The sequence below is a fragment of the Barbatula barbatula genome (genome assembly GCF_947034865.1).
Source record: "Barbatula barbatula genome assembly, chromosome: 10".
NCBI lineage: Eukaryota > Metazoa > Chordata > Actinopteri > Cypriniformes > Nemacheilidae > Barbatula > Barbatula barbatula.
Genome location: NC_136773.1, coordinates 1,739,594 through 1,883,772, shown reverse-complemented (window position 1 = coordinate 1,883,772; position 144,179 = coordinate 1,739,594). Strand labels below are relative to the sequence as shown.

At 43.0% G+C, this 144,179-nt stretch overlaps 6 protein-coding genes across 9 annotated transcripts; 5 read left to right on the top strand and 1 right to left on the bottom strand.

The window, feature by feature from the left end:
* Positions 1-65,394: 65,394 nt before the first annotated feature.
* Positions 65,395-81,285, bottom strand: drc4 (dynein regulatory complex subunit 4). 3 transcript variants are annotated; one of them, XR_013787171.1, is made up of 12 exons: positions 81,120-81,285; positions 80,719-80,811; positions 78,483-78,680; positions 78,173-78,379; positions 77,202-77,256; positions 75,701-75,906; positions 69,148-69,315; positions 68,908-68,994; positions 68,366-68,575; positions 68,201-68,266; positions 67,282-67,356; positions 65,418-65,634 (listed from the first exon to the last, which is right to left on the bottom strand). XR_013787171.1 is itself a non-coding variant. In XM_079465294.1 (11 exons), the coding sequence occupies exons 1-11, from the start codon at positions 81,120-81,122 to the stop codon at positions 65,482-65,484; spliced, it is 1,446 nt and encodes a 481-aa protein (XP_079321420.1). In that variant the 5' UTR covers positions 81,123-81,285; the 3' UTR covers positions 65,395-65,481. The 3 variants fall into 3 exon arrangements, 1 of the variants encoding a protein (XP_079321420.1); XR_013787172.1 differs by having other exon boundaries at positions 67,282-67,353; XM_079465294.1 differs by lacking the exon at positions 67,282-67,356 and having other exon boundaries at positions 65,395-65,634.
* Positions 81,286-81,292: 7 nt separating this feature from the next.
* Positions 81,293-85,251, top strand: pdcd5 (programmed cell death 5). Its single transcript, XM_079465293.1, has 6 exons — positions 81,293-81,848; positions 82,300-82,343; positions 82,433-82,494; positions 84,031-84,122; positions 84,194-84,265; positions 84,383-85,251. Exons 1-6 carry the CDS (start codon positions 81,783-81,785, stop codon positions 84,428-84,430), a joined length of 384 nt encoding a protein of 127 aa, XP_079321419.1. The 5' UTR covers positions 81,293-81,782; the 3' UTR covers positions 84,431-85,251.
* A 751-nt stretch (positions 85,252-86,002) lies between these two features.
* On the top strand, positions 86,003-90,659 carry mvda (mevalonate (diphospho) decarboxylase a). The gene is made up of 10 exons (XM_079466607.1): positions 86,003-86,213; positions 86,424-86,494; positions 86,594-86,708; positions 86,795-86,941; positions 88,124-88,323; positions 88,583-88,657; positions 88,805-89,023; positions 89,615-89,730; positions 89,813-89,921; positions 90,446-90,659. The coding sequence occupies exons 1-10, from the start codon at positions 86,147-86,149 to the stop codon at positions 90,524-90,526; spliced, it is 1,200 nt and encodes a 399-aa protein (XP_079322733.1). The 5' UTR covers positions 86,003-86,146; the 3' UTR covers positions 90,527-90,659.
* Positions 90,660-90,922: 263 nt separating this feature from the next.
* cyba (cytochrome b-245, alpha polypeptide) lies at positions 90,923-93,748 on the top strand. The gene is made up of 6 exons (XM_079465517.1): positions 90,923-91,063; positions 91,564-91,633; positions 91,797-91,871; positions 92,027-92,110; positions 92,211-92,292; positions 93,253-93,748. Exons 1-6 carry the CDS (start codon positions 91,006-91,008, stop codon positions 93,442-93,444), a joined length of 561 nt encoding a protein of 186 aa, XP_079321643.1. The 5' UTR covers positions 90,923-91,005; the 3' UTR covers positions 93,445-93,748.
* An 8,180-nt stretch (positions 93,749-101,928) lies between these two features.
* tcf25 (TCF25 ribosome quality control complex subunit) lies at positions 101,929-121,746 on the top strand. Of its 2 annotated transcripts, XM_079465920.1 has the most exons (19): positions 101,929-102,190; positions 102,441-102,771; positions 103,064-103,150; positions 103,232-103,291; positions 104,538-104,665; positions 104,759-104,824; positions 105,199-105,281; positions 107,567-107,697; positions 107,799-107,898; positions 108,213-108,306; positions 111,553-111,645; positions 111,870-111,975; positions 114,060-114,219; positions 115,302-115,389; positions 115,505-115,663; positions 117,348-117,438; positions 117,990-118,069; positions 119,719-119,794; positions 121,128-121,746. In XM_079465920.1, the coding sequence occupies exons 2-19, from the start codon at positions 102,631-102,633 to the stop codon at positions 121,284-121,286; spliced, it is 1,902 nt and encodes a 633-aa protein (XP_079322046.1). In that variant the 5' UTR covers positions 101,929-102,190; positions 102,441-102,630; the 3' UTR covers positions 121,287-121,746. The 2 variants fall into 2 exon arrangements, with proteins under 2 accessions (XP_079322046.1, XP_079322047.1); XM_079465921.1 differs by lacking the exon at positions 101,929-102,190 and having other exon boundaries at positions 102,539-102,919.
* An 8,116-nt stretch (positions 121,747-129,862) lies between these two features.
* On the top strand, positions 129,863-131,910 carry mc1r (melanocortin 1 receptor). The gene has a single exon (XM_079465379.1). It carries the CDS (start codon positions 129,885-129,887, stop codon positions 130,872-130,874), a length of 990 nt encoding a protein of 329 aa, XP_079321505.1. The 5' UTR covers positions 129,863-129,884; the 3' UTR covers positions 130,875-131,910.
* Positions 131,911-144,179: the final 12,269 nt, after the last annotated feature.

Here is a 144,179-nt window from a genome sequence, read left to right as displayed (position 1 = left end):
AAAAGAAATGCATGGCTTGTATACGGGTCTGAGACGTCTTTTCTGTTGCGGCCTGGCCATAGACAGAATTGGGGTTTGACAACTCTGCGAGGAACTCCGTTGAAAGCCAAGCACTAGAACAAAGCTGTGTCAGAAGTGGGATTCGAACCCACGCCTCCAGAGGAGACTGCGACCTGAACGCAGCGCCTTAGACCGCTCGGCCATCCTGACTGTCAGACTGCTTTGACACAACCTGACGAAGTAAGTGCTGCCTGACGGTCTCCAGGGGTAAAAACGACGCTTCCTTCGAGCCGGATTCGAACCAGCGACCTAAGGATGACCTGTTAGACGCCTACAGTCCTCCGCTCTACCAACTGAGCTATCGAAGGTGTCGCATCCACCCGCAGACGGGGCTAAATTTTGCCGAGGTCAACGGACACCCCATGGCACGAAAGGGGAGCACAACGAACGAGCCAGCCAGGAGTCGAACCTGGAATCTTCTGATTCGTAGTCAGACGCGTTATCCATTGCGCCACTGGCCCTCTGCGAGGTCCTGGACAAAATGATGGAACCCAAGTGATGCAGTCCTTTACAGGATTACCAACAACTTCAAGGCACTGGAGCAACGCAGAGTGTCTCTGCAACTGCATTCCTACGAAAGCACGGAGGATCACCAGTGACTCGAGCCACCCGTCCCACAGACCGCTCTGACTGAAGACGTTTCCCATTTTGCTGTGGCAAGCCTCGTTGGCGCAGTTAGGCAGCGCGTCAGTCTCATAATCTGAAGGTCGTGAGTTCGAGCCTCACACGGGGCAGTGTGGATGGAAACTTTAGAACTGTTTTCAGATTCCGCCGTGTCCCATTAATATGCGGCCCAGGTGCTTTAGTGGCAAGGATTCGGCGCTCATCGTGCCAGGCACCAACGCATGCTCTCCCTGGTGGTCTAGTGGCTAGGATTCGGCGCTCTCACCGCCGCGGCCCGGGTTCGATTCCCGGTCAGGGAATGTGGTTTTGGACGCCCTATGGGGCATTTCACGAGTGCTTGCAATCACTGCTCTTTGACGGCACGCACGGTCTCCACGGGAAAAAACAAAGCTTCCTTAGAACCGGATTCGAACAAGTGACCTAAGGATGACCCGTGAGACGCCAACAGTCCGAGAATAGAAGACTCTGTGGATAGTGTACGACATGCCGAGTTTGTGACCGAGTTAGACTTACTTAAGGGTTATTGGCAGGTTCCCCTAACGGAACGTGTCTCAGAGATCTCTGCTAGCTTATGCCACTCCAGGTTGATTTTTTTTACAATATATGGTTATGGTTTTTGGTTTAAAACATGCTCGTGCAATATTTCAAAGTGTGGTGTCTTATGTACTTTGTGATGTACCTTGTTGTGAAGCATAACTTGATGATGTAGTGTGTTACTCTGAAACTTGGAAGAAACACCTGAACACTGTGTTTGGGAGTCTTCAATCAGCAAACCTCACACTTAATCTTGCTAAATGTGAATTCGATTGTGCTACAGTCACTTATTTGGGTAAACATGTGGGTCAGGGGACCGTTCGCCGTCCTTTTGACGCTAAAGTAAAAGCCATCGATGCTTTCCCAGTTCCTGTAACAAAATGAGAACTTAGGCGATTTCTTGGGATGGCTGGATATTATAGAAGTTTTCGCAAGGACTTTTCAGATGTTGCAAAACCCCTAACAGATCTTCTGCGTGGCCCAGTGTCTTTTGAATGGAATTCGAGGTGTCGGTATGCCTTTGATGGCCTCAAGACGTAGTTGTATTGTTCTCCTGTGTTAGCAGCCCCGGACTTCTCAAAACCATTTAAGCGGGAGGTGGATGCGAGTGGGACCGTTGCTGTCTTATTGCAGGAAGATGATCATGCAATCATCCGCCCTGTCTGTTTCTATTCAAAAACGTTCAATCGTCACCAGGTTAACATTATCACCATGGACAAAGAGGCCCTGAGCCATTTGCTAGGCTTACAGCACTGTGAGGTTTATCTTGGTTCTAGTTTATTACCCATTGTTGTTTATAATGACCATAACCCAGATTTTACACAACAAGCCTGTTGAAAATGTGATTGCGGACACTTTGCCTAGATATCGTATTTAAAACTATTTGGAAATCTGAGATTTTATGGGTGGAGGTGTTACAACCCGGAATGAGTGTTTGTTTTCTTGTGCTTGAGTCTGTGTTGCAGGAATGGAGGCTGTTTATTGGTTCGTGGATAACTTCTGCTGATTGGCACGACTGTTTTGGGGGGGATAAAAACCTGTCCTCTCTAGTCATTTTTAGCTTGCTAGCCTAACAGGCAGCTTGCTCATGTTTAGTCTTAGGCCTGTTTTTGTCATGTTTTGGGGACAGTGAGTTTAATTGTCTTGATTCTTTAGGGGACATTTTTTTCCTTTATCGTTTCTTGGTTTTTATTAACTAAGGAGTAAGGTAAGTGTTGTGTGAAATTCATCATACTTTTTCTTTTCTCTTTTGTTACAGGTTATGTAGAAAGGTTGTGAGTGGAGTTTCAGTTATGGGTTTTGTTTGTTGTTTTGGCGTTTTCTGAGTCTGAAAGAGTGTCTCTTCTTTTTGTTTTCAAAAAGAAATGCATGGCTTGTATACGGGTCTGAGACGTCTTTTCTGTTGCGGCCTGGCCATAGACAGAATTGGGGTTTGACAACTCTGCGAGGAACTCCGTTGAAAGCCAAGCACTAGAACAAAGCTGTGTCAGAAGTGGGATTCGAACCCACGCCTCCAGAGGAGACTGCGACCTGAACGCAGCGCCTTAGACCGCTCGGCCATCCTGACTGTCAGACTGCTTTGACACAACCTGACGAAGTAAGTGCTGCCTGACGGTCTCCAGGGGTAAAAACGACGCTTCCTTCGAGCAGGATTCGAACCAGCGACCTAAGGATGACCTGTTAGACGCCTACAGTCCTCCGCTCTACCAACTGAGCTATCGAAGGTGTCGCATCCACCCGCAGACGGGGCTAAATTTTGCCGAGGTCAACGGACACCCCATGGCACGAAAGGGGAGCACAACGAACGAGCCAGCCAGGAGTCGAACCTGGAATCTTCTGATTCGTAGTCAGACGCGTTATCCATTGCGCCACTGGCCCTCTGCGAGGTCCTGGACAAAATGATGGAACCCAAGTGATGCAGTCCTTTACAGGATTACCAACAACTTCAAGGCACTGGAGCAACGCAGAGTGTCTCTGCAACTGCATTCCTACGAAAGCACGGAGGATCACCAGTGACTCCAGCCACCCGTCCCACAGACCGCTCTGACTGAAGACGTTTCCCATTTTGCTGTGGCAAGCCTCGTTGGCGCAGTTAGGCAGCGCGTCAGTCTCATAATCTGAAGGTCGTGAGTTCGAGCCTCACACGGGGCAGTGTGGATGGAAACTTTAGAACTGTTTTCAGATTCCGCCGTGTCCCATTAATATGCGGCCCAGGTGCTTTAGTGGCAAGGATTCGGCGCTCATCGTGCCAGGCACCAACGCATGCTCTCCCTGGTGGTCTAGTGGCTAGGATTCGGCGCTCTCACCGCCGCGGCCCGGGTTCGATTCCCGGTCAGGGAATGTGGTTTTGGACGCCCTATGGGGCATTTCACGAGTGCTTGCAATCACTGCTCTTTGACGGCACGCACGGTCTCCACGGGAAAAAACAAAGCTTCCTTAGAACCGGATTCGAACAAGTGACCTAAGGATGACCCGTGAGACGCCAACAGTCCGAGAATAGAAGACTCTGTGGATAGTGTACGACATGCCGAGTTTGTGACCGAGTTAGACTTACTTAAGGGTTATTGGCAGGTTCCCCTAACGGAACGTGTCTCAGAGATCTCTGCTAGCTTATGCCACTCCAGGTTGATTTTTTTTACAATATATGGTTATGGTTTTTGGTTTAAAACATGCTCGTGCAATATTTCAAAGTGTGGTGTCTTATGTACTTTGTGATGTACCTTGTTGTGAAGCATAACTTGATGATGTAGTGTGTTACTCTGAAACTTGGAAGAAACACCTGAACACTGTGTTTGGGAGTCTTCAATCAGCAAACCTCACACTTAATCTTGCTAAATGTGAATTCGATTGTGCTACAGTCACTTATTTGGGTAAACATGTGGGTCAGGGGACCGTTCGCCGTCCTTTTGACGCTAAAGTAAAAGCCATCGATGCTTTCCCAGTTCCTGTAACAAAATGAGAACTTAGGCGATTTCTTGGGATGGCTGGATATTATAGAAGTTTTCGCAAGGACTTTTCAGATGTTGCAAAACCCCTAACAGATCTTCTGCGTGGCCCAGTGTCTTTTGAATGGAATTCGAGGTGTCGGTATGCCTTTGATGGCCTCAAGACGTAGTTGTATTGTTCTCCTGTGTTAGCAGCCCCGGACTTCTCAAAACCATTTAAGCGGGAGGTGGATGCGAGTGGGACCGTTGCTGTCTTATTGCAGGAAGATGATCATGCAATCATCCGCCCTGTCTGTTTCTATTCAAAAACGTTCAATCGTCACCAGGTTAACATTATCACCATGGACAAAGAGGCCCTGAGCCATTTGCTAGGCTTACAGCACTGTGAGGTTTATCTTGGTTCTAGTTTATTACCCATTGTTGTTTATAATGACCATAACCCAGATTTTACACAACAAGCCTGTTGAAAATGTGATTGCGGACACTTTGCCTAGATATCGTATTTAAAACTATTTGGAAATCTGAGATTTTATGGGTGGAGGTGTTACAACCCGGAATGAGTGTTTGTTTTCTTGTGCTTGAGTCTGTGTTGCAGGAATGGAGGCTGTTTATTGGTTCGTGGATAACTTCTGCTGATTGGCACGACTGTTTTGGGGGGGATAAAAACCTGTCCTCTCTAGTCATTTTTAGCTTGCTAGCCTAACAGGCAGCTTGCTCATGTTTAGTCTTAGGCCTGTTTTTGTCATGTTTTGGGGACAGTGAGTTTAATTGTCTTGATTCTTTAGGGGACATTTTTTTCCTTTATCGTTTCTTGGTTTTTATTAACTAAGGAGTAAGGTAAGTGTTGTGTGAAATTCATCATACTTTTTCTTTTCTCTTTTGTTACAGGTTATGTAGAAAGGTTGTGAGTGGAGTTTCAGTTATGGGTTTTGTTTGTTGTTTTGGCGTTTTCTGAGTCTGAAAGAGTGTCTCTTCTTTTTGTTTTCAAAAAGAAATGCATGGCTTGTATACGGGTCTGAGACGTCTTTTCTGTTGCGGCCTGGCCATAGACAGAATTGGGGTTTGACAACTCTGCGAGGAACTCCGTTGAAAGCCAAGCACTAGAACAAAGCTGTGTCAGAAGTGGGATTCGAACCCACGCCTCCAGAGGAGACTGCGACCTGAACGCAGCGCCTTAGACCGCTCGGCCATCCTGACTGTCAGACTGCTTTGACACAACCTGACGAAGTAAGTGCTGCCTGACGGTCTCCAGGGGTAAAAACGACGCTTCCTTCGAGCCGGATTCGAACCAGCGACCTAAGGATGACCTGTTAGACGCCTACAGTCCTCCGCTCTACCAACTGAGCTATCGAAGGTGTCGCATCCACCCGCAGACGGGGCTAAATTTTGCCGAGGTCAACGGACACCCCATGGCACGAAAGGGGAGCACAACGAACGAGCCAGCCAGGAGTCGAACCTGGAATCTTCTGATTCGTAGTCAGACGCGTTATCCATTGCGCCACTGGCCCTCTGCGAGGTCCTGGACAAAATGATGGAACCCAAGTGATGCAGTCCTTTACAGGATTACCAACAACTTCAAGGCACTGGAGCAACGCAGAGTGTCTCTGCAACTGCATTCCTACGAAAGCACGGAGGATCACCAGTGACTCCAGCCACCCGTCCCACAGACCGCTCTGACTGAAGACGTTTCCCATTTTGCTGTGGCAAGCCTCGTTGGCGCAGTTAGGCAGCGCGTCAGTCTCATAATCTGAAGGTCGTGAGTTCGAGCCTCACACGGGGCAGTGTGGATGGAAACTTTAGAACTGTTTTCAGATTCCGCCGTGTCCCATTAATATGCGGCCCAGGTGCTTTAGTGGCAAGGATTCGGCGCTCATCGTGCCAGGCACCAACGCATGCTCTCCCTGGTGGTCTAGTGGCTAGGATTCGGTGCTCTCACCGCCGCGGCCCGGGTTCGATTCCCGGTCAGGGAATGTGGTTTTGGACGCCCTATGGGGCATTTCACGAGTGCTTGCAATCACGAGTGTTAGCAGCCCCGGACTTCTCAAAACCATTTAAGCGGGAGGTGGATGCGAGTGGGACCGGTGCTGTCTTATTGCAGGAAGATGATCATGCAATCATCCGCCCTGTCTGTTTCTATTCAAAAACGTTCAATCGTCACCAGGTTAACATTATCACCATGGACAAAGAGGCCCTGAGCCATTTGCTAGGCTTACAGCACTGTGAGGTTTATCTTGGTTCTAGTTTATTACCCATTGTTGTTTATAATGACCATAACCCAGATTTTACACAACAAGCCTGTTGAAAATGTGATTGCGGACACTTTGCCTAGATATCGTATTTAAAACTATTTGGAAATCTGAGATTTTATGGGTGGAGGTGTTACAACCCGGAATGAGTGTTTGTTTTCTTGTGCTTGAGTCTGTGTTGCAGGAATGGAGGCTGTTTATTGGTTCGTGGATAACTTCTGCTGATTGGCACGATTGTTTTGGGGGGGATAAAAACCTGTCCTCTCTAGTCATTTTTAGCTTGCTAGCCTAACAGGCAGCTTGCTCATGTTTAGTCTTAGGCCTGTTTTTGTCATGTTTTGGGGACAGTGAGTTTAATTGTCTTGATTCTTTAGGGGACATTTTTTTCCTTTATCGTTTCTTGGTTTTTATTAACTAAGGAGTAAGGTAAGTCTGAAAGAGTGTCTCTTCTTTTTGTTTTCAAAAAGAAATGCATGGCTTGTATACGGGTCTGAGACGTCTTTTCTGTTGCGGCCTGGCCATAGACAGAATTGGGGTTTGACAACTCTGCGAGGAACTCCGTTGAAAGCCAAGCACTAGAACAAAGCTGTGTCAGAAGTGGGATTCGAACCCACGCCTCCAGAGGAGACTGCGACCTGAACGCAGCGCCTTAGACCGCTCGGCCATCCTGACTGTCAGACTGCTTTGACACAACCTGACGAAGTAAGTGCTGCCTGACGGTCTCCAGGGGTAAAAACGACGCTTCCTTCGAGCCGGATTCGAACCAGCGACCTAAGGATGACCTGTTAGACGCCTACAGTCCTCCGCTCTACCAACTGAGCTATCGAAGGTGTCGCATCCACCCGCAGACGGGGCTAAATTTTGCCGAGGTCAACGGACACCCCATGGCACGAAAGGGGAGCACAACGAACGAGCCAGCCAGGAGTCGAACCTGGAATCTTCTGATTCGTAGTCAGACGCGTTATCCATTGCGCCACTGGCCCTCTGCGAGGTCCTGGACAAAATGATGGAACCCAAGTGATGCAGTCCTTTACAGGATTACCAACAACTTCAAGGCACTGGAGCAACGCAGAGTGTCTCTGCAACTGCATTCCTACGAAAGCACGGAGGATCACCAGTGACTCGAGCCACCCGTCCCACAGACCGCTCTGACTGAAGACGTTTCCCATTTTGCTGTGGCAAGCCTCGTTGGCGCAGTTAGGCAGCGCGTCAGTCTCATAATCTGAAGGTCGTGAGTTCGAGCCTCACACGGGGCAGTGTGGATGGAAACTTTAGAACTGTTTTCAGATTCCGCCGTGTCCCATTAATATGCGGCCCAGGTGCTTTAGTGGCAAGGATTCGGCGCTCATCGTGCCAGGCACCAACGCATGCTCTCCCTGGTGGTCTAGTGGCTAGGATTCGGCGCTCTCACCGCCGCGGCCCGGGTTCGATTCCCGGTCAGGGAATGTGGTTTTGGACGCCCTATGGGGCATTTCACGAGTGCTTGCAATCACTGCTCTTTGACGGCACGCACGGTCTCCACGGGAAAAAACAAAGCTTCCTTAGAACCGGATTCGAACAAGTGACCTAAGGATGACCCGTGAGACGCCAACAGTCCGAGAATAGAAGACTCTGTGGATAGTGTACGACATGCCGAGTTTGTGACCGAGTTAGACTTACTTAAGGGTTATTGGCAGGTTCCCCTAACGGAACGTGTCTCAGAGATCTCTGCTAGCTTATGCCACTCCAGGTTGATTTTTTTACAATATATGGTTATGGTTTTTGGTTTAAAACATGCTCGTGCAATATTTCAAAGTGTGGTGTCTTATGTACTTTGTGATGTACCTTGTTGTGAAGCATAACTTGATGATGTAGTGTGTTACTCTGAAACTTGGAAGAAACACCTGAACACTGTGTTTGGGAGTCTTCAATCAGCAAACCTCACACTTAATCTTGCTAAATGTGAATTCGATTGTGCTACAGTCACTTATTTGGGTAAACATGTGGGTCAGGGGACCGTTCGCCGTCCTTTTGACGCTAAAGTAAAAGCCATCGATGCTTTCCCAGTTCCTGTAACAAAATGAGAACTTAGGCGATTTCTTGGGATGGCTGGATATTATAGAAGTTTTCGCAAGGACTTTTCAGATGTTGCAAAACCCCTAACAGATCTTCTGCGTGGCCCAGTGTCTTTTGAATGGAATTCGAGGTGTCGGTATGCCTTTGATGGCCTCAAGACGTAGTTGTATTGTTCTCCTGTGTTAGCAGCCCCGGACTTCTCAAAACCATTTAAGCGGGAGGTGGATGCGAGTGGGACCGGTGCTGTCTTATTGCAGGAAGATGATCATGCAATCATCCGCCCTGTCTGTTTCTATTCAAAAACGTTCAATCGTCACCAGGTTAACATTATCACCATGGACAAAGAGGCCCTGAGCCATTTGCTAGGCTTACAGCACTGTGAGGTTTATCTTGGTTCTAGTTTATTACCCATTGTTGTTTATAATGACCATAACCCAGATTTTACACAACAAGCCTGTTGAAAATGTGATTGCGGACACTTTGCCTAGATATCGTATTTAAAACTATTTGGAAATCTGAGATTTTATGGGTGGAGGTGTTACAACCCGGAATGAGTGTTTGTTTTCTTGTGCTTGAGTCTGTGTTGCAGGAATGGAGGCTGTTTATTGGTTCGTGGATAACTTCTGCTGATTGGCACGACTGTTTTGGGGGGGATAAAAACCTGTCCTCTCTAGTCATTTTTAGCTTGCTAGCCTAACAGGCAGCTTGCTCATGTTTAGTCTTAGGCCTGTTTTTGTCATGTTTTGGGGACAGTGAGTTTAATTGTCTTGATTCTTTAGGGGACATTTTTTTCCTTTATCGTTTCTTGGTTTTTATTAACTAAGGAGTAAGGTAAGTCTGAAAGAGTGTCTCTTCTTTTTGTTTTCAAAAAGAAATGCATGGCTTGTATACGGGTCTGAGACGTCTTTTCTGTTGCGGCCTGGCCATAGACAGAATTGGGGTTTGACAACTCTGCGAGGAACTCCGTTGAAAGCCAAGCACTAGAACAAAGCTGTGTCAGAAGTGGGATTCGAACCCACGCCTCCAGAGGAGACTGCGACCTGAACGCAGCGCCTTAGACCGCTCGGCCATCCTGACTGTCGGACTGCTTTGACACAACCTGACGAAGTAAGTGCTGCCTGACGGTCTCCAGGGGTAAAAACGACGCTTCCTTCGAGCCGGATTCGAACCAGCGACCTAAGGATGACCTGTTAGACGCCTACAGTCCTCCGCTCTACCAACTGAGCTATCGAAGGTGTCGCATCCACCCGCAGACGGGGCTAAATTTTGCCGAGGTCAACGGACACCCCATGGCACGAAAGGGGAGCACAACGAACGAGCCAGCCAGGAGTCGAACCTGGAATCTTCTGATTCGTAGTCAGACGCGTTATCCATTGCGCCACTGGCCCTCTGCGAGGTCCTGGACAAAATGATGGAACCCAAGTGATGCAGTCCTTTACAGGATTACCAACAACTTCAAGGCACTGGAGCAACGCAGAGTGTCTCTGCAACTGCATTCCTACGAAAGCACGGAGGATCACCAGTGACTCGAGCCACCCGTCCCACAGACCGCTCTGACTGAAGACGTTTCCCATTTTGCTGTGGCAAGCCTCGTTGGCGCAGTTAGGCAGCGCGTCAGTCTCATAATCTGAAGGTCGTGAGTTCGAGCCTCACACGGGGCAGTGTGGATGGAAACTTTAGAACTGTTTTCAGATTCCGCCGTGTCCCATTAATATGCGGCCCAGGTGCTTTAGTGGCAAGGATTCGGCGCTCATCGTGCCAGGCACCAACGCATGCTCTCCCTGGTGGTCTAGTGGCTAGGATTCGGCGCTCTCACCGCCGCGGCCCGGGTTCGATTCCCGGTCAGGGAATGTGGTTTTGGACGCCCTATGGGGCATTTCACGAGTGCTTGCAATCACTGCTCTTTGACGGCACGCACGGTCTCCACGGGAAAAAACAAAGCTTCCTTAGAACCGGATTCGAACAAGTGACCTAAGGATGACCCGTGAGACGCCAACAGTCCGAGAATAGAAGACTCTGTGGATAGTGTACGACATGCCAAGTTTGTGACCGAGTTAGACTTACTTAAGGGTTATTGGCAGGTTCCCCTAACGGAACGTGTCTCAGAGATCTCTGCTAGCTTATGCCACTCCAGGTTGATTTTTTTACAATATATGGTTATGGTTTTTGGTTTAAAACATGCTCGTGCAATATTTCAAAGTGTGGTGTCTTATGTACTTTGTGATGTACCTTGTTGTGAAGCATAACTTGATGATGTAGTGTGTTACTCTGAAACTTGGAAGAAACACCTGAACACTGTGTTTGGGAGTCTTCAATCAGCAAACCTCACACTTAATCTTGCTAAATGTGAATTCGATTGTGCTACAGTCACTTATTTGGGTAAACATGTGGGTCAGGGGACCGTTCGCCGTCCTTTTGACGCTAAAGTAAAAGCCATCGATGCTTTCCCAGTTCCTGTAACAAAATGAGAACTTAGGCGATTTCTTGGGATGGCTGGATATTATAGAAGTTTTCGCAAGGACTTTTCAGATGTTGCAAAACCCCTAACAGATCTTCTGCGTGGCCCAGTGTCTTTTGAATGGAATTCGAGGTGTCGGTATGCCTTTGATGGCCTCAAGACGTAGTTGTATTGTTCTCCTGTGTTAGCAGCCCCGGACTTCTCAAAACCATTTAAGCGGGAGGTGGATGCGAGTGGGACCGGTGCTGTCTTATTGCAGGAAGATGATCATGCAATCATCCGCCCTGTCTGTTTCTATTCAAAAACGTTCAATCGTCACCAGGTTAACATTATCACCATGGACAAAGAGGCCCTGAGCCATTTGCTAGGCTTACAGCACTGTGAGGTTTATCTTGGTTCTAGTTTATTACCCATTGTTGTTTATAATGACCATAACCCAGATTTTACACAACAAGCCTGTTGAAAATGTGATTGCGGACACTTTGCCTAGATATCGTATTTAAAACTATTTGGAAATCTGAGATTTTATGGGTGGAGGTGTTACAACCCGGAATGAGTGTTTGTTTTCTTGTGCTTGAGTCTGTGTTGCAGGAATGGAGGCTGTTTATTGGTTCGTGGATAACTTCTGCTGATTGGCACGACTGTTTTGGGGGGGATAAAAACCTGTCCTCTCTAGTCATTTTTAGCTTGCTAGCCTAACAGGCAGCTTGCTCATGTTTAGTCTTAGGCCTGTTTTTGTCATGTTTTGGGGACAGTGAGTTTAATTGTCTTGATTCTTTAGGGGACATTTTTTTCCTTTATCGTTTCTTGGTTTTTATTAACTAAGGAGTAAGGTAAGTCTGAAAGAGTGTCTCTTCTTTTTGTTTTCAAAAAGAAATGCATGGCTTGTATACGGGTCTGAGACGTCTTTTCTGTTGCGGCCTGGCCATAGACAGAATTGGGGTTTGACAACTCTGCGAGGAACTCCGTTGAAAGCCAAGCACTAGAACAAAGCTGTGTCAGAAGTGGGATTCGAACCAACGCCTCCAGAGGAGACTGCGACCTGAACGCAGCGCCTTAGACCGCTCGGCCATCCTGACTGTCAGATTGCTTTGACACAACCTGACGAAGTAAGTGCTGCCTGACGGTCTCCAGGGGTAAAAACGACGCTTCCTTCGAGCCGGATTCGAACCAGCGACCTAAGGATGACCTGTTAGACGCCTACAGTCCTCCGCTCTACCAACTGAGCTATCGAAGGTGTCGCATCCACCCGCAGACGGGGCTAAATTTTGCCGAGGTCAACGGACACCCCATGGCACGAAAGGGGAGCACAACGAACGAGCCAGCCAGGAGTCGAACCTGGAATCTTCTGATTCGTAGTCAGACGCGTTATCCATTGCGCCACTGGCCCTCTGCGAGGTCCTGGACAAAATGATGGAACCCAAGTGATGCAGTCCTTTACAGGATTACCAACAACTTCAAGGCACTGGAGCAACGCAGAGTGTCTCTGCAACTGCATTCCTACGAAAGCACGGAGGATCACCAGTGACTCGAGCCACCCGTCCCACAGACCGCTCTGACTGAAGACGTTTCCCATTTTGCTGTGGCAAGCCTCGTTGGCGCAGTTAGGCAGCGCGTCAGTCTCATAATCTGAAGGTCGTGAGTTCGAGCCTCATACGGGGCAGTGTGGATGGAAACTTTAGAACTGTTTTCAGATTCCGCCGTGTCCCATTAATATGCGGCCCAGGTGCTTTAGTGGCAAGGATTCGGCGCTCATCGTGCCAGGCACCAACGCATGCTCTCCCTGGTGGTCTAGTGGCTAGGATTCGGCGCTCTCACCGCCGCGGCCCGGGTTCGATTCCCGGTCAGGGAATGTGGTTTTGGACGCCCTATGGGGCATTTCACGAGTGCTTGCAATCACTGCTCTTTGACGGCACGCACGGTCTCCACGGGAAAAAACAAAGCTTCCTTAGAACCGGATTCGAACAAGTGACCTAAGGATGACCCGTGAGACGCCAACAGTCCGAGAATAGAAGACTCTGTGGATAGTGTACGACATGCCGAGTTTGTGACCGAGTTAGACTTACTTAAGGGTTATTGGCAGGTTCCCCTAACGGAACGTGTCTCAGAGATCTCTGCTAGCTTATGCCACTCCAGGTTGATTTTTTTACAATATATGGTTATGGTTTTTGGTTTAAAACATGCTCGTGCAATATTTCAAAGTGTGGTGTCTTATGTACTTTGTGATGTACCTTGTTGTGAAGCATAACTTGATGATGTAGTGTGTTACTCTGAAACTTGGAAGAAACACCTGAACACTGTGTTTGGGAGTCTTCAATCAGCAAACCTCACACTTAATCTTGCTAAATGTGAATTCGATTGTGCTACAGTCACTTATTTGGGTAAACATGTGGGTCAGGGGACCGTTCGCCGTCCTTTTGACGCTAAAGTAAAAGCCATCGATGCTTTCCCAGTTCCTGTAACAAAATGAGAACTTAGGCGATTTCTTGGGATGGCTGGATATTATAGAAGTTTTCGCAAGGACTTTTCAGATGTTGCAAAACCCCTAACAGATCTTCTGCGTGGCCCAGTGTCTTTTGAATGGAATTCGAGGTGTCGGTATGCCTTTGATGGCCTCAAGACGTAGTTGTATTGTTCTCCTGTGTTAGCAGCCCCGGACTTCTCAAAACCATTTAAGCGGGAGGTGGATGCGAGTGGGACCGGTGCTGTCTTATTGCAGGAAGATGATCATGCAATCATCCGCCCTGTCTGTTTCTATTCAAAAACGTTCAATCGTCACCAGGTTAACATTATCACCATGGACAAAGAGGCCCTGAGCCATTTGCTAGGCTTACAGCACTGTGAGGTTTATCTTGGTTCTAGTTTATTACCCATTGTTGTTTATAATGACCATAACCCAGATTTTACACAACAAGCCTGTTGAAAATGTGATTGCGGACACGGCAAGGATTCGGCGCTCATCGTGCCAGGCACCAACGCATGCTCTCCCTGGTGGTCTAGTGGCTAGGATTCGGCGCTCTCACCGCCGCGGCCCGGGTTCGATTCCCGGTCAGGGAATGTGGTTTTGGACGCCCTATGGGGCATTTCACGAGTGCTTGCAATCACTGCTCTTTGACGGCACGCACGGTCTCCACGGGAAAAAACAAAGCTTCCTTAGAACCGGATTCGAACAAGTGACCTAAGGATGACCCGTGAGACGCCAACAGTCCGAGAATAGAAGACTCTGTGGATAGTGTACGACATGCCAAGTTTGTGACCGAGTTAGACTTACTTAAGGGTTATTGGCAGGTTCCCCTAACGGAACGTGTCTCAGAGATCTCTGCTAGCTTATGCCACTCCAGGTTGATTTTTTTACAATATATGGTTATGGTTTTTGGTTTAAAACATGCTCGTGCAATATTTCAAAGTGTGGTGTCTTATGTACTTTGTGATGTACCTTGTTGTGAAGCATAACTTGATGATGTAGTGTGTTACTCTGAAACTTGGAAGAAACACCTGAACACTGTGTTTGGGAGTCTTCAATCAGCAAACCTCACACTTAATCTTGCTAAATGTGAATTCGATTGTGCTACAGTCACTTATTTGGGTAAACATGTGGGTCAGGGGACCGTTCGCCGTCCTTTTGACGCTAAAGTAAAAGCCATCGATGCTTTCCCAGTTCCTGTAACAAAATGAGAACTTAGGCGATTTCTTGGGATGGCTGGATATTATAGAAGTTTTCGCAAGGACTTTTCAGATGTTGCAAAACCCCTAACAGATCTTCTGCGTGGCCCAGTGTCTTTTGAATGGAATTCGAGGTGTCGGTATGCCTTTGATGGCCTCAAGACGTAGTTGTATTGTTCTCCTGTGTTAGCAGCCCCGGACTTCTCAAAACCATTTAAGCGGGAGGTGGATGCGAGTGGGACCGGTGCTGTCTTATTGCAGGAAGATGATCATGCAATCATCCGCCCTGTCTGTTTCTATTCAAAAACGTTCAATCGTCACCAGGTTAACATTATCACCATGGACAAAGAGGCCCTGAGCCATTTGCTAGGCTTACAGCACTGTGAGGTTTATCTTGGTTCTAGTTTATTACCCATTGTTGTTTATAATGACCATAACCCAGATTTTACACAACAAGCCTGTTGAAAATGTGATTGCGGACACTTTGCCTAGATATCGTATTTAAAACTATTTGGAAATCTGAGATTTTATGGGTGGAGGTGTTACAACCCGGAATGAGTGTTTGTTTTCTTGTGCTTGAGTCTGTGTTGCAGGAATGGAGGCTGTTTATTGGTTCGTGGATAACTTCTGCTGATTGGCACGACTGTTTTGGGGGGGATAAAAACCTGTCCTCTCTAGTCATTTTTAGCTTGCTAGCCTAACAGGCAGCTTGCTCATGTTTAGTCTTAGGCCTGTTTTTGTCATGTTTTGGGGACAGTGAGTTTAATTGTCTTGATTCTTTAGGGGACATTTTTTTCCTTTATCGTTTCTTGGTTTTTATTAACTAAGGAGTAAGGTAAGTGTTGTGTGAAATTCATCATACTTTTTCTTTTCTCTTTTGTTACAGGTTATGTAGAAAGGTTGTGAGTGGAGTTTCAGTTATGGGTTTTGTTTGTTGTTTTGGCGTTTTCTGAGTCTGAAAGAGTGTCTCTTCTTTTTGTTTTCAAAAAGAAATGCATGGCTTGTATACGGGTCTGAGACGTCTTTTCTGTTGCGGCCTGGCCATAGACAGAATTGGGGTTTGACAACTCTGCGAGGAACTCCGTTGAAAGCCAAGCACTAGAACAAAGCTGTGTCAGAAGTGGGATTCGAACCCACGCCTCCAGAGGAGACTGCGACCTGAACGCAGCGCCTTAGACCGCTCGGCCATCCTGACTGTCAGACTGCTTTGACACAACCTGACGAAGTAAGTGCTGCCTGACGGTCTCCAGGGGTAAAAACGACGCTTCCTTCGAGCCGGATTCGAACCAGCGACCTAAGGATGACCTGTTAGACGCCTACAGTCCTCCGCTCTACCAACTGAGCTATCGAAGGTGTCGCATCCACCCGCAGACGGGGCTAAATTTTGCCGAGGTCAACGGACACCCCATGGCACGAAAGGGGAGCACAACGAACGAGCCAGCCAGGAGTCGAACCTGGAATCTTCTGATTCGTAGTCAGACGCGTTATCCATTGCGCCACTGGCCCTCTGCGAGGTCCTGGACAAAATGATGGAACCCAAGTGATGCAGTCCTTTACAGGATTACCAACAACTTCAAGGCACTGGAGCAACGCAGAGTGTCTCTGCAACTGCATTCCTACGAAAGCACGGAGGATCACCAGTGACTCGAGCCACCCGTCCCACAGACCGCTCTGACTGAAGACGTTTCCCATTTTGCTGTGGCAAGCCTCGTTGGCGCAGTTAGGCAGCGCGTCAGTCTCATAATCTGAAGGTCGTGAGTTCGAGCCTCACACGGGGCAGTGTGGATGGAAACTTTAGAACTGTTTTCAGATTCCGCCGTGTCCCATTAATATGCGGCCCAGGTGCTTTAGTGGCAAGGATTCGGCGCTCATCGTGCCAGGCACCAACGCATGCTCTCCCTGGTGGTCTAGTGGCTAGGATTCGGCGCTCTCACCGCCGCGGCCCGGGTTCGATTCCCGGTCAGGGAATGTGGTTTTGGACGCCCTATGGGGCATTTCACGAGTGCTTGCAATCACTGCTCTTTGACGGCACGCACGGTCTCCACGGGAAAAAACAAAGCTTCCTTAGAACCGGATTCGAACAAGTGACCTAAGGATGACCCGTGAGACGCCAACAGTCCGAGAATAGAAGACTCTGTGGATAGTGTACGACATGCCGAGTTTGTGACCGAGTTAGACTTACTTAAGGGTTATTGGCAGGTTCCCCTAACGGAACGTGTCTCAGAGATCTCTGCTAGCTTATGCCACTCCAGGTTGATTTTTTTACAATATATGGTTATGGTTTTTGGTTTAAAACATGCTCGTGCAATATTTCAAAGTGTGGTGTCTTATGTACTTTGTGATGTACCTTGTTGTGAAGCATAACTTGATGATGTAGTGTGTTACTCTGAAACTTGGAAGAAACACCTGAACACTGTGTTTGGGAGTCTTCAATCAGCAAACCTCACACTTAATCTTGCTAAATGTGAATTCGATTGTGCTACAGTCACTTATTTGGGTAAACATGTGGGTCAGGGGACCGTTCGCCGTCCTTTTGACGCTAAAGTAAAAGCCATCGATGCTTTCCCAGTTCCTGTAACAAAATGAGAACTTAGGCGATTTCTTGGGATGGCTGGATATTATAGAAGTTTTCGCAAGGACTTTTCAGATGTTGCAAAACCCCTAACAGATCTTCTGCGTGGCCCAGTGTCTTTTGAATGGAATTCGAGGTGTCGGTATGCCTTTGATGGCCTCAAGACGTAGTTGTATTGTTCTCCTGTGTTAGCAGCCCCGGACTTCTCAAAACCATTTAAGCGGGAGGTGGATGCGAGTGGGACCGGTGCTGTCTTATTGCAGGAAGATGATCATGCAATCATCCGCCCTGTCTGTTTCTATTCAAAAACGTTCAATCGTCACCAGGTTAACATTATCACCATGGACAAAGAGGCCCTGAGCCATTTGCTAGGCTTACAGCACTGTGAGGTTTATCTTGGTTCTAGTTTATTACCCATTGTTGTTTATAATGACCATAACCCAGATTTTACACAACAAGCCTGTTGAAAATGTGATTGCGGACACTTTGCCTAGATATCGTATTTAAAACTATTTGGAAATCTGAGATTTTATGGGTGGAGGTGTTACAACCCGGAATGAGTGTTTGTTTTCTTGTGCTTGAGTCTGTGTTGCAGGAATGGAGGCTGTTTATTGGTTCGTGGATAACTTCTGCTGATTGGCACGACTGTTTTGGGGGGGATAAAAACCTGTCCTCTCTAGTCATTTTTAGCTTGCTAGCCTAACAGGCAGCTTGCTCATGTTTAGTCTTAGGCCTGTTTTTGTCATGTTTTGGGGACAGTGAGTTTAATTGTCTTGATTCTTTAGGGGACATTTTTTTCCTTTATCGTTTCTTGGTTTTTATTAACTAAGGAGTAAGGTAAGTCTGAAAGAGTGTCTCTTCTTTTTGTTTTCAAAAAGAAATGCATGGCTTGTATACGGGTCTGAGACGTCTTTTCTGTTGCGGCCTGGCCATAGACAGAATTGGGGTTTGACAACTCTGCGAGGAACTCCGTTGAAAGCCAAGCACTAGAACAAAGCTGTGTCAGAAGTGGGATTCGAACCTGAACGCAGCGCCTTAGACCGCTCGGCCATCCTGACTGTCAGATTGCTTTGACACAACCTGACGAAGTAAGTGCTGCCTGACGGTCTCCAGGGGTAAAAACGACGCTTCCTTCGAGCCGGATTCGAACCAGCGACCTAAGGATGACCTGTTAGACGCCTACAGTCCTCCGCTCTACCAACTGAGCTATCGAAGGTGTCGCATCCACCCGCAGACGGGGCTAAATTTTGCCGAGGTCAACGGACACCCCATGGCACGAAAGGGGAGCACAACGAACGAGCCAGCCAGGAGTCGAACCTGGAATCTTCTGATTCGTAGTCAGACGCGTTATCCATTGCGCCACTGGCCCTCTGCGAGGTCCTGGACAAAATGATGGAACCCAAGTGATGCAGTCCTTTACAGGATTACCAACAACTTCAAGGCACTGGAGCAACGCAGAGTGTCTCTGCAACTGCATTCCTACGAAAGCACGGAGGATCACCAGTGACTCGAGCCACCCGTCCCACAGACCGCTCTGACTGAAGACGTTTCCCATTTTGCTGTGGCAAGCCTCGTTGGCGCAGTTAGGCAGCGCGTCAGTCTCATAATCTGAAGGTCGTGAGTTCGAGCCTCACACGGGGCAGTGTGGATGGAAACTTTAGAACTGTTTTCAGATTCCGCCGTGTCCCATTAATATGCGGCCCAGGTGCTTTAGTGGCAAGGATTCGGCGCTCATCGTGCCAGGCACCAACGCATGCTCTCCCTGGTGGTCTAGTGGCTAGGATTCGGCGCTCTCACCGCCGCGGCCCGGGTTCGATTCCCGGTCAGGGAATGTGGTTTTGGACGCCCTATGGGGCATTTCACGAGTGCTTGCAATCACTGCTCTTTGACGGCACGCACGGTCTCCACGGGAAAAAACAAAGCTTCCTTAGAACCGGATTCGAACAAGTGACCTAAGGATGACCCGTGAGACGCCAACAGTCCGAGAATAGAAGACTCTGTGGATAGTGTACGACATGCCGAGTTTGTGACCGAGTTAGACTTACTTAAGGGTTATTGGCAGGTTCCCCTAACGGAACGTGTCTCAGAGATCTCTGCTAGCTTATGCCACTCCAGGTTGATTTTTTTACAATATATGGTTATGGTTTTTGGTTTAAAACATGCTCGTGCAATATTTCAAAGTGTGGTGTCTTATGTACTTTGTGATGTACCTTGTTGTGAAGCATAACTTGATGATGTAGTGTGTTACTCTGAAACTTGGAAGAAACACCTGAACACTGTGTTTGGGAGTCTTCAATCAGCAAACCTCACACTTAATCTTGCTAAATGTGAATTCGATTGTGCTACAGTCACTTATTTGGGTAAACATGTGGGTCAGGGGACCGTTCGCCGTCCTTTTGACGCTAAAGTAAAAGCCATCGATGCTTTCCCAGTTCCTGTAACAAAATGAGAACTTAGGCGATTTCTTGGGATGGCTGGATATTATAGAAGTTTTCGCAAGGACTTTTCAGATGTTGCAAAACCCCTAACAGATCTTCTGCGTGGCCCAGTGTCTTTTGAATGGAATTCGAGGTGTCGGTATGCCTTTGATGGCCTCAAGACGTAGTTGTATTGTTCTCCTGTGTTAGCAGCCCCGGACTTCTCAAAACCATTTAAGCGGGAGGTGGATGCGAGTGGGACCGGTGCTGTCTTATTGCAGGAAGATGATCATGCAATCATCCGCCCTGTCTGTTTCTATTCAAAAACGTTCAATCGTCACCAGGTTAACATTATCACCATGGACAAAGAGGCCCTGAGCCATTTGCTAGGCTTACAGCACTGTGAGGTTTATCTTGGTTCTAGTTTATTACCCATTGTTGTTTATAATGACCATAACCCAGATTTTACACAACAAGCCTGTTGAAAATGTGATTGCGGACACGGCAAGGATTCGGCGCTCATCGTGCCAGGCACCAACGCATGCTCTCCCTGGTGGTCTAGTGGCTAGGATTCGGCGCTCTCACCGCCGCGGCCCGGGTTCGATTCCCGGTCAGGGAATGTGGTTTTGGACGCCCTATGGGGCATTTCACGAGTGCTTGCAATCACTGCTCTTTGACGGCACGCACGGTCTCCACGGGAAAAAACAAAGCTTCCTTAGAACCGGATTCGAACAAGTGACCTAAGGATGACCCGTGAGACGCCAACAGTCCGAGAATAGAAGACTCTGTGGATAGTGTACGACATGCCAAGTTTGTGACCGAGTTAGACTTACTTAAGGGTTATTGGCAGGTTCCCCTAACGGAACGTGTCTCAGAGATCTCTGCTAGCTTATGCCACTCCAGGTTGATTTTTTTACAATATATGGTTATGGTTTTTGGTTTAAAACATGCTCGTGCAATATTTCAAAGTGTGGTGTCTTATGTACTTTGTGATGTACCTTGTTGTGAAGCATAACTTGATGATGTAGTGTGTTACTCTGAAACTTGGAAGAAACACCTGAACACTGTGTTTGGGAGTCTTCAATCAGCAAACCTCACACTTAATCTTGCTAAATGTGAATTCGATTGTGCTACAGTCACTTATTTGGGTAAACATGTGGGTCAGGGGACCGTTCGCCGTCCTTTTGACGCTAAAGTAAAAGCCATCGATGCTTTCCCAGTTCCTGTAACAAAATGAGAACTTAGGCGATTTCTTGGGATGGCTGGATATTATAGAAGTTTTCGCAAGGACTTTTCAGATGTTGCAAAACCCCTAACAGATCTTCTGCGTGGCCCAGTGTCTTTTGAATGGAATTCGAGGTGTCGGTATGCCTTTGATGGCCTCAAGACGTAGTTGTATTGTTCTCCTGTGTTAGCAGCCCCGGACTTCTCAAAACCATTTAAGCGGGAGGTGGATGCGAGTGGGACCGGTGCTGTCTTATTGCAGGAAGATGATCATGCAATCATCCGCCCTGTCTGTTTCTATTCAAAAACGTTCAATCGTCACCAGGTTAACATTATCACCATGGACAAAGAGGCCCTGAGCCATTTGCTAGGCTTACAGCACTGTGAGGTTTATCTTGGTTCTAGTTTATTACCCATTGTTGTTTATAATGACCATAACCCAGATTTTACACAACAAGCCTGTTGAAAATGTGATTGCGGACACTTTGCCTAGATATCGTATTTAAAACTATTTGGAAATCTGAGATTTTATGGGTGGAGGTGTTACAACCCGGAATGAGTGTTTGTTTTCTTGTGCTTGAGTCTGTGTTGCAGGAATGGAGGCTGTTTATTGGTTCGTGGATAACTTCTGCTGATTGGCACGACTGTTTTGGGGGGGATAAAAACCTGTCCTCTCTAGTCATTTTTAGCTTGCTAGCCTAACAGGCAGCTTGCTCATGTTTAGTCTTAGGCCTGTTTTTGTCATGTTTTGGGGACAGTGAGTTTAATTGTCTTGATTCTTTAGGGGACATTTTTTTCCTTTATCGTTTCTTGGTTTTTATTAACTAAGGAGTAAGGTAAGTGTTGTGTGAAATTCATCATACTTTTTCTTTTCTCTTTTGTTACAGGTTATGTAGAAAGGTTGTGAGTGGAGTTTCAGTTATGGGTTTTGTTTGTTGTTTTGGCGTTTTCTGAGTCTGAAAGAGTGTCTCTTCTTTTTGTTTTCAAAAAGAAATGCATGGCTTGTATACGGGTCTGAGACGTCTTTTCTGTTGCGGCCTGGCCATAGACAGAATTGGGGTTTGACAACTCTGCGAGGAACTCCGTTGAAAGCCAAGCACTAGAACAAAGCTGTGTCAGAAGTGGGATTCGAACCCACGCCTCCAGAGGAGACTGCGACCTGAACGCAGCGCCTTAGACCGCTCGGCCATCCTGACTGTCAGACTGCTTTGACACAACCTGACGAAGTAAGTGCTGCCTGACGGTCTCCAGGGGTAAAAACGACGCTTCCTTCGAGCCGGATTCGAACCAGCGACCTAAGGATGACCTGTTAGACGCCTACAGTCCTCCGCTCTACCAACTGAGCTATCGAAGGTGTCGCATCCACCCGCAGACGGGGCTAAATTTTGCCGAGGTCAACGGACACCCCATGGCACGAAAGGGGAGCACAACGAACGAGCCAGCCAGGAGTCGAACCTGGAATCTTCTGATTCGTAGTCAGACGCGTTATCCATTGCGCCACTGGCCCTCTGCGAGGTCCTGGACAAAATGATGGAACCCAAGTGATGCAGTCCTTTACAGGATTACCAACAACTTCAAGGCACTGGAGCAACGCAGAGTGTCTCTGCAACTGCATTCCTACGAAAGCACGGAGGATCACCAGTGACTCGAGCCACCCGTCCCACAGACCGCTCTGACTGAAGACGTTTCCCATTTTGCTGTGGCAAGCCTCGTTGGCGCAGTTAGGCAGCGCGTCAGTCTCATAATCTGAAGGTCGTGAGTTCGAGCCTCACACGGGGCAGTGTGGATGGAAACTTTAGAACTGTTTTCAGATTCCGCCGTGTCCCATTAATATGCGGCCCAGGTGCTTTAGTGGCAAGGATTCGGCGCTCATCGTGCCAGGCACCAACGCATGCTCTCCCTGGTGGTCTAGTGGCTAGGATTCGGCGCTCTCACCGCCGCGGCCCGGGTTCGATTCCCGGTCAGGGAATGTGGTTTTGGACGCCCTATGGGGCATTTCACGAGTGCTTGCAATCACTGCTCTTTGACGGCACGCACGGTCTCCACGGGAAAAAACAAAGCTTCCTTAGAACCGGATTCGAACAAGTGACCTAAGGATGACCCGTGAGACGCCAACAGTCCGAGAATAGAAGACTCTGTGGATAGTGTACGACATGCCGAGTTTGTGACCGAGTTAGACTTACTTAAGGGTTATTGGCAGGTTCCCCTAACGGAACGTGTCTCAGAGATCTCTGCTAGCTTATGCCACTCCAGGTTGATTTTTTTACAATATATGGTTATGGTTTTTGGTTTAAAACATGCTCGTGCAATATTTCAAAGTGTGGTGTCTTATGTACTTTGTGATGTACCTTGTTGTGAAGCATAACTTGATGATGTAGTGTGTTACTCTGAAACTTGGAAGAAACACCTGAACACTGTGTTTGGGAGTCTTCAATCAGCAAACCTCACACTTAATCTTGCTAAATGTGAATTCGATTGTGCTACAGTCACTTATTTGGGTAAACATGTGGGTCAGGGGACCGTTCGCCGTCCTTTTGACGCTAAAGTAAAAGCCATCGATGCTTTCCCAGTTCCTGTAACAAAATGAGAACTTAGGCGATTTCTTGGGATGGCTGGATATTATAGAAGTTTTCGCAAGGACTTTTCAGATGTTGCAAAACCCCTAACAGATCTTCTGCGTGGCCCAGTGTCTTTTGAATGGAATTCGAGGTGTCGGTATGCCTTTGATGGCCTCAAGACGTAGTTGTATTGTTCTCCTGTGTTAGCAGCCCCGGACTTCTCAAAACCATTTAAGCGGGAGGTGGATGCGAGTGGGACCGGTGCTGTCTTATTGCAGGAAGATGATCATGCAATCATCCGCCCTGTCTGTTTCTATTCAAAAACGTTCAATCGTCACCAGGTTAACATTATCACCATGGACAAAGAGGCCCTGAGCCATTTGCTAGGCTTACAGCACTGTGAGGTTTATCTTGGTTCTAGTTTATTACCCATTGTTGTTTATAATGACCATAACCCAGATTTTACACAACAAGCCTGTTGAAAATGTGATTGCGGACACTTTGCCTAGATATCGTATTTAAAACTATTTGGAAATCTGAGATTTTATGGGTGGAGGTGTTACAACCCGGAATGAGTGTTTGTTTTCTTGTGCTTGAGTCTGTGTTGCAGGAATGGAGGCTGTTTATTGGTTCGTGGATAACTTCTGCTGATTGGCACGACTGTTTTGGGGGGGATAAAAACCTGTCCTCTCTAGTCATTTTTAGCTTGCTAGCCTAACAGGCAGCTTGCTCATGTTTAGTCTTAGGCCTGTTTTTGTCATGTTTTGGGGACAGTGAGTTTAATTGTCTTGATTCTTTAGGGGACATTTTTTTCCTTTATCGTTTCTTGGTTTTTATTAACTAAGGAGTAAGGTAAGTCTGAAAGAGTGTCTCTTCTTTTTGTTTTCAAAAAGAAATGCATGGCTTGTAAACGGGTCTGAGACGTCTTTTCTGTTGCGGCCTGGCCATAGACAGAATTGGGGTTTGACAACTCTGCGAGGAACTCCGTTGAAAGCCAAGCACTAGAACAAAGCTGTGTCAGAAGTGGGATTCGAACCCACGCCTCCAGAGGAGACTGCGACCTGAACGCAGCGCCTTAGACCGCTCGGCCATCCTGACTGTCAGACTGCTTTGACACAACCTGACGAAGTAAGTGCTGCCTGACGGTCTCCAGGGGTAAAAACGACGCTTCCTTCGAGCCGGATTCGAACCAGCGACCTAAGGATGACCTGTTAGACGCCTACAGTCCTCCGCTCTACCAACTGAGCTATCGAAGGTGTCGCATCCACCCGCAGACGGGGCTAAATTTTGCCGAGGTCAACGGACACCCCATGGCACGAAAGGGGAGCACAACGAACGAGCCAGCCAGGAGTCGAACCTGGAATCTTCTGATTCGTAGTCAGACGCGTTATCCATTGCGCCACTGGCCCTCTGCGAGGTCCTGGACAAAATGATGGAACCCAAGTGATGCAGTCCTTTACAGGATTACCAACAACTTCAAGGCACTGGAGCAACGCAGAGTGTCTCTGCAACTGCATTCCTACGAAAGCACGGAGGATCACCAGTGACTCGAGCCACCCGTCCCACAGACCGCTCTGACTGAAGACGTTTCCCATTTTGCTGTGGCAAGCCTCGTTGGCGCAGTTAGGCAGCGCGTCAGTCTCATAATCTGAAGGTCGTGAGTTCGAGCCTCACACGGGGCAGTGTGGATGGAAACTTTAGAACTGTTTTCAGATTCCGCCGTGTCCCATTAATATGCGGCCCAGGTGCTTTAGTGGCAAGGATTCGGCGCTCATCGTGCCAGGCACCAACGCATGCTCTCCCTGGTGGTCTAGTGGCTAGGATTCGGCGCTCTCACCGCCGCGGCCCGGGTTCGATTCCCGGTCAGGGAATGTGGTTTTGGACGCCCTATGGGGCATTTCACGAGTGCTTGCAATCACTGCTCTTTGACGGCACGCACGGTCTCCACGGGAAAAAACAAAGCTTCCTTAGAACCGGATTCGAACAAGTGACCTAAGGATGACCCGTGAGACGCCAACAGTCCGAGAATAGAAGACTCTGTGGATAGTGTACGACATGCCGAGTTTGTGACCGAGTTAGACTTACTTAAGGGTTATTGGCAGGTTCCCCTAACGGAACGTGTCTCAGAGATCTCTGCTAGCTTATGCCACTCCAGGTTGATTTTTTTACAATATATGGTTATGGTTTTTGGTTTAAAACATGCTCGTGCAATATTTCAAAGTGTGGTGTCTTATGTACTTTGTGATGTACCTTGTTGTGAAGCATAACTTGATGATGTAGTGTGTTACTCTGAAACTTGGAAGAAACACCTGAACACTGTGTTTGGGAGTCTTCAATCAGCAAACCTCACACTTAATCTTGCTAAATGTGAATTCGATTGTGCTACAGTCACTTATTTGGGTAAACATGTGGGTCAGGGGACCGTTCGCCGTCCTTTTGACGCTAAAGTAAAAGCCATCGATGCTTTCCCAGTTCCTGTAACAAAATGAGAACTTAGGCGATTTCTTGGGACGGCTGGATATTATAGAAGTTTTCGCAAGGACTTTTCAGATGTTGCAAAACCCCTAACAGATCTTCTGCGTGGCCCAGTGTCTTTTGAATGGAATTCGAGGTGTCGGTATGCCTTTGATGGCCTCAAGACGTAGTTGTATTGTTCTCCTGTGTTAGCAGCCCCGGACTTCTCAAAACCATTTAAGCGGGAGGTGGATGCGAGTGGGACCGGTGCTGTCTTATTGCAGGAAGATGATCATGCAATCATCCGCCCTGTCTGTTTCTATTCAAAAACGTTCAATCGTCACCAGGTTAACATTATCACCATGGACAAAGAGGCCCTGAGCCATTTGCTAGGCTTACAGCACTGTGAGGTTTATCTTGGTTCTAGTTTATTACCCATTGTTGTTTATAATGACCATAACCCAGATTTTACACAACAAGCCTGTTGAAAATGTGATTGCGGACACTTTGCCTAGATATCGTATTTAAAACTATTTGGAAATCTGAGATTTTATGGGTGGAGGTGTTACAACCCGGAATGAGTGTTTGTTTTCTTGTGCTTGAGTCTGTGTTGCAGGAATGGAGGCTGTTTATTGGTTCGTGGATAACTTCTGCTGATTGGCACGACTGTTTTGGGGGGGATAAAAACCTGTCCTCTCTAGTCATTTTTAGCTTGCTAGCCTAACAGGCAGGTTGCTCATGTTTAGTCTTAGGCCTGTTTTTGTCATGTTTTGGGGACAGTGAGTTTAATTGTCTTGATTCTTTAGGGGACATTTTTTTCCTTTATCGTTTCTTGGTTTTTATTAACTAAGGAGTAAGGTAAGTCTGAAAGAGTGTCTCTTCTTTTTGTTTTCAAAAAGAAATGCATGGCTTGTATACGGGTCTGAGACGTCTTTTCTGTTGCGGCCTGGCCATAGACAGAATTGGGGTTTGACAACTCTGCGAGGAACTCCGTTGAAAGCCAAGCACTAGAACAAAGCTGTGTCAGAAGTGGGATTCGAACCCACGCCTCCAGAGGAGACTGCGACCTGAACGCAGCGCCTTAGACCGCTCGGCCATCCTGACTGTCAGACTGCTTTGACACAACCTGACGAAGTAAGTGCTGCCTGACGGTCTCCAGGGGTAAAAACGACGCTTCCTTCGAGCCGGATTCGAACCAGCGACCTAAGGATGACCTGTTAGACGCCTACAGTCCTCCGCTCTACCAACTGAGCTATCGAAGGTGTCGCATCCACCCGCAGACGGGGCTAAATTTTGCCGAGGTCAACGGACACCCCATGGCACGAAAGGGGAGCACAACGAACGAGCCAGCCAGGAGTCGAACCTGGAATCTTCTGATTCGTAGTCAGACGCGTTATCCATTGCGCCACTGGCCCTCTGCGAGGTCCTGGACAAAATGATGGAACCCAAGTGATGCAGTCCTTTACAGGATTACCAACAACTTCAAGGCACTGGAGCAACGCAGAGTGTCTCTGCAACTGCATTCCTACGAAAGCACGGAGGATCACCAGTGACTCGAGCCACCCGTCCCACAGACCGCTCTGACTGAAGACGTTTCCCATTTTGCTGTGGCAAGCCTCGTTGGCGCAGTTAGGCAGCGCGTCAGTCTCATAATCTGAAGGTCGTGAGTTCGAGCCTCACACGGGGCAGTGTGGATGGAAACTTTAGAACTGTTTTCAGATTCCGCCGTGTCCCATTAATATGCGGCCCAGGTGCTTTAGTGGCAAGGATTCGGCGCTCATCGTGCCAGGCACCAACGCATGCTCTCCCTGGTGGTCTAGTGGCTAGGATTCGGCGCTCTCACCGCCGCGGCCCGGGTTCGATTCCCGGTCAGGGAATGTGGTTTTGGACGCCCTATGGGGCATTTCACGAGTGCTTGCAATCACTGCTCTTTGACGGCACGCACGGTCTCCACGGGAAAAAACAAAGCTTCCTTAGAACCGGATTCGAACAAGTGACCTAAGGATGACCCGTGAGACGCCAACAGTCCGAGAATAGAAGACTCTGTGGATAGTGTACGACATGCCGAGTTTGTGACCGAGTTAGACTTACTTAAGGGTTATTGGCAGGTTCCCCTAACGGAACGTGTCTCAGAGATCTCTGCTAGCTTATGCCACTCCAGGTTGATTTTTTTTACAATATATGGTTATGGTTTTTGGTTTAAAACATGCTCGTGCAATATTTCAAAGTGTGGTGTCTTATGTACTTTGTGATGTACCTTGTTGTGAAGCATAACTTGATGATGTAGTGTGTTACTCTGAAACTTGGAAGAAACACCTGAACACTGTGTTTGGGAGTCTTCAATCAGCAAACCTCACACTTAATCTTGCTAAATGTGAATTCGATTGTGCTACAGTCACTTATTTGGGTAAACATGTGGGTCAGGGGACCGTTCGCCGTCCTTTTGACGCTAAAGTAAAAGCCATCGATGCTTTCCCAGTTCCTGTAACAAAATGAGAACTTAGGCGATTTCTTGGGATGGCTGGATATTATAGAAGTTTTCGCAAGGACTTTTCAGATGTTGCAAAACCCCTAACAGATCTTCTGCGTGGCCCAGTGTCTTTTGAATGGAATTCGAGGTGTCGGTATGCCTTTGATGGCCTCAAGACGTAGTTGTATTGTTCTCCTGTGTTAGCAGCCCCGGACTTCTCAAAACCATTTAAGCGGGAGGTGGATGCGAGTGGGACCGGTGCTGTCTTATTGCAGGAAGATGATCATGCAATCATCCGCCCTGTCTGTTTCTATTCAAAAACGTTCAATCGTCACCAGGTTAACATTATCACCATGGACAAAGAGGCCCTGAGCCATTTGCTAGGCTTACAGCACTGTGAGGTTTATCTTGGTTCTAGTTTATTACCCATTGTTGTTTATAATGACCATAACCCAGATTTTACACAACAAGCCGGTTGAAAATGTGATTGCGGACACTTTGCCTAGATATCGTATTTAAAACTATTTGGAAATCTGAGATTTTATGGGTGGAGGTGTTACAACCCGGAATGAGTGTTTGTTTTCTTGTGCTTGAGTCTGTGTTGCAGGAATGGAGGCTGTTTATTGGTTCGTGGATAACTTCTGCTGATTGGCACGACTGTTTTGGGGGGGATAAAAACCTGTCCTCTCTAGTCATTTTTAGCTTGCTAGCCTAACAGGCAGCTTGCTCATGTTTAGTCTTAGGCCTGTTTTTGTCATGTTTTGGGGACAGTGAGTTTAATTGTCTTGATTCTTTAGGGGACATTTTTTTCCTTTATCGTTTCTTGGTTTTTATTAACTAAGGAGTAAGGTAAGTGTTGTGTGAAATTCATCATACTTTTTCTTTTCTCTTTTGTTACAGGTTATGTAGAAAGGTTGTGAGTGGAGTTTCAGTTATGGGTTTTGTTTGTTGTTTTGGCGTTTTCTGAGTCTGAAAGAGTGTCTCTTCTTTTTGTTTTCAAAAAGAAATGCATGGCTTGTATACGGGTCTGAGACGTCTTTTCTGTTGCGGCCTGGCCATAGACAGAATTGGGGTTTGACAACTCTGCGAGGAACTCCGTTGAAAGCCAAGCACTAGAACAAAGCTGTGTCAGAAGTGGGATTCGAACCCACGCCTCCAGAGGAGACTGCGACCTGAACGCAGCGCCTTAGACCGCTCGGCCATCCTGACTGTCAGACTGCTTTGACACAACCTGACGAAGTAAGTGCTGCCTGACGGTCTCCAGGGGTAAAAACGACGCTTCCTTCGAGCCGGATTCGAACCAGCGACCTAAGGATGACCTGTTAGACGCCTACAGTCCTCCGCTCTACCAACTGAGCTATCGAAGGTGTCGCATCCACCCGCAGACGGGGCTAAATTTTGCCGAGGTCAACGGACACCCCATGGCACGAAAGGGGAGCACAACGAACGAGCCAGCCAGGAGTCGAACCTGGAATCTTCTGATTCGTAGTCAGACGCGTTATCCATTGCGCCACTGGCCCTCTGCGAGGTCCTGGACAAAATGATGGAACCCAAGTGATGCAGTCCTTTACAGGATTACCAACAACTTCAAGGCACTGGAGCAACGCAGAGTGTCTCTGCAACTGCATTCCTACGAAAGCACGGAGGATCACCAGTGACTCGAGCCACCCGTCCCACAGACCGCTCTGACTGAAGACGTTTCCCATTTTGCTGTGGCAAGCCTCGTTGGCGCAGTTAGGCAGCGCGTCAGTCTCATAATCTGAAGGTCGTGAGTTCGATCCTCACACGGGGCAGTGTGGATGGAAACTTTAGAACTGTTTTCAGATTCCGCCGTGTCCCATTAATATGCGGCCCAGGTGCTTTAGTGGCAAGGATTCGGCGCTCATCGTGCCAGGCACCAACGCATGCTCTCCCTGGTGGTCTAGTGGCTAGGATTCGGCGCTCTCACCGCCGCGGCCCGGGTTCGATTCCCGGTCAGGGAATGTGGTTTTGGACGCCCTATGGGGCATTTCACGAGTGCTTGCAATCACTGCTCTTTGACGGCACGCACGGTCTCCACGGGAAAAAACAAAGCTTCCTTAGAACCGGATTCGAACAAGTGACCTAAGGATGACCCGTGAGACGCCAACAGTCCGAGAATAGAAGACTCTGTGGATAGTGTACGACATGCCAAGTTTGTGACCGAGTTAGACTTACTTAAGGGTTATTGGCAGGTTCCCCTAACGGAACGTGTCTCAGAGATCTCTGCTAGCTTATGCCACTCCAGGTTGATTTTTTTACAATATATGGTTATGGTTTTTGGTTTAAAACATGCTCGTGCAATATTTCAAAGTGTGGTGTCTTATGTACTTTGTGATGTACCTTGTTGTGAAGCATAACTTGATGATGTAGTGTGTTACTCTGAAACTTGGAAGAAACACCTGAACACTGTGTTTGGGAGTCTTCAATCAGCAAACCTCACACTTAATCTTGCTAAATGTGAATTCGATTGTGCTACAGTCACTTATTTGGGTAAACATGTGGGTCAGGGGACCGTTCGCCGTCCTTTTGACGCTAAAGTAAAAGCCATCGATGCTTTCCCAGTTCCTGTAACAAAATGAGAACTTAGGCGATTTCTTGGGATGGCTGGATATTATAGAAGTTTTCGCAAGGACTTTTCAGATGTTGCAAAACCCCTAACAGATCTTCTGCGTGGCCCAGTGTCTTTTGAATGGAATTCGAGGTGTCGGTATGCCTTTGATGGCCTCAAGACGTAGTTGTATTGTTCTCCTGTGTTAGCAGCCCCGGACTTCTCAAAACCATTTAAGCGGGAGGTGGATGCGAGTGGGACCGGTGCTGTCTTATTGCAGGAAGATGATCATGCAATCATCCGCCCTGTCTGTTTCTATTCAAAAACGTTCAATCGTCACCAGGTTAACATTATCACCATGGACAAAGAGGCCCTGAGCCATTTGCTAGGCTTACAGCACTGTGAGGTTTATCTTGGTTCTAGTTTATTACCCATTGTTGTTTATAATGACCATAACCCAGATTTTACACAACAAGCCGGTTGAAAATGTGATTGCGGACACTTTGCCTAGATATCGTATTTAAAACTATTTGGAAATCTGAGATTTTATGGGTGGAGGTGTTACAACCCGGAATGAGTGTTTGTTTTCTTGTGCTTGAGTCTGTGTTGCAGGAATGGAGGCTGTTTATTGGTTCGTGGATAACTTCTGCTGATTGGCACGACTGTTTTGGGGGGGATAAAAACCTGTCCTCTCTAGTCATTTTTAGCTTGCTAGCCTAACAGGCAGCTTGCTCATGTTTAGTCTTAGGCCTGTTTTTGTCATGTTTTGGGGACAGTGAGTTTAATTGTCTTGATTCTTTAGGGGACATTTTTTTCCTTTATCGTTTCTTGGTTTTTATTAACTAAGGAGTAAGGTAAGTGTTGTGTGAAATTCATCATACTTTTTCTTTTCTCTTTTGTTACAGGTTATGTAGAAAGGTTGTGAGTGGAGTTTCAGTTATGGGTTTTGTTTGTTGTTTTGGCGTTTTCTGAGTCTGAAAGAGTGTCTCTTCTTTTTGTTTTCAAAAAGAAATGCATGGCTTGTATACGGGTCTGAGACGTCTTTTCTGTTGCGGCCTGGCCATAGACAGAATTGGGGTTTGACAACTCTGCGAGGAACTCCGTTGAAAGCCAAGCATTAGAACAAAGCTGTGTCAGAAGTGGGATTCGAACCCACGCCTCCAGAGGAGACTGCGACCTGAACGCAGCGCCTTAGACCGCTCGGCCATCCTGACTGTCAGACTGCTTTGACACAACCTGACGAAGTAAGTGCTTCCTGACGGTCTCCAGGGGTAAAAACGACGCTTCCTTCGAGCCGGATTCGAACCAGCGACCTAAGGATGACCTGTTAGACGCCTACAGTCCTCCGCTCTACCAACTGAGCTATCGAAGGTGTCGCATCCACCCGCAGACGGGGCTAAATTTTGCCGAGGTCAACGGACACCCCATGGCACGAAAGGGGAGCACAACGAACGAGCCAGCCAGGAGTCGAACCTGGAATCTTCTGATTCGTAGTCAGACGCGTTATCCATTGCGCCACTGGCCCTCTGCGAGGTCCTGGACAAAATGATGGAACCCAAGTGATGCAGTCCTTTACAGGATTACCAACAACTTCAAGGCACTGGAGCAACGCAGAGTGTCTCTGCAACTGCATTCCTACGAAAGCACGGAGGATCACCAGTGACTCGAGCCACCCGTCCCACAGACCGCTCTGACTGAAGACGTTTCCCATTTTGCTGTGGCAAGCCTCGTTGGCGCAGTTAGGCAGCGCGTCAGTCTCATAATCTGAAGGTCGTGAGTTCGATCCTCACACGGGGCAGTGTGGATGGAAACTTTAGAACTGTTTTCAGATTCCGCCGTGTCCCATTAATATGCGGCCCAGGTGCTTTAGTGGCAAGGATTCGGCGCTCATCGTGCCAGGCACCAACGCATGCTCTCCCTGGTGGTCTAGTGGCTAGGATTCGGCGCTCTCACCGCCGCGGCCCGGGTTCGATTCCCGGTCAGGGAATGTGGTTTTGGACGCCCTATGGGGCATTTCACGAGTGCTTGCAATCACTGCTCTTTGACGGCACGCACGGTCTCCACGGGAAAAAACAAAGCTTCCTTAGAACCGGATTCGAACAAGTGACCTAAGGATGACCCGTGAGACGCCAACAGTCCGAGAATAGAAGACTCTGTGGATAGTGTACGACATGCCAAGTTTGTGACCGAGTTAGACTTACTTAAGGGTTATTGGCAGGTTCCCCTAACGGAACGTGTCTCAGAGATCTCTGCTAGCTTATGCCACTCCAGGTTGATTTTTTTACAATATATGGTTATGGTTTTTGGTTTAAAACATGCTCGTGCAATATTTCAAAGTGTGGTGTCTTATGTACTTTGTGATGTACCTTGTTGTGAAGCATAACTTGATGATGTAGTGTGTTACTCTGAAACTTGGAAGAAACACCTGAACACTGTGTTTGGGAGTCTTCAATCAGCAAACCTCACACTTAATCTTGCTAAATGTGAATTCGATTGTGCTACAGTCACTTATTTGGGTAAACATGTGGGTCAGGGGACCGTTCGCCGTCCTTTTGACGCTAAAGTAAAAGCCATCGATGCTTTCCCAGTTCCTGTAACAAAATGAGAACTTAGGCGATTTCTTGGGATGGCTGGATATTATAGAAGTTTTCGCAAGGACTTTTCAGATGTTGCAAAACCCCTAACAGATCTTCTGCGTGGCCCAGTGTCTTTTGAATGGAATTCGAGGTGTCGGTATGCCTTTGATGGCCTCAAGACGTAGTTGTATTGTTCTCCTGTGTTAGCAGCCCCGGACTTCTCAAAACCATTTAAGCGGGAGGTGGATGCGAGTGGGACCGGTGCTGTCTTATTGCAGGAAGATGATCATGCAATCATCCGCCCTGTCTGTTTCTATTCAAAAACGTTCAATCGTCACCAGGTTAACATTATCACCATGGACAAAGAGGCCCTGAGCCATTTGCTAGGCTTACAGCACTGTGAGGTTTATCTTGGTTCTAGTTTATTACCCATTGTTGTTTATAATGACCATAACCCAGATTTTACACAACAAGCCGGTTGAAAATGTGATTGCGGACACTTTGCCTAGATATCGTATTTAAAACTATTTGGAAATCTGAGATTTTATGGGTGGAGGTGTTACAACCCGGAATGAGTGTTTGTTTTCTTGTGCTTGAGTCTGTGTTGCAGGAATGGAGGCTGTTTATTGGTTCGTGGATAACTTCTGCTGATTGGCACGACTGTTTTGGGGGGGATAAAAACCTGTCCTCTCTAGTCATTTTTAGCTTGCTAGCCTAACAGGCAGCTTGCTCATGTTTAGTCTTAGGCCTGTTTTTGTCATGTTTTGGGGACAGTGAGTTTAATTGTCTTGATTCTTTAGGGGACATTTTTTTCCTTTATCGTTTCTTGGTTTTTATTAACTAAGGAGTAAGGTAAGTGTTGTGTGAAATTCATCATACTTTTTCTTTTCTCTTTTGTTACAGGTTATGTAGAAAGGTTGTGAGTGGAGTTTCAGTTATGGGTTTTGTTTGTTGTTTTGGCGTTTTCTGAGTCTGAAAGAGTGTCTCTTCTTTTTGTTTTCAAAAAGAAATGCATGGCTTGTATACGGGTCTGAGACGTCTTTTCTGTTGCGGCCTGGCCATAGACAGAATTGGGGTTTGACAACTCTGCGAGGAACTCCGTTGAAAGCCAAGCATTAGAACAAAGCTGTGTCAGAAGTGGGATTCGAACCCACGCCTCCAGAGGAGACTGCGACCTGAACGCAGCGCCTTAGACCGCTCGGCCATCCTGACTGTCAGACTGCTTTGACACAACCTGACGAAGTAAGTGCTTCCTGACGGTCTCCAGGGGTAAAAACGACGCTTCCTTCGAGCCGGATTCGAACCAGCGACCTAAGGATGACCTGTTAGACGCCTACAGTCCTCCGCTCTACCAACTGAGCTATCGAAGGTGTCGCATCCACCCGCAGACGGGGCTAAATTTTGCCGAGGTCAACGGACACCCCATGGCACGAAAGGGGAGCACAACGAACGAGCCAGCCAGGAGTCGAACCTGGAATCTTCTGATTCGTAGTCAGACGCGTTATCCATTGCGCCACTGGCCCTCTGCGAGGTCCTGGACAAAATGATGGAACCCAAGTGATGCAGTCCTTTACAGGATTACCAACAACTTCAAGGCACTGGAGCAACGCAGAGTGTCTCTGCAACTGCATTCCTACGAAAGCACGGAGGATCACCAGTGACTCGAGCCACCCGTCCCACAGACCGCTCTGACTGAAGACGTTTCCCATTTTGCTGTGGCAAGCCTCGTTGGCGCAGTTAGGCAGCGCGTCAGTCTCATAATCTGAAGGTCGTGAGTTCGAGCCTCACACGGGGCAGTGTGGATGGAAACTTTAGAACTGTTTTCAGATTCCGCCGTGTCCCATTAATATGCGGCCCAGGTGCTTTAGTGGCAAGGATTCGGCGCTCATCGTGCCAGGCACCAACGCATGCTCTCCCTGGTGGTCTAGTGGCTAGGATTCGGCGCTCTCACCGCCGCGGCCCGGGTTCGATTCCCGGTCAGGGAATGTGGTTTTGGACGCCCTATGGGGCATTTCACGAGTGCTTGCAATCACTGCTCTTTGACGGCACGCACGGTCTCCACGGGAAAAAACAAAGCTTCCTTAGAACCGGATTCGAACAAGTGACCTAAGGATGACCCGTGAGACGCCAACAGTCCGAGAATAGAAGACTCTGTGGATAGTGTACGACATGCCAAGTTTGTGACCGAGTTAGACTTACTTAAGGGTTATTGGCAGGTTCCCCTAACGGAACGTGTCTCAGAGATCTCTGCTAGCTTATGCCACTCCAGGTTGATTTTTTTACAATATATGGTTATGGTTTTTGGTTTAAAACATGCTCGTGCAATATTTCAAAGTGTGGTGTCTTATGTACTTTGTGATGTACCTTGTTGTGAAGCATAACTTGATGATGTAGTGTGTTACTCTGAAACTTGGAAGAAACACCTGAACACTGTGTTTGGGAGTCTTCAATCAGCAAACCTCACACTTAATCTTGCTAAATGTGAATTCGATTGTGCTACAGTCACTTATTTGGGTAAACATGTGGGTCAGGGGACCGTTCGCCGTCCTTTTGACGCTAAAGTAAAAGCCATCGATGCTTTCCCAGTTCCTGTAACAAAATGAGAACTTAGGCGATTTCTTGGGATGGCTGGATATTATAGAAGTTTTCGCAAGGACTTTTCAGATGTTGCAAAACCCCTAACAGATCTTCTGCGTGGCCCAGTGTCTTTTGAATGGAATTCGAGGTGTCGGTATGCCTTTGATGGCCTCAAGACGTAGTTGTATTGTTCTCCTGTGTTAGCAGCCCCGGACTTCTCAAAACCATTTAAGCGGGAGGTGGATGCGAGTGGGACCGGTGCTGTCTTATTGCAGGAAGATGATCATGCAATCATCCGCCCTGTCTGTTTCTATTCAAAAACGTTCAATCGTCACCAGGTTAACATTATCACCATGGACAAAGAGGCCCTGAGCCATTTGCTAGGCTTACAGCACTGTGAGGTTTATCTTGGTTCTAGTTTATTACCCATTGTTGTTTATAATGACCATAACCCAGATTTTACACAACAAGCCGGTTGAAAATGTGATTGCGGACACTTTGCCTAGATATCGTATTTAAAACTATTTGGAAATCTGAGATTTTATGGGTGGAGGTGTTACAACCCGGAATGAGTGTTTGTTTTCTTGTGCTTGAGTCTGTGTTGCAGGAATGGAGGCTGTTTATTGGTTCGTGGATAACTTCTGCTGATTGGCACGACTGTTTTGGGGGGGATAAAAACCTGTCCTCTCTAGTCATTTTTAGCTTGCTAGCCTAACAGGCAGCTTGCTCATGTTTAGTCTTAGGCCTGTTTTTGTCATGTTTTGGGGACAGTGAGTTTAATTGTCTTGATTCTTTAGGGGACATTTTTTTCCTTTATCGTTTCTTGGTTTTTATTAACTAAGGAGTAAGGTAAGTGTTGTGTGAAATTCATCATACTTTTTCTTTTCTCTTTTGTTACAGGTTATGTAGAAAGGTTGTGAGTGGAGTTTCAGTTATGGGTTTTGTTTGTTGTTTTGGCGTTTTCTGAGTCTGAAAGAGTGTCTCTTCTTTTTGTTTTCAAAAAGAAATGCATGGCTTGTATACGGGTCTGAGACGTCTTTTCTGTTGCGGCCTGGCCATAGACAGAATTGGGGTTTGACAACTCTGCGAGGAACTCCGTTGAAAGCCAAGCACTAGAACAAAGCTGTGTCAGAAGTGGGATTCGAACCCACGCCTCCAGAGGAGACTGCGACCTGAACGCAGCGCCTTAGACCGCTCGGCCATCCTGACTGTCAGACTGCTTTGACACAACCTGACGAAGTAAGTGCTTCCTGACGGTCTCCAGGGGTAAAAACGACGCTTCCTTCGAGCCGGATTCGAACCAGCGACCTAAGGATGACCTGTTAGACGCCTACAGTCCTCCGCTCTACCAACTGAGCTATCGAAGGTGTCGCATCCACCCGCAGACGGGGCTAAATTTTGCCGAGGTCAACGGACACCCCATGGCACGAAAGGGGAGCACAACGAACGAGCCAGCCAGGAGTCGAACCTGGAATCTTCTGAATCGTAGTCAGACGCGTTATCCATTGCGCCACTGGCCCTCTGCGAGGTCCTGGACAAAATGATGGAACCCAAGTGATGCAGTCCTTTACAGGATTACCAACAACTTCAAGGCACTGGAGCAACGCAGAGTGTCTCTGCAACTGCATTCCTACGAAAGCACGGAGGATCACCAGTGACTCGAGCCACCCGTCCCACAGACCGCTCTGACTTAAGACGTTTCCCATTTTGCTGTGGCAAGCCTCGTTGGCGCAGTTAGGCAGCGCGTCAGTCTCATAATCTGAAGGTCGTGAGTTCGAGCCTCACACGGGGCAGTGTGGATGGAAACTTTAGAACTGTTTTCAGATTCCGCCGTGTCCCATTAATATGCGGCCCAGGTGCTTTAGTGGCAAGGATTCGGCGCTCATCGTGCCAGGCACCAACGCATGCTCTCCCTGGTGGTCTAGTGGCTAGGATTCGGCGCTCTCACCGCCGCGGCCCGGGTTCGATTCCCGGTCAGGGAATGTGGTTTTGGACGCCCTATGGGGCATTTCACGAGTGCTTGCAATCACTGCTCTTTGACGGCACGCACGGTCTCCACGGGAAAAAACAAAGCTTCCTTAGAACCGGATTCGAACAAGTGACCTAAGGATGACCCGTGAGACGCCAACAGTCCGAGAATAGAAGACTCTGTGGATAGTGTACGACATGCCAAGTTTGTGACCGAGTTAGACTTACTTAAGGGTTATTGGCAGGTTCCCCTAACGGAACGTGTCTCAGAGATCTCTGCTAGCTTATGCCACTCCAGGTTGATTTTTTTACAATATATGGTTATGGTTTTTGGTTTAAAACATGCTCGTGCAATATTTCAAAGTGTGGTGTCTTATGTACTTTGTGATGTACCTTGTTGTGAAGCATAACTTGATGATGTAGTGTGTTACTCTGAAACTTGGAAGAAACACCTGAACACTGTGTTTGGGAGTCTTCAATCAGCAAACCTCACACTTAATCTTGCTAAATGTGAATTCGATTGTGCTACAGTCACTTATTTGGGTAAACATGTGGGTCAGGGGACCGTTCGCCGTCCTTTTGACGCTAAAGTAAAAGCCATCGATGCTTTCCCAGTTCCTGTAACAAAATGAGAACTTAGGCGATTTCTTGGGATGGCTGGATATTATAGAAGTTTTCGCAAGGACTTTTCAGATGTTGCAAAACCCCTAACAGATCTTCTGCGTGGCCCAGTGTCTTTTGAATGGAATTCGAGGTGTCGGTATGCCTTTGATGGCCTCAAGACGTAGTTGTATTGTTCTCCTGTGTTAGCAGCCCCGGACTTCTCAAAACCATTTAAGCGGGAGGTGGATGCGAGTGGGACCGGTGCTGTCTTATTGCAGGAAGATGATCATGCAATCATCCGCCCTGTCTGTTTCTATTCAAAAACGTTCAATCGTCACCAGGTTAACATTATCACCATGGACAAAGAGGCCCTGAGCCATTTGCTAGGCTTACAGCACTGTGAGGTTTATCTTGGTTCTAGTTTATTACCCATTGTTGTTTATAATGACCATAACCCAGATTTTACACAACAAGCCGGTTGAAAATGTGATTGCGGACACTTTGCCTAGATATCGTATTTAAAACTATTTGGAAATCTGAGATTTTATGGGTGGAGGTGTTACAACCCGGAATGAGTGTTTGTTTTCTTGTGCTTGAGTCTGTGTTGCAGGAATGGAGGCTGTTTATTGGTTCGTGGATAACTTCTGCTGATTGGCACGACTGTTTTGGGGGGGATAAAAACCTGTCCTCTCTAGTCATTTTTAGCTTGCTAGCCTAACAGGCAGCTTGCTCATGTTTAGTCTTAGGCCTGTTTTTGTCATGTTTTGGGGACAGTGAGTTTAATTGTCTTGATTCTTTAGGGGACATTTTTTTCCTTTATCGTTTCTTGGTTTTTATTAACTAAGGAGTAAGGTAAGTGTTGTGTGAAATTCATCATACTTTTTCTTTTCTCTTTTGTTACAGGTTATGTAGAAAGGTTGTGAGTGGAGTTTCAGTTATGGGTTTTGTTTGTTGTTTTGGCGTTTTCTGAGTCTGAAAGAGTGTCTCTTCTTTTTGTTTTCAAAAAGAAATGCATGGCTTGTATACGGGTCTGAGACGTCTTTTCTGTTGCGGCCTGGCCATAGACAGAATTGGGGTTTGACAACTCTGCGAGGAACTCCGTTGAAAGCCAAGCACTAGAACAAAGCTGTGTCAGAAGTGGGATTCGAACCCACGCCTCCAGAGGAGACTGCGACCTGAACGCAGCGCCTTAGACCGCTCGGCCATCCTGACTGTCAGACTGCTTTGACACAACCTGACGAAGTAAGTGCTGCCTGACGGTCTCCAGGGGTAAAAACGACGCTTCCTTCGAGCCGGATTCGAACCAGCGACCTAAGGATGACCTGTTAGACGCCTACAGTCCTCCGCTCTACCAACTGAGCTATCGAAGGTGTCGCATCCACCCGCAGACGGGGCTAAATTTTGCCGAGGTCAACGGACACCCCATGGCACGAAAGGGGAGCACAACGAACGAGCCAGCCAGGAGTCGAACCTGGAATCTTCTGATTCGTAGTCAGACGCGTTATCCATTGCGCCACTGGCCCTCTGCGAGGTCCTGGACAAAATGATGGAACCCAAGTGATGCAGTCCTTTACAGGATTACCAACAACTTCAAGGCACTGGAGCAACGCAGAGTGTCTCTGCAACTGCATTCCTACGAAAGCACGGAGGATCACCAGTGACTCGAGCCACCCGTCCCACAGACCGCTCTGACTGAAGACGTTTCCCATTTTGCTGTGGCAAGCCTCGTTGGCGCAGTTAGGCAGCGCGTCAGTCTCATAATCTGAAGGTCGTGAGTTCGAGCCTCACACGGGGCAGTGTGGATGGAAACTTTAGAACTGTTTTCAGATTCCGCCGTGTCCCATTAATATGCGGCCCAGGTGCTTTAGTGGCAAGGATTCGGCGCTCATCGTGCCAGGCACCAACGCATGCTCTCCCTGGTGGTCTAGTGGCTAGGATTCGGCGCTCTCACCGCCGCGGCCCGGGTTCGATTCCCGGTCAGGGAATGTGCTTTTGGACGCCCTATGGGGCATTTCACGAGTGCTTGCAATCACTGCTCTTTGACGGCACGCACGGTCTCCACGGGAAAAAACAAAGCTTCCTTAGAACCGGATTCGAACAAGTGACCTAAGGATGACCCGTGAGACGCCAACAGTCCGAGAATAGAAGACTCTGTGGATAGTGTACGACATGCCAAGTTTGTGACCGAGTTAGACTTACTTAAGGGTTATTGGCAGGTTCCCCTAACGGAACGTGTCTCAGAGATCTCTGCTAGCTTATGCCACTCCAGGTTGATTTTTTTACAATATATGGTTATGGTTTTTGGTTTAAAACATGCTCGTGCAATATTTCAAAGTGTGGTGTCTTATGTACTTTGTGATGTACCTTGTTGTGAAGCATAACTTGATGATGTAGTGTGTTACTCTGAAACTTGGAAGAAACACCTGAACACTGTGTTTGGGAGTCTTCAATCAGCAAACCTCACACTTAATCTTGCTAAATGTGAATTCGATTGTGCTACAGTCACTTATTTGGGTAAACATGTGGGTCAGGGGACCGTTCGCCGTCCTTTTGACGCTAAAGTAAAAGCCATCGATGCTTTCCCAGTTCCTGTAACAAAATGAGAACTTAGGCGATTTCTTGGGATGGCTGGATATTATAGAAGTTTTCGCAAGGACTTTTCAGATGTTGCAAAACCCCTAACAGATCTTCTGCGTGGCCCAGTGTCTTTTGAATGGAATTCGAGGTGTCGGTATGCCTTTGATGGCCTCAAGACGTAGTTGTATTGTTCTCCTGTGTTAGCAGCCCCGGACTTCTCAAAACCATTTAAGCGGGAGGTGGATGCGAGTGGGACCGGTGCTGTCTTATTGCAGGAAGATGATCATGCAATCATCCGCCCTGTCTGTTTCTATTCAAAAACGTTCAATCGTCACCAGGTTAACATTATCACCATGGACAAAGAGGCCCTGAGCCATTTGCTAGGCTTACAGCACTGTGAGGTTTATCTTGGTTCTAGTTTATTACCCATTGTTGTTTATAATGACCATAACCCAGATTTTACACAACAAGCCTGTTGAAAATGTGATTGCGGACACTTTGCCTAGATATCGTATTTAAAACTATTTGGAAATCTGAGATTTTATGGGTGGAGGTGTTACAACCCGGAATGAGTGTTTGTTTTCTTGTGCTTGAGTCTGTGTTGCAGGAATGGAGGCTGTTTATTGGTTCGTGGATAACTTCTGCTGATTGGCACGACTGTTTTGGGGGGGATAAAAACCTGTCCTCTCTAGTCATTTTTAGCTTGCTAGCCTAACAGGCAGCTTGCTCATGTTTAGTCTTAGGCCTGTTTTTGTCATGTTTTGGGGACAGTGAGTTTAATTGTCTTGATTCTTTAGGGGACATTTTTTTCCTTTATCGTTTCTTGGTTTTTATTAACTAAGGAGTAAGGTAAGTGTTGTGTGAAATTCATCATACTTTTTCTTTTCTCTTTTGTTACAGGTTATGTAGAAAGGTTGTGAGTGGAGTTTCAGTTATGGGTTTTGTTTGTTGTTTTGGCGTTTTCTGAGTCTGAAAGAGTGTCTCTTCTTTTTGTTTTCAAAAAGAAATGCATGGCTTGTATACGGGTCTGAGACGTCTTTTCTGTTGCGGCCTGGCCATAGACAGAATTGGGGTTTGACAACTCTGCGAGGAACTCCGTTGAAAGCCAAGCACTAGAACAAAGCTGTGTCAGAAGTGGGATTCGAACCCACGCCTCCAGAGGAGACTGCGACCTGAACGCAGCGCCTTAGACCGCTCGGCCATCCTGACTGTCAGACTGCTTTGACACAACCTGACGAAGTAAGTGCTGCCTGACGGTCTCCAGGGGTAAAAACGACGCTTCCTTCGAGCCGGATTCGAACCAGCGACCTAAGGATGACCTGTTAGACGCCTACAGTCCTCCGCTCTACCAACTGAGCTATCGAAGGTGTCGCATCCACCCGCAGACGGGGCTAAATTTTGCCGAGGTCAACGGACACCCCATGGCACGAAAGGGGAGCACAACGAACGAGCCAGCCAGGAGTCGAACCTGGAATCTTCTGATTCGTAGTCAGACGCGTTATCCATTGCGCCACTGGCCCTCTGCGAGGTCCTGGACAAAATGATGGAACCCAAGTGATGCAGTCCTTTACAGGATTACCAACAACTTCAAGGCACTGGAGCAACGCAGAGTGTCTCTGCAACTGCATTCCTACGAAAGCACGGAGGATCACCAGTGACTCGAGCCACCCGTCCCACAGACCGCTCTGACTGAAGACGTTTCCCATTTTGCTGTGGCAAGCCTCGTTGGCGCAGTTAGGCAGCGCGTCAGTCTCATAATCTGAAGGTCGTGAGTTCGAGCCTCACACGGGGCAGTGTGGATGGAAACTTTAGAACTGTTTTCAGATTCCGCCGTGTCCCATTAATATGCGGCCCAGGTGCTTTAGTGGCAAGGATTCGGCGCTCATCGTGCCAGGCACCAACGCATGCTCTCCCTGGTGGTCTAGTGGCTAGGATTCGGCGCTCTCACCGCCGCGGCCCGGGTTCGATTCCCGGTCAGGGAATGTGGTTTTGGACGCCCTATGGGGCATTTCACGAGTGCTTGCAATCACTGCTCTTTGACGGCACGCACGGTCTCCACGGGAAAAAACAAAGCTTCCTTAGAACCGGATTCGAACAAGTGACCTAAGGATGACCCGTGAGACGCCAACAGTCCGAGAATAGAAGACTCTGTGGATAGTGTACGACATGCCGAGTTTGTGACCGAGTTAGACTTACTTAAGGGTTATTGGCAGGTTCCCCTAACGGAACGTGTCTCAGAGATCTCTGCTAGCTTATGCCACTCCAGGTTGATTTTTTTACAATATATGGTTATGGTTTTTGGTTTAAAACATGCTCGTGCAATATTTCAAAGTGTGGTGTCTTATGTACTTTGTGATGTACCTTGTTGTGAAGCATAACTTGATGATGTAGTGTGTTACTCTGAAACTTGGAAGAAACACCTGAACACTGTGTTTGGGAGTCTTCAATCAGCAAACCTCACACTTAATCTTGCTAAATGTGAATTCGATTGTGCTACAGTCACTTATTTGGGTAAACATGTGGGTCAGGGGACCGTTCGCCGTCCTTTTGACGCTAAAGTAAAAGCCATCGATGCTTTCCCAGTTCCTGTAACAAAATGAGAACTTAGGCGATTTCTTGGGATGGCTGGATATTATAGAAGTTTTCGCAAGGACTTTTCAGATGTTGCAAAACCCCTAACAGATCTTCTGCGTGGCCCAGTGTCTTTTGAATGGAATTCGAGGTGTCGGTATGCCTTTGATGGCCTCAAGACGTAGTTGTATTGTTCTCCTGTGTTAGCAGCCCCGGACTTCTCAAAACCATTTAAGCGGGAGGTGGATGCGAGTGGGACCGGTGCTGTCTTATTGCAGGAAGATGATCATGCAATCATCCGCCCTGTCTGTTTCTATTCAAAAACGTTCAATCGTCACCAGGTTAACATTATCACCATGGACAAAGAGGCCCTGAGCCATTTGCTAGGCTTACAGCACTGTGAGGTTTATCTTGGTTCTAGTTTATTACCCATTGTTGTTTATAATGACCATAACCCAGATTTTACACAACAAGCCTGTTGAAAATGTGATTGCGGACACTTTGCCTAGATATCGTATTTAAAACTATTTGGAAATCTGAGATTTTATGGGTGGAGGTGTTACAACCCGGAATGAGTGTTTGTTTTCTTGTGCTTGAGTCTGTGTTGCAGGAATGGAGGCTGTTTATTGGTTCGTGGATAACTTCTGCTGATTGGCACGACTGTTTTGGGGGGGATAAAAACCTGTCCTCTCTAGTCATTTTTAGCTTGCTAGCCTAACAGGCAGCTTGCTCATGTTTAGTCTTAGGCCTGTTTTTGTCATGTTTTGGGGACAGTGAGTTTAATTGTCTTGATTCTTTAGGGGACATTTTTTTCCTTTATCGTTTCTTGGTTTTTATTAACTAAGGAGTAAGGTAAGTGTTGTGTGAAATTCATCATACTTTTTCTTTTCTCTTTTGTTACAGGTTATGTAGAAAGGTTGTGAGTGGAGTTTCAGTTATGGGTTTTGTTTGTTGTTTTGGCGTTTTCTGAGTCTGAAAGAGTGTCTCTTCTTTTTGTTTTCAAAAAGAAATGCATGGCTTGTATACGGGTCTGAGACGTCTTTTCTGTTGCGGCCTGGCCATAGACAGAATTGGGGTTTGACAACTCTGCGAGGAACTCCGTTGAAAGCCAAGCACTAGAACAAAGCTGTGTCAGAAGTGGGATTCGAACCCACGCCTCCAGAGGAGACTGCGACCTGAACGCAGCGCCTTAGACCGCTCGGCCATCCTGACTGTCAGACTGCTTTGACACAACCTGACGAAGTAAGTGCTGCCTGACGGTCTCCAGGGGTAAAAACGACGCTTCCTTCGAGCCGGATTCGAACCAGCGACCTAAGGATGACCTGTTAGACGCCTACAGTCCTCCGCTCTACCAACTGAGCTATCGAAGGTGTCGCATCCACCCGCAGACGGGGCTAAATTTTGCCGAGGTCAACGGACACCCCATGGCACGAAAGGGGAGCACAACGAACGAGCCAGCCAGGAGTCGAACCTGGAATCTTCTGATTCGTAGTCAGACGCGTTATCCATTGCGCCACTGGCCCTCTGCGAGGTCCTGGACAAAATGATGGAACCCAAGTGATGCAGTCCTTTACAGGATTACCAACAACTTCAAGGCACTGGAGCAACGCAGAGTGTCTCTGCAACTGCATTCCTACGAAAGCACGGAGGATCACCAGTGACTCGAGCCACCCGTCCCACAGACCGCTCTGACTGAAGACGTTTCCCATTTTGCTGTGGCAAGCCTCGTTGGCGCAGTTAGGCAGCGCGTCAGTCTCATAATCTGAAGGTCGTGAGTTCGAGCCTCACACGGGGCAGTGTGGATGGAAACTTTAGAACTGTTTTCAGATTCCGCCGTGTCCCATTAATATGCGGCCCAGGTGCTTTAGTGGCAAGGATTCGGCGCTCATCGTGCCAGGTACCAACGCATGCTCTCCCTGGTGGTCTAGTGGCTAGGATTCGGCGCTCTCACCGCCACGGCCCGGGTTCGATTCCCAGTCAGGGAATGTGGTTTTGGACGCCCTATGGGGCATTTCACGAGTGCTTGCAATCACTGCTCTTTGACGGCACGCACGGTCTCCACGGGAAAAAAAAAAGCTTCCTTAGAACCGGATTCGAACAAGTGACCTAAGGATGACCCGTGAGACGCCAACAGTCCGAGAATAGAAGACTCTGTGGATAGTGTACGACATGCCAAGTTTGTGACCGAGTTAGACTTACTTAAGGGTTATTGGCAGGTTCCCCTAACGGAACGTGTCTCAGAGATCTCTGCTAGCTTATGCCACTCCAGGTTGATTTTTTACAATATATGGTTATGGTTTTTGGTTTAAAACATGCTCGTGCAATATTTCAAAGTGTGGTGTCTTATGTACTTTGTGATGTACCTTGTTGTGAAGCATAACTTGATGATGTAGTGTGTTACTCTGAAACTTGGAAGAAACACCTGAACACTGTGTTTGGGAGTCTTCAATCAGCAAACCTCACACTTAATCTTGCTAAATGTGAATTCGATTGTGCTACAGTCACTTATTTGGGTAAACATGTGGGTCAGGGGACCGTTCGCCGTCCTTTTGACGCTAAAGTAAAAGCCATCGATGCTTTCCCAGTTCCTGTAACAAAATGAGAACTTAGGCGATTTCTTGGGATGGCTGGATATTATAGAAGTTTTCGCAAGGACTTTTCAGATGTTGCAAAACCCCTAACAGATCTTCTGCGTGGCCCAGTGTCTTTTGAATGGAATTCGAGGTGTCGGTATGCCTTTGATGGCCTCAAGACGTAGTTGTATTGTTCTCCTGTGTTAGCAGCCCCGGACTTCTCAAAACCATTTAAGCGGGAGGTGGATGCGAGTGGGACCGGTGCTGTCTTATTGCAGGAAGATGATCATGCAATCATCCGCCCTGTCTGTTTCTATTCAAAAACGTTCAATCGTCACCAGGTTAACATTATCACCATGGACAAAGAGGCCCTGAGCCATTTGCTAGGCTTACAGCACTGTGAGGTTTATCTTGGTTCTAGTTTATTACCCATTGTTGTTTATAATGACCATAACCCAGATTTTACACAACAAGCCGGTTGAAAATGTGATTGCGGACACTTTGCCTAGATATCGTATTTAAAACTATTTGGAAATCTGAGATTTTATGGGTGGAGGTGTTACAACCCGGAATGAGTGTTTGTTTTCTTGTGCTTGAGTCTGTGTTGCAGGAATGGAGGCTGTTTATTGGTTCGTGGATAACTTCTGCTGATTGGCACGACTGTTTTGGGGGGGATAAAAACCTGTCCTCTCTAGTCATTTTTAGCTTGCTAGCCTAACAGGCAGCTTGCTCATGTTTAGTCTTAGGCCTGTTTTTGTCATGTTTTGGGGACAGTGAGTTTAATTGTCTTGATTCTTTAGGGGACATTTTTTTCCTTTATCGTTTCTTGGTTTTTATTAACTAAGGAGTAAGGTAAGTGTTGTGTGAAATTCATCATACTTTTTCTTTTCTCTTTTGTTACAGGTTATGTAGAAAGGTTGTGAGTGGAGTTTCAGTTATGGGTTTTGTTTGTTGTTTTGGCGTTTTCTGAGTCTGAAAGAGTGTCTCTTCTTTTTGTTTTCAAAAAGAAATGCATGGCTTGTATACGGGTCTGAGACGTCTTTTCTGTTGCGGCCTGGCCATAGACAGAATTGGGGTTTGACAACTCTGCGAGGAACTCCGTTGAAAGCCAAGCACTAGAACAAAGCTGTGTCAGAAGTGGGATTCGAACCCACGCCTCCAGAGGAGACTGCGACCTGAACGCAGCGCCTTAGACCGCTCGGCCATCCTGACTGTCAGACTGCTTTGACACAACCTGACGAAGTAAGTGCTGCCTGACGGTCTCCAGGGGTAAAAACGACGCTTCCTTCGAGCCGGATTCGAACCAGCGACCTAAGGATGACCTGTTAGACGCCTACAGTCCTCCGCTCTACCAACTGAGCTATCGAAGGTGTCGCATCCACCCGCAGACGGGGCTAAATTTTGCCGAGGTCAACGGACACCCCATGGCACGAAAGGGGAGCACAACGAACGAGCCAGCCAGGAGTCGAACCTGGAATCTTCTGATTCGTAGTCAGACGCGTTATCCATTGCGCCACTGGCCCTCTGCGAGGTCCTGGACAAAATGATGGAACCCAAGTGATGCAGTCCTTTACAGGATTACCAACAACTTCAAGGCACTGGAGCAACGCAGAGTGTCTCTGCAACTGCATTCCTACGAAAGCACGGAGGATCACCAGTGACTCGAGCCACCCGTCCCACAGACCGCTCTGACTGAAGACGTTTCCCATTTTGCTGTGGCAAGCCTCGTTGGCGCAGTTAGGCAGCGCGTCAGTCTCATAATCTGAAGGTCGTGAGTTCGAGCCTCACACGGGGCAGTGTGGATGGAAACTTTAGAACTGTTTTCAGATTCCGCCGTGTCCCATTAATATGCGGCCCAGGTGCTTTAGTGGCAAGGATTCGGCGCTCATCGTGCCAGGCACCAACGCATGCTCTCCCTGGTGGTCTAGTGGCTAGGATTCGGCGCTCTCACCGCCGCGGCCCGGGTTCGATTCCCGGTCAGGGAATGTGGTTTTGGACGCCCTATGGGGCATTTCACGAGTGCTTGCAATCACTGCTCTTTGACGGCACGCACGGTCTCCACGGGAAAAAACAAAGCTTCCTTAGAACCGGATTCGAACAAGTGACCTAAGGATGACCCGTGAGACGCCAACAGTCCGAGAATAGAAGACTCTGTGGATAGTGTACGACATGCCGAGTTTGTGACCGAGTTAGACTTACTTAAGGGTTATTGGCAGGTTCCCCTAACGGAACGTGTCTCAGAGATCTCTGCTAGCTTATGCCACTCCAGGTTGATTTTTTTTACAATATATGGTTATGGTTTTTGGTTTAAAACATGCTCGTGCAATATTTCAAAGTGTGGTGTCTTATGTACTTTGTGATGTACCTTGTTGTGAAGCATAACTTGATGATGTAGTGTGTTACTCTGAAACTTGGAAGAAACACCTGAACACTGTGTTTGGGAGTCTTCAATCAGCAAACCTCACACTTAATCTTGCTAAATGTGAATTCGATTGTGCTACAGTCACTTATTTGGGTAAACATGTGGGTCAGGGGACCGTTCGCCGTCCTTTTGACGCTAAAGTAAAAGCCATCGATGCTTTCCCAGTTCCTGTAACAAAATGAGAACTTAGGCGATTTCTTGGGATGGCTGGATATTATAGAAGTTTTCGCAAGGACTTTTCAGATGTTGCAAAACCCCTAACAGATCTTCTGCGTGGCCCAGTGTCTTTTGAATGGAATTCGAGGTGTCGGTATGCCTTTGATGGCCTCAAGACGTAGTTGTATTGTTCTCCTGTGTTAGCAGCCCCGGACTTCTCAAAACCATTTAAGCGGGAGGTGGATGCGAGTGGGACCGGTGCTGTCTTATTGCAGGAAGATGATCATGCAATCATCCGCCCTGTCTGTTTCTATTCAAAAACGTTCAATCGTCACCAGGTTAACATTATCACCATGGACAAAGAGGCCCTGAGCCATTTGCTAGGCTTACAGCACTGTGAGGTTTATCTTGGTTCTAGTTTATTACCCATTGTTGTTTATAATGACCATAACCCAGATTTTACACAACAAGCCGGTTGAAAATGTGATTGCGGACACTTTGCCTATATATCGTATTTAAAACTATTTGGAAATCTGAGATTTTATGGGTGGAGGTGTTACAACCCGGAATGAGTGTTTGTTTTCTTGTGCTTGAGTCTGTGTTGCAGGAATGGAGGCTGTTTATTGGTTCGTGGATAACTTCTGCTGATTGGCACGACTGTTTTGGGGGGGATAAAAACCTGTCCTCTCTAGTCATTTTTAGCTTGCTAGCCTAACAGGCAGCTTGCTCATGTTTAGTCTTAGGCCTGTTTTTGTCATGTTTTGGGGACAGTGAGTTTAATTGTCTTGATTCTTTAGGGGACATTTTTTTCCTTTATCGTTTCTTGGTTTTTATTAACTAAGGAGTAAGGTAAGTGTTGTGTGAAATTCATCATACTTTTTCTTTTCTCTTTTGTTACAGGTTATGTAGAAAGGTTGTGAGTGGAGTTTCAGTTATGGGTTTTGTTTGTTGTTTTGGCGTTTTCTGAGTCTGAAAGAGTGTCTCTTCTTTTTGTTTTCAAAAAGAAATGCATGGCTTGTATACGGGTCTGAGACGTCTTTTCTGTTGCGGCCTGGCCATAGACAGAATTGGGGTTTGACAACTCTGCGAGGAACTCCGTTGAAAGCCAAGCACTAGAACAAAGCTGTGTCAGAAGTGGGATTCGAACCCACGCCTCCAGAGGAGACTGCGACCTGAACGCAGCGCCTTAGACCGCTCGGCCATCCTGACTGTCAGACTGCTTTGACACAACCTGACGAAGTAAGTGCTTCCTGACGGTCTCCAGGGGTAAAAACGACGCTTCCTTCGAGCCGGATTCGAACCAGCGACCTAAGGATGACCTGTTAGACGCCTACAGTCCTCCGCTCTACCAACTGAGCTATCGAAGGTGTCGCATCCACCCGCAGACGGGGCTAAATTTTGCCGAGGTCAACGGACACCCCATGGCACGAAAGGGGAGCACAACGAACGAGCCAGCCAGGAGTCGAACCTGGAATCTTCTGATTCGTAGTCAGACGCGTTATCCATTGCGCCACTGGCCCTCTGCGAGGTCCTGGACAAAATGATGGAACCCAAGTGATGCAGTCCTTTACAGGATTACCAACAACTTCAAGGCACTGGAGCAACGCAGAGTGTCTCTGCAACTGCATTCCTACGAAAGCACGGAGGATCACCAGTGACTCGAGCCACCCGTCCCACAGACCGCTCTGACTGAAGACGTTTCCCATTTTGCTGTGGCAAGCCTCGTTGGCGCAGTTAGGCAGCGCGTCAGTCTCATAATCTGAAGGTCGTGAGTTCGAGCCTCACACGGGGCAGTGTGGATGGAAACTTTAGAACTGTTTTCAGATTCCGCCGTGTCCCATTAATATGCGGCCCAGGTGCTTTAGTGGCAAGGATTCGGCGCTCATCGTGCCAGGTACCAACGCATGCTCTCCCTGGTGGTCTAGTGGCTAGGATTCGGCGCTCTCACCGCCACGGCCCGGGTTCGATTCCCAGTCAGGGAATGTGGTTTTGGACGCCCTATGGGGCATTTCACGAGTGCTTGCAATCACTGCTCTTTGACGGCACGCACGGTCTCCACGGGAAAAAAAAAAGCTTCCTTAGAACCGGATTCGAACAAGTGACCTAAGGATGACCCGTGAGACGCCAACAGTCCGAGAATAGAAGACTCTGTGGATAGTGTACGACATGCCAAGTTTGTGACCGAGTTAGACTTACTTAAGGGTTATTGGCAGGTTCCCCTAACGGAACGTGTCTCAGAGATCTCTGCTAGCTTATGCCACTCCAGGTTGATTTTTTACAATATATGGTTATGGTTTTTGGTTTAAAACATGCTCGTGCAATATTTCAAAGTGTGGTGTCTTATGTACTTTGTGATGTACCTTGTTGTGAAGCATAACTTGATGATGTAGTGTGTTACTCTGAAACTTGGAAGAAACACCTGAACACTGTGTTTGGGAGTCTTCAATCAGCAAACCTCACACTTAATCTTGCTAAATGTGAATTCGATTGTGCTACAGTCACTTATTTGGGTAAACATGTGGGTCAGGGGACCGTTCGCCGTCCTTTTGACGCTAAAGTAAAAGCCATCGATGCTTTCCCAGTTCCTGTAACAAAATGAGAACTTAGGCGATTTCTTGGGATGGCTGGATATTATAGAAGTTTTCGCAAGGACTTTTCAGATGTTGCAAAACCCCTAACAGATCTTCTGCGTGGCCCAGTGTCTTTTGAATGGAGTTCGAGGTGTCGGTATGCCTTTGATGGCCTCAAGACGTAGTTGTATTGTTCTCCTGTGTTAGCAGCCCCGGACTTCTCAAAACCATTTAAGCGGGAGGTGGATGCGAGTGGGACCGGTGCTGTCTTATTGCAGGAAGATGATCATGCAATCATCCGCCCTGTCTGTTTCTATTCAAAAACGTTCAATCGTCACCAGGTTAACATTATCACCATGGACAAAGAGGCCCTGAGCCATTTGCTAGGCTTACAGCACTGTGAGGTTTATCTTGGTTCTAGTTTATTACCCATTGTTGTTTATAATGACCATAACCCAGATTTTACACAACAAGCCGGTTGAAAATGTGATTGCGGACACTTTGCCTAGATATCGTATTTAAAACTATTTGGAAATCTGAGATTTTATGGGTGGAGGTGTTACAACCCGGAATGAGTGTTTGTTTTCTTGTGCTTGAGTCTGTGTTGCAGGAATGGAGGCTGTTTATTGGTTCGTGGATAACTTCTGCTGATTGGCACGACTGTTTTGGGGGGGATAAAAACCTGTCCTCTCTAGTCATTTTTAGCTTGCTAGCCTAACAGGCAGCTTGCTCATGTTTAGTCTTAGGCCTGTTTTTGTCATGTTTTGGGGACAGTGAGTTTAATTGTCTTGATTCTTTAGGGGACATTTTTTTCCTTTATCGTTTCTTGGTTTTTATTAACTAAGGAGTAAGGTAAGTGTTGTGTGAAATTCATCATACTTTTTCTTTTCTCTTTTGTTACAGGTTATGTAGAAAGGTTGTGAGTGGAGTTTCAGTTATGGGTTTTGTTTGTTGTTTTGGCGTTTTCTGAGTCTGAAAGAGTGTCTCTTCTTTTTGTTTTCAAAAAGAAATGCATGGCTTGTATACGGGTCTGAGACGTCTTTTCTGTTGCGGCCTGGCCATAGACAGAATTGGGGTTTGACAACTCTGCGAGGAACTCCGTTGAAAGCCAAGCACTAGAACAAAGCTGTGTCAGAAGTGGGATTCGAACCCACGCCTCCAGAGGAGACTGCGACCTGAACGCAGCGCCTTAGACCGCTCGGCCATCCTGACTGTCAGACTGCTTTGACACAACCTGACGAAGTAAGTGCTGCCTGACGGTCTCCAGGGGTAAAAACGATGCTTCCTTCGAGCCGGATTCGAACCAGCGACCTAAGGATGACCTGTTAGACGCCTACAGTCCTCCGCTCTACCAACTGAGCTATCGAAGGTGTCGCATCCACCCGCAGACGGGGCTAAATTTTGCCGAGGTCAACGGACACCCCATGGCACGAAAGGGGAGCACAACGAACGAGCCAGCCAGGAGTCGAACCTGGAATCTTCTGATTCGTAGTCAGACGCGTTATCCATTGCGCCACTGGCCCTCTGCGAGGTCCTGGACAAAATGATGGAACCCAAGTGATGCAGTCCTTTACAGGATTACCAACAACTTCAAGGCACTGGAGCAACGCAGAGTGTCTCTGCAACTGCATTCCTACGAAAGCACGGAGGATCACCAGTGACTCGAGCCACCCGTCCCACAGACCGCTCTGACTGAAGACGTTTCCCATTTTGCTGTGGCAAGCCTCGTTGGCGCAGTTAGGCAGCGCGTCAGTCTCATAATCTGAAGGTCGTGAGTTCGAGCCTCACACGGGGCAGTGTGGATGGAAACTTTAGAACTGTTTTCAGATTCCGCCGTGTCCCATTAATATGCGGCCCAGGTGCTTTAGTGGCAAGGATTCGGCGCTCATCGTGCCAGGCACCAACGCATGCTCTCCCTGGTGGTCTAGTGGCTAGGATTCGGCGCTCTCACCGCCGCGGCCCGGGTTCGATTCCCGGTCAGGGAATGTGGTTTTGGACGCCCTATGGGGCATTTCACGAGTGCTTGCAATCACTGCTCTTTGACGGCACGCACGGTCTCCACGGGAAAAAACAAAGCTTCCTTAGAACCGGATTCGAACAAGTGACCTAAGGATGACCCGTGAGACGCCAACAGTCCGAGAATAGAAGACTCTGTGGATAGTGTACGACATGCCAAGTTTGTGACCGAGTTAGACTTACTTAAGGGTTATTGGCAGGTTCCCCTAATGGAACGTGTCTCAGAGATCTCTGCTAGCTTATGCCACTCCAGTTTGATTTTTTTTACAATATATGGTTATGGTTTTTGGTTTAAAACATGCTCGTGCAATATTTCAAAGTGTGGTGTCTTATGTACTTTGTGATGTACCTTGTTGTGAAGCATAACTTGATGATGTAGTGTGTTACTCTGAAACTTGGAAGAAACACCTGAACACTGTGTTTGGGAGTCTTCAATCAGCAAACCTCACACTTAATCTTGCTAAATGTGAATTCGATTGTGCTACAGTCACTTATTTGGGTAAACATGCGGGTCAGGGGACCGTTCGCCGTCCTTTTGACGCTAAAGTAAAAGCCATCGATGCTTTCCCAGTTCCTGTAACAAAATGAGAACTTAGGCGATTTCTTGGGATGGCTGGATATTATAGAAGTTTTCGCAAGGACTTTTCAGATGTTGCAAAACCCCTAACAGATCTTCTGCGTGGCCCAGTGTCTTTTGAATGGAATTCGAGGTGTCGGTATGCCTTTGATGGCCTCAAGACGTAGTTGTATTGTTCATCTGTGTTAGCAGCCCCGGACTTCTCAAAACCATTTAAGCGGGAGGTGGATGCGAGTGGGACCGGTGCTGTCTTATTGCAGGAAGATGATCATGCAATCATCCGCCCTGTCTGTTTCTATTCAAAAACGTTCAATCGTCACCAGGTTAACATTATCACCATGGACAAAGAGGCCCTGAGCCATTTGCTAGGCTTACAGCACTGTGAGGTTTATCTTGGTTCTAGTTTATTACCCATTGTTGTTTATAATGACCATAACCCAGATTTTACACAACAAGCCTGTTGAAAATGTGATTGCGGACACTTTGCCTAGATATCGTATTTAAAACTATTTGGAAATCTGAGATTTTATGGGTGGAGGTGTTACAACCCGGAATGAGTGTTTGTTTTCTTGTGCTTGAGTCTGTGTTGCAGGAATGGAGGCTGTTTATTGGTTCGTGGATAACTTCTGCTGATTGGCACGACTGTTTTGGGGGGGATAAAAACCTGTCCTCTCTAGTCATTTTTAGCTTGCTAGCCTAACAGGCAGCTTGCTCATGTTTAGTCTTAGGCCTGTTTTTGTCATGTTTTGGGGACAGTGAGTTTAATTGTCTTGATTCTTTAGGGGACATTTTTTTCCTTTATCGTTTCTTGGTTTTTATTAACTAAGGAGTAAGGTAAGTGTTGTGTGAAATTCATCATACTTTTTCTTTTCTCTTTTGTTACAGGTTATGTAGAAAGGTTGTGAGTGGAGTTTCAGTTATGGGTTTTGTTTGTTGTTTTGGCGTTTTCTGAGTCTGAAAGAGTGTCTCTTCTTTTTGTTTTCAAAAAGAAATGCATGGCTTGTATACGGGTCTGAGACGTCGGATTCGAACCAGCGACCTAAGGATGACCTGTTAGACGCCTACAGTCCTCCGCTCTACCAACTGAGCTATCGAAGGTGTCGCATCCACCCGCAGACGGGGCTAAATTTTGCCGAGGTCAACGGACACCCCATGGCACGAAAGGGGAGCACAACGAACGAGCCAGCCAGGAGTCGAACCTGGAATCTTCTGATTCGTAGTCAGACGCGTTATCCATTGCGCCACTGGCCCTCTGCGAGGTCCTGGACAAAATGATGGTACCCAAGTGATGCAGTCCTTTACAGGATTACCAACAACTTCTTCAAGGCACTGGCGCAACGCAGAGTGTCTCTGCAACTGCAGTCCTACGAAAGCACGGAGGATCACCAGTGACTCGAGCCACCAGTCCCACAGACCGTCTGACTGAAGACGTTTCCCATTTTGCTGTTGCACGCCTCGTTGGCGCAGTTAGGCAGCGCGTCAGTCTCATAATCTGAAGGTCGTGAGTTCGAGCCTCACACGGGGCAGCGTGGATGGAAAATTTAGAACTGTTTTCAGATCCCGCCGTGTCCCATTAATATGCCGCAAATGTTCATTTACCTGCACGGGCTGCCTTGATTAAGGCTAGTCATTGTGCCATGCACCAACGCATGCTCTCCCAGATGGTCTAGTGGCAAGGATTCGGCGCTCATCGTGCCTATCAGAAGATCCCGCCATCCACCGAACCTGGCTTTCAGCTTGGTCTCACCCACCTCAGTGCAGCACCCACAGTCTACGTACAACACGGCAGGTGGATCCACACCAGCCTGCTGGTAGCGTTTCACAAGACCGTCTACCATCTTGTCCAGTCCTGCTCCTTCCTGGGCTGTTAACACACTGATGAGCACCTGGCCAAACTCGTTGCCAACAGAGGTGAGCCACAGTCCTGTTCCTCTGGCTGTCCCTGCCAGCTTTTTGGTGATCTGCAAAAGACATAATTGAGAAAATGTCTAATGTAGTTAAGATCATACAGTGTAGAATGCTGAAAATAAAACAGCTTGCATAAATCAAAATCCACCACTGACCTTTTTAGTTGAATACATCTTTAAAACTAACAAGCTAAACATGACTAGAGAGGACAGGTTTTTAATCCCCCCAAAGGCCGTGCCAATCAGCAGAAGTTATCCACGAACCAATAATGTAAATAAATGGCTTTTACTTTAGCGTCAAAAGGACGACGAACGGTCCCCTGACCCACATGTTTACCCAAATAAGTGACTGTAGCACAATCGAATTCACATTTAGCAAGATTAAGTGTGAGGTTTGCTGATTGAAGACTCCCAAACACAGTGTTCAGGTGTTTCTTCCAAGTTTCAGAGTAACACACTACATCATCAAGGTATGCTTCACAACAAGGTACATCACAAAGTACATAGGACACCAAACTTTGAAATATTGCACGAGCATGTTTTAAATCAAAAACCATAACCATATATTGTAAAAAATCAACCTGGAGTGGCATAAGCTAGCAGAGATCTCTGAGACACGTTCCGTAAGGGGAACCTGGCAATAACCCTTAAGTAAGTCTAACTCGGTCACAAACTCGGCATGTCGTACACTATCCACAGAGTCTTCTATTCTCAGACTGTTGGCGTCTCACGGGTCATCCTTAGGTCGCTTGTTTGAATCCGGTTCTAAGGAAGCGTCGTTTTTTTCCGTGGAGACCGTGCGTGCCGTCAAAGAGCAGTGATTGCAAGCACTCGTGAAATGCCCTATAGGGCGTCCGACGTGATTTGAACACACAACCTTCTGATCTGGAGTCAGACACGCTACCATTGCCCCACAAGGCCTTTTCCAAGCAAAGGTTACCCTCATCTAGTCCTCCTTGGGATTCTCACCAGATCAACACACTTGAACCTGTGGGTTAACAGAAATTCAATAGAGTTTACCCTGTTCAGCTTCAGCTAGAGTTGTCAGCGATTGAAGATGTGTTCTTTAGTTCCTAGGCAGATCCAGATCCTAGTGGGGGCAGGCTGTTAACTAGAGAAAGTCATGGCTGGTTTGAATTTGCAGGAGGTTATAGCTTTTCTTGATGACTTAATCATTTTCTCTGACACACTTGAACAACATGAGGCTAGGCTCATGAAGGTACTCCAAAGGATCTCCGCTTTTGGGCTGAACTTAGCACCTTCCACGTGTAAATTCTTTCAAACTTCCGTCAAATATGTAGGGCATGTTATTTCCGCTCAAGGCATACACCCTGACCCAGACAAGATTTCTGCTCCAACAGAATGGCCCACCCCAAGGCTTTCAGAGATCTGAGATCACTCCTAGGCTTTGCTGGGTATTACCTGCGATTTGTTGAAAGCTACTCCTATATAGTTGAGCCTTTGAATGCGTAATTACAGAGTGAGTTTTCTACTAGAGGACGGTCTACGTCATCTTTCTGTATTAGGTGTAAAACGCAATCCCTAGCTGGGAGATGGGATGAAGAGTGTCAAGTTGTCTTTAAAAATCATTAAAAAATGTACAACTGCGCCTGTTCTAGGTTTTGTGGACCTGAAGTCACCATACATTCTACACTCTGACGCCAGCGTGACTGGCATAAACGCTGCTTTATATCAAGTTCAAAATGGAAAGACAAGAGTGATCGCCTATGCCAGCCCGGTCTTTCTAAGAGTGAGTAAAACTACCCAGGGCACAAGCTATAGTACTTGGCACTCAAATGGGCTGTGTGTGAAAAATTTCACGATTTCTCGTATGGCATGAAGTTTACCGTGTTAACAGACAACAATCCATTAGTGTATGTGCTCACCATGGCTATATAAGTTGGATGCGGCTGGTCATAGTTGGCTTGCAGCCCTGTATATGTATGATTTTGATATTAAGTACAGAGCAGGCAAAACTAATATCGGCATTGACGGGTTGTCACGTTGTCCTCAAAAAACCATTATGGATGATGAGGAGGCCATACAGATCGACGAACGAGTAGCAAACTTGATAAGCAGGGCAGAAGGGGCAGCAACTGAGTTTGAAAATATTGAGCAACAGGCAATCAAAACTGTGTGTTTGTGACATTTAGTGTATTGCGAGACACATGTTGTAAAGCCGTGTGAGGAGGGAGACCTGCTGGAAGGCAGAGTCATCCCAAATCCCGCTGTCGAGATGATTCTTTGCAATGATGATGTGGTTCCTGATGATTTGATCACTCATTTGAAAACTCATACGCATTATGTCAGCGAGTGGAAACGAAGGCTGGGTTATGCTTATCAATTGGCTGTTCAAAACGCGGAAAAGAGGCAATTGATGAATAAGGCTAGATGGGATAAGAAAGTGTCTGCTGCTACAATAGAAGTTGACGATCGTGTTCTTGTAAGAAACGTTAATATCCGGAGAAAACACAAGATTTCAGATCGTTGGGAATCCACCATCTATGTGGTAGTAAAGCAGCCTAATGCAGAGATCCTTGTTTATGTTATTCAGCCTGAGAATTGCGAAGAACTTTCAATACCTTGAACGTGTCCTGCACAGAGATCTTTTACTCCCATGTGGGTTTCTTCCAACCAGTCCTGATGAGATTGATGAGGCTCTGGCTGTTGAAGGAATAGTTACACGCAGAGGCATAAACGTGAGTTGGAACAGGACCTGGAGGCTGAATGTTGTTATAAGAATGTGAAAAGTGAAGACCCCAATGTGTATCTGAATCCTTATGCCCCAGAGTTACAGCGTTGCTAGAAGTCTCTGAACCTTTTGTGTCTCACAGTTTGTGGAATGAGCATGAAGTTGAAATGCACCAAGGTGATTGGCAAGGCACTGAATTTGTTGAGGGAAATGTGGAAGAGGGCCATGAGACTGTAATCGAACAAGATGTCTCATCCTTAGTGGATGATCTTAAAGAGACTGTAATTCAACAGGATGCCTCATACTTAGTGGATGATGTTAATGAGGAGTCAGTTCATACTGATGAGTTAAGTGCTGAAGGGAAACTTGATTCTCATGTTGAGTTAAGGAGGTCCCAAAGAGTGAAAAGACCCCCAAGCAAATTGAAAGATTTTGTTTGAAAGAACAAGGCCTATAGTACTTCCAGGGCAAATCTGAAGAGGGGCATCAAAAAGGCCAAGCACTGCTACAAGTTGAAGCTAGAGGAGCATTTTTTCCAATTCTGACCCTCAATGCATGCGGCAGGGACTACAAACCCAACCACTCCAACCCTATAGCCACTGATGCCGTCTTCCTGAACGAGCTTAATGACTTTTATGCTCCCTTTGAGAGAGACAATAAGGAAACCGCTAGCAAGCTCACACCCTCAAATGACCACCCGATCATCACACTAAATTCCACAGAGGTTTACACTGCACTAAGCCGGATCAATGCGTGCAAGGCTGCTGGCCCAGACGGAGCAGCGGAGCAGCTCGCTGGGGTCTTCACGGATATCTTCAACCTGTCCCTCGCCCAAGCAGCGGTTCCAGCATGTTTTAAATCCACCTCCATTGTGCCCGTTCCAAAACATTCCAGCCCGAAGTGCCTGAACGACTACCGCCCTGTAGCACTCACACCCATTGTCATGAAGTGCTTTGAGCGGCTGGTCCTGGCACACCTAAAGGACTCTCTACCACCCACACTGGACCCATACCAATTTGCCTATCGCAACAATAGGAGCACAGATGATGCAGTGTCCATGGCGCTGCACTCCGTGCTCACACATCTGGACAAAAAGGACACTTATGCCCGTATGCTGTTCGTAGACTTCAGTTCTGCTTTCAATACCGTCATCCCTTCCAAGCTAATCGTCAAACTTGGAAACCTAGACATCAACAACCCTACCTGTAACTGGATTATGGACTTCCTGACGAACAGGCCTCAGCTTGTTAGTTTAGGCCCCATCTGCTCCACCACCACCACCCTCAACACTGGTGTACCACAGGGCTGCGTACTGAGCCCCTTTCTCTACTCCCTTTTCACACTCAACTGCAGGCCTGTGAACGGATCTAACTCCTTCATCAAGTTTGCAGACGATACAACAGTGATTGGTCTCATCAGCAACAACGATGAGACTGCATACAGGGAGGAGGTCCGGCACCTGGCCACATGGTGCACCGACAACAACCTGCTCCTTAACACCTCCAAGACAAAGGAGATCATCGTGGACTTCAGGAAGGCGAAAGGAGGCACACACGACCCCATCCACATTAATGGGATGGCTGTTGAACGTGTTTCCAGTTTTAAGTTCTTGGGGACTCACATTTCGGAGGACCTGTCCTGGACCACCAACACATCATGCCTGGTCAAGAAGGCTCACCAGCGTCTCTTCTTTCTGAGGACACTGAAGAAGAACCAACTGTCTTCAACTATCCTGGTGAACTTCTATCGCTGCACGATAGAGAGCATCCTGACCAACTGAGTCACAGTCTGGTACGGGAACTGTTCTGTTGCTGAGCGCAAGGCACTGCAGCGGGTGGTGAAAACAGCCCAGCGCATCACAGGGACTACACTTTCTGCCATTGAGGACATCCAGAAGAAACGCTGTTTGCGTCGAGCTCGCACCATTCTCAAGGACTCCTCTCACCATGCTCATAGACTGTTTACTCTCCTGCCTTTCGGTAGGCGCTTCCGGTGCCTCCGGACAAGAACCAGCAGACTAAGAAACAGCTTTTTTCCCCGAGCTGTTTCATTATTGAACTCTGCCCCCCACTGATTCCACTACCTCTCTTACCTTTAACTCCAATGCTGCTATAACATTGTTTACATTGCACTACAGGGCTGCCATGCTTGACTGAACTGTACACACCAGTACTTCATGTATCTGCTCTACCGGACTGTTTACACACACACAGCATCATTTGCACTCTATACTGCTCACTTGCACACCAGGAATATTTAACTGAATGCTCATTTGCACTAATGGACCACTTCCATAACTGCACTAACCTATCTACTGCACTGTAATTCTATTAACTGCATCTACTCATCTATTGCACGGTAACTTCAATAACTGCATTAACTAATCTACTGCACGGTAACTATTAACTGCAGCTACTCATCTATTGCACTGTAACTTCAATAACTGCTTTAACTAATCTACTGCACGGTAACTATTAACTGCATCTACTCATCTATTGCACTGTAACTTCAATAACTGCATTAACTAATCTACTGCACGGTAACTATTAACTGCATCTACTCATCTATTGCACTGTAACTTCAATAACTGCATTAACTTATCTACTGCTCTGTAACCTATAAACTGCATTAACTCATCTTCTGGACTGCAAACTATTAACTGCATTAACTCGTATACTCCACCGTAACTTTAATAACTGCATTAACTTCAACAACTGCATTAACTCACCTATTGCACTGCAACTTTAATAGCCAATGTCAATAATTTATGCATACCTAAGTCACTTGCACTATTTTAGTCTAAATGATTATCTGTTCATAGCCACCTGTACATTGTTCATAGTATATAGCCATCTGTATATAGTGTTCATAGTATATACCTACGGTCATATTTTCATAGAACATACCTACTGCAAAATATTTTTATACTCCATGCCCACTGTATTATATTCTCTCATATTGTATTCTGTATTTATTCTAACTGTATATCCTGCACTTGCTAACTGCACTTCTGGTTAGACCTAAACTACATTTCTTTACACTGTACTTGTATATGTGTAATGACAATAAAGTTGAATCTAATCTAATTTAATCTAAATTATCCTGCTGGAAGTAGCCATCAGAGGATGGGTACATGGAGGTTATAAAGGGATGGACATGGTCAGAAACAATGCTCAGGTAGGCCGTGGCATTTAAACGATGCCCAATTGGCACTAAGGGGCCTAAAGTGTGCCAAGAAAACATCCCCCACACCAACACACCACCACCACCAGCCTGCACAGTGGTAACAAGGCATGATGGATCCATGTTCTCATTCTGTTTATGCCAAATTCTGACTCTACTATCTGAATGGTCTAGATCCGCCTACCTTTCATCACTAATAGAAGAAAACCAGCATAACCCTAGGTTTTTATTTGATACAGTGGCTAAATTAACCAAAAATATATCGTCAGCGACTTGTGATTCTGTATGCCAGCATAGCAGTGAGGAATTTATCAACTATTTCACAAAGAAAATCCAAGATATTAGAAAAAACAGGTCGTCTACTTAGCATTATTAACTTATCTCTGACACTAGGACATGTGCCTAAAGCATATAAGGTGGCTGTTATAAGGCCCCTTGTCAAAAAAAAACATCTCGACCCTGGAGAACTAGTTAACTACATACCTATTTCGAATCTACCTTTCTTATCTAAAGTTCTGGAAAAAGTAGTCTCAACTCAAATATGTTCCTCCCTACCACAGGGCTCAGTCTTAGGGCCTATGCTCTTCGCATTATACATGTTACCTCTAGGAGATATAATAAACGACACGGAGTAAGCTTTCACTGTTATGCTGATGATACGCAACTTTATATTTCCTCAAAGCCTCATGAAACAGCAATTCCATCGAATAGTGAAATGCATAGTCGATATAAAAAAGTGGATGAGTAGCAATTTTTTATTACTGAACTCGGACAAAACTGAAGTGTTACTTATCGGACCGAAAACCGCCCTACGTAACAACCAAGAATACTGCTTAACTATTGATGGATGTTCCATAAAACCCTAATTTTCAGCAAAGAATGTTGGCTTTTTATTCGATAGTACTCTGTCATTTGAGAACCAGGTCGCCAACACCTGTAAAATTGTGTTTTTCAATCTTAAAAATATATCTAAACTACGTCATATGCTGTCACCATCAGATGCAGAGAAGCTTATACATGCCTTTATGACATCAAGACTAGATTACTGTAATGCACTATTAGGTGGTTGCCCTGCAGGCCTATTACAAAAACTCCAACTGGTCCAAAATGTGTCAGCTCGAGTTCTTACACGTACAAAAAAGTATGAGCATATTAGCCCGGTTCTGTCAACCTTGCACTGGTTACCTATAAAGCATCGCATAAACTTAAAAATCTTGCTTATTGTCTATAAAGACCTGCATGGTTTAGCTCCTCACTACTTGAGTGAACTTCTCATGTATTACAGTCCATCACGTGCACTACGCTCTCAGGCGTCAGGTCAGTTGGTAATACCTAGAATTTCAAAATCAAGTGCAGGGGGCAGATCCACCATTTGTATACTGTTTTGCACTGTTGCCCTGGCCGGGGGGGCTGCTAGAATTTTATAGTCTTATTCAGGGCCGGAGTGGGACTCATTTTCAGCCCTGGAGTTTCATCCCTTAGACCGGCCCACTTTAGTTTACGACTGACTATATTAAAATAATGATAATTAAAACCTAAGTCTGCAATAGCGCACTGTTCTCTACAGCCTTGAATTCATTGTCATTCAGTGAAAATACAGTAGCCTAAGTTTTGCTTCACAGTGAAGATTTATGAGAACAGTAAATAGCCGGACAGTATCAGAATCTATTTTCTTTAAGAATTAGTGTTCATAAATATCCAAACATTGAAATAAGGAAAAAAATATAAATTACAAAAGATTAAAATAAAATGTATTGCACTGTCTAATGACACTATAATTTATTTTAATGAAACGTCTGTTTTACAACTTCAAATATTTTTTACAAATATGAGAACATTAATTAAATAATAAAACTATTTGACTGTTATCTGACTTTTTTTCACAATGATTTCTAATGATTGTTTCATCTCTTTTTCCTCTGCATAAGTGTAGCTTCAAGGAAACGTGGACAACCCTAAAACATTAATTAACGCGGGCTTCGAATCGACGTCGGTCCGAATGTGGGACGGGTGCTCTAACAATGAGCTACCTTGCAACTATTGAGACATGTGAATTGTTTGGAGACAACTTTGTTTTGCACGGCCGCTAGCATCTTGCAGTGCTCCTATTCCTAAATACCTTAACGTTAGCTTACCGGCCGTCTCGTCGTCTTCATTTGTTTTGAGAAAAAATGTGGTCTTCTTAGAACATTTGGCCGCGTCAGTTTCCAGAGCTTTCTTGCTTTTTATTCTGGCCTTTTCAGCGCCGCCTTTGCGCTTTCTGTCATCCATTTTTATTTCTGACGTTTTTTTATTTTGACCAACTTGCAGTGGCGCTGTCGGGGGCGGGGCCAGGGAGTCCTCATTAACCTGCATTAACCTGCAGGCTGCGCTCTGAGTTGGGCTGCGAATAAATATGAAATAAAAAAGAGTGGGGCTGCGATAAAATAATAAATAAAAAGATTAGGGCTGCTGTGAGTGAAGGCAGCCTAGGGAAAGCCACATTTCAACCGTGCCATGACAATACCGGCCCTCGCGGCCAAAAAAACTGACCGGCCCACCGGGAATTCTCCCGGTGCTCCCGATTAGCCAATCCGGGGCTGGTCTTATTTCATTAACACTGCATATAGGAATTTATTTTATGTCGGATATTTGACCTCTGTTTTGACTTGCATAACCTTTTATGTTTTACTTATAGTCAATGTTTTCTTCTACATCTGTACATTGCTGTAACAATAAAAATTGTAAAAAGCACTTGAATGTCTCAACAGAAATCGAGACTCATCAGACCAGGCAACATTTTTCCAGTCTTCAACTGTCCAATTTTGGTGAGCTCGTGCAAATTGTAGCCTCTTTTTTCTATTTGTAGTGGAGATGAGTGGTACCCGGTGGGGTCTTCTGCTGTTGTAGCCCATCCGCCTCAAGGTTGTGCGTGTTGATAAACACGCTTCACAAATGCTTTGCTGCATACCTCGGTTGTAACGAGTGGATATTTCTGTCAAAGTTGCTCTTCTATCAGCTTGAATCAGTCGGCCCATTCTCCTCTGACCTCTAGTATCAACAAGGCATTTTCGCCCACAGGACTGCCGCATACTGGATGTTTTTCCCTTTTCACACCATTCTTTGTAAACCCTAGAAATGGTTGAGCGTGAAAATCCCAGTAACTGAGCAGATTGTGAAATATTCAGACCGGCCCGTCTGGCACCAACAACCATGCCAACGCTCAAAATAGCTTAAATCACCTTTCTTTCTCATTCTGACATTCAGTTTGGAGTTCAGGAGATTGTCTTGACCAGGACCACACCCCTAAATGCATTGAAGCAACTGCCATGTGATTGGTTAATTAGATAATTGCATTAATGAGAAATTGAACAGGTGTTTCTAATAATACTTTAGGTGAGTGTATATGCTTAAACCCAAGCACAGCTTCCACTTAAAAGTAGGCATTTAAGGTATGGTATAACAAATGATCGGTGATGTATTTTGAGCTGAAACCAGAGGTCTTGTTAAAGAGGTTGTTTCAGGTCTCCTTTAAAGCAATCTTAAGAGCATTTCTTGATCTATATGAGAAAACTCACACAAGCACAAACAAGTAAAACATTCTGAACAATACTTCTATTTCAGTAAGTATATATTTATTTCATTTAGGCTTTACATTTCAAGTCTTAGCCTTTTTTCCCTTCTTTTAGCTAATTTGAGGCAGAAAACGGCCAGCAGGGACCTGCCCGAGAGTCCGTCCAGAAATGCTGCTTTCCAGTGGCTTAAAGCCGAGCTCTTCCACAGGGAATCCAAATGCCCGCAGCTTTGCTTGAGAAGTCCTCAGCAGGTCATTATAGGTCTGTGTAAGAAGAGGGAACAATTACGCTTTAATCAATATACTAGTATATACTGTATTGTGCATGCTTTTTGTAAACATGTATATCATCATAGGCATTGCTTGACATTTGAGCAAGGAGTGGGCGAAGTGTTCTGTCATTACGTTATGTTATGTGGCTAACTTTAATACTGATTTTATTATAATAGATTTTATTTTTAATTTGTATTTTTAACTTTATTTATAATAACTGAACTGAATATAATAACTCTCCATGCATCTATTTTGATTATAAACAATGATCAAATACTGAAGTGTCCTAAATCTTTTTGAAATATAGTTTGTCAGTGAATGTAAACAACAAAAATTTTAAAGCTAAGAGGTTCCTTGCCCGTGAGTAGACTGTAAAAAAAATCCTTAGAATCCTTCACTACAAAACACAATTAATTCATATTCAAAATACTGTTACATACTTTTAAACAAGTTAAATATCAGCTTTACGGTCATAAAGTTGATAAATGCACATATTGCATCCAGTTTTACTATTATTTACTTTAAAGGTCCGGTGTTTAGTTTTTGGAGGATCTATGAACAGAAATTCAATATAATGTACATAACTATGTGTTCAGAGGTTTATAAACCCCTTACATAATGAAGCATAATGTTTTTCTTTCCTTAGAATGAGCTGTTTCTATCTGCATATACTGGGGGTCGGCTTGCATGGAAATCACCATGTTGTTTCAACAGTAGCACTAAACGACAAACTGCTCTACAGAGCGTGTTTCCTAAATACGTTATCTCGTTCGGCAAGAAGTGAAAACATGACGACATTTTAAGTATGTGCAGCCACCATACTGCTTCGAAAGAGAGGGGTGGAGTGAGCTGTTGGTTGAATATTGCTCCTTTAACATGTTAAAATGTATAATCACGGTGTATATTTGTTTTGGAGTGTTTTTAAATTCTTAGTGACATCTTTTAGCCAATGGGGGCCCAGGCAGGGGCGCCGCCAGGAATTTTGGGCCCCATGGGCTTTTTTTTACTTAACTGCACATATATGCCAACAACATAATAAAGTTGACGTGTAAAACGGAATTTCCACATCAGGGTTATTATAGTGCTACAAAACAGATCAAGTGATCACTAAATCAATAGGTTTTTTAGGTTTGGGATATGGTCATAACAAAACTAACAGTACCAGTGACATCAAATTAAAAGGTAAGTTAACATGGTACAAATAAGAACAATGGAAATATATACCAATAAATGACACTAACATTACAGAACATTGACCCAAATGACCTATAGTTCTGTATTATCATCACTTGATTACATACATTAGATATGATAGATTTGTGTGTGTGTGTGTGCAAGCTTCTCAAATAAATTGCCCTTCATGGTGGGAATAATAAGGTCTGTATCTATAGATGTCATTTAATGGCCAAAATTCAGTCTAAATGAACACATCAAACTGGATTATTTTAATATTGTCTGTAACCTACATGCAGGTTGAGGTGAGCTACTCATTGTTTCTAAATGCATACAGACAAGAGGTTCTTTTTTATGCCATAATGGTCATTATGTGAGAAAAACAATTTTGTTTGATTTCTGTCATTAATAAATATTCCACTTTCTTTTTTGTTATGGGTAAGTCATTAACACTGTGTTGCTCACCTTCTTCACTGGGACAGGGAGGGGTGCAGTTATGGGGAGACTGGGGTGCTGCTGACTCATCTGTTGTTAAGTCTGCTAAGATGGGCATGGACAATTATTTAATATGAATATATTGCTGAACGTTTACCTGCACTGATTAAATGTTTATGAAATGTAGGCTGACACTAGCCTGCAGCTAGCTAGCTTATTTCACTATGGACAACAGGTTAATACCACTCACAGACTGAATGCTACCCACCTTTCTTGGTGAAAAACTGGGTTACAGATTGACACCCTTTCTTTTGTCTTTGCTCTCTCAATTTTGTTTCTTATCCTTTTTTGAAAACCAGATTTTTTACTACGCAACATATGCGCTCTGTTCTGACGCGTCGCGACTTTCTGCAACTAAACACCATCACTGATGATGAGTGCGGTAAAGCAGGACCGAACCATTTCATGCAGACACACTGGGTGCTCGGTCAATATGGATGTTTAACTTGGGGATATTTAACTTTTATTGCCAAAATACTTTAAATAAAAGACATCCTTCATTTTATTATTATTTTAAATATACTAAATGATTAGAATTAGTTTTTACCTATTTGTTGGGGCCCCTGTCAGTCAGTCTAACTTTTCCCCCCTATACGGCGCCCATGGGCCCAGGCAACCTGGCAAGCTACGCCAATGTAACCCATGCATTATACAATATGACAGTGGCATGCTAAATTCTTATGATGCGTTAGTGGTAATCAAACTACAGTTTTGGTTCAATGTTAAATTGACAAACACAAATGAGTTGCCCTCACTGCATTTATTTATTCAGGTTTTACCAGAATTACACTTTTACAGTGTTGTTTAGTTTTCTTTGTATAGATCTGATGATTCCCTATCATGGATGAAGATAGTATCAGATGTTTAGACAGCAGAAACAGCTTCTTACCTTGCAAACTCGTGCCACTTCATACTGCAAGTCTTTGATAGTCTGGTTCTTGGAGTCCAAAACTTCCTAAAGTAATAAAGATTTTGTTTCTGTCTCATTCTTTTATATTCATTTATAATAATAAAGATCCATACTTCATATTAAGTGCTCATATACTGTTTGTACCTCTAGCTTGCTTGTGACCACATTGAGGGCAGTTGGGTCCAGGTTGGAGGCAGCCAACACCTCGCCAAGCTGAGCTTCCTTCTTCTCTAAAGTGTCATTGAGTGCACTCAGTTTGCGCTCCAGCAGGAGGTTTTTAAAGCCAGTCTTCTGCTGAACCTCCAGAATGGCTTTAGTGAACTTCGTGTACAGCTCATCTCGCTCCAACTGAACCTACACAGACAATAAATTGACTTGAGTTCTTGTAATAGATCAGGACGTTCAAGTATTAACAGGTTCTGGTGAAATTAAATTTCCATATGTTTTACATCTCCGAGAACCCTGAGAGTAATGCATGTGTAATACACATTTTAGTACCTTTAAAGAACCCACTGTTGTATTACTTATTATTTAAGATATATTCTTGTAAACTCATCATAACCCATAACCCATGAATAACAGTAATGACTTTTTTGTAAAAATTTGTCTTGTTAGACATTATTCCAGACTTAGTATGAAAGGTCTAATGATGGTTTAGTGATGTCTAGAAGGGTTTTTCCAATTACCATGGTAAATCTCTGCTCCAACACCTCATGCTCCCAATTAAGGGCCTTCATTTCTTTGTCAGACACTTTAACAGAAGCTCTCATTCTCTGACAGCAAAACACAAAGAACAGAAAGAATTTTACATATACAGTATGAAGATAATTCATTAACATCTGTATGTTACTTTATTATTTAATATTATGCGAGGCAAATTCAATTACAAGGCACTATAATGTGAAATTGTAAAAGATGAGACATACAGACAGAGTGCTTTTGTCCCTATCATAGTTGGTGAGTTGTTTCTGGAGCCCTGTAACTTCCTCTTTCGCTCTCTCTTGAGACTCAATAAGCTCCTTATTTTGCTGAAGCACTATTGCCATCTCTTTAGTTCTCCTCTCTTCCTTCTTTTTCATCTCCTTCAAATCTTCCTGGATGCACAAGAAAGGAGAAAGGACTGGTAAATCTTTTGGTCACATAATAGCAACACCAGCATCATGGGTTCAAAATATCAAAGCATGTGCAATTGACAGCAATCCCAACCCATTATCTTGCCATTAAAAACCATGCTCTACCAGATTGGAATTGTGTATGTATAAATATAAGATAATATGCATTAATGCACAAATTTTATAGAAAGCAAATATGACAGTGTAGTAAAGTTAGTAACACTTAATGTTATAGGGAATTCATGCTTAAAGATGAGTTGTACGTGATAAATGTATTGAATGGAGTGGGACTTTAAGGTTTTCTTAAGTGAACCTTAAAGTCTCAGTGCATTGGATAATTTTACTAAAAATGCTTTTAATGTAAATACCAAAGATGATCCAAATCGATGCACATCACAGAAACAGATTGATATTTCGTTTTTATTTCACTTCTCATGGACATTTGAATATTAAAAAGCCCAAAATGCCTAAAAAAGGAAACAGCTTGCTAGGTTAGTGGATTACCTTAAAAAAAGTTAATAAACCATTTCCAACAAGCGGATGTAACGAGATCTGTTTACCAGTTTAGTCAAGTAAAAGTTACAAGCCGTTTTTTATTAACCCTGTAAGTCCCACTACATTTTATGATTTCATCCTTAAAAAGTCATATATAGGGATTAAAATAGCTAGATAGATAGTGTAAGTTTTCTATCTAAAACAAAAAAAAATTTCATTCCTTAAAATGACATGACTAACTCTCCACATTTACCTTATTTATTATGTGCGGATTCTCATTAATATTGTAATAACTCCACTCAATCGCAAATGCATATATTTTTTTGACGCTGATGTTAACGAAACATGTTTGTCAAACTTAATTCCTGGAGGTCCACAGCTCTGTAGAGTTTAGCTTTAACCATGGCTGCACCCATCATTTAGGTTGCCGAGATCCAGACTTCAGTAGGTTTTACATGGTGTGTAATAAAACTCAAGTGTTTGATTTGGGATTAAAAAAAGGCCCCCAAGTAGGCTTTTTTGTGCACATTGGCATATGCAAATTGTTACCACATTTGAAATTTCTACAATAGGAAAAACAGTATTTGGACATTGTGGTGAGCAGGGCGGGACGAGAGCTGTGCGGGAAAGGCACGAGGCCGGGCTAGTGAGTGATAACTAGCATCAGCTGTGCATGAACCGGTCTCCCATCTCTCACGGAGGAGCTTCGGGAGCCTAAAAGGACGAGCGACAGGAGTGAATGACCAGAGGCGATCAGGCCTGGACTTTGTGTTGTGTTTTGTTATGTTTGCATGGCTGGCAGTCGGGTATTAGTCGGGTATTAATTCAATAGCACAGCCCACTATTTTCATCAGTTTGCATACAGTGCTAAATGAGCTACTGAAGATGACATCACTTTAGCCATCCACTCAGCTCTGCATCACCTGGAATGTCGGCAGAGCTATGTTAGGATGCTCTTCATCGACTTTAGTTCGGCCTTTAATACTATCGTACCAGGTTTGAATGACTCCAGGTGCAACTAACATTGGTAACATTTTGCTCATTAGTTTTTACCACTCAACAGTTGAGTCAGAGTTGACCTAATGTATTACAGTTTTGGTATGCAGGCTGTTCTGCTGCTGCCAAAAAGAGCCAGCAAAAGGTGATGAGAACGGCGGAAAAAATTATCGTCTCTCAGTTGCCACCCTTGGAGGCTGTCGCCTCGGCACGCTATCTTAGCAGGGCACAAAGCATTATCAGAGACTGCTCTCACCCCGGCTATGGCATATTTGAACTGTTACCCTCTGGTAGGCGGTACAGGTCAGCAAACCATATACACATACCAGCAGAATCAGAGACAGTTTTTACCCCAGGGCCATAACCATCTTAACCAGTTATCTGCATTAAATCTGTACCAAACTAAACTAAACTAAACTAAAACACATCTATGCTCAGTTTGTACGTTTAGATTTCCTTGCACGTAAGCTCCTCCTGTTGTGTTGCGAATTTTATTAATGTTTATTGTAATTTAACATAGTTTACATAAGACGCCTCTTTAGTTTATGTGAGCACTTTACGTAAGACCCGATTCTCTGGTAAGTGAACGGAGGATCCGCTTGTCATTCACGTGCAGCAGTTCGCCAGGCAGTAAAGTGTTTGACAATGTAAGTTATATACAGTGTCTAAGACCATATAATGTTACATGTTATTTTATCAAGGTTGTTGTTCGAGTTGGTGATGTTAGACGCTACAAACTTTTATCATGTTTTATGTTCGGGTTTATAACCGCTAGCATAGTGGCTAAGCGGACAAATGTGTGCACTTTATTTGATATAGGGGCCTACTTGATATACATTTAATAACACCAGTTATGCTTGTGGCTGCTACAGGTCCATATCACGATGTGATGCCTCTGTATTATGCCACTGCATTTATTAGTTAATATGTTATATTGAGGGTGCTAGTATTGTTGAATATTGTTATTAGAAATGTACGTCTTTATTTGTAAGAGTTTACAGAAACTACCTCAATACACAACAGTGTATGTGGTCAAAACTGCCAATAAATAATAATACCCTGATGATATCTCCTTCCCTCTCTTACCGGAGTGCTGTGGTGATCAATAAAATCCAAACTAGCAATCAGTGGGGCAATCCCTAACATGTTGTCTTTATTTGTTAGTCGATTATATTAGCCAAATATGCTGCTCTGCCACTTTTTTGCACTTTATGACTGATTTTGTCTGTCTCCTTGTATAATTGGCACATATACTGTATGTTTTTGTGTTTTTCATGTTTTGCGAGAGGTGCACTAAGAATCTCATAGTTTGCTCTGACTACAATGACAATAAAAAGCTATTGTATTTTATTTCCAAAAAAGGATGGAGGATTGCACCCATGTATAAATTATCGTGGTTTTAATGAAAAAACAGTCAAGTTCAGATATCCCTTACCACAGGTACAAGCTGCTCTTGAGCAACACCGCACAGCCAAGTACTTAACTAAGCTTGATCTTCGCAGCACCTATAACATGTACATTAACATTTATGCTTTGGCAGACGCTTTTATATAAAATGACTTACATTGCAGTATACTATACATTTGTTTCGAAGTATGTGCAATCCCCTGGGAACGAACCCAACACCTTGGCATTGCTAGTGCCATGCTCTAACTACTGAGCTACTGGAAAGCTATCTCATACCTCATATGCATCAGGGAGGGGGATGAGTGGAAGACTGATTTCTCTACTACCACTGGTCATTTTAAGTACTTTTTGTTGAGCTGCTGCTTTGCAAACAGTCCATCCATTTTCCAGTCCTGCATTAATGATGTGTTTCGAGATTTGCTTCACAGCTGGGTCATTGTGTACATAGATGACATCCTTATCTATTCTGATACCTATGAGGAAGATGTATGACATGCAGAGCATTGCTGAAAAGACTAATTGACAATCATTTGTACGCTAAAGCGTTTCTTGGCTACATCATTATTCCAGAAGGGGTCGCTATGCCTGCAACTGTCAAAGAGATGCAGAGATTTCTATGATTTGACAATTTCTATCAACATTTTATCCGCAACTTCAGTACCTCTCACATCCATGGTCAAGTCGACTATCAAGCAGCTAAAATGGAATCCTCTTGTCCTCAACGCTTTTAACCACCTAAAGACAAGGTTAACCACAGCTATCAGTTATCTCAACACCAAGGCTCTCCGACAAAACTATACCGTGTGCATACTTCTCTCGCAAAATCAACACTGCTGAACACAACGATGACGTGGGCAGTCGTGAGCTCCTAGCTATGAAGGCAGTTGGTTGGAGGGGACTAAACACCAGTTTACTATTCTTAAAGACCACAAGAAAACCTACAGTCAGCGAAACGGCTTAATCCACAGCTGGCAAGGAGGGCCTTATTCTTCACCCGCTTTAACTTCAAAGTCACTTATTGACCAGGATCACAAAATACCAAGGGCGATGCCCTGACCAGTTTGAACCCTGTCTCTCACATCATCCCCCTTACCCGATAGTCACTCCTGTCCAGTGGGACATCATCACTGTGATCACCCAATGCAGTTCCTGGCTTGCTTTCTGTTTACACTGTGGAATATCATCTTGGCCTCTAGTTGTCTTGTGTGCAACAAATGTGGAACAGATCCAGAGAACGTACGTGAGAGTGATTTTTTGGGATGGCACTACAAGACGTCATTTATTTGCAGAGCATAGGGATCTGGCGGTACACAAGTCTGTATTAGCGAGTGAATATATGTCGATCCTGTGGTAGTTCTCTAGGCCAAGAGCAGAGCTTTGAATTTGATGCGAGGAGTGAGCTCTCTTTGGTTCATTAAAGTACACTCTTGCCACTGCATTTTGGATCATCTGTAGAGGTTTGGTTGTGCAAGCTGGAAGTCCAGCCAGTAGCGCATTGAAAAAGTCCAGTCTGGACAGAATAAGAGCCTGGACTAAGACTTGCGTAGCATGCTCGGACAGGAAAGGTCTAATTCTCTTAATTAAATTAAATTTTATTTATATAGCGTATTTCACACTGTGCATTGTTCCAAAGCAGCTTTACGGGGGAAATAAGAAAAACTGAAAAACACAATTTAACACAGTACATGTTAAATATAATTAAATGATTCTAGTAAATAATATCTAATGTCAGCAGTCTCCCGGTGGTTTGTTTAGCATATTTTACATTAAGTGAATGCTTGACTGAAAAGATGTGTCTTTAATTAGATTTAAATTGGGAGAGTGTGTCTGATCCTAGAATAGCGTCGGGAAGGCTGTTCAAGAGTTTAGGTGCCACTTATGAGAAAGCTCGACCCCCTTTGGTGGATTTAGTTTTGAGATCTTAGAGAGCGTAGTAGTGTGATAGAGGCTCTGTTAGTTCTATGTGGCATTGATTCAACAAGGTGCTGAAAGCATTCTTTAGAAATGTTGGCCCATATTGATAGAATAGCATCTTGAAGTTGATGGAGATTTGTGGGATGCATATCCAGGGCACGAAGCTCCCGTTCCACCACATCCCAAAGATGCTCTATTGGGTTGAGATCTGGTGACTGTGGGGGCCATTTTAGTACAGTGAACTCATTGTCATGTTCAAGAAACCAATTTGAAATGATTCGAGCTTTGTGACATGGTGCATTATCTTGCTGGAAGTAGCCATCAGAGGATGGGTACATGGTGGTCATAAAGGGATGGACATGGTCAGAAACAGTGCTTAGGTAGCCTGTGGCATTTAAACGATGCCCAATTGGCACTAAGGGGCCTAAAGTGTGCCAAGAAAACATCGCCCACACCATTACACCACCACCACCTGCACATTGGTAACGAGGCATGATGGATCCATGTTCTCATTCTGTTTACGCCAAATTCTGACTCTACCATCTGAATGTCTCAACAGAAATCGAGACTCATCAGACCAGGCAACATTTTTCCAGTCTTCAACTGTCCAATTTTGGTGAGCTCGTGCAAATTGTAGCCTCTTTTTCTATTTGTAGTGGAGATGAGTGGTACCCGGTGGGGTCTTCTGCTGTTGTAGCCCATCCGCTTCAAGGTTGTGCGTGTTGATAAACACGCTTCACAAATGCTTTGCTGCATACCTCGGTTGTAACGAGTGGATATTTCAGTCAAAGTTGCTCTACTATCAACTTGAATCAGTCAGCCCATTCTCCTCTGACCTCTAGCATCAACAAGGCATTTTCGCCCACAGGACTGCCGCATACTGGATGTTTTTCCCTTTTCACACCAATCTTTGTAAACCCTAGAAATGGTTGTGCGTGAAAATCCCAGTAACTGAGCAGATTGTGAAATATTCAGACCGGCCCGTCTGGCACCAACAACCATGCCACGCTCAAAATAGCTTAAATCACCTTTCTTTCTCATTCTGACATTCAGTTTGGAGTTCAGGAGATTGTCTTGACCAGGACCACACCCCTAAATGAATTGAAGCAACTGCCATGTGATTGGTTGATTAGATAATTGCAATAATGAGAAATTGAACAGGTGTTCCTAATAATCTTTTAGGTGAGCGTATACTATATATTAAGATGTAAAAAATCTATCTACCTGTTCTAGTGACATTTCTGGGACACCACTGACTACCATAGTAGAAAAATATTGTATCTTTTTATTGTACTGTTGAACACAAAATTTTATATTTTGATGAATATAGGAAAGCAAACCGTTCTCGTTGTTTAGGTGTGTAAAATCGTTTTAGAGATTAAACTGGAAATTGATATCCCGACATTTGACGACATTGGAAGTTCATCACTATGCCTGTGCACAGAGCCCATTCTTGAAAGAATGTTTGAGTGGAGTATCCCTTTAAGGGTTTTCATGCAACCGTGAAACTAATTTGTTTAAGTGTCCAGTAGTGTGAAATGTGTTTTGATCACACCTTGAGTGAAGTGATGAGGTTCAGATTCTTGCGGATGTTATCACTGAAGTAGTTTCTCATGTCTCTGAAAGCTTTCTCGTGGTTCTCCATCATTGTGTTAATGTGGCTGTTCTTTCGCTCCTCAATCTCATGAACCTCAGTCTTGCGTTTCTGTTCTTCCTCCTGACGCAGCATCTGCATCTTTTTCTCATATTTACATCCAATTTCTGTGATAACAATTTTAATGAATTTTAAATTTTATCATCACTTATTAAATTTAACATGAAGTCAGATTTCCAAGAACTACAACAAAAAACCTAGATTGCAGCCAAATCTGTATTGTTTGTTGCAGTGGCTGATGACTGTCCAAGGAACTGTTCACTGGTAAATGATAATCGACTACTGAAGAAAGGAGGTCATACACACCAAGAATGGCATAAGAGTGAGTAAGTTATAAGGTAACAACTACTTAAAGTAATTAAGATAGTAATCCTCATGTCGTTCAAAACCTGTATATGGGTAGTTGACAAATAAACCATTCATGGTGTCATATAGTATGAAAGCAAAAATGATTATTAAAGGAACATGCAGTAAGATCTAGCAGAATCAAGCACTGAGGCTCACTCCACCACACACCACACCCCCACCCTTTCGAAGCACTACAGTCAGGAGCGGATTAACACTCAGGCTTGCGTAGGCTGCAGCCTGATTGGTCAGAGATTTTAATTGTCTTTTAAATTGACTTTAGCGTGAACAAAAAAGGACCTCACTGGCCCATAAGAAATAAAACAAAGAATACGCCAGTGATGGGATAAATGTGACATTTTAGATTACAGCTGTCCAATCAGTTAAAAATATTGATTTAGGTTGTTGGCAGACTGGGCAAGATTGCTGCGATCCGAACCCGAGTGCAATTGTTCTAGGTGTTGTCACAGATTATTTATATTTCTTGGACCTTTCCCCCTTGTGGGAAGTTTTGATTTGTATTTATATTTTATTTGTCGTGTTCACCATTGTGGGTTTTTTTTTTATTTAATTTAAGTTTGGTTGACCCTTCCTCTGCCTGCACTTGGGTTCGTCCACACACCGCTTATAACCAGACAGAATTTTGCTGTCCTACATTCTTGTCTTCTACACATGTGCAGTTTATTTGTCAACTACCCATGTGAATCGTTATTTTGCAAAAAGAAAAAGACAAAGTCATAGAGGTTTGTAATGACATGAGAAGACAAATTTTCACTTTTTGTTGATGTATACCAAAAGCATATCAACGTTTTTTTTAGATAAGATTTGTGAAGCATGATATGTAAATAGAAATAACTCCTTTTAAGGTAGTAAAAACTATGCTTCATTATGTAAGGTCTTCAAACACCTGTATGACATGTTAGACCTTTAATTGTTCATTTAACTTACAACATACTGTAGCTGGCCTGTGGTTTTCAGTAGTCAGCTCCTTCTAAATAATTGCTGTTTACAGACAAAAGAACCTTGCCTAGAATATTTGAAAAATAAAAGATCTTACCTCGTACTTGTCTAGCAAAATCATTTCTCAGATCAGTTGTTACTTCGTCATGTTTCTGTTGGAATAGCGACGGACATAAATCAGAAGTACTGCTATTACTATTATGGCAATGGCATTTTATTTCTGTAGCACTATTAATTTCAACCAGAGGTTGACCAATGGGCTTTAACACCAAAAGAGACAAAAAAGCATATAAAGGAATAATACAGAAAATAAAAAAATTACAATAAAACTTTGTAGAAAATATACCAAAAACACAAAGATAACAATTAACTATAAAAAGCCTTATCAAAGAGATACGTCTTTCGCCTAGTCTTAAAGGAAGAGACAGACGGATTCTGTTTTATTGTAATGGCAAAGTTGAGGGGTAACAAAAGAGAAGGCTCGGAATCCCCTGTGCTTTTGATTCATCTTGGGAATAGACAAAGTCTGATTGTTAGAAGACCGCAGAGATCTACAAGAGATCTTTCCCTCAACCAGTATATCAGAAATGAGGGGGGACTCAGACCATTTAGCGATTTAAAAACAGTAAGCTAAATTTTAAAATCTACTCTGTAGCGCACAGGCGACCAATGCAGCGATCTTAAAACAGGAGTGATATGAGCACGTTATGAGTCCCAGTTAAAAGTCTAGCTGCCGCATTTTGGACCAGTTGTAGTTGGGACATAGAAGATTGACAAATTCCAAAAAAATAGTGAGTTACAATAGTCAAGTCTGGACGTAATGAAAGCATGAATGACTTTCTCAAGATTTTTAAATGAAAGAAAAGTCTTAACCTAAGTCCCAAACTTCAAGTGTTCATCAAAAATAACACCCAGATCTTTTACACGGTGCTTAAAACAAGTGGACAGCCCACCAAAATTTAAAATGCCACAGATTCTGAAGGTTAGGCAGATTAATAGGCAGATACATTTGCGTATCATCAGTATTATTCTACAGTTTAGTAAAGTGTATTCCAAATATTTGCATACCAGTTGAAGGCTTTTGAGCACATTCTCACTGGAAAGCTCACGATCCTTCTGTTCCACTTTGAAACTGCGCAGATCCTTGTGAAGTTGTGTCTCGAGGTCAGCATGTTCCTTCTGCAGCAGTTTGGTGTTGACAACACCTTCAGTTTTCAGCTCTGACAGGCTGTTCTGCTGTTCATAGAGGAGGTGCTTCACTTTCTGCTTATATACCTAAAAGACATATGTCACAAACATATCACACACCATTACGTTTAGACAGCGAGTCCTAAACTCATTTTCTTGAAGGGAAATTAAACAGCTGTCATCACAAGACCTTAATCTCTACTTGGTGACGCTCTTCAGTCTCCTCCATCTCACGATCTCTGTTCCTCAGCTCACACTTCTTCTCTTCCAAATGTCTTTTGGTGATTTCCCAAAATGTGTGGATTTTGTCTCTCTCCAGTTGAAAATAGTTACGTTCCTCTCGTTCTCTGTCAAGCTCCTCTCGCAGACGGACAATGTGCTCCTCCAACTAAGTATTTTATGATGTTTACGATGGAGAGATGAAATGAAGAAAACAAGGAATGATGACTGTCAGCACAGGCCATCTGTGTTTGATTGTAAATGATAGTGTATACAATTAAAGTGTTCAGAGTAGGGGGAGTGGGGCACAACCTAACACGTTTTGGCTCTGGGTCAAGCATGCAAAAAACTTGAGTCGAATTTTTTTTATACATAATGTAAAAAACCCGAAGGGGATAATGCGATGATGAAATGTTATTGTGTGCTCGTGCTGTAGTTCTGTCCCATTGCACGCCTCCAGCAGCTCGTGTTTTTCCGGAAATAATGGTACAGCTGTATCTGTCTTTTATAAATCTGATCAAGCGAATTACTCTACAAAGATACGACGTATGCAATACTACTGTATAGGAACTGAAGATTAATATGAGATTGGCAGAAACTGCATGTGTCTTCCCCATCATAAAGACTTCTGGATCGTCGCTTAATCTCATTAGTTAGGAACTACCAATTTAGCTTGAATGCTCTTAAACTGGCCTTCTATTACGTCTGTGCAACTTTGAAAAGCAACTCAACCAACAAATAGTATTTTCTCTCAAAAGTACACAAAGGAATGATTTTCTTTGTCACACAATCACTTCTATGCTTGGCTGCAAAAATCCATAGAGAGGGGTTTCCAAACCAGTTCTGGAAGACCCCTACTGTGCATTTTGTAGGTTTTCCTCATCTGACACTCATACTGAGATCTCATACTAGGGATTTGGGAACCACTTGGGGTGTAAAAGGTGTAACACTAGTCCTAGACTAAAAGAGCAGTCAAAACTGAAAACAGCTTGCAATTGCATTGTTGTGTCTCAAAATACACAAATGTAAAGTTAATCTAATCACCCTCTATGTACGGTCACATTCTTTCAGGAGACAGATGACCATCCTCTGTTGATCTTTACGAGTTTTGACACTGTCAACTGTAACGCAGCCTAGCAAAATGGAGAAGTGCTTTCTAGTATATGTTTAAAGATACATGAACACCATTGAGGGTATAACGATGCTACTGTGATTGTCCACCAGCAATTTAATGCATAAGGCTGGATAAGTGAAAAAGTTATGGTGACCCATAACCGAAATGTGACCTCTGTATTTAACCCATCCAGTGAGAAGTGAACACACACACTGCCAGTCGTGAACACACACACGGAGCACTAGAACTGCCCCAAACTGTAATAACACAGCTGGATAACACCGATTTTAAATACAATTCACCTCAACAAATTTGTATGACTTCGATAAAACAAAGTAGCAATAAATGTTATGCAACTAACATGATTTACGAACAGTGTGTATTTTCTCAGTTTTGCAACATTACATTATGAGCTCAAGATGTAATGGCGTCATTTTACGCAGCATTAATATTGGACAAATTCTTTGCCACAGACATCAACAGTTTACATTTCTTAAAGCGGAGGTGGCACAATTGGTGTCCTAACCAGAAACGGGGGAGTCATAACTCATTTTTCATGAGATTCATAAGATTTTTTTTCCACATCAGCTAGAAATAGACCTGATCACATTGTTTGTGTTCTTTTATATAATAACACAGTACGGTGGCTGGTTCTGGTGTGTCATGTAGCGATACAGCTAGTTAAATGTGACTTTATTGGTAGAGCTACACTGCCAACCAGGCTAAACATATAGAAAATACTTTTAAATATGTGTGTTAGGCTAGCTGCATCATCCAATGTGAATATGATTTGTTTAATTCAGCACAACTTTAATATGAAACCATTATTTACATTCCGGCCATATGGTGTCACATGGTAACAGATATGTTCGTGTTTTTTTTTACTTTAGTGGCTGTTGTGAAAAATCTTCCATAAACTTAATGATTAACCATTATCAGTTACGTTCTCTAACTAATGACAAATACTAAACGGAAGTGCAGAGCATCCAACAGGAAGTCACTTGTGCTAATGGTGCCCTCCATGAAGAAAAAGGTGGATAAACAGTAACATTAGATATATAACTGCAGTATTGTCGTGTAAATGAAACCAAACCTGCTCTTTGGACATCTCATCTGTTGACACGCCATCCACCACAGTAGGGGTTTTTCCCTTTGATGACTTGGTGGACGCTTTTCTCTTAGGTGGCTGCAATATAAAGCACATAGTCGTAGTAATGTTAACATGTGTCAGTTAAATAAACAGATTGTTCTTTGGAAATAGCCTGTCTTCCCTTTATGTCAACATGGCCTACACGGAATAACACCTGAGCTTAACTCTTTGTTTTTTACTTGACTTTGTTTGATACAGAAATACTTTAACGTATTTAGTCACAGAAACTTAAATGAAGCGTGCTCTTGCGGGAACAGCAAATAGAGTTAATCATTGCTGCCGGGACAGTTTAACAACGACATATTACCACATTATGCAATTTTTCTGACACGTAACTTACTCACCATTGTTCGAGATTATATTTACAGCGTAAGTGCAAACATTAGAAAGCTTGTAGCCTCAAACGACGCTACCCTCCCCAACAACAACAGTTTCTTAGCAACGATCACCTCGCGAGAGTGGGGCTGCGTTCGCGCGAGGATGTGACTGTATGTGGGGCGTGCCTTCCGCATTGAGCGCTTTGGCCCGATGCTGCGTGCGGCAGAAAGTTCGCCACATTGGTCAGGGCACAAAATGTGCTGAAAATACGTGAACTATGGCGCTTCGTGTTTTTCTGAAGTCCTCAACCGATTTGAACGTTTTACAGTCTACGTGGAGTACAAAACGTGCCGTCTCTGTTAACTTAGAAGCTCAATAATTAGACTTGAAATAATTTAGTTGACTTGATATTGATAATTGATCAAATTGCATGAATTAAGTTTGACGCGCAATTATCAGTATTGAAAAAAAACAGTAAAATAAGGGTTTTGTGAAACCGTCATATAAAACATAAATAAAAATGAACTGATTGATCGATCGATCTGGTGTAGATTAGCGCGGTCTGTCATGCTCTCAGCAGTGGCACTTGAACCTCGCCTCGCCAGACTAGAGCAGCAGAGCAACGCACGTACATCGAGCCGGTATTGACTTTTATTTCTCTCTGAAATCTCGCTGTTTATTTCAACATAATGGCCGATGAAGAGTTGGAAGCTATTAGACGGCAACGTATGGCCGAACTCCAGGCGAAACATGGGGTAAGAGAAATATCAAGATGATTGCTTTCTGCATACCCAGTAAAATATAGAAGAGCACATGCAAGGCCCAGTGAATATTCTATATTTTGACACTAAATGACTGAATTGTTTTGTCTGAACTGCCCTAAAATTCATTTGGAAGTTTATATATTTCGTTTCGTATCGTTTTTACTGCCATGTTGTGCATGTTAGCCAACAGCTGATTTTAGCCATATAGCTAACGGATTCTAGAGAATAGCGCCACACGTTCACAGCTTTATAATCCAATTTGCTGCAGTGTTTTGTCATTGTCTTTCAGAAACAATTATGTATTTTGTTTTTCACTGTACAATTGTAACGTTACTCTAATTGGGTCCCTGTTTAGTCAAAACAGAAAAACTTAATAGAATTTTCGATATTTTAAAGAGATATTAAGCACTATTTTAAATATTTTATTTAACTCTCCTTGTAGGACCCTTCCAATGACCAGCAGGGACAGCAAGAAGCCAAGCAAAGGTAGGAAATATATTTATTTGACACAAATTCTGCACTTTCCCATATCATTTGTATTTATAATATAATATTATTATTGTGAATTTCCACAGAGAGACTGAAATGAGAAACTCCATACTGGCTCAAGTCTTAGATCAGTCTGCACGTGCCAGGTGTAAGTACATTCACACGTTATTTAGACAACCCTATGTTTCTAATGATTCATTTCGATAACTTCATCAACACATTTCTAACCGTTTACAGAGTCTACAAAAATGATGGTTTTGTTTCTCGCAGCATTGCATGGATCCGTAAAATAGAGACGGAGGGAGAGAGTTTTAGAATTTTTTAGATCCTCAAAATGGGGGTGAACATGCAGAAAGCAAAAAAAAAGTAGTAAGTCATTACAACCTCCAGCCTAAACCTAAGTCTATCTATATGCATTTTAGCAACATGTGTAGCTTGATTGCTTAATAATTTGGAATGTTTGTATGGAAAATATAAATAAATGCACTTGAAAGTCTGGACAGTTTTTGAGGATCAGTGTTAACAAGACCTCTATTTTAATTATAATGGAAAAGTACTAGACTGCTTTGCAATTTCCGCATGTTGTTACATCAAATCTAACATCTTCTAAATGTATTTTAAAACAATCAAACAGACACATTACATATGGGCTCCATTTCCCGATAACGATGGATCTGAGCACTTAAGGGGATAGTTCACCTAAAAATGAAAATTCTGTCATCATTTAATCAACCTCAAATTGTTCCAAACCTGTATACATTTCTTTGATGGGCAAACCTGCAGTATAGAAGGTTCAGTTGAGCCTTAAAAAGTTAAAATTCTTCATGAAGTTGTATGTGCAACAAAAAAATCTTTCTGGAGTTGTTCGTTTTGTTAAATAAATGTTATTTGAATTTCAGTTTTATTTTTATTTTGTTTAAAATATCTTGATGTGTATCTTATCGTGTGGCCTGCATTGAGATACGTACCGAGTCCTAGTTACCACACACCACATAGTATTTGAAATGCTCTGTTTATTGAAACGAAAAGTTTTATACATTATAAAGACATTATAAACATCAGATCAAGAGCAGGGTGCTGTGTGCGGTAATGGCCTGTAGGCTACATAATAACCTTTCTGTTGAAATGATATGGAACTGTAATGCGGTCAGCACACCTGGAACACCTTCATGGTTTGCATTTACCTAATGTATTAAGTTAATGTATACCAATAGAACATTTGTCAACCAATCAGATTGACTCATATTCACAGGTTTGGGCTTTTCCTTAAATCATTTATTTCTAAATTAAGCATGTTAAAGGTCAGGAGATCATTCTACGTGTGGTGTTCGCATTTGGAAGCTGTTGCTATGAACCCACATCATGGGGTTCAGGGAAATCTCCATGCAAGTGAAACATTAGTTAGGTTTCAGAAAGATGCCAGGAACATCAAGTGCTGCCAAATCAAGGTGACCCCAGAACTTCACAACTGAATATGGGGTTATTCAAGAATCTTAAATTCCTGGAAGAACCACTGAGATTTATTTAGTTTGTTCCACCAATAACACTATTATGGGATAGAATGAGTTTTGAAGCACTTAAAACAGTTTTAAGGACACAATAGGATATTGTTTATTTTTACAGTATGCTTACTTGTCACTATGTTGTTTTTTTGTAGTGCAATAACATTATCTTTTTTCTTTAGTGAGTAATTTAGCTCTTGTAAAGCCAGATAAAGCAAAAGCAGTGGAAAATTACCTGATACAGATGGCTCGCTTTGGACAGCTTGGAGGAAAGGTAAAAACATGATGATGTTTTCGGTTACAATGTGATTGTAAAGGATGGTTATATGAGTGTTGTATGTTTAGATTACAGACGCTGATTTAATAGAGATCCTTGAAAAAGTTAGTCAGCAGACAGACAAGAAAACAACTGTAAAGGTAAGATTGTATTGAAATCTTTTAGACTGTAAAAACCCAAGCTCTCAAATCTATGAACTATTTTATTTTACAAAATGCACGATAACACAAAGTGAAAATGATGGGTTTTGTTTCTAGTTTAATCGACGGCGAGTAATGGACTCGGATGAAGAGGATGACGATTGACGGGAAGGTGTCAAGAGTCACTCTGGTGTTGATATTGACCAGGGCACAATTTCAACTGGCCAACCAAGGATCAAAACAATCTCGGACAAAGAACTTTGATCTGTGGCTGTGCAGACACTCTTTATTTAAATACTTTCTTAAATTTCTCAAACGTTTAGCAATTCTCTTTATTCCCCTTTGCCTCAAACACACCTGACTGTAGTAACGCAGCTACATTTTATTGACTTTTGAGCACACTGAGGACCTTTCTGTATTGTTATTGAAATGATCAGAAAAATCTGCTTTGTGTCCTTTTTGAGGAGACGTGTGCAACTGTTTACATACAATAAAAGCCTTAAACAAAATTGTAGAATGATATTTTGCAAAACAATGTCATTTGCCTTTCATGTAGCTCGTATGTTGTTCAAAATGTATAGAATTCACAATTAGTATATTATTCCACACATTATTGAAATCACAGATTGTTATACAAAACTATTTTTGTGTTGTTTTCTTTCAGTTGTTGATAGAGATCAACTCGGAATTGTACTTTTAAACACACAATATACTTTGTCTTCTGTGATAATTTTCTGAATATGCTCATGAAATCAAACTGGACTATATTTCCATATTGCCTGTTGCGGTAAATCCTTCTAAATTAATGCATCCATTTTTTTGTAGAACTAAATGAGATGCAGTGTAAAACACTAGACAAGCCCTCGGATTTTTTATTTGACATTCTGTTTTACACGGAAACAAGCCACTCTTGTGTTATGATGTAACAGTTATAGATTTTTCATCCATGGAAATAATTTGTGAGTCTGAGAAGAAGTGCACGAAGTGGAAACAGGTATCAAGGTCCCGCCCGTCGTTAACTGGTACTAAAACTAACATCTTGTAACTTACTAAAACCAAACTTAATTAAAAAAAGTAAAACTTGGACAAACACCAGGCACCCATGGGAGAAAAACGCTTGCTGACGTCACCTACTTGTGAGAATGTTGTTAAATCATCGTAATCTTTGGCCAAACTCAATTACGACACATACGAACAATATGTGTTCTTCACTCTCGTTTGTTTGTAAGATGTCCTGGAGATCATTGTGAAGCACTTCGCACCTTGTAAATGAACATCACATCAGATGTATGGCCATCCAATAAATCAGTGTTGAAAGTTAAGAAGGATGTTATTAAACATTGATGAGGTGAAGACATAATAACCGAGTTTCTGATCACAAATCATACACCTCAAAACTTTACTACTGCACTTATCTTAGATATTATGAATCTAAAGCCAAATTATCATATTTGTCTACTCTTGTTTGTGCATAAAGCCTCACCCCAGAGTAGCCTTTCCCCGAAAGCGGGACTACAGCTGCACTTTTCCCCATTCATACTGCGATGTCTTTTCAATGTTGTAGTCTTTGGTATAAATTAGAGCTACTGAGCATGCGCGAATGATCTGTCTCTTTATTCGTATGATCATGGTCCGACCTCATTCATTGGTTGGTCATGTAAAAGACTTGTACAGCGATCGCTCTGATTGGTCAAGAACGAGCCTCCCATTGGGCATTGACCAATCCAAACTGAGGTTAGTGTTTTTACCAGCTTTCTGAGAGTTTGACACACTCACGTTGTCGGTAGTGTTTAGTGCCTTCACGACTTAACGCTGAATTAAAGTAATTGTCTGCTTTTGTTAATCAGCTTTTCTATAAACAAATAACAACAACAAACGACTATGTCGGATAACGATCACCAAACTGTCACTTGCACGGCACCTGTAAACATCGCGGTCATTAAATATTGTGAGTAATCATGTCCTTTAAATTAAATTATGACGTAAGAGCTAAACCGAAACAATAATGTACTTTTACTTATTATTTCTGCAGCCTTCAAACTGTGTTGATGTATTTTGTTCTCAATGTGTTTTTTGATTAAGTATCTCCTCCAATAGGTGTGTATGAACGTGTGAAGATTTGTTTGTTTACTTACATTTTTGTTTTACATTAAATCAGGGGGGAAACGTGATGAAGATCTTATTCTGCCAATCAATTCATCACTCAGTGTTACTCTGCATCAGGACCATGTAAATAATATTCCTCACAACTCTTTGAGCGTCTGTCTCCATCACGGCTCTTTAGACATTGTGAGGTTGATGTAATGCTATTTTCGGACTCTTTCGTAGCTCAAAACAACCACAACAATCGCATGCAGCAGAGGTTTCCGGGAAGACCGCATCTGGCTCAATGGCAAAGAGGAGGATATTAGCCACCCCAGACTGCAGTCATGTCTGCGAGAGAGTATGTGCCTGGCTGTCAGAGCATTATAATATCTTTGGATTTATATCAAAACATGTCATTTATGTCTTCATGTTTTAATTCAAAAGTTAGACGGTTAGCTCGCAAGAGACGGAATGCAGACAATCCCGCTTCAGAGGTCACCAGCATGTCCTATAAGGTCCATATCTGCTCCGAGAATAACTTTCCCACCGCCGCTGGCCTGGCCTCCTCTGCATCTGGCTATGCCTGTCTGGGTAAGTAAAATGTGCCATGAGTCACTTCTTGTTGCGCAGACCTTTTTGAGCTATTGGACATTTCACCATGAACATACACAGTGCTTACTCCAATCTGTATACGTTACTTTTAAATAATAAACCATGTACAGGTAAACCAAAGCAGTGAGAAATTCACCCATGTGTGTACTTGTGATTAAAGAACCATTGTGTGATTTTTTTTTTTTTTGCGGCATCTAGTGTTGAAATTGCGAATTCCAACCAACGGCTAACTCCACCCCTCACCCCTCCCTTTCGAAGCACTACAGAGGCTGATAGACGATTAAGATGTCATCACGTTTACGCTTCTTTTCCGAACGAGATACCATACTCACGAAACTTGTTCTGTAGGGCCGTTTAGGGCTTCTTCAGAAACGACATGGCAAAAACATTCCATGCAAGCAGACCTGTATGCTTTATCTGTATGTATATAGAAATAAGCTCATAAAGGAGTCATATGACAAGGCCAAAACAAATTTTATTGTTTGGTCTAGATGTAATGTAATGTGTATACACACTTTAAGGTTAAAAAACACTGTATTTTTTCCATATCTCCTATTTGCCCCGCTTCTCTGAAACGTGCTGATATTTTACAAAACTCATCGCTCTGAAAAGTGAGGTGTGCTATCATTGGCCAGTTCACCAGTGCATAGCGATTGGTCTAATACTGTAAGCGTCAGACGGAAATGTAATGCCTCTTACCATATTTGGAAAATTGTACTGACAGGTACTCCCTACTTGCGTAGTCAAATCATAACACGTACTGTCAAGATTTGTGGGGGTGTGGTTACATGATGCATATCAGCCAGGTCTGGGTGAGCATTCGCTTTTAGATCGAATGCATCTTTTGTTCTGACACTTAGATTTTTGCAATGTTGTGTGTCTAATACATGCATGGGCAACTAATAACACACCAAAGACACAGAAAAACATGTATTAGCGCCATATGACCCCATAAAGGTAATGAAATCATATAATGCTTCATTATGTGAGGTCTTTATACACCTCTGAACACACAGTTATGTACATTATGTTGCATTTCTGTCAATAGATCACCTGCCCCAAAAATGACACACTGGACCTTTAAAGGAAAATAATATGGTTTGTACTGTGTGCCCTGTCCTGGAGGATTGATACAGGATGTCCTGCTCCGGTGTGTTGCAGTGTACACGCTGTCGCAGTTGTTCGGGGTTGAGGGCGAGCTATCTGCGGTGGCGCGGCAGGGCTCTGGCAGTGCATGCAGGAGTCTGTACGGTGGATTTGTCCAGTGGAAATTGGGTGAGCGTTCAGACGGGAAAGATAGTATCGCTGAACAAGTGGAATCTGAGTCGTATTGGCCAGAGGTCAGAGTATTGATTCTAGTGGTGAGTTTGGAATTCAACCTCAGATTTTGTAAAGAACACAAGCTCTCTTTACACCTGCTATGAACATCCATGTTGGGTGAATAGATCACAAGTGGTCAACCAAGAAAGATCGCTGTTTACGTGTGCTGTTTGTGCATCCTCTGGGATCACTTGCAATCAGATTATGATGAGAGAGTCAACAATGGCCTCATCACATGCATCACTTATACTAGTTTTACTGCATGCTTTGTGTATCTGATGTAGAGAGCTTTCTTCCCAGGTGAGCGCTGAGCAGAAGTCTGTAGGGAGCACATCTGGTATGCACACAAGCGTGGAGACAAGCCCCCTTCTTAAGGTACAAATGTGTTTTAATTTCTGTTTGGTCCTGGCGGAGTTGCAAATTGTTCTTTTCATAGCACTGGATTACAAGTGAGGACAATGTCATATACTATAAATATATATCAAGTATAAAGACATTCACCTGTCATACTGCCTACCCCAGTACCGGGCAGATGTTGTGGTGCCTGGTCGTATGGAGCAGATGATCGGGGCTATTCGTCAGCGAAACTTTGCAGTGTTTGGGGAGCTGACCATGAAAGACAGTAACCAGTTTCATGCCACCTGTCTGGACACATATCCACCCATATTCTACCTGAACGACATCTCCCGCAAGATCATCAGCCTTGTGCACCGTTATAACCAGCACTACGGAGAGACCAGAGTGAGCACATGTCTTCATAAATACTGTGAAACAACCCTACTTCCACACTTACAAACCCATACCAAATCATTGCATTCTTCATGATGTATCAGCCAACGGTGATACCAACATTTAAGCTTTAGTCCTTGGTTACTATGGACAAATCATATTCTTCAAATGATGTGTGTCTTATTAGTTGCTTAATATGTAAGCATGATACTGTATAGTATGATAAGGGAAACCTGTGGAGAAATGTGTATTTGAAATACTAATGGGTGCACTTGAATAGGCCGACCTACGTCGAGTAGGGTCGATAAAATTAAGCAGTATTTTCAGTTAGAGACATAGTTAGGTAATAGAAGTCTTTAACTTTCAGAAAATGAAGATTGGATTCTAGAGGTCAAGTAAGATTTAGCATGAGTTGCAAATGTAGCCTAAATAAGCTCTCATATTATAGGAAATAGGTTTTTATTGTCAAATGAACTTCTGTTACACACCAAAGTTAAAGACCTCAAGAAAGCCTCAACAAAACTGATGGAATGAATACCGTGGGATAAGCCTGTATTAATACTGTACTACAGGTATTATAAGCTGATAAATGTTTTCTTTTAGGTGGCCTATACGTTTGATGCTGGTCCTAACGCTGTGATATATACCCTACAAGAGCACTTGTCCGAGTTTGTGCAGGTGGTACGCCATTTTTTCCCCCCGGAAGTCAATGGAGGAGAGTAAGTTACAAATATTAGACACTCCATTTAATACTTTGAGTTCAGAGATGTTGCTCATATGAAAGTCTTTTTTATTTCACAGGTTTCTGAGGGGGCTTCCTGTGAATTTAACTCCGCTCTCTGAGGACCTGAAGAGAGGGATTTACATGGAGCCCACAGCCAAGGGCATTCACTATATAATCAGCACTAAGGTAGGTATCTTCAAGCTAAGCTACATTATTAGCCATATTTTTCATTAACAGCAGTGATGATACAGTTTTTAGATCGTCATAAACTGCAAAGGACGACACACAGTATTTGTCATTGTGACTTTTTCAGTGTAGTGTTGGATTCGTGGGCTGTGTCCAAATGCTTAGAACGGAAAAGGGAAATGTATTTGCAGAAATCACATATTTAAAAATGACAATAATAATTTCTTGTTTGAAATGCAATCAAATGATGAAAAGTCAAAGTGAGGCTTAAATTTATACAAAATTCTGCTTCAACTGATTTGTTGACCAATCACCTTCTCCATGCACGCACGCACGCACGCACGGCATTGTGGTTAATGAAGGATCAATCAGATGGAGATATTTCAGGAGACATGAAGTAAAACAAACATTGGATTTAGATGTGCCATCCCTTTGAAAGGCAGCAGTTTAGAGCTGTCGGACGCAGCCCTGGTTTTCCTAAATGTATTACGAGTTCTAGCAATTCCAGTGTAATGTGTTTCAAGGCTGGTCCTGGACCTTGTACGGTGAAGGATCCAAATCTCCATTTGCTGGATGCCGATGGGCTGCCCAAGAAGAGTGCCTGACAGATCGACCTCGATTGTAATAGCTGCATACATTTCTTGAATTGTGTGAAAACATGTCACTATTAGTTATTAAAATGATTATTTTTAACAATACAATGAGTGATTCTGTGTTGTTTTTGCAACCTTCTTCGTTTCAAGTGCATGCCATGAAAATGCGGTTTTTATTTAATAAACTTGTATTTGTGTAGGGAATTGTAATATGGTAAACGCGTTGCTTAATTTCCCGTCCGATCACAAAATCATTATTTCAATAATATAAACGAGATATACAAGCGACAACAATTCACTTCATGCCTGAACGCGTTTCTCTTTCGTGTATTTACATTTACAGCGCGAAGTACAATCGGAAGTGACGTGATAAGAGGTTGGGTTTGTGACGCCTCGCCTGTCTTAAATAAAGTGAAGTTTTTGATATGTTCAAGTAACGTGAAGTGTGAATGTGAGCTTGCGGATGTGTTGTTGTCTGTCTGTGTGTCATCATGGGGAAGATTGAATGGGCGATGTGGGCCAACGAACAGGCTCTGGCTGCTGGTCTCAGTAAGAACTCCAATACTTCTCAATATCTTTCTAGTTTTGTTTCCTTGATCTCTCAAACGCATTTTCGAGCACCATTAATATATGTCAACGTCACTTGCCGTGAAAGTATATTCAAGTAAATGCTATATGATGTAAAGGGATTAGTGCATCTGTCTTTTATTAATACTTTACGTAAAGCTTCTATTTAGTTCAAGTGTTTTGTCTCTGTTAATTTGAGACAACATTTGGTGCATGTTAAATTTAACATAACTAATATGAATAAACGCTGTAGAAGTGGTCATGTTGATCAATGTTTGTCTATTTATCCCTAAAATTTTGCTAAATGATTGTTTTGACTGCGCTCTGAAGAATAAAATAATAACTATCCTATACTGTATCACTCCAGGAAGGTCATTAAAACACGTTTAATGTGCCAATCTACTCCAGATATGTTTTGAAATGACTTCTTTGGCAGTGGACCGGTTGCAGGATCTTTGTTAATGTATGTTTCTCTTTATCAGTTTATCTGGTTGGAGGTATAGTCGGAGTGGCCGGTCAGTTCAGAGGTTGGCAGTTCGCAGCATTTGGCATGTATCCTTTTAAATACTCTTTCTCAGAACGTTAAATAATGTTTTGACGTGTTCCAGTTTTTAATGTTATTTCCTCATGTCTGCGACTAGTGTGTCAAAAGATAAAGTGTCGACGGAAAGTTCTCTGTAAATGTCGTATGTGTGTGAATCCTTAACGGTGACAGTGCTGCAGGTGTGTTCGTGTGTTTGCTGGAATATCCCCGAAGTAAACGCCGCAAAGGCACCAGTGTTGAGAGAACGTGAGTGTTGGGACCTCATTTACAGGAAACATGGCTTGCTGATTTCGACACACATTTAATAATACTATAAAAAGCACACTGTACCGAGTCATTTGCACAGTGAACACTTACAACCATAATACCTCTCATGTGAAGGGTTTGTGTGTCCATTTCAGTGGTCAGCACTGCTTCACGGTGTGTGTGAAGGCGTTTGGGCCCCTGACCAGCAACTATTACGTCAGAGCTTTCCTGCACGCTGCGTAGGTCACATGTACATTGAATGTATTCCGTGCATGTGTTGTCATATTTGTCCTTTTCTCTGTGCATGCATGACTGTTATGTGTGCGTGCTCTCTTCTAGGTTGTGTGTTCCTGGAGGTTTCATGTTAGCCACAGTTCTGGGATGTGTGTGTCTCGGGATCGCTAGTTTAATTTACCTTTCGGTAAGTCTGTACCGCATAAGTCAGTGGTTTTAAATCTTGAAGCAAAATGGCTGAATATGACGGGTTCTTTTTGCAGTTACTTCCTTCTGTAAATTCCCCCTTTTCACTTTTTCACTTCTGCAGTTTAAACACCACTGAAAGTTTTTTTTTAGAGGAAACAGTTATTGCTCAGTGGTTGCCCGTTCATAGCTCAGGAGTTTTGAAGGAGCTCTCAGTTGTTTTAGGCTATTTCTTTCAAGTATCAGCTTTTTTACAGACAAAGTTCTAGACAATGATTCAAATACACGAAGAGCACAGGGTTGTAAAATGAAGGGAGATTGTAGCAATGTTGGTCATTTTTCTTTTTATTCCAGACTCTGAGCTTAGTTTGTGACATTGTTCTTGTCAATCTCTAATGAAGATATTTGTGAGATTCCTGGCCCTTTTTTCTTGGAAGAAACATCTGAGACAAAGACAAGACTTATGCAAAAGTTAACATTTGCTCTCCATTAAAGAGATCCAAAAGTGAATGCACATTTACTCGCCCTCATGTTGTTCAACCCCATATAAATTAATTTCTTCCACACAACACTCAGCTTTATTTACATAGCGCTTTTTAAAATTGTCATTGGTACAAAGAAGCTGTAGATGAAACAATGACTATGAGCAAAACATTAAACACAAAAGGAGATGGTGATATTCCTCTTTTGCGTAAAATAAAAGGCAAGGAGAACAATGTGAGTGTGAGTCAATATAAGCTTATCCTCATTCCTCAATGCTTACATATTACACAAACTTTGATCTATTAGATGACGTGGCTGTAGATTTACAATCCAGTGCACAGTTATATATAGAGCAGTATATCACTTAGTTAGACACGAGTCAAACTGTGTTCAACTAACTGTGTGGTGTGGCCATTTCAGTTACTTTGCCTTTAGCCTTCGATTAATCGTATGGTTTTCACATCGTATGGTTTTACAGGCAGCTATCCACGGGGAGAACTGGGAGCCCATACTGCATCGAAAGGAGCCGTCAAAGCGAATTGGGGAGAGTATCATAGAACCTCCCCAGAACCCTCCGCCACGACCTCCTCCAGAACTCCGCAGGAAAAAAGCAGATCACTTAGAGACGGCTGCATATGACAATCCCATGACTGTGACAGTCAGTGAATAATGACTCTGACACTAATGAGTGTGAATATGGATTAGCTACAAACTCCAAACTGCTACGGTGGCAACAAATGGTATATATATATATATATATATGTGTGTGTATATTTATATATATAGTAGCTGGCCTTTAATGTTTTATATTGTTTAAGTGCCCCAGAACGGAGAGATAATGAGAAACAGGATTGAAGAAATGATTTACTGATTATTTAATATTTGTTTTGTGTATATGTAGTAGATAATACAGCGGATACCTTTTCATGTCTTTGTTACTTGCATATATTCTACAATAAATGTTTTTAACACTTTCATCTTACTGTTTAGCTTGATAACATCTCTGTTATGACAGAAAAGGTAACATAGGCTTATATTTATGTACGTGGAAACTATCGGAGGTGCTTCTAACAGTCATTTTTCATGTATATCATTTGATTTCTCCTAATGGAAATAATTCACTATTTTCCCTATTCACTAAAAATATTGTGTCGTGTTTTTTTGTCATTCATGTGTTAAACGATTTCAGCTACAATTTCAAAATGGGGAAAATCTTCCTAAATGTCCAAATTTATAATTAAAAGGAACTAATAACAGATGACTGGTTGAGAAACAGGTCTTCATACTTTCATAATCCCATCGTTTCTCAACAAGGAACAAGGAAGTCCATATTTCACAAAGACACAAGTGAATGTGTTGGAAGACAATTGTTCTAAATATCTGGGCCAATATTCACAAAACATTTTGAGGCTAAACGTAGCTCCTAACTTGCAGATTAACGAGAAATTATTTTAAATAATTCTAATATAATGAACCGCCTTACTGAGGAAATTAAAAGCTTTATATTAGTCATATACAGTGATGAGACCATGAATTACTCCTTTGGTTTTTCCCTAAACCAGATAAAGGTGTATCATTACAAAACATAACACGAGAAATAATCATACCAAAATGTAAATTAGTAAATCAGAAGCAAGGCAACAAACGTTACTGCGCATGCACGCTTTTGTTGCCCAAACGTAACTTCCGGCAAAGAACAGAGTCCCTGGAGATTACATGCAAACAAAATTACATCCCAGTTGCTCTCACTGTGTGTTGGAGGGTCTTGCGGCAGGATGGAGATATACTGTATCCAGCTGCAGGCCACACATGCCAGACCACCCGTTTGCTGTTTTAGACACGTACAGCTTTTTAGCATAATGTTCTTTTGTCAGATGTAAGACAAGCTATTTTTACATGCACCTTAACAGGATGTGTACAGCATACACTATTATAATAAATAACATAACACCTGAAATACTAAAAGTACAACGTCTGAATATTATTCATATTCACTTTGATCCCATGTATACTTTATATGTTGATTAAGTAATACTTTTGTAACAAAGAGGAGTATAGACATTTGTTTAATACAGACGTAAAACAAATTGACAAATGGTCAACACTGTTCAAATATACAGTTTACTTTAAGGCCGTCGTAAGAGATGTTTTGAGTGATATTATAAATGATGCCACATTTTGGGTACGCATTGCCATATTCATTAAACAAGTGGAACTGTCTGCAGAAATAAAATGACAAAGAACAACAATATTAAACTTCAGTAAAATGTGATTGAAATGCACATAATCAATAAATAGAAGAGAACCACTTACATTAATACATAGATAAATTGTTCACCACATAATCGCAGCAGGACAAACTCATGTGCTCTCAGATGTGTTGTTATGTTTTATTAACGTATAGTCACTCACTTCCGGCCTGAATTGTGTGTCCTGAATCGTGTCGCGCTGCAGTTGTAAAGCTTACTATTAGCAGGATGCGTTGCAGGTGCCATACCACAGTGATGCAACTAGTCAGAATGCTCTCGATGGTGCCTCTGCAGACGGTTCATGTGATGGGGCTGCGGCACTGCTCAGTTTGCAGAGGAAGTAGAGAAGCAGCGTAGTCCAGTGTTATAGCCTTCCCGACACCACTCGAAGGATCAGACACACTCTCTCAATTTAAATCTAGATTAAAGACACATCTTTTCAGCCAAGCATTCACTTAAAGCTAAACAAACCACCGGGAGACTGTATTTATTAGATATTATTTATTAGAATAATTTAACTTGTTATATAAACACCATGTACTGTGCTGTGTACTGTTCTACTTTTTTTGTGTTTTTTGGTTTTTCTTATTTTCCCCTGTAAAGCTGCTTTGAAACAATGCACACTGTGAAAAGCGCTATATGAATCAAATTGAATTGAAAGTGTTAGTCCAGGAGAGGTCCTCTGTAATGTGCATATCAAGGAACTTGTTGCTCACTCTTTCCACAGTCACAGCATTGATGGTCAGATGGGCTGAGTGTGCACTCCCCTGAAGTCAACAATAATCTCCTTCGTCTTCTCCACGTTCAGGGTTTTGAGATTGTTGTCATTGCAACAACCCGGCCAAGTGGCTCACCTCGCTCCTGTAGTTTGTCTCATCTCTATTGCTCATACTTAGATTAAATAAGTCTTAATAGTGGAAAGTTAATGTCCAGGCAGGCATAACATTTTACAATATCTATGTAAATTATGCCAAATAGGAGTCAAAATTACATTTTTATGGGCTCCAGCACATGATGGTTGTTGAGAAGTTGATCATTAGAGACCAAACATCAATTTTAAAATATTCAAAGTAAAGCTGGTGTTAAGAGAAACAGCGATTCTGTAGCCGGAAACTGTCATGCCAGAAACAGTTGAACACGTACGTGATTAAGGATTTTGGTAATTGTTTCAACCAGGACACGTGCGTAGTGAGTTGTAAACCAAAGTTGCTAATAGCTAGAAGACGTGTGCTAGGATGTCAAAGAGAGATGCTAAGAAGGTGAGAAAGGAAGGCTTGATCATGGATATAGATGATGAAGAGTTGTTCCCCAGGTTATGTACACCTTTTCCTGATACTCCCACAAAAAGTCCAAACCCCAAAAATGTTTGCACCAAAGAAGAGGGAACAGTTTCAAATGCCGACATCTTAAAAGCCATTAATGGCCTAAACGATCGTTTTTTGAAGTTCGAAGAAATGGTAATGAAAAATACTGCCGAGATTGCTAAAGTTCAAGAAAATGTGAAAGAGCTGGAGATCCAGTGGAAAGGTACTGAGGATACAGTAAAGAAGATGGGCGATCAGATGACAATTCTGAGGGAGAAGCAGGAAGAGTCGGAGCGGTACAGCAGGAGGTGGAATCTTCGTCTTCTGAATGTTCCAGAAAGCAGCAACGAGGATGTGAGGAAGGAGGTACTGGAGATTATTCCAGAAGAAAAGAGCAAGCTTGGATTCATGGTGGACACTGTGCACAGGGTTGGACGCCCGAGAGAGGATAAAAGCTCACGTCCAATCATCATCCAGTTTACCATGCGCAACTTCAGATTCAAACTATGGAGAGCTTCCCTCAACAATGATGTCATGAAGAGAAAGAACCTCCGAATGACTGAGGATTTAACCCAACAGGAGAGACAGTGCAGAAATAAACTGTGGCCTCTTGTGAAGCAATCGCGTGCTGACGAAAAAAAAAACTAAATGGCAGGGTCCTGCTGTCATCATTAACGGTGTGAGACACACAGCATAACTTGTTAAACTTCTGTAATGTGAGGTACAATAGTATAACTTGTTAAACTTCTCTAATGTGAGGTACAATAGTATGACCTGTTAAACTTATCTAAAGTGATTTAATTTATGACATCTCATCTTAATAGGATAATTTGCTCTCTTTGTAGACGTAAAAGAGTAATATGTTCACTTCAATAGTTCAAGTGATAATTTATATAAGAGTTAGTTGAGGTACTCGGGTTCAGTGTTTTCTACTTGCCGGTAAACTAATCTCTGATATTTCTTAACTCTGAGTATTTTTTCGTTAATTAGTTCTTATAACTTTAACAGACATCCAATTCAGTGTTTTTTTTCTTTCTCTTTCTTTTTGTTTATATAATGACAGACTTCCAGTTTAGTTCTTTAAAAATAATATCTTTGAATGTCAGGGGTATTCGTGATAGCACCAAAAAGAAATCAATCTTTTTATTCAGTAGACGAAAAAATGTTGATTTGATCAATTTACAAGAGACTCATTCGGTGGACAATGATGTGAAATTTTGGAAAGCACAGTGGGGTGATATGTGTTCTTTTTGTCATGCCTCTCAACAATCAGCAGGTGTCGCCATTCTACTTAATACATTTAAAGGAGATATAATTGAATCAGTGACTTCAAAGGAGGGCAGATGGATAATTTTGGTTTTCAAATTAGATAATTCCTTCTTTATAGTGTGCAATTTATATAACTATAATAATACAGCTCAAGCAAAAATAATGTTTTTACAACTTACTATGAAACTTGAAGCCTTTAAAAACAAATACAAGGATACTCATTTGATTATTGGAGGTGACTATAATGATGCTCCAGATGATCTTGTAGATAGAGTACCTGTGAGATTAATCCCACATTCAAGATTCAAAAGTACTGCATATATTTGTGAACAACTGGTGATTATAGATGTTTGCCGTTTTTTAAACCCTGACGTTAAGGAATTTACATGGAGCAATGTTAGCAGATCTTCACCGACTAGAATTGATCTATGGCTCATATATTTCCTCTTGTCTGCAATTTGTGTCAGAGTCATCACATAGCTATGTTCCTTTTTCTGATCATAAATTTCAATCCATTTAGCAGTAACAAAACAACAAAATGGTAATATACGTGGTTATTGGAAATTTAATAAAAATTTACCAAAAGATGGTGAACAGCAAAAAGCATATTTGATGATAACGAAATGAATCCCATACAAAAATTTAGAATTAGAGAAATAGCAATTAATCGAAGTAAAGTAATTAAAAAAATATATATATCCAAAGAAATAAATATTTTTAGATTAGATTAGATTAGATTCAGCTTTATTGTCATTACACATACACAAGTACAGTGTAAATGTAGTTTAGGTCTAACCAGAAGTGCAGTTAGCAAGTGCAGGATATACAGTTAGAATAAATACAGAATACAATATGGGAGAATATAATACAGTGGGCATGGACTATAAAAATATTATACAGTAGGAATGTTCTATGAAAATATGACAATAGGTATATACTTTGAACAATATATACAGATGACTATATACTATGAACATTAATGTACAGGTGGATATGAGCAGATAATAATTTAGACTAAACAATAGTGACAGTGACTTAGGTATGCATAAATTATTGACATTGGCTATTAAAGTTGCAGTGCAATAGGTGAGTTCATGCAGTTGTTGAAATTACGGTGCAGTGGATGAGTTAATGCAGTTAATAGGTTGCAGTCCAGAAGATGAGTAAATGCAGTTTATAGGTTACAGTGCCGTAGATTAGTTAATGCAGTTATTGAAGTTAACGTGTAATAGATGAGTAAATGCAGTTAATAGAATTACAGTGCAGTAGATGAGTTAGTGCAGTTATGGAAGTGGTCCATTAGTGCAAATGAGCATTCAGTTAAATATTCCTGGTGTGCAAGTGAGCAGTATAGAGTGCAAATGATGCTGTGTGTGTGTAAACAGTCCGGTAGAGCAGATACATGAAGTACTGGTGTGTACAGTTCAGTCATGCATGCAGCCCTGTAGTGCAATGTAAACGATGTTATAGCAGCTTGGAGTTCAAGGTAAGAGAGGTAGTGGAATCAGTGGGGGGCAGAGTTCAATAATGAAACAGCTCTGGGAAAAAAGCTGTTTCTTAGTCTGCTGGTTCTTGTCCGGAGGCACCAGAAGCGCCTACCGGAAGGCAGGAGAGTAAACAGTCTATGAGCGGGGTGAGAGGAGTCCTTGAGAATGGTGCGAGCTCGACGCAAACAGCGTTTCTTCTGGATGTCCTCAATGGCAGAAAGTGTAGTCCCTGTGATGCGCTGGGCTGTTTTCACCACCCGCTGCAGTGCCTTGCGCTCAGCAACAGAACAGTTCCCGTACCAGACTGTGACTCAGTTGGTCAGGATGCTCTCTATCGTGCAGCGATAGAAGTTCACCAGGATAGTTGAAGACAGTTGGTCCTTCTTCAGTGTCCTCAGAAAGAAGAAATGTTATGGAGAAATGAAACGTTTTAATGAATAAAGATAATCTTTCAGAGGAAGAAGAAATAATAATGAAAAATTAAAAGAAGACATAGATAATATCTATATTGAAATGGCTAAAGGGGCTTTTGTAAGATCTCGAGCAAAATGGTTGGAACAAGGGGAAAGAAATTCGAGTTATTTCTTTGCTTTAGAGAAACGAAATCGCAAGAGAAATAATTTAACTAATCTTAAAATTGATAATAACATCACTTCTAATCCTTTAGACATTTCAAGACATGTTGGTACATTTTATAGTAATATATATAAGTCTAATATTCAATTCGATGATTTTGATAGATTTATCGAATCAGTTAAAGCATTTACCCCAACTATATCTGAACAATTTAAATTGGATTGTGATCGTCCCATTACTAAAGTGGAGATCTCAGAGGCTGTTAGCTCATTGAAAAAAGGAAATCTCCAGGTAATGATGGGCTTTCAGTTGAATTTTATCTGCGTTTTTGGGAAATTATTGAAAATCCTATATTTGATTTATTTAAAGAATGTACATTAAACAAGGAAATGTCCACGTTGGATGCTTTATAAAAATATTGATTGTTCTGTGATACTATAAATACTTCAAACAGATTCCCTGTACTGAGATCAATTCGCCAGGGGTGCCCTATTTCACCGTTTTTGTTCCTGCTGGTGGTTGAATTAATGTCACTACATATTAAACATAGTTCTATTATTAAAGGAGTGTCTATTTTTGATAGGGAAATTCGAGTGACTCAATTAGCAGATGATAGAGCTCTCTTTTTGAGTGACAAACATCTGATTGATAAATGCTATAAGCCTAATTGATCAATTTTCAGCTGCCTCAGCTTTGACGCTTAACAAATCTAATAAATACCATATTTACGAATTTTGTGTGGAAAAACAGACACCATCATGTTAAAAAAGCAGTGCTCTCTGGTTCAAAGGAGGAAGGTGGATTTGAACTTCTGGACTTTTTGGACATGAATTACACATTTAAGGTGAAATGGTTGAAGGAAGGTTTTAGAGCACCAGAATCCTTATGGTACTTTATTCCCAACAATATTTTTAAGAGTGTAGGAGGCTTAACATTTTTATTGAAATGTAGCTACAATATTACAAGATTACCGTTAAAACTATCCCAATTTTATCAACAAGCTCTTTTGGCCTGGAAGATATGTCATTCCCACAACTTCTCTCCACACAAGTCCATCTTATGGAATGTATTACTAAAGGGAATAACTCCCTTTATTTGCAGAAATGGATTGATAGAGATATTATATTTTTAAAAGACCTTTTTGATTGTAATAACCAATTATTTAGCTATGAATCATTTCTTAGAGAGAAGGCATTCCCAATAACATTCAAAGAATATTACTCTGTTTTCAAATTTATACCTAATGGCATAAAAGAACTAATGAAAAATTATATAAAACAAAATGGAGCGCCAGACTTTAGTTTTAATCTTTATATAAATGGTGTGGATATAATGAGCAGCAATTGTACAAATAAGCATTTCAGAAAATGTTTTTAAATTTAAAGGAAATAACACCACGTGGGAAATTTTTCTGGAACGCTCAGTTTACTGAGATTAATTGGGATGGGGCGTGGCTTGTTCCTTTTAGATTTTGCATTACGAACAAAGTAAGAAAGAGAATTACATTTGAAAATATTGCACAATATATATCCCACAAATTTATTTATCTCAAAATTCACATCTATTGATAATTGTTGTAGTTTCTGTAAGACAGAACAAGAATCTGTAAATCATCTTTTTTATGGATGCTCAAACTGTATAACATTCTGGAGAAGTGTTGAAAATGATATGGCTTCTAAAATAACACACACAATTGTACTAGAAGGGAAACAGATTATCACTAATTTTGATTGTAAAGATAAACATTTATGTAATATTGTAAATTTATTTATTTTATTAGGTAAATTCCATATTCATAAAGCAAAATTTTCCAATTCCAAACCAAATTTTTAATTATTCCAAATTGAAATTGATTTATATATTGAGTCTCTTAAATTAGTTAAAAATAAGAAAGCTTTACTAATAACTAGAATATATTCAAATCTCTTTAATTATCATTATTATTACTGATGTTGGTAAGTCTGTTTATATTTTATCTTATTTTTTTATTTTGTTTCTTATTATTGTTATTGGTTTATTAATCTGTATTTTCATACTTGATATTTATAATTTAGTGTTTGTATATATTATGTTATATAATTCTGTATTTTTGAATTGAGATGACTGAATGTGTGGAAATTTAATCTTATATAATATTAAAAAATAAACTAATAGGCTAATGACGTAGACTCAAAGAACGAGCTCCTTCAAAGCTGCGCGACGCGTGGCCCAGACGTTGAGAGGTTTACATATTTTTTTAAATAAATGTAATACTGTTTATTTATTATTTTAGTTAATTATTTATATTTTAACCTACATTAAAAAAATGAGTATAATGAAACATTTCATCCTTAAAGGGCAATAACAGTAGAAGTATAAAGAAAAAAACATTTTAAAACAAAGTTTATTGTGACTGCTCAATTCTGAAAGAACTGTGTCTCTTTAGCATTAAGTCTGAGGAGGATCCGTTGGCGGTCCAAGGTGCTTTCGGCCTGCCTGCCTCCCCCCGGGTGTTAACGGGGATTCGTGCGCTAAACATGCGGAACTTAAACGTTGAGTTACATGCGCATCTCCAAGACATCCAAATGATCTCTTTAGGGTTGATCTAATCGTGTTGTTGCTTTCCAAGGTGGGCCATGAGTCACCTCACCCAGGGTGACCCGCTACCCTCCGCTATTACGTGCACATCTTTCACATGTTATAATTAAAGTTTAAAATCTTTGTAGTATTTAATCGTTTGTATAGTGTTTAAATGCAAAACCCCAAAGATTTATAGAATATATCATGTTTTTTATGATTCAGTCGACACTCCTATCCAGCTGGTGGCGGTAAACGCGCATGTTCAGCCGGTTTGTCATCCAACACACGAAGAAGAAAGACAGCTCCGCCCACTCAGGAACACACATTTCCGCTGTAGGTGAACGAGACTCCACACCGGAAGTGGATCAATTCTGATCATATTGATCACTGATCGGTTGATGACGGATCTGTCATGTCGAGTCGCGCTTTGCGTCGGTTGAAGGGCGAGCAGCGCGCGCAGGCCGCGTTACAGGAGCTCGAGGTGTCAGACGAAGAGCGCGTGAAATGCGACGCACACAAGCTGAAGAACAACATCAGTAACAAATTTGAGCTGGTAACTTTAAACACGACACCCTGCGGTACGAGCACTTTCTATGCTGCTGCGGTGTTTACACGGTCCCATTAAACCCAGTTAAAGGCATGGTGATCTGATCTGTGTTAAATGCTCTTGAGCCAAAGATAAGACCGCGTTTAAATCAATGGTTTGTTGACACACAACCTTGTTTTAGCATAAAGATCTTTTGATTCAATTGCATTTGAATGGAATTCCAGCATCTGTGGTTTAAAAAACAGTCCGATCGTCCCACTGCCATCATGACAGCTGTGCTGCTGTGTCTGTGTGTCAGATCGGGGATGCTGATGGATGTCCATCAGATGAGGAGCTTGCTGAGAGAGGACGTGATGGAGCCCAGTTGAAGAAAGACTGTGTGAAGGTTTGATGAACGGCATGAAAAAGCAACTCATAAAAAAACATCTGCTTGTTTGTGTTTAATGAGATCTACTTTCCTGTCCAGAATGAGAAGTCCAACAAAAAGAAAAAGAAGAAGAAAAAGGCTTCAGCTGAGAATGGAAAGGTGGGATTGAGATATGATTTGATTTTGAAACAAGCAGACAGAGATGTGGTGCTTTCTTGTTTAATACGCATACGCATCTCGGGCTCTGGAGCCTGTACATGCTTTCATAAAGGGGTCATATGGCGCGAATACGTGTTTTTCTGTGTCTTTGGTGTGTTATAAGTTGCCCATGCATGTCTTGGACATGTAAAATTGAAAATGTTATAACAAAAGATGCATTCTATCTAAAAGCGAATGCTTGAAACACCTTGTGTAACCAAACCCCCCACAAATCTATGTCAGTTCGTGGTGTGATTGGACTGAGACCGGCCAAATGTAGGAAATACAAACATGCACGGTATGTGGAGAATACAGCGTTTTTAACCTTAAATCGTGTTTACACATTTCATGACATCTAAAACAAACGATAATATTTGTTTTTGCCGTGTCATATGACCCCTTTAAAAAGGTTTGTTCTGAATTTGATAGCTATTGTTTTAGTAATTTATGTTTTTGGGCATTTTGCCTTTATTGTGATTGGAAAGTGGAGAGTTGACAGAAATGTGCTGGAAAGAGACAGGGGAGCATGACCGGCAAAGGACCCCACGAGACTGGAATCGCACTTGGGTCGCCGTGAGCGTACTAGCCCTATATGTCGGCACACTCACCACGAGGATATTGGCGAAGACTGAATTTGATATTTAGATTTAATGCACTAAGCCACAGAAAACAACTGCTTTATATGGGAGGCGTAGTTCACCCAAAAATGAACATTTTGATATAATTTAAATTTTTATTTTGGGGTGAACTATCACTTTAATGTGAAACTTTGCTCGTTGCTTTCTTTTGGGTGATTCTGGCCCTTTAAAAACATTCATGTAAAAATAATTGATTCTCAAAATAGTCCAAGTTTGTTCTCATATTGCTACAACTTTGTTCACGTAGACTTAATTCTCAACATTGAATGAAAATATTCTCACAATCTTTGTTTTTGCAAACGTAGCACTAAAAATGCTGGTAAAATGGTCAGCTTCACATTGCCCTTTATAGCACCATGTTACAAAAATCTTTTTGAATAAATGATATGCTACGGATAGCAAGTAACATGTATACAACAATTGTTGCATTCTGTTTAAATTACTGAAACTACTGCATGTGTCAACACCTTTATCATCTAGATAGCACAAAATAACAATACACATTAGAGTGTGTTCAGGTTATGTGGGTTTGTTTAAGTAAAAAGAATATGTTTGGTTTGGATTTCCAGGAGGTCGCAGCTGCAGGAGATGACATTGATGCTTTATTAGACACCCTAGAGAAGAGCAAAGGCCTGTCACATCAGAACGCGGACAGCAATGTCTCTGAACACCGACCTCTGCTTTATGTGGAACACAGGTCAGATGAATGTGTCTGATCGTGCAATTATCATTTGAGGTTCAGATATTTCACACCAAGTCATAATTGTCTTTTTTCTCTTGGGTTTTAAAGGAATCTCAATCCTGAGACGGAGCTAAAGAGGTTTTTTGGAGCACGAGCTGTGCTGGGAGACCAGAGGTTGGTGTTTAGTAGTGCTTGGAGTCCCTTTTGAAGTATTCTTTACCTAAATGACCAAGCTACCACACGTCCCAAAACAGATGGTCCACACACAGATAAAAACGAATAAACTAAGATTTTCATAATTATCTGTTTGTTTGTTTTTCGCCACAACTTTTGGAATTACTTTATAAAGCCTTTTTTGGTCATTTGAAGTATGTGAAAATACAGTCACCATACACTGCTGTGGTAAGGAAAAAGAAGGCTGAAATGAAAAGGAAGGAGACATGCAAAAGAGAATTAAATAAATAACCATTGATATTGTCTATCAAACAATGTACTGTATAAAGTTTAACCACAAATCCCTTTTTCTTTGTGTTCATTTGCATATTAAGAGTGAAACAGAGGCAGAGGCAGTTTCATCGCTGCACTTGGATGACTGTTCCTAAAGACACATGGCCACGATTCAGTCGACCAGGTTAGACTCTATTTACATGATTTTCCAAGAAAGTTTAAGGCTTTAAAATAGTGCTTCACTGTGTGTCTTGGTCATTTCCGCTGTGAGCATTTAGGTAATTTGCATCTTTAAGTAAAGATGTTATTAGGATTCACCCCGTCGCCAATCTTTTCAAAGGAGGTGTGAGATGACCATGATGATCCGCCTCACGCCATATCTCTTAAATTTGAACATATCGTTCTCTATAACACAGTGACGCTCCGCTGCAACTCTGGATTCTGCTTAAATTGCCACGCACATAGTTTAACAATAAAGCACATGTAGTTTGTCTGAACACACATTTTATCATATTATGTATCAAATTAATTTCACCCTAGACGGCAAGGTATCTTAAAACTGGGGATTAGAAATTTCTTTGTTACTCAAATCCACCACATTAATAACAGATACAGAACAGCAATAACAGATTTGCGTGATATAGAGCCTGTTCATTAAATAACGTTCAACTATATATATTTTTAAAAAGATAAATAACATTAAATTTGAAATAAATTAAAGCTGGTCCAACTTGCATCAGGTGTAGACTGTGAACTTAAAGTCTGAGTAAAGTGACATTAAAATATGTGTTCTGAGTTTGTCACACAACAGAAAAGTGCGTTATTAACCACCCAGCCAAATGTGAATTGAGAAAAAAATAGAAGTGAAGAAGTTATCAAAATCTTGGTCTCTGCTCTAAAACGCTGGGGGCGTGTCTGCTGTCGCCACTGAAACCACACCCACCAGCGGGAAAGCAGCCTTTGTCATGTCACCATTCCTCAACTGTCAAATACCGTTAGAAAACCCTGAACACACTTCTGAGTCTTTGTAACGTGTTTCAGCAATATATCTCTAACATTTCTGATGTGTTTAGAATTATTTTTATTTCAATGATTAGATGTTTAGTGTTTTCTCCTCAATAGAAGTCTATTATAAGGTAACAGCTCAGCTCAAGGCACCGATAAACTGAGAACATAATTTGTCTGATATCATGCTGATAAAATCTGAATAATTTGGTTTTCCGTTGTCGTTGTTCCGTTACGTAAAGCCTTAAGCTCTTGTTTACGGTATAGCCACTGGACTCATGTGGGAGAAAATGCTAAACGTGAGTTTATTAACTTTATCCGTGGAATAACAGCTTTTTTTTTGACACCGGCTAGTGTTTATTACAAGTATGGAAACTGATATCCCAACCTCTGTCACTATGCTTATACACAGAGACCCTTGAACACAGAAGATATTAAACCAAGACCACGAACAACATGTACCAGTTCATTTGACTCCGTTGACACGTTCAGTGAAGAGCGTATTAATTCAGTATATTTAACCAATAAACAGGCTCCGTCACTCCTCACACTTGAGTTAGCGGATAAGTTAATGAAGCATATAAAATCAGTTAGCCTACCAAGGTACACGAAGCTAGGCACTTTTTTGGTAAGGAAAGAAATAGAAGTCTGTATTAATGGGTCAGGTGTTGATGGAAGAGATGTGTTTTTAGCCGATGGCTACAGAATCTGCAGATCTTGTAGCAACCGGCAGATCATTCCATAATCGTGGAACAGATCCAGGGAAGGTACGTAAGAGTGATTTTATTGGGTTGGCCCTACAAGACGTCGTTCGTTTGCAGAGCGCAGGGATCTGGCAGGTACATAAGTCTGTATTAGCGAGTGAAGATATGGAGGTGTTGAACCAGTGGTAGTTCTCTAGTCCAAGAGCAGAGCTTTGAATTTGAAGCGAGCGACTAGAGAGAGCCAATGTAACTTCATGAGTTACTTCTTCGGTTCATTGAAGACCTTGAAGTCCTGCCGCTTCATGAACTAGGACTTTTCTAAAGACGAAATTTTCTAATGTTGTAAAGGATAAATCTACAGGAATGTGTGGGGCTGGCAACATGATCCGTGAAGTTCAGCTGATCATCAATTACCATTTCCAGGTTTTTTATATGGATAAACAACCGTTTTTTTTTACATTTAGAATAATGTTTGAATCATCAAAACAATAGAATTCCACTAATGTAATGTAATGACAACCGTGTATGTGCATAAACCTGTTCTAGGACCTTAAAATCACAAAATATTTCCTCTTTAAGATCACAAGAAACATTTTAGGTAAGTGTTGCTAAATTCTGCACACAAAATAATGTATGTACAGGTATGTGAGATTTTGAGACCTGGTTTAAAAACCCTCAAGCGTTGGTAAAGTTCTATGTAAATGTGAAATGCATGAATGACTTTTGTGGCGTTCTCTCTCATCTCTCATCGTTTTTGCAGGTATTTCAATGAGTCTAGTCGAGTCTAAAGACGGACTCCAGCATTTCACCTTTGAACATAATCGTGACTACCAGCAAGTCCAGTTTAAGTTTTTTGATGCGGTGGAGTCCATGGACCCAAATAACATTGTGGTAATTGATGGATTTTATTTTTTGTGTTCATGCATTTTCGACGTTTGACAACATTTTATGTGATGTCGCCATTTCTGTCTTCGTTCTGTGTACTCGTTCAGGTCCTCTTGCAGCTCAACCCGTATCATATTGATTCACTCCTGCAGCTCTCAGATGTTTGTCACTTGCAGGACGATCAGGAGACTGCCAGAGACCTCATCGGTGAGACAACACTGAGTATAGTACTCAAGTCAACAGTATGGTCTCGTTTTTAATCCTATATCAGTAACCAATCAAAGCTGATCATTCACTTTTAAACGTGTATCCTTTGTCCTAGCAAAAAACATTCTAATAAAGGATATGTAACTTAAAAACGTTCTATTCAGAAGCAGTCACATTGCTTGTTACTACAAATGAAATGTAACATTTTAAATTGTAATGCAAAATAGTGTCCTCCCTTGGGGGTTTAATTGCGTTTTATTTTCCTGTGACCGAAAAGTTATACTAATATTTTTCTTGTTTGGTTGTTTCTGCAGAAAAGGCTTTATATTGTTTTGAGTGTGCATTCCACCCTGTGTTCAGCCTGACATCTGGCATTTGTCGACTGGATTATCGCAGACCGGAAAACAGGTGACACCACATCACAGTCATCCCCGTGCACAGTAAAAGATAGTGGGACTGTTTTTAAACCTAGTAAGCTGTCTCCTTCCTATGTAGGTTGAGGCAGCATTCAATTCAGGTCACATAAGATAAATTCTTTGATAATAAATGTGCATAACCATGTAAAGCAGACACTGCCACCCATTTACGTCAATCGCTATGTATTTATTTGTAAACATTTTCATCACAATGTCTTTTCCATAACATGTAATTAGTATGTTTATTGACAACGCCCTTTGACAGTCATTATGCCCAACACAAATAGGTTGAGGCTCTGATAGAAACTGGTTCTCGTTGTTGTTAGCAGTAACTTAGACCTATCAGAAGATTTTACCGGAGTCAAAAGTAGATATTGACTAAAACCAGGGTAGAGCTGGAAACCTGGGAGGAGCCGGTGGTGATGAAAACCAGAGCACAGCGAAGTCCAGAGCGACCATCTTGGCTGAGTCCCAGGTAGCACTGGGAACTCAGGAGTGGCCATCTTTGTTGTGGAAAGAAGTTCTGGTGTAGACTCGTGGGCTAAAGTGGCTTTTGCCATCTCTGGAGGAACAGGAGAACAGTGCGCAGCCCAAACGCACAAAACAGCAGAACCCTCCACAGGCAGCACCGACAATAGCTGCAACCCTACAACTTCTGGACTAGTCACTTCCAGGACCACCGGACTTGGGATCACTGGCGTGGTGGTCATGTTCCATCACATCCCAAAGATGCTCTATTGGATTGAGATATGGTGATTTTAGAGGACAGTGAACTCATCGTCGTGTTCAAGAAACCAGTTTGAGATGATTCAAGCTTTGTGACACGGTGCATTATCAGCTGTGTCAGCTGTGGCCTAATGGTTAGAGCGTTGGGCTTGTGATCAGAAGGTTGCTGCTTCTAATCTCAGTGCCAGCAGGTTGTGACTGAAGGGCCCTTGAGCAAGACACCTTACCCCTGATTGCTCTGCAGTAATGTGCCACTGTATAAAAAAAAACTACTTGTAAGTCGCTTTGGATAAAAGCATCTGCCAAATGAATAAATGTAAATGTAAATTATCCTGCTGGAAGAAGCCATCAGAAGATGGGTATGCAGCCGCTTTAAAGAGATATACACGGTCAATTCTCAGGTATGCCGTGGCGTTTAAACGAAGCTCAGTTGGTACTAAGGGACCCAAAGCGTGCCAAGAAATATCCCTCACACCATTACACCACCAGCCTGAACCTTTGATACAAAGCAGGATGGAGCCTTTTTGATATTTTGAGATACATAGACCAGCCCGACTGGTACCTACTACATAGGTGCAAACACCTCACCTTTTCTGTAAAAACTCACCTTTTTTAGATAAGAAAAGATCGAGAAATGTTGCTGCACGCAGGAGATAATATTTTTAGAGACTTATTTTATTTGGTCTCCTCCAGACTCGGCCTATCATTGCCAAAAAAATAGCCTATCATTGAAAATGTTCAATCCTTTAATTTTTCAGCATTAAAACAGTTATATTTAAAACATGAATCCCCATAAATGATGCAGTTATTATTGCTGTGTAAATCAATTCATGCCACATCTGAGCTGCTTTAATCAGGATGTGTAAATCCAAAGATGGAAGCGGATTTTATTTGATTGATTATGAAGCCAAACTGTATCTTTTTGCTCTGATTTAATTGATTGATTTAAGTTAAAGAATGTAAGAGAACACAGATAGGACATGTTTTGTTGCTTTGTCATTTTTTTTTCCTGGTTTTGTATCTTCTTTCAAATGAGAGAGCCCACCCATCAATGTAACTATTTAAAGGAGTCATATGACACGGCTAAAACAAATATTATCGTTTGTTTTAGATGTCATGAAATGTGTGTACACGATTTAAGGTTAAAAACGCTGTATTTTCCACATACCGTGCATGTTTGTATCTCCTCCGTGCTATGATTGGTCAGTTAACCAGTGTGTAGTGATTGGTGGAATACTGCAACGTGTGACGGAAATGAAATGCCTCTTACCCAGCAGTCCTTTAATTCCTGCTCTAATTGTGTTTATTTGTGCTATTGCTTGTAATTTGTTCTTATTTTATTATTGACTGTTTATTTAAATACCATCATCTGAACCAGAATGAACCAAAAACGCTTTAGAGTTGAGCTCTGTATGTATAGTCACTTCTGTCAACGGTGAAAAGAGAGAGGGCAGTTTTAGAGCTATAACATAATAAAAAAATATAAAAAACACCTTCAAGTAACTACAAACAAGCACGTAAAGCCAAATATTTTATATAAATATATTCATATATATATATAATATTAATATAAATAATGAGTGCAGTGCAATGTTCTCACCTTTTTACCCTTTATCTGTTTGCATCCCTGCAACTACAATGCCACGTTCAAAGTCACTTAAAGGCACAATGTGGAGATGTTAGCATCATCTTGTGGTGATGTTGCAAACTGCAATCAACGGCTCACTCCACTCTCCCTTTTGAAGCACTGCGGTGGCTGAACAGAACTAAGATGTCGTCATGTTTTTGCTTCTTAGCTTTTTTTACGAAACGCGGTCTGTCGAGCAGTTTGTCCGTTTAGGGCTACTGTAGAAACAACATGAATTCCATGTAAGGGGACCCGAGGTGTATGTAGATAGAAATTATGTGAGGTCCTCATACACCTCTGAACACATAGTTATGTACTTTATATTATATTGCATTCTTGTCAATAGATCCTCCAAAAAATGACACACTGGACCTTTAAATCCCCATTCTGATGCTCGGTTTGATATTTAAGTTGTCTTCACCACGTCTAGATGCTTGAATGCATTCAGTTTATTAAATGCAACCAGTTGAAGATGATTCCTCACTTTAAAGTCTTCGAATTGGGACACAGCTTAAGAGACCACAAAAGACCATGGAACATGACACGGGAAATCAAATCCAAACTAAAAGTCCAGTGACAACCTATAGTAAAATACAAAAGTAAAACACAGTATTAGTAGAATAACATATTTGATATACCGTTCATTATGAATTGCTTGTTTTTATGACATTTTTCTTGTTTCCTCTGCGGTCTTCTTTTAATAACTCATTAATGTCATTTGGAGGCAGGTCACAAGGTTTTAGAACACACACAGCATTGTTATCATAGCCCTGACAAATAAGTACCTACACTGTTGGTTTTGAACATGGAGGTACAATCCTTGAATAACCTTCCAAAAGCATGCATCAAGAATGAAAGCGTATTTTTTCTTGTCTGTGTCTGCAGGGCATTTTATTTGGCTCTTTTTAAGCATGTGATGTTTCTGGAGAAGAGAGGTTGTCCTCGCACAGCCCTGGAGTACTGCAAACTGATCTTGAGGTACAACACTTCCACATCCAATGCATTAATGCCAAAGATCCATCATGCTTCATAGATGCAATGACTATAACCTTAAACATAACTTAAAGTAGATAATAGAAAATAAGTGGAATATTAGGGATACACAAGTAACCAAAATATATCTAATTATTAGCACAGTATGAATTTCTAATCATCACACATTGTTTGTTAGTTTATTTATGGTTTTTCAAATGTATTTGCAGTCTGGATCCAGATAATGACCCCCTCTGTATGCTGCTACTCTTTGACTTTCTGTGTTTGCGCTGTCGCCAGTACACCACTGTCATCCGACTCTATGAGGAATGGGAGGTAAAGACACATCCTTACTCAACCCATTGCATTTGTCATTGAAGGGTTTTTTTGTTCATTGTTTGGTGCTTATGTATGTAGGATGAACAAATGTTGTCAGTGTTATAAGTTAATTATTCAAGCATTAAATCATAATCATTTATTGAGTGAGTACATAAACAATCAGCATTCAAAACTGTCTTTTATCTTACCCCGAGCTTTTAATGATGATTTAGAGATGTCAAGAAACACGGTTGATTTTAAAACATTTACATTTTATCTGATCCAGTAATATATCTGCGTTTGTTCTGACCAAATAACTATTTTCTGACCTGTGCCTTGTAGGACATACTTCACCTGATTTAAAATCCTAAATATTTGATAGGATTGGGTCCGCCGAGAGGTGTAAAATTCGATCTGTGAATGCCTCGCATCACTCGATAATCTGGACTGAACATCTGACCTTAACAAAGTCGTTGACACAATCTTTTCAAAGTTTCTCGGGAAGTGAAATTCCGGGTAAAATTTGGCCTAGAATCCTTTAGTATGAGACCGGCTTCTTCTAGTCTATCCTTAAGACACATGTAAAGGTGTAAAAAAATGGATAGGACATAAAACATTTGTAAAAAATCCAATTTTATTTCTCTAAAATTTACATATATAATGTAAAAATAAGTATTTTATTAACTTCACTTAATATTTTTGGTGAATTCTAATAGAAAAATTTGAGTTATTCAGATTTACTTTTTTTTTTTACTTACATTTACTCAATTTAAATAATATATTTAATTGATTTCACAGCTTTAAAATGTACAAAATTTTTGTGAGTGTAAATTGTTTAAGTTTAAATTTTTTTGTGTGGCATGGGTTAGAAATAAATTCTGCTGTTGTAGAGCAAGTTTGAAGACTTCAGTGTAGGGCTGCATTAAGAGCATAAGGAGCATATGGCCGATCTGCGCAGTTGGCAACGCATCGTTTTTTGTTTATAGTTCTGCGTTAGGGTTAGGGTTGTCTGCGTCGACAGGCAATGAGCTGTCATTGTTAACAGTATCCACGGGCGTGTTGCTTGTGTAACCAAGACAAGACCTGAAGAAGAATGAGCTTGTTGTGTATGTTGACAGAGAAGCATTAGCGGTGATAGCGGCAAGACAACTTTTGTTGCTGCTCGAGTTGTTAAATAGAGAAGAACAAATAATTTGCTTAGGGGCCGTTTACACCAGACCATTTTTAAGTGAAAGCGCAAAACAATGTATGCGATATGGCTGTCTGTTTACACGGAAACAGCGTTTTAGGGGACTGATAACGCAACTTTTTAAAACGGATTTCAAAGTGCAAGTTTTTGAAAACCACGGCGTTCTCATTTTTGTGTAAACCCCGAAGTACTCAAGAATGAGAAAACGACATCGTGCGCATGTGTATTAGGTGTGGGGGTGTGGTATGCGCGAGTACATCCAAACACAACGAAGGAGAAATAAAGGCATCAATGGCGGATTACATAGGTTTTTTTTGCGCAATAGTTTGTTAACGCTTCTCCAGCAAAGTGTAGATTTACTACCCCAGCGCTAGAACCACCAGCGGAGACCTACAACTAAATCTTAACCCTCATTCACGGCGGCGAGGGGTTTTTAAACTGCGCTTTTGGATCAGACCGTAACGCTATTGCTGTTTTCTACCTGAAGGACTGGTTCGAGCTTATCAATCACAGTGCTTGCGGTCCGCATCAAATTGCTGCATAGTTACGTTACATTTTTGGAGAGGTGTTCGTCAGCCCACGACATAGGCCTGACGCAGAAGTAAGAATCGCGGCGAGTTTGCAGGCATTCTAGTTACTTCCGTAGTTCTTAATGACATCACATACATCATAAACGATGAAAGATTACTCGTCAGAGAGTATCATATAGTATGCCATTGTGTCTTGTGCACAACACATGAAGCGTTATCGTTGAAAATTTCTACCCTCTATCTACTTTTGGTAGTCGCCATATAAAACAAATTCCTCTCAAGATCCTAATAAATGGATTAAATTGATAAATAATGTGTGGCTTGTCAAAGCTTCATGTCTTGTTCATCCAGACATACCTGTAAATATTTTTGTGTTTATTCAGGTCCATCGAAATCTGTCCCAGCTGCCAAACTTTGCCTTTTCCGTGGCTCTTTCCCACTATCACCTCAGCCAACAGGAAGACATTTCACCTGAGGAGAGCCAGCAGCTGAGACAGAAAGCTGATGTACTTCTGCAAAATGCTTTTATTATGTTTCCCGGAGGTGAGTTTGGGTTTATTTGTTTCCGGCAGTATTTGTGGCATCAGGCACTGAGAAAATATACGCACTGATAATTCACATCCCAACTGACAGACAAAAGTGTCAGTGTCTGTCTGGAACACGTGTTGCTGGAAAAGGTTTATAGAACATTAGCCGTGCTGTTTCTCATTAGCTTGTCAGTGACAGCGGTCTTTAAAAGGTTCAGATGTACAGTATTTTGACCCAAGGCCCTTTCACACTAACAAGCTTATTCACACCTGGCGCTTTTTAAGAATGAAATTTGACATTGTGACATTATTTTTATAGGAAAGTCATCATTAGCTATGTTTTCGTCCACCAATATTTATGCACCTTTTGGGAGATCGCATAAAATAGGTGGATGGAAATGTCAAGATGCACCTCAATTCTACAAATGTGTGTACGATAACGTCACAGAAATGCTCAAAACCTGTGATGGAAAACACATTCACTGACGTGAAGTTCATGTGACACGACTGGAATAACCAGCGGTTTGATCTGGTCGCACAGCATCTGGAATGTTGATTGACATGGTTATTTAAAAAGGGTTTTTCTGTAATCCTTTTAATTCAATTCGGAGAATGTTGGATTTTAAACCGTAGCTAGGCTCTATTAATGTTCCTATCAGTGGTACAACTGAAATGCTAAATAACTAAAGCCACATTCACACAGTAAGTTCTGCACATCATGAATATTAATCCGTCAACCTGTATAATGTAATGTTTAGAATCCCAAATTATAGCATTGCGTCTGGTGAGGCATCACTGAAGTCACAAGAATAGGATGACCGAACAGACAAAAACTGTTTGATTGGCTGAGTTTTGTGATGGATTGTCGCGCTCATTATTTCCATCAGTATGGACAGACAAATAGCTTATCACATGTTGTGTGGTGTTTGGTTTGGATGTGGTGTAAATCTGGCTTTATTGTTTTTCAGTTGTGAATGTGGCCTAAGTAACCTTTTATTGCCTTTTGTCTATCAAGTCATCATCACACCTCAATACACAGATGAGCATGTTTGAAGAATAATGTCGACGTATGTAAATTCTGAGTTTTCCATTTCACAGCCCTGATGCCCCTTTTGGACTTGTGCACGGTTCAGCCTGACGCTGCCGTGTCCTCTCACGCGTTCTTTGGGCCTAAAAGCCAAATAGGGTAATTTTCAGTTTTCACCCCCTCACACACACTTACTGGGTTTGAAAGGTTCTATGTCACAGATTTCCTTCTGTTTTGAGAATGCAGTTGTCTTTTCATTCACTGCTCCGCTCAGGCAGCTGCCCGCTTTGGCAGAGTTAGTGTTTCTGTACGTGGGCCGTTGTCACAGTATGTGGAAAGATGCCGGACTGATGCTTTGGTTGGAGGAGAACGTTGGGAAAGTGTTGAAGAGAGTGGACACACATGACCCTTATGTGGAGGAATGCCAAAACAAGTAAGAAACGCATTATTTTACTATTTGTGTTGCGTCTTTGTTTATGCACAATTGTACCTTCCTGATATTATACTCGGGCTTGTACTGTGAACTAGAGGTCTTCACGGGTCCACTTAGATCCGAAACCCGAGGTCCAGCACGAGACCCGATTTTCATTAATAACGTTTACATTTAGGACTAGTCGGTTTTAAAAAAATATACGATGGGTCGGGTCGGACTCGGGTCTAACGTTATCGGGTCTGTCTCGGGTTTCAGGGCTTTAAAAAATAAATAAAAAATTGGCATGTCGGGTTCGGGTAAAAGTGATTCGGGTAATTTCAGGTCGGGTAAGATCTTTGGACCCGAGAAGACCTCGACTGTGAGCTTGTGACATCTCTATAGAATGAAAGGTCACACTAACCTTTGAAGACACCTGCAAATGGAATTATTATTTTTTATCTGAAAAACGCTGAATGATCTTTAATAAATGTTAACTTTTTTTTCAAAACATGGACTTGACTAATACCACAATCATTCGAATTGAATAAAATTAATTCAAATGAAAAACCACTGTCTTAAAGGTGCAGTTTGTAACAATTTTGCTGAAAAATATCCTAAAACCACTAGGCCAGTGTTAAATATTTTGTTCAGATGAGAACTTACAATATCTCATATGTCCAACTACTTGTAAATGATGATAAAATCGTCATTTTAAACAGTGACATGGTGCTGTGCAGTCGCCTTTACTGCCGTAGAAACCGCATGTCGTGGACAAATGCAGAGGTAGTGTCTAACAAGCCACTAGCTTGTTTCAAACAGTCACAATTATACAACATTTATAAACTTTATTACTTTTCCTCATCCGCTCACATGATGTCTCGTTCCCGTCTGATTGATGGCCAACAGCGGTGGAGTTGAAGACAACAGGTCCCATCATTCCACGCTCCTTCACTGCGCCATCAGGCTACGCCATTGTTGATGTTGTTTTGATCGTGCGCCCTCTAGCGGCGGTTTTTACAAACTGTGACCTTTGCTTGAAAGGGTTTGATGCATTTATCAATTCTGACATGTTTTTACATAGAAACTGTTGCAATCTTAGAAACAGTCACTTTTGTGGTTACTAGAAATATATCCCATGAAAATGTTGATACAGCGCTTACTAGCACGTATTACACACTTTGAGAACTACAGTCGAGTTTCGTAATGTATGTATATGTATGTTTGTATAAATAGCATCTTTGCCATTGAAAAGCAAAATTGTCAAAAGTGCTGAAAAAATCTATTTGTTTTCAAATTTTCTGTCATGTCACCTACCACCAGGGGGCACTATACGGACCACTAGTGTGCTATATGGCCACGTAACCCACAAGTTTATATCTATAGATGTGCAAAATCCTCTAGATGCATTGATTTAATGTCTTTAGAGACATTTCTCGCAATCAGCAATTCATAAGCCTGTTATGTGTCGGTAAACTGTGAACACAGCTTTGGTTACTGGTGGACTGGTTCACCCCCCTGAAAAAACAATTTCAAGTAGAATTGATGATTTCTGCGATATGGTTGCAGATTTGATCAGGTAGTCAACGAACTTACTTTGGAAGGCTTGTGAGTGTGTTGTTTAAGACCAGACTGCACTCTGACTACATTCTGCCAGAGTATGAAATTTGTAAATGTTGATTTTCATCTGTTGGTCTTTTATTAATAGAAGGAAGCTGAGATACCAGAGTGCTCCCAGAAACATCCATAGACATGTGATGATGTCTGAAATCAAGGAAGCGACAGCTACTCTTCCTCTAGTGAGACATGCGCCTCGTTCACACCGCATTCATTCACACCTGATACTAAATTAGGCAAACCAGACTTAAAGTGTCACGAAACCCCCTTTGCTTCAGCTGTGTTTTTCAAAAGGATGTATTCCGTTAGTAAAGGTTTCTGACATGCTTTATGGGAAACGGGGCGCAAGCGCTTGGCCTCGCGTCACACCACAACCGTTTTTGAACCGAAACGTATAAATTGCTCACGGTTCCGGTTCTTTTAAAAAAACAGATCTCTGTTCCCAACCCTGTATATAGTACTGTGAACAAATAACCCTACGAGTCTTAGTATGTAGAATAGAGTGACAGACTTTAAGCTGCATGTCAACAATGAATGTTCACTTATGATGGACCAAGCATGACTTCAGAAACACTTTATATACATGAAAACATTCATGTATGTGCAATTGAACTTTTTCATGTTTATTTGATCATAATTCTACAGCATGCAATGAAAATATTTTGACAATTATGTTCTCCGACCTTTGTATCATGTTATTAGTGCTACAGTATTTTTTTTGTCCCTCCTACAGGAAGTGACCACACAGCCAGGAATGGGTTTTGACCCCCTCCCTCCGCTGGACTCTATTGTATCTTACACCAGGCCAGAAAGGTATTATTTACATGCAAATGTTTTCCTTAAGTCTGTGCGTTAAATGTTTATTTGTGTAGTATATGACCTTTGCGCTGTTATTGTGATGCCCTACCGAGGGAGCTACAAGAACACCACAGGACACCAAACCTTTACACTTTTATAGTGATTCCAAAAAGGTTAAATATTCAACCAATTCTAAGACACAAGCTTAGCATGTCCACATGTCATACTGTAGGCTTCCCAGGGGGATTCAGTAACATGCCAAATAATTGCCATGAACTAAAATGATACCTGAGGTATTTATTAACATGCTCTATGCTTATCATTTACAGTTTTTTCAACTGCTATCAAGCATTGTTCAATACTGAAGCCACATATTCAAAAGTCTTCACACAGTCTGTATTACCAACAGTGCCGGCCCGAGCCTCTTGGGGGCCCTAAGCAGAATTTGATTTGGGGGCCCCCTCCCACCACTCGGAGTCACCTGTGCTTGAAGATTATTGACACAAATGTCACGCTATAATGTTACATTATAAATGAATACAGTGAGGTTATTACAGTCAACTGTGAAAAAAATCTGACGGAAAATCCTGAAATTCCAGGGTTGCTATGATAATTACCGTAAAAGATAACAAGATAAAATGTCAACACAACAACACCACGTTCATTGTAAATAACTGTGAGGGTTCTAGTCCTCTCTCTCTCTTCTCTGGCAATGCATCTGGAAAAATACAGTGTGAATATCTAATCCAACGCTGGCAGTCTTCAGGAGAAATGTCTTCACACTCACATTCATGTACAGTAAAGTCATCTGGTCATAAAACTTTCAGGAAAAAATCTTTTTCTACTTATGTACTCTTAATAAAATATACAATATATACGTAAAAATGTTTTACTGCAGAAATGTGTCATCATTCTGTTTGAATGTGTTTTTAAGCATTTTGAAAGCAGTGTGTTAGCATTTGAAAGATGTGTTGAACATATATAGTGTTCTACAGGTTGTAGAGTATGAATGAATTTGTGAATTTTGAAGAATGTGGTCACTGAACGCAATGAAACATGATTCACAGTTTGGACTGCACAGAATTCTGTTTTGCTGAACGTGTGAAGAGTTTTGAAGATGTGGCTTCAGTATTGAACAATGCTTGTAAGCAGGTGAAAAAAAAACTGTAAATAATGTGTAAGTGTCCTGTATAGCCAGGCTCAAGTCAAAGAGAGTTGTCATCTGTTTTTAAACCTGTCTTAAAGGGACAGTACATCCAAAAATATACATTTGATTTAATTTATTCACCATTTTATTCAGATGACATTGTTTCTTCCAAATTATTGGTAGGGCAATTTAATGTACCCTGAATATTGTCAGATTGATGCCCTTTCACTGATGGACAACAGGTGGACGGTGAGCTTTCTGACGCGTATCATGTACTCGCACAAAATTGTCATGAGCTGTGGGAATAATTTTGTGTTGACTGTATCTGCCACCCCGGGACCCCTGCGATTTATGAGACCTTCAGCTTAAAGTCAAGTTCAATAGTAACCAGACATGTCCTGCCTAATATTTACGATATGATTCTGTCAGCCTTTCTAACTAGTGAATTACACGTTTTGGGGGTTTTGATTCTGATATTTTTGAACATTTTTAACATTAAGGTTTGTCTGTTTATTAGGCAGAATACTGGAGCCTCAAATGAAAGCACTTTATCTCTGTTCTTCCGTTCGCTGCTGCCTAACTTCAACATGCAGGTGAGATGTCACACATGTCCAAGCACAGTTACAATCCATTTGAAATGATCTGCCAAGAAAAGTTTTGAACGTAGACAGTTTTATCTTTTATTATCCACCAGGATCTATCTGTAGTTAGTTGTGATGTCATTGCTGTTTTTGCCGGATATTTAGACTCAGTGGGCCTCATTCATCAAACACGAGTAGATTGAATATTTGTGTAAAGATTTCAGATTCATAAAATGTAGGGGTGTGGCGGTACGTGTATTCATACCGAACAGTCACAGGCAGAGTTCCAAATACAATCATCATTCCTATATGCGGAGGAGTTTAGACTTTGGAGTGAGCAGGGCATGTGCGTCGCATTAGTTTGAAGGCACTTGGCAAATGAAGCGACATCATTTCCTCATTATCTTCAGCTGGCATGTTCCCGTGAAATGGAAGCATTGTGTCCGTCAGCAGATGTCGCTGTTTTAATGGCATGACTTAAGCATAAAACCTAACTGTTTGCAAATAAACTAGATAGATGGATAAAACAATTTAAATATAGTATTCTTCCTTTAGCAACAGAATCTAATACACATTTCTCCAATAATCCAAATAATGTAAAAGTCTAGAACTATTACTATATGCACAACAGAAATGACTAAATCAGCATCACTTGCTAATACAAATGTTTATATATGGTACACAATCATTTGAAGGAAAACAACAGACAAAACACAGAGCTGACAGTCTGCATTGCCATGCATCATAAAAACGATGATCTTCCACAGCTAAAACTACAAAGAGTTCTTGTGCTTGAGTGTCATCGTCATTCTTATTTAGACTGTAGTGCATCGTCCAACCTCGTAAGTCAACTGGAACGGATCAAGAGTTGGTTTCTTGGTGTCCATTTTATCTAGAAAGCTCAGTGCCAGAAAATACAATTGACTGTAGATGTAGAAAACTAAATCGCGTTCAATTACACGAGACATCAGATCCCTCGGATTTCTCCATGAGATTCAAAAACAGGCAAGACAATCTGAATAAGCAAGCCCCTGTCCCTCAGTCTAACATAAAAACACAGCACAATAATCTCTTGTTCTCGACTACAAAACAGTAAGGGACTTTGTAGACCGTGGTGTGTTGAATTCCCTTAGAAATAGTATCAAGAGTAGCACAACATGGCTCGTTCTCCCACCAAAAAACCTTAGGATGTAGTTTCTCTTTGTTCAACCCAAGTTAGGAAACAAAGACTGTACCACCCAAGCCTTTGTGTATCAGCTCTTCATTCGGCTCTCTTTGGGTCCACCATGTCCATAACTATTAGGAGAATTATTCAATCGAAATATCTACATTTGCTTTTTTCCAGGGGACCGAAGATGGACAGGAAGTGGCTCGTGCTGGGCAAGAATTGAACCAGGAAGTGAATCGACTGATGGTGGCCATGCGGGACATGCTGGCTAACATCCAGTTTCGTGAACCGCAGTGGGAGGACAATCCTGACAGAGACGATGAGGAATGGGACTGATGGATCAGTGGGAATGCAATAAATTGACTGGGAAAAAAATGAATGAGTAAACGATTCACATTGTAGATGAAAAGAAGAATTGTCTGTTTATGAGATGGTCTTCCTGTGCTAAAAAGTAAATGACCTCTGTTTTCCTTAACACGTTATACTCATGGCAGAAGTCATATTCCACCTTAAAATCCTTAAAGCAGGTTTTAAAACAAATATGTTGACGCTTTAAAAATATTGCCTGTGCATTTTTATACAATGTGCAGTTTTAGGCAGGAAGCTAGATATCTGCAGACCCAATAGAAACTCTCTTATGATTGGTAGTATGGCAAAATGAAATCCTACATATTTTCTAATGTTAAACTTGATGTGCAAACGTTGATCACTGATTCAAAATATAGTATGAACATGTTTTAAAAATAAATGCAGACTTGATTTCATCTTGTGAAGGAATAAAAAATCTTCGAATCTCTTTGGTTGTTGCAACTCTCGTGATGAAACGTGCAAATGACAATACAGGTGAGAACAAATGAATTTACCACGAGATAACTCGACAGCATTTTAATATAAATTTGTGTTGCACTGGAGTCAAATGAAGTCACTTGCATCTGGGATGGCTTTCATTTTGTGAATACAGTATCATACACATCACAAATCTCATGTCTAACTAGTCAATTATTAAAATTCTTTAACATAAAAAAAAAGAAATCGTAGTATTTCAGTTCACCATATTAGACTTTACCTACACTTCCGCCTGATATATCAGCATGTGTCAGTCACGCAGCTCGTGTTTTCTGTGTTTGTGTTTATTACTCTCCTGTCAATTTGGTCTGTGGCTTGTTCATCGTACGCCGCTTACTACATCCAAGACCAAATGAAACCTACAAGATCACCTAATCCTGCCAATTATGATCTGGTTAATACGGTTCTTCAAACGCACCTGTTGTGCATTATTAGTATATCTGGATTAAATTGTCTAGGATCATTGCACGCCCGAAAGCTGCTATTGGCTGGTTACGTCAAAAGACATTTATGTCGGTTATATTTTTCGTGTCAGTGTGATGGTGTTTATATAATGACACGTCTGTATAGAGTGAAAACATGCAAAAAAGCCAAAACGTCAGTGCATTGACCTTGACAATATAAAGAAAAATCCCAGAGATTAAGTAAACCTAAAGATTGGAGATTGAGAAACTATTTTATTGTTTACCGACCTAACATCTCTTATTGCTGGTAAAAGATGACACATGATGTTTAATTAACAAAGTTCGGGAGGAGCCGTAGCATATAATCAGCCGGCTGGTCTACAATCAGCAGTCACCGCACATTCACAATCTGCCATAGCGAGCTTGCTCATAAATAAGGAAACCATTTTACCTGCTCGATCTCTTAAGAATAAGCATCGACGATAGTTTGCAATATGTCCGAGACCCCCGTCATCGACGACTTGTCTGTCAACCGAAATTTTTTCAGCGCCGCCGAGCGCGTCTCATCAATCCAGCTCAGGATCGGAATCATCAAGCGATTTCCCGGCTTCATCACTGGGCCGCCAGCTCCGCCGTTCTACACCTCAAAAGGCTAAATCCAGAGGTGGTACTTCATCACCTGGCCCAAAGAGATGTCCACCTCCTTCCCCCGCTTCTTCCTACACCTCCACTCACAATACGATCCCCGCCATCCAGAAATGGATCGTCCTGGGCCTACAACTTGCTCTGTATTAACGCGGATCTGCAATTTCACAGGCGGTTGACCAAGGCGGAGCTTTTCTGCCTCTACGCCTCTTCACTGGCGGAAACCGCCTCACCGAAGTGCGCTACGGAAAAGTCCACCGCCAAGCCGGGCACGGCTCGCGGTTCTCCTTATTCCCGGCCCGGGCAATCCACCTCCGCGGCTCGTTGTGGCCGCCCGCGGGGAAGCCGGCACAGCAGGACTTCTGCGAGCGCAGGTATCGGCAAGGATTTCCCGGACTCCATGAACCTGCCGGTCCCTCTCATCATAGGCCAGCTTCGGCCTCCTGCCAACACCCCGCCAGCAGTTAACACTGCGGGCCGCCCACGAAACATTAGCTCACCAGCACCTGGAGCTCCGGTGCTTTAACACCCATTCCCCGCCCTTGGCTCTTGGCCCACGGCGCCTCCGTCGACCACTAGCGCGAAGCTGCCACAGCTAGCGATGCAGGCGGCGGTTTTTGGCCATTTCCCAGCCATCTTAGTAACCGCTGCTAGCGCGAGCATGACTTCGCAGACCCGATCCAACTTTTCATTGGCCACGGCGACAGCAATGCCAGTGCCAATTAACGCACCAGCCTTGGAACCGCCTCCAGTTTCGGGAACATAAGATCTCCGATCTTGACAGGTGCGGACACAGACCTTAATTTTCTCCTCACCTTTATCACCCCATCAACCGAGAAGCTGATCACTTACGGCGATCTATGGCTCACGTTTAAAAATCAGTCACCCAACCACACCCGCACACTCTTCTTTCCCCGAATTTACCGTTGCTTTGACTGCTACACCGATGTGATCTGCATTGCGTTCCCTCATAGGAGACGCGAGCTGGGCGATTACCTCGCCATCGTGGCAGAGCTCGCTCTCTCCTACGGGGGCGCGCATTTCTACACGTACCACAAACTGACGCAAAATTCATTATCGGCCCCTTCGACGCTCCCCCATTTTCCGTATTTCGCATCAGCCCCATCGGCGTAGCGATGCGTAAATCCTCTGGCAAAAAGCGCCTCATATTCGATCTCTCGTCACCACACGGCTCGGCCTTTCCAAGCATCAACAGCCTCCAATTGAGGAATTGTCCCTGCACTATCATAACATCGATCAAGCCATTACTTTAATAAAACATGCAGGTCGTGGCGCTTGGCTAGCCAAAGTCGATTTTACATCCGCGTTTAAAGTCATGCCCATCCACCCAGACTGCTGGCACCTTTTGGCTTTCGTTGGCACAATAAATTTTACTTTTGCAGAAGCAGCCCAAAGAATTTTCGTCAGAGGCAACTTGCTTGATTCTCTCTAACAATTATGCAATTCCCTACCTCATCCACCTACTAGACGATTTTTTTAACATCTCGTCTCCCGACTCGTTTCCGGCTGCGCATCTAGCAAAAGTCCAGCAGGTTTTTGAAAATCTCGGTGTTCCCCTTGCCCCAGACAAAACTTCAGGACCGAGCACGTCCATCGAATTTCTCGGAATAAAATTAGACTCGCTTAAATTCCAGGCTTCTCTGCCAAAAGAGATAATCGACCGAACGATCGTCATCATTTCCTCCCTATTAGCTAATCCCCGCTGCTCCAAAGGCGAGCTCCAGTTTGTTCTTGGCCATCTGAATTTCGCGATGAGAAAAATCTCGCAAGGCCGCCCGTTCGTTTCACACCTTGTCTCTCTCGCGTCCTCCACGCACGCTTTAGAGGACACGCTGTATCCACTGGTTGTCGCAGCATCCCTATGGGGAAAAGAGTGGTCAGCTTCCAGTATAACCGTACATTGTGATAATGAGGCAACCGTTCATTGCATTAACAAAGGCCACTCCCCCGCTTTAATGCCGTTCCTCAGACGCCTCATCTGGATCTCAGCCTGTGACCAGTTCATTCTAACTGCCAAACACATTCCCGGATCAAAAAATCTGATTGCTGACGCCCTTTCTTTTTTTCGCTTTCCAGAAGTTCAGGCTGCTGGCGCCCACCAACACCGGCACCTCCCTATTCGGAGCTGATATTCCGGTAAACCACCCACTTAAAACCCTCCTCGATGCATCTCGAAACTCCATCATCCAAGCCGTCTCCCTTAGGACCCTCCAATCTTATCTCACTGCATGGAAAAGCTTCCACTTTTTCTGTCCTCTCCATCACCTCCTACATCTCCTTCCTAAACTCGTCGAAAAACCTCCAAGCTAGCTCAATTAAAGGTTACATGAGTGGAGTCCAGTCCTTCCACAAGCTCATATTCAACTCTCCAACCACAGCCATAGCCAGCTCCCAAACATCTATGCTCCTCAAGGGCATTCAAAGAACCCAGCCTGCTCGCCCAGACGCCAGGCAACCTATAACCCTGGATATACTGACCAGATGCATTTCCACCCTCTGTAAAGGATATCACTCCAAGCACGTCGATCGCACACTCGACAGCATGTTTATCCTAGCCGTTTTCGGCTTTCTAAGATGTTCGAAAATTTCCACCACATCTATCTTCAACCCCTAATCCATCCAACGTTTTTGGACCTATCAGTACTTGATTCATAGACGATTTCATTCTCCATTTTACAAAGCAAGATGGACCAAACCAGGAGGGGGGACATTTCATCTACATATTCAACCTCCAGTCACCGATTCAGCCTTATCAGACCCTTCTAGCCTAACCTTCACTTCAGGAAATCCCAGACCAAAACCACATTAAACCCTCTCTTCGTTGACGAATCTAACCACCCAGCCACACGCTTCTGGTTCCAAAAACACCTCAAAGCCGTATTGCTTCTGTCCGGCATTCCCGCAGACCACTTTTCCGGCCACTCTTTCCGCATAGGCGCAGCAACTACAGCCAACCAAAAAGGCCTATCGCAGTCTCAAATCCAAGTACTAGGGCGCTGGACATCATAAGCTTTCAAGAGCTACATCAGGTCAGATCGCTCCATCATCAGGGAAGCCCATCGAACCCTCATTTCCCAAATCATCTAAAATAATCCATCCTTCACCCACATGGGCTCGAACCTCCACCACTTCAGCCTTCAGGGAGATCTCACCGCCACTGCAACCGCCTCAGCAATCACCAGGGATTTAGACCCAACCCGCAGGGGCCATCGCCCAAGTCTCGGGCTCTGCCTCAGCAGACTTTTCAGCAGAAGCCAACATCGCAGCAGCATCCCCCCTCAGCAGAGGCCAGTGCTTCCTTTCGAATGCGTCGAAGCCAGCGTCGCAGCAGCGATCGCCTCTGCAGAGGCCAGTGCTTCCAACTAAGGAGCCCTAAGGAGCCATCATCCTCTTGTCTTTACCCGAACGCAGCCCAACGCCTCCGCACCGTTCAGCATCGTGTTTGGGGGGTATGCGTACTCCGGCGGCTGTCTCACTTCTTGCTCAAACCAGTTCCGAGCTCAGTCCAGTGGTTTAAGTGTAGTGGTTAGGAGATCTTCCTCAGGCTGCCTCTCCATCGCAGGTCTCCTCTCTTTTCTGATGATGTGTGTATGTAGAACATGCGACAGTACAGGCCCGGTAAGGTTCATCCCTTAGACTTTACATTGAAATCCTTCATTCCTCTCAGTTGCCCAAAGGTAATTTCATGGTTCTGTCCTGCTTGGGCTGCACTGTAACAGGTTTGGGTCAGGAAATGGTGTCTTCAAACAGTCCCATCATACATGTGACTGAAGATTGTTGACTCGTGCAGATTCAGGTCATTTTGCTTCAGTGCTGGACGATACTGTAGGTGCACATCAGGTCACACACCATCTATGGAATCAGTCAGCTTCCTTATCAATTCAATTCCTTTTTGCTTAATATTATTACTAATTATATTAAAATTATTATTATCTGCAAATATTTTTTTTAATAATTTAGTGAGGCCCATTATGCATTCTATGACATTAGTCAAGACTGAAAGACACATGCAATGATTATTGACATGATCATGATAATCTTTAGTTCCTTTATATCATATTTATTGTTAGAATTGTTCTAAATATATTATATTATATTACGATAAATATTGTTCTAAAAGCAAACATCACGTTAATTCAGGTTAAATTCACAATGCACTTTCTATTAATCCTGTACCTTGCGCAACATGTAGCTTTTGTATGAATGAAGCCGACTTGACTGCGTCATGGCCGCCATCTAATCCTGTTTGCATGAAATAAACCGACTCCAGATCAGGTTTAAGCTAACGGACCTGTTGCTAAAACAACAAGTCCAGGATGAGCGTTGAAGAACCGAACAATCCAAGGTCATGCGAAATCGTCAACTATCAAATCCAGCTGACTGAGTGAGCGAGGTACGAAGAGCGGGCCCCTGAACCCTTAAACGTAATCTTTCTCTTTTTTGCCAAATGAATCCTTTGTAGGGAGACGCTCAACTACTTCCAGAAAGTTTTTTTGTTTGTGTGATTTTATCATGTGTAGTATTAACACAATGTCGATATTCACAGTTTTGAATATGAAAGGTTTTTTCAATACCGGAATATGATGACACCCCTAGCACAACAACAAGCAAGCAAAACCACACTCTTTTTTTTTTAGATTATTCAAGGCTCCACATGATCATGTAATGGTGTTAATAAAATGGTGTTTGATAAAATACTGTCCTTGTTTGCCGGTTTACCTGAGGCTACGAGCAGAGTTGTGAGTGTTCATGTGATCAGAAGATCAGAACAAGCGCACCTTCAGGCCACCTGCACTCCCTCATGTAGGCTCCTCTACAATATTTGAGAAATATCATTTCATGGTGTACGCAGACAGACAAGAAAGCCAGTGGAAAATTCTAATCGACAACCTACGTCAATTTTCCATTGACTTCAAACATATTTTGTGGTTAACATGTCGTGACTTCAGATGTACGGTTTTCCCTCAGGATTGTTACATTATGTGTTTTTCGGGATCCACGATGATCGTTCGTTTTATGTGTGATCATTTAAATGTCCGATTCTCTCATATTCCTATTGGAGATTTATTATGCACCATTCATTTAGGGTAGCAAGGATTTACAATTATAAAAGCTAATTTTATATTCTCACTGCTACAAATAATGGAAAAGAGTTTTATAAATAAGTTACGAATAATGTTTGTTTACGCCAGGCACTGACGCACTAAAATCATAGGTCACAAAGAATGGAAGCTTTGAGTTTACTTTTATGTCCTAACTTTCCCTGCGATTCAGATATGCTTGTGTTGTAGATTTCAGTCATAAATACCCACTAGGAGGAAGCAAGTCTTTTTGTCCCCTTTCATTTCCATTCGTTTCCTTGAATGATGACTGATAAGTGGAAGGCGTCAATATAATTTCTTTATTTTACTTTTCGGAAATTTTTAATGTGTCCTATTTATTTGCCATTTGTGCTGTTCTGGACGCATAAACATGATTTAAAGGAAGATTAGTCATGGAGGTCATAGTGTCTTGTGACAAAAAGAAAAAATTGTACTGCAAGAGAAGCAATGATATAACTGACCTGACTAATGCAGCATATCTGCAAGTATTCCTGTCTATGGAGATATCCAATGAAACTGAGCTTAAATGTGTATGTGTGAGCGTGTGCGTGAATTGAACTGAACACTGGCTATTGCAGTATGAAAGAGCCACATAGGGCTCTGTAAAGGTTAATAGAACTGAATCATTATTGTATATTGGTTTCAAATCCTATTCATCTAAAAATACCCACTGTTGCCAAGGATGGTCTTCTTCTGTTCAGGCCACCATTCATCAGCAAGTTGATTGTTCTTTGGCCATTTTTAATAAAAGAAAAAACTTAACGCGGGCACTTTTGGCACAAAGGCACATAAAACTGTGTGTTGTTATTTTCAACATCAACACAACAAGTCTTTATATAGAAGGTGGAGTGCATAATTGCTCAGAGCTGTTTTGAAGTCTCATGACCCGACAGTCACAGTAATTCAGGGAGGGAGAGTGTCATAGAGAACCACATCTGTGACTTACCCAACGGCCAGGATATTTCAGAGAGAGAGAGAGAGACAGAGAGAGAGAGAAAGAGAGGGAGAGAGTACAAGATCTTTGATTTGGTCGCATGATTTTATAATTTGGCACTAGCCGGACGTCACCACTGGCGTAATCAGCATATGGTACCACTGCAAGTGTTATGACATGATAGATAACTTGTATAACAGCAAAGTTTGGATGCCTTCAGCCAATCCAATGCACGATTATACATAACTGTTGTTACATAAACATAAATCAAGCATTTTCTTATTAATGTTTAAACAACAATTTCTTCCATCTTTTTTGGCTGTTAAATTTGAAAAGTTTTGTACGAAACGTTTATCCATAGTAAACGTTTGTCTACTTGGTGGTCTGTGATTCCGTTAAGGCAACAATTCATCACCAAACCTCGTTCATAACACCGTGTTGGACCTGCATATCATTTTCAAACACATTTTGCAGGTCTTTAAAGCAGAAGCGCATTTGGCATTTACGTCACGTGGTCACTTCAGAGGAAAAGAAGGACAAGCAGATCAAGAGCAGAACATCACCACTGAGAGAATCAAGGCGCTTCTGTTATAAGAGGTTGACCTCCCTGATGACCACATGAGCTTTAGAAAACACGATGTACGTCTTTGTGTCTCTACAGAACTTTGACGACGAAGCTAACAACAAATGACACTGAAGTCCGAGGCTGTTCCCGCGGTGCGCAAGTGTGCGGAATCAACATTACGCGTTTCTGAGTGCGCAAATGTTAGGAATGCGAAACTGAGTTTGAAAGCTTATCCAGAATTGCATGATCATTTCTCCTCCGCAATACGCACTGGTTCGAGACTTTGCCGATGATCTTACGTTTATGAAGTTGATACACTTTTAAAGTTTACAGAGAACGCTGATATATCCTCTGTGTTAGAATATCAGAGGTGTGCCGAAGCTCAACCGGACTGAATGAGGAGGGACTCGTTGGAGCATGAACGACTCGTCGCTTCGCCATCACTTGGGCATCACGCACATGGATCAAAGCGCGGAACATCCGTACAATATCGACACGAACATCACTTTCGGCAGCAACGTTACGCACGGGGACATGAACGCCACGGGCATCTCCCAAATCATGATCCCCCAGGAGCTGTTTCTCGTGCTCGGTTTGATCAGTTTGGTGGAGAACATTTTGGTGGTTGTGGCGATCATCAAGAACAGAAATCTCCATTCGCCCATGTATTATTTCATCTGCTGTCTGGCGGTGTCTGACATGCTGGTGAGCGTCAGCAACGTGGCGGAGACGCTCTTCATGTTATCGATGGAGCAAGGGCTGCTGCTCGTCACGGCAAAGATGATACAACACCTGGACACCGTGATCGACATCATGATCTGCAGCTCGGTCGTCTCCTCGTTGTCGTTCCTGTGCACCATCGCGGCGGACCGCTACATCACCATATTTTACGCGCTTCGCTACCACAGCATCATGACTACGAGGCGCGCCGTTGCCATCATCGCCGTGGTTTGGCTTACGAGCATCACCTCCAGCTCTTTGTTTATCGTGTACCACACGAACAAGGCGGCCATCGCCTGTCTCGTCACGTTTTTTATCGTGACGCTGGTGTTCACGGCGGTCCTATACCTGCACATGCTCATCCTGGCGCACGTTCACTCCAGGCGCATCAGGGCTCTCCACCACAAGAGCCGCCGGCAGGCCACCAGCATGAAGGGTGCTGTCACTCTGACCATCCTGCTCGGGGTTTTTATAATCTGTTGGGGGCCATTCTTCCTCCACCTCATTCTCATACTCATATGTCCCTCCAACCCGTACTGCAGGTGTTACTTCGGCCACTTTAACCTCTTTCTAATCCTTATCATATGCAACTCGCTCATAGATCCTCTCATTTACGCGTACCGCAGCCAGGAGCTGCGCAAGACTCTTAAGGAAATAGTCTTCTGTTCGTGGTGCTTTGTAATGTGACACATTTAATGGAAATGCAACACGTGAAGCGGGATCATGGCAACCTGACATGCTGGACAGATGACACGTTTCTGGTGCAAACCAATTGCTTAAATTTGTCAAAACAGATGCATAGAAATAATCTGAAATACCTCTATACAAGGACGAAGGGTCTAATATAGCGAAGAAAGTTTCGTCCATCAGCTCATATTTATTGCTTTTATAACAGAAATAGCCATTGATAAACTATGCTGAATGCATGGACCTGGGTAAATTCATCGCTTCAAATTAAATATATTCTCTCTCTCACAATGCCTCACAAAGTCTTTGGTTAGCCAGACAAAAGCCCAATAAGATAGTTAACCCTGTGTTATAAAGTTCAGCTCTGGTCAAGTTCAACCTGAAATGTAAATGAAAGACTTGAATTCAGTGTTGCTAACATTTTGTATATTGAGAGTCGCCAGAAATAAAGAGTTCGGTATGTTTAGACCTGTGAAATCAATGAACTAAAATCTAACACACTGTAAATAGTTCAGACTAAATAATATTGTCTTCGCAAAAGAAAACTTGTGTTGAAATATACTTTATAGTTATTTGAGTTGTATCATTTTCATTGTTTTTTTCAAAAGCCATTTCTTCTACAGAGTGCTACAGTATTAGTATTGTAATATATAATATAATATGATATTGGTATTTGTATTTTCAGTACTCTACAGGTACACACATGTACATTGGATTTAGACTTTTAACTTCCACAAAACGTTTTCTAACTGCTGAAGGATCCTCTTAAGTTCTGACTTATAACTGTTGAGAGAGTCTATAAAAAAGTAGTTTATTTAGCATGAAATGCATTCATAAGATTGTGATATGTTTTATTTATTGTTGTAATTGTTTCGTGTCAGTTCGAACAGGCATTGTGCCTAAGCTTCTTAAATGTCTTATGTCTTAATTCTATATTATCAGCTAGTAAATGTATCATCACATTTTGGAATGAAATGTTATGTTAAAGTCTCAGATTTAACAAACACTTCTTATATGAATAATTAAAGGCAGATGAGTAAGGAATCTATTTCATTTATTTGACTAAAATGTCTTATTGGAGGACATATTTAATGTATTATAACACAATGTTGGCTACAGTCAGGTCAAACATGTATTAAAGTTTTTTATTTGATAATTTATCACAATAGACAAAGTAAAAAACATACATAGAATGGAAACATATACCTTTTTGGGATCTTTATGTAAGTTCCTCACTTTACACAAAAAATAAATGCAAAATAATGTGGCCAAACGTATATTAATGAAACACATCTTAATTAAGCCCAATTCTCGTAGTCAAGCCTGTATTTCGCATATGCTCTTTGTTTTCTGAGGGTAAATAGAGTTGTTTTCTGCTACTGCTGTATTAAGAGAAGCACATACAAATAAATAGGTAAAACAAGCCACGTGGTTATATATCCAGACCTCTCCGTGATAGTTCGTGAACTGCCACTCCAGTTATTCACGAGGCTGAAGAAATCTAAAGAATCAGCCACGAGGCTGAAGAATCCCCCTGGGCAGGAAAATATATTTTGGGACTCTTGGATGATTGGAATGTAATTCAAATACGAGTTTAACAAACACGTATTTGTTCGAAACGTTAACAAACATCCCACAGGATTTCCTTTTAAAGTACTTAAAGGGATAGTTCACCTAATAATAACTGTCACCAGACACTCAACCTTTTTTTCTATTAAACACAAAAGATGATCTGTTTCAGAGTTTGAAACTGACAGACTCAACTGACAAAAGAACAATGTCATCCAAGACAAAACATCTCACAGGTTTAAAACAACAAAGTAAATAATGCTAGGTCATTTTTGGGTGGTATATTCCGATATAAAGAATGAATTGGAGACCATGCTGCAAGTAGTTTTTATGCAATGGGTAAAAAAACTATTTGAAGAGAAAACCTAAAGTAAGCCAAACATCTTTCTTTCTCTCCTTCTACACTTTAGTTTTCACAGGTACCATGAAAATTAATCAAACTTAATAAGTCGACAGTTCAATTGTTCACAAATGGCAAGTTCAACAAGTTCATTTTGTCTGGGTGGTTGACAAATAATGCATTATTTACATTTACATTTAGGAGACGCTTTTATCCAAAGAGACTTACATAGCATTATCCTATACATTTTACATAGGTATCTGCAATCCCTTGGGATTGAACCCACAACCTTGCATTGTTAACACAATGCTCTTACCACTGAGATACAGGTAAGCTTTATAAAAAGATTTGGTCATGCTTTAATTCATGAGACCATGAAACGGAAGTTACGATTGACTTCTTTTCTGTATCTGATATCCAAGTGAAACGTCTTCTGAAATTTAAGAAAATGTGGGGCGGCACTTTATTTTTCCCTTCCCTTTTAATTGCGTTGTTGTAAATTGGGCCTAGGAGGGCTAAACATGCCTGGCCATTGGACAGTGAGTATAGTCCTACCTCTTTTTTGTTGCTGTTGAGAGGGGGAGAGGAGCTTTACCTTTTTGATTAAAGATTACAAGTACAAATACATTTTGAAAAAAACAATGGTATGCACGGATAAATCTTTTAATATAATCACTGCAACACTGTAAAACACTTCCTGTTTGATTTCATGGTGACTTTAATGTTCTTTTGGCCCTCTATTAACAAAACCGTAGTTTAAACCTAATTTAATAGTGTTCATATTTGATGAACAGCTGTCCTTCACTGATCAAATTGCAAAGACAACCCGATCCTGCCGATATGCCTTATTCAACATTAGAAAGGTTAGACCCTACCTCACTGAGCATGCGGCACAACTCCTAGTCCAGGTCCTGGTGTTCTCAAGGTTGGACCACTGCAATGCTCTCCTTGCTGGTCTTCCTGCAAAGACTATCAAACCACTTCAGCTGGTTCAAAACACAGCAGCACGCCGTTTTCATCTCTCTCCACTGGCTACAGGTTAAAGCCCGGATCAGATTCAAGAAACTGATGCTTGCCTACAGGACTATTACTGGATCTGCACCGGCATACTTCACACACTCCAACACCCCATCAAGAACCCTGCATTCAGCAAACCAGCGGCGTCTTGTATTGTCTACTCATAAGGGCAATAAATCTCAAAGGACAACAAAACTTTCCTTAAAACCTAAATGAACGAACCATTCTGAGACAAAAACCTATGTGCACATGCCAAGAGCCTCACTAGGCGCTTCAGTAAAGTAACATGACCTTGAATGGGATCCTTTAACTATATAAAGTTAATTATGGGGATATGGTGTCACACTATAGATTTCCAGTGAAAAACTGTATCAAGCCCACATGCTTTTAGAAATACATAGATGATAAAATGTATTGCCATTTACTAAAATAGACACCTGTAAATTATGCTTAAGGTATTTCCTACCATTTTTATATATTTAAACTATGCTTGAGATGGTCACATGATAGTTTCACCAATATTTAAAAAAAACTAATAATAAAACAGTTTTTATAATAACAATTCCATGTATGACAAATAATTGTTTAACTATTTATTGTACTTTCAATAATAAAATGCTTATAATATTTCATTTTATCATGTGTGACCGTAAAAATGCAATGTTATGTCAACAATCTGTTTACAAAGTCTGTAGCTCAATCAGCAGGCTCCAGCTTTAAACTGTCCGATCAGAATCATATGACTCCATTGGCTATGGAATGTTATTATGAAAGCAGTGCTTAATTAGCTCAAGGACGTACATTCAACTCATTTCTGTTCATTACTGCACATTGATGGCTGAGGGAGGATACATTAGTCTTCTTGGACAGGCTCCTTGTATAATTGTCCAAATGAGCAGGCTATTCTGTTTGACTCTTTAAACAACAACTGAGATCTATTAAAACTGAAAACAAAACATTCTCAATCTATACAAGAACTGAAAACGAATCCATCTGGCACAGACTTTAGGCCAAATCTGGTTTAAGATGTCAATTGGCCCACAAGGTCCACACGGTCGAGCCTCATTTACACTACAGGTGCTCAGTTCCGGTGATTAGACATATCCTATTTTTTGTCCAGTCTGTTTACAAGATGCACCATGTATCTAGCATCCATGTTTACATTAAACACTTGAGCAGTACGATCCCGTGCATAAGTCTGTGCGAGTACAGTGAGAAGGTACGTAGCCCTACTGCCAGATTTTAACCTGCTTATGCAGCACAGAGGCACAACTGGCTATTTTGCGTTGGGGGGATCTTGGCCTCCACGACGTACATTAAAACCCTTTAATGCATGGCTAGTTGTGGATTATCCCGCTTATACCACGGTTATTTGCCAAGTTAAAGCTGTTATTGATGGTTACAGTGTAGCTTTAGATCAAACCGGTGAATATAACAGTTATTCTCATCAGTTAATTTTGAATGTAATCAAACTTACTGGAGCTAACCGTGTCTTAAAGGGTTTTAATGCACACCCTCTAGCCAATCAGAATCCAGGATTCAAACAGACCGTGGTATAATAACTTCTCAGGCACATGATGTGTGTATTTCATGTCACAAACACAAAGGCAAAAATTCATGGTTCATAAATACAAAATAATGTCATCAAATCAATAAGGCAAACTCATCCAAAGCTTTTTTACTATGGTAAAACTACTAAACAACTACAAATATACAGAAACTAAATGCTAAATGACAGCTCGTAGTGAACGTTTGTCATGATCGCGGCGGGTGAGACACGGACAGAGGACCCACGTGCAGACAGCGGGTAAGGAGTTAACATATATTGAATTAATAAATACAAAACAAACACCCACGTGGGGGTAACATAACAAAACATGACATGGACACAGGAACATGGAATAACTAAACTTGACAAGACTATGAGAAAACTTGAACACTATAGAAAATTACTAGACTGTTCTGGACTGGACTAAACTAACAAGACACATGGACTCACCACATAACCACAATGAACCAGCACAAGACAGAATACACAAGGGCATTAAATAAGGGAGCAAATCAAGAGGGGTACAGGTGAAGGGCATGAATCCATAACGAGGAGACGAGAGGGCGGGAACAGAGACAAGACCGGAGAGAGTATGGAAGGTCATAACAACAATAATTGCCTCTCTCCACATTAAACATGAGTTTCTATCATGATCCTGCCACTACACCAAGAGAAACATGACATGATGCGGCAGAATCATGACAGATTTAAATTAGCTTTCGAGAAGCGCAGTTACTGTAGGTACAGTACATTGCTTACTTCTCAAACAGTTCAGGCATTGAAAGTGTTTATTTCATGTCACATCACAATTAAATGTACATTTCATAAACGTGGAGTAATTAGATTAGATTTGATTAGATTAGATTCAACTTTATTGTCATTACACATATACAAGTACAGTGTAACGAAATGTAGTTTAGGTCTAACCAGAAATGCAATTAGCAAGTGCAGGATATACAGTGAATAAATACAGAATACAATATTGATTACAGTGGGCATGGACTATGAAAATATGACCGTAGGTATGTACTATGAACAATATATACAGATGGCTATATACTATGAACATTAATGTACAGGTGGCTATGAACACATAATAATTTAGACTAAAATAGTGCAAGTGACTTAAGTGTGCATAAATTATAGACATAATGTTAACACATCAATGAAACACGTTCGCCAGATGTTTTTTTCAACCTGATCTCACAGTGGCTTATTCATATGAATTACTGAAATATAGCAATCACTACGATTACTGAAATACAGCAATAATGAAGCCCCACCCTAACCCCAACATCACTGCTGCGAAAGCAAATCATACCATACGAATGAGAATTCTTACGGACTAGCCAAAATTAGCCATGTTGTAAAATACGTATGTTTTATCCGTGAGATTATGTTGTTTTTTGCATGGTAAAACTAACGAAAGATTTTACAGCAACTAAGAGTAAACAATAAATAAAAAAAACTTAAAATATATTAAAATGTCACTTGAATTTACGACACGCCTGCGTCATCATGCCTGAAGAACAAGCCTCTAGTTCACGTGCCTTTGAGAGATGATGGAATCGAAGCATCAACGTTAATAGCACTGTCAATATGGACATTTCTCTTAAACAAATGCATTGATTCGCTTCAGAAGACCTTTGTTAAGACCACGGATACTTGATACTCAGTACGAATCTCTGAGGAAGTATTATTGTGAATGTAACCGAGCAATGTCAACGACGCTAGAACGTAGCCGAAACGCTGCCACCTCAGGATGTGACCAAGTCTTGTACGTTGTTCTCAATAACACGAGACAGATGCTTATAGAAAAATGATGTTTAATTAACAAAGTTCGGGAGGAGCCGTAGCATATAATCAGCCGGCTGGTCCACAATCAGCAATCACTGCACATACACAATTAGCCATAGCGAGCTCGCTCATAAATAGAGAATCCATCTTACCTGCTCGATCTCCTAAGATTAAGCATCAACGCGATGTCTGAGACCCACGTCATCGACGACAATCTTTCAGCGCCGCCGAGCGCTCATCAATCCAGCTCAGGATCGGATATATCGAGCGATTCTCCGGCTTCATCACGAGGCCGCCCGCTCCGCCGTTCTACACCTCGGAAGGCTAAGCCGAGAGGTGGCACATCGTCTCCTGCCTCAAAGAGACGTCCACCTGCTTCCCCGGCTTCTTCCTACACCTCCGCTCACAACGCGATCCCCGCCATACAGAAATGGACCGTCCAGGGCTTACGACTAGCTCTGTCCAACGCGGACGTCCACTTCCACAGGCGGATGACCAAGGCGGAGCTTTACGGCCTCCTCGCCTCTTCCCTGGCGGACACCGCCTCACCGAAGGCCTCAGCTAGCGATGCAGGCGCCGGTTCCTAGCCATTTCCCAGCCACCCTGGTAGCCGCTGCTAGCGCGAGCATGACTCCGCTAGCCGCTCAGGCGGCCGCCATTCCCCCCCTTCTCTCTCTTCCGCAGGCTCGATCGAGCTTCTCATTGGCCTCGGCGACAGCAATGCCAGTGCCAATCAACGCACCAGCCCTGGAACCGCCTCCAGTTTCGGGGAACATAAGAACGCAGATCTTGACAGGTGCGGACACAGACCTTTATTTTCTCCTCTCACCATTATCACCCCCGTCAACCGAGCGGCAGATCTCTTACGGTGATCTATCGCTCACATTTAAAAATCAGTCACCCAACCACACCCGCACACTGTCGTTCCCCGAATTTACCGTTGCTTTTTCCCGCTACACTGACGTGATCTGCACTGCGTTCCCTCATAGGAGACGCGAGCTGGGCGATTACCTCGCCATCGTGGCAGAGCTCGCTCTCTCCTACGGGGGCGCGCATTTTTACACTTACCACAAACTTTTTTCCGCCAAATGTGCCATTCGTGTTTCTCAGTGGAACCAGTGCCCCTACTGGGGCGCACTGGACACTGAGCTGCATAACAGGGTTTTCTTAGGCGTTCGCAATATTTCCTGCGCGGTATGTCGCTCAGTAGCGCATCCTACAATCGGCTGTCCCCTAGTCACCCCCTCTCTTCCCTCATGCCCAGTTACGCCTCCCAAATCCACTTCCTCTGTTCCGCGCCTGCCAAACTGCCCAGCCAACCAAGCTCACGGGCAACCCAGCAGTCTGGAGGCATGCAGGAGTTTCAATTCTGGCAGATGTTCCAGGCAGCGTTGTCGCTTCCTGCACGTGTGCCTTTTCTGCAGCGGTGCACACGCTCGCATTGTATGCCCGACGTCCCAAATGCAGAATAAAAATTTAAAAAATTACCTCTCGACTCCCGTGAACGTTTCTTGTTTGTCTTTCGAGTTGTCTTCGCACCCCGACATTCAGTTCACGGACTACCTTCTGACCGGTCTCTCGAACGGCTTCGACCCCGGCGTTATCAGTCTTCCATCACGCAGCTTAATTTGCCCCAACCTTCAGTCCGCGCTTTCCGAACCAGAGTCAGTCGATCTCCTTATTAAAAAGGAGATTGACGCAAAATTCATTATCGGCCCTTTCGAAGCTCCCCCGTTTTCCGTATTTCGCATCAGCCCCATCGGCGTAGCAACGCGTAAATTCTCTGGCAAAAAGCGCCTCATTTTCGATCTCTCGTCACCGCACGGCTCGGCCTTTCCAAGCATCAACAGCCTCATTCCAATTGAGGAATTTTCGCTGCACTATCACAACATCGACCAAGCCATTACTTTAATAAAACATGCAGGTCGTGGAGCTTGGCTAGCCAAAGTCGACATTACATCCGCATTTAAAGTCATGCCCATCCACCCAGACTTCTGGCACCTTTTCGGCATTCAATGGCGCAATAAATTTTACTTTTCTGTCCGCCTTACTTTCGGCTGCAGAAGCAGCCCCAAAATCTTTGACATGTTGTCAGAGGCAATTTGCTGGATTCTCTCTAACAATTATGCAATTCCCTACTTAATCCACCTACTAGACGATTTTTTAATCATCTCGTCTCCCGACTCGTTTCCAGCTGCGCATCTAGCAAAAGTCCAACAGGTTTTTAAAAAACTCGGCGTCCCCCTTGCCCCAGACAAAACTTCAGGACCGAGCACTTCCATCGAATTTCTCGGAATAAAATTAGACTCTCTTAAATTCCAGGCTTCACTGCCCAAAGAGAAAATCGACAGAACAATCGTCATCGCTTCCTCGCTGTTAGCTAATCCCCGCTGCTCCAAACGCGAGCTCCTGTCCGTTCTCGGCCATCTGAATTTCGCGATGAGAATAATCCCGCAAGGTCGCCCGTTCGTTTCACACCTCCTCTCTCTCGCGTCCACCGCGCACGCTTTAGAGGACATGTTATCCATATCCAGCCCCTGCCTTGACGAGCTGAGCTTATGGATACAATTTCTCAAGCAATGGAATGGCTTGTCATTTTTCTACAGTGACATGTCCTCCTCCCCCGTCGATATTCACCTTTTCACTGACGCCGCCCCTTCTGTAGGTTTCGGAGGCTTTTACCAGGGTCGTTGGTTTGCATCCTCTTGGCCCCCCCAGCTCTTAGAGATTCCGCAGGCCTTAGCATCCTCTGCACTTTTCGAGCTGTATCCACTGGTCGTCGCAGCATCCCTATGGGGGAAAGAGTGGTCGGCTTCCAGTATTATGGTACATTGCGATAACGAGGCCACGGTTCATTGCATTAACAAAGGCCGCTCTCACTCCCCCGCTTTAATGCCGTTCCTCAGACGCCTCATCTGGATCTCAGCCTGTGACCAGTTCATTCTAACTGCCAAACACATTCCCGGAGCAAAAAATCAGATTGCTGATGCCCTTTCTCGTTTCGCTTTCCAGAAATTCAGGCAGCTGGCGCCCGAAGCAGACCCCTTGCCAACTCCGATACCTCCCTATTCGGAGCTGATATTCCTGTAAACCACCCACTAAAAACCCTCCTCGATGCATCTCGAAACTCCATCATCCAAGCCGTCTCCCTTAGGACCCTCCAATCTTATCTCACTGCATGGAAAAGCTTCAAGGCGTTTCACCACGCGTTCAACATTCCCTTTCCCTCATTTTCCGTAATCTCCATCACCTCCTTCATCTCCTTCCTAAACTTGTCAAAAAACCTCCAAGCAAGCTCAATTAAAGGTTACATGAGTGGGGTCCAGTTCTTCCACAAGCTCATATTCAACTCTCCATCCGCAGCAATAGCCAGCTCCCAAACATCTATGCTCATCAAGGGCATTCAAAGAACCCAGCCTGCTCGCCCAGACGCCAGGCAACCTATAACCCTGGATATACTGACCAGATGCATTTCCACCCTCCGTAAAGGATATCACTCCAAGCACATCGATCGCACGCTCGACTCCATGTTTATCCTAGCCTTTTTCGGCTTTCTAAGATGTTCCGAAATTTCCACCACGTCCATCTTCAACCCCGTAATACATCCAACGTTATCTGACCTATCAGTACTCGATTCAGAGACGATCTCATTCTTAATTAAACAAAGCAAGACGGACCAAACCAGGAGGGGACATTTCATCTACATCTTTAACCTCCAGTCACCGATTCAGCCTTATCAGACCCTTCTAGCCTACCTTCACTTCAGGAAATCTCAGACCAAAACCACATCAGACCCTCTCTTCGTGGACGAATCTAACCGCCCAGCCACACGCTTCTGGTTCCAAAAACACCTCAAAGCCGTATTGCTCTTGTCTGGCATTCCCGCAGACCACTTTTCCGGCCACTCCTTCCGCATAGGCGCAGCAACTACAGCCGCCCAAAAAGGCCTATCGCAGTCTCAAATCCAAGCACTAGGGCGCTGGACATCGGAAGCTTTTAAGAGCTACATCAGGTCAGATCTCTCAATCATCAGGGAAGCCCATCGAACCCTCATTTCCCGAATCATCTAAGAATCCATCCTTCACCCACATGGGCTCGAACCTCCACTATTCAGCCTTCATCTCCCTAGCGGGAGATCTCACTGTCACTGCAACCGCCTCAGCAATCACCAGGGATTCAGACCCAGCCTGCAGGGGCCATCGCCCAAGTCACAGGCTCTGCCACAGCAGACTCTTCAGCAGAAGCCTCCATCCAAGACGTCGAAGCCAGCGTCGCCGCAGCGATCGCCTCCGCAGAGGCCAGTGCTTCCATCCAAGACGTCGAAGCCAGCGTCGCCGCAGCGATCGCCTCCGCAGAGGCCAGTGCTTCCATCCAAATCATCGAAGCCAGCGTCGCCGCAGCGATCGCCTCCGCAAGAGGCCAGTGCTTCCATCCAAATCATCGAAGCCAGCGTCGCCGCAGCGATCGCCTCCGCAGAGGCCAGTGCTTCCATCTAAGACGTCGAAGCCTGCGTCGCCGCAGCGATCGCCTCCGCAGAGGCCAGTGCTTCCATCTAAGACGTCGAAGCCAGCGTCGCCACAGCGATCGCCTCCGCAGAGGCCAGTGCTTCCATCCAAGCCATCGAAGCCAGCGTCGCCGCAGCGATCGCCTCCGCAGAGGCCAGTGCTTCCATCTAAGACGTCGAAGCCAGCGTCGCCTCAGCGATCGCCTCCGCAGAGGCCAGTGCTTCCATCCAAGCCATCGAAGCCAGCGTCGCCGCAGCGATCGCCTCCGCAGAGGCCAGTGCTTCCATCTCGTGTTCTGCCATCTACAACTTTCTAAGGATCAAGCACAACAGCAGCTCTCTCCCCAGCAGGAACCTCCATCAGGTGCTCTACTTCAGCTGGATCCCTCCTTCAGTAGCCCCCTCCCAGTAGCAGTCCTCATCCAGGGACACCCACGAAGACAGCAGGCATCCTCTCTCCATATCAGTCTCGACCATCCTCGGAGGAACCCCTGCCCCAGTCTTGCCTCATCTCAAACCACACCTTCTAAGGAGCCACCATCCTCTTGTCCTTACCCGAACGCAGTCCACGCCTCCATACTGTCCAGCACCGCGTTTGGGGGGGTATGCGTACTCCGGCGGCTGTCCAACTTCTTGCTTTATGGGGGGTGTGCTCTGGGCTCAAACCGGTTCCGAGCTCGGCGCACTCACCCTGACCAAGGTGTAGTGTTTCGGGTTCGGATAGATCTGGCGAGCTCGGAGCCCGCTTCCCGGACAGCACGCCAAATACGCATAACCTTCATAACCAAGCTCTTGCTTTATTATCCCTATCAACATCGCTGTTATCTGCGCAGGTGAACTCGTGAAATGATGTTTAATTAACAAAGTTCGGGAGGAGCCGTAGCATATAATCAGCCGGCTGGTCCACAATCAGCAATCACTGCACATACACAATTAGCCATAGCGAGCTCGCTCATAAATAGAGAATCCATCTTACCTGCTCGATCTCCTAAGATTAAGCATCCCTCCTCCACCCCGGCTCCTCTCCCAAACTCACTTTTCTTTTGCAAGAGCCCCGGGGGGTGTGCTCTGGGCTCAAACCGGTTCCGAGCTCGGCGCACTCACCCTGACCAAGGTGTAGTGTTTCGGGTTCGGATAGATCTGGCGAGCTCGGAGCCCGCTTCCCGGACAGCACGCCAAATACGCATAACCTTCATAACCAAGCTCTTGCTTTATTATCCCTATCAACATCGCTGTTATCTGCGCAGGTGAACTCGTGAAACCGACTATGCCACCTGGGAAGGTATGACCCAGGAAAATAGAAATAAACATTTTTGGTCTTTTAAAGCACGTTCTCCAATAATTTAAGGTAGACAGGAGGATGCAGATATCATATAAAAATACTAAAGATTTTATTAACAATTTGAATTCAAGATAATAGAAATGCTTTAAAAACAGTCACTCGTATGGAGCCATTCCTAGCACAATTTATACTGGTAGCTTGACGCTAAACCAGAGATTCCATAAAACTGACACGATCGGTGGATGGAGAACCCAAGTGCCGGCAGCCAAAACAGGGATGACGGGGTTAACAGAGATTTTAATAAATAATAAAACAGGAAACAAAAACCCACGAGGGGGTATCAAGACAATACACAATAACTACAACGATAAACTGAAAACTAAACACTCAACAAGAACTCTACTGTAAAACACTAAGACTAGAACGGACACTCACAAAGACTAAATATATTTAAACGTATCAGGCAAGACAAGACTATTTAGGATGATGTAACAAGGACGGCATACAAAATACAAGGTACCGAAAACAATGAACGAGCACAGGACAATGAACACTAGGATGTTTTATAGGGGAACAAACACAGGATAATTAACAAGGGGCAGGTGTAGGTAATGAAACACTCAGGGAAGGTTAACGAGGAAACGAGATGGCGGGAAACACTGACGAGACACGAGAAAGAACATGGCAAGTCTACATTTCATAACAAAGCCATGCCTTTCTCACACAAAACCTAAGGCTATGCCATGACTCCGCTGCAAGACCAAGAATAAACATGACATGATAGCGGAGTCATGACAAAAACAAATCAAAGAATTATACTAATCACAAAAATATGTATAATAATAATGGAACAGAGTAACTGACAGCTGGTTCAAATAGAAACCAAAATACAAAAATACAACAGGGCTGAGTTTACCCACGTGAGCGATCACTATGATTAGGTATCCAAAGAGCACACTTCCACACACACCGTGAACTCAAATTACACACTCTTCACTTCAAGAGTATCACACTGCAAACAGTGAAGTAGCACCACCACCATTAAGAGAACTTTCACCCGTGGATTCTCAGTTCCTGAAGGAAAATCAGAAACAAAATAAAGAACTTTACAAACCATAAATGTAAAACAGTTAAATGAAGTAACTATTAAATCATAAACTAATAAAGAGTGCAAAAAGCACAACAATAAACATAAGCACAACTTATATAACAGGAAAAGCAAAAGAAAAGAAAAGAAAGGGCTAGCT

Excerpts from the sequence above, each read along its gene's own strand:
- tcf25 (XM_079465920.1), top strand. The coding sequence starts at position 102,631 with ATGTCGAGTCGCGCTTTGCGTCGGTTGAAGGGCGAGCAGCGCGCGCAG. Across the intron at positions 103,151-103,231 it reads TGAAGAAAGACTGTGTGAAG|AATGAGAAGTCCAACAAAAA; the intron begins GTTTGATGAACG and ends TTTCCTGTCCAG. Across the intron at positions 105,282-107,566 it reads GCCACGATTCAGTCGACCAG|GTATTTCAATGAGTCTAGTC; the intron begins GTTAGACTCTAT and ends TCGTTTTTGCAG.
- mvda (XM_079466607.1), top strand. The coding sequence starts at position 86,147 with ATGTCGGATAACGATCACCAAACTGTCACTTGCACGGCACCTGTAAAC. Across the intron at positions 86,495-86,593 it reads TTACTCTGCATCAGGACCAT|CTCAAAACAACCACAACAAT; the intron begins GTAAATAATATT and ends ACTCTTTCGTAG. Across the intron at positions 88,324-88,582 it reads TCAGAGTATTGATTCTAGTG|GTGAGCGCTGAGCAGAAGTC; the intron begins GTGAGTTTGGAA and ends CTTTCTTCCCAG.
- pdcd5 (XM_079465293.1), top strand. The coding sequence starts at position 81,783 with ATGGCCGATGAAGAGTTGGAAGCTATTAGACGGCAACGTATGGCCGAA. Across the intron at positions 81,849-82,299 it reads AACTCCAGGCGAAACATGGG|GACCCTTCCAATGACCAGCA; the intron begins GTAAGAGAAATA and ends CTCTCCTTGTAG. Across the intron at positions 84,266-84,382 it reads ACAAGAAAACAACTGTAAAG|TTTAATCGACGGCGAGTAAT; the intron begins GTAAGATTGTAT and ends TTTTGTTTCTAG.
- drc4 (XM_079465294.1), bottom strand. Across the intron at positions 69,316-75,700 it reads ACCTCATCACTTCACTCAAG|GAAGATTTGAAGGAGATGAA; the intron begins GTGTGATCAAAA and ends TTGTGCATCCAG. Across the intron at positions 65,635-68,200 it reads AAGTGGCACGAGTTTGCAAG|ACCTATAATGACCTGCTGAG; the intron begins GTAAGAAGCTGT and ends CTTCTTACACAG.
- mc1r (XM_079465379.1), top strand. The coding sequence starts at position 129,885 with ATGAACGACTCGTCGCTTCGCCATCACTTGGGCATCACGCACATGGAT.
- cyba (XM_079465517.1), top strand. The coding sequence starts at position 91,006 with ATGGGGAAGATTGAATGGGCGATGTGGGCCAACGAACAGGCTCTGGCT. Across the intron at positions 91,872-92,026 it reads GGCACCAGTGTTGAGAGAAC|TGGTCAGCACTGCTTCACGG; the intron begins GTGAGTGTTGGG and ends TGTCCATTTCAG. Across the intron at positions 92,111-92,210 it reads AGAGCTTTCCTGCACGCTGC|GTTGTGTGTTCCTGGAGGTT; the intron begins GTAGGTCACATG and ends GCTCTCTTCTAG.